Source organism: Grampus griseus (assembly GCF_964374135.1).
Source record: "Grampus griseus genome assembly, chromosome: 10".
Lineage (NCBI taxonomy): Eukaryota > Metazoa > Chordata > Mammalia > Artiodactyla > Delphinidae > Grampus > Grampus griseus.
This window is the reverse complement of record NC_139004.1, coordinates 36,488,321-36,632,499: the sequence shown is the minus strand read 5'-3', so window position 1 is coordinate 36,632,499 and position 144,179 is coordinate 36,488,321. Positions and strand designations below refer to the sequence as shown.

The 144,179-nt window shown below is 43.6% G+C and overlaps 3 protein-coding genes across 5 annotated transcripts; 2 read left to right on the top strand and 1 right to left on the bottom strand.

The window, feature by feature from the left end:
• Window positions 1-8,110: 8,110 nt before the first annotated feature.
• Window positions 8,111-8,683, bottom strand: TMEM217 (transmembrane protein 217; the record flags this gene model as incomplete). Its single annotated transcript, XM_082663490.1, has 1 exon — window positions 8,111-8,683. The coding sequence occupies one exon, from the start codon at window positions 8,681-8,683 to the stop codon at window positions 8,111-8,113; it is 573 nt and encodes a 190-aa protein (XP_082519616.1).
• A 17,452-nt stretch (window positions 8,684-26,135) lies between these two features.
• TBC1D22B (TBC1 domain family member 22B) lies at window positions 26,136-91,072 on the top strand. Its single transcript, XM_082664705.1, has 13 exons — window positions 26,136-26,316; window positions 38,951-39,007; window positions 46,655-46,962; window positions 49,261-49,440; window positions 49,976-50,046; window positions 51,455-51,583; window positions 52,859-52,924; window positions 56,906-57,020; window positions 75,064-75,170; window positions 75,635-75,710; window positions 78,002-78,129; window positions 78,395-78,490; window positions 89,099-91,072. The coding sequence occupies exons 1-13, from the start codon at window positions 26,261-26,263 to the stop codon at window positions 89,225-89,227; spliced, it is 1,518 nt and encodes a 505-aa protein (XP_082520831.1). The 5' UTR covers window positions 26,136-26,260; the 3' UTR covers window positions 89,228-91,072.
• Window positions 91,073-104,989: 13,917 nt separating this feature from the next.
• Window positions 104,990-142,854, top strand: RNF8 (ring finger protein 8). 3 transcript variants are annotated; one of them, XM_082664413.1, is made up of 8 exons: window positions 104,990-105,215; window positions 110,806-110,934; window positions 123,486-124,226; window positions 127,381-127,443; window positions 132,246-132,335; window positions 134,396-134,503; window positions 136,720-136,924; window positions 142,405-142,854. In XM_082664413.1, the coding sequence occupies exons 1-8, from the start codon at window positions 105,105-105,107 to the stop codon at window positions 142,419-142,421; spliced, it is 1,464 nt and encodes a 487-aa protein (XP_082520539.1). In that variant the 5' UTR covers window positions 104,990-105,104; the 3' UTR covers window positions 142,422-142,854. The 3 variants fall into 3 exon arrangements, with proteins under 3 accessions (XP_082520539.1, XP_082520540.1, XP_082520541.1); XM_082664414.1 differs by lacking the exon at window positions 110,806-110,934; XM_082664415.1 differs by lacking the exon at window positions 136,720-136,924.
• The last annotated feature ends 1,325 nt before the right edge of the window (window positions 142,855-144,179 follow it).

Genomic DNA, 144,179 nt, shown 5'->3' with positions numbered 1-144,179 from the left:
GAAATATAACTTGGCTGGATATAGGATTTTTGATTAACAGTGGTTCAGGGGGAGCACTTTGAATATGCTATTCTCCCACTACCCTCTGGCTTCCATTGTTTCTGCTGAGAAATCATCTGTTAATCTTATTGGGATTCCCTTATTAAGTGACGAGTGACTTATTTCCCATGCTGTTTTCAAGGTTTTCTTCTTGACGTTGACTTGAGCATTTTTACTGTGCAGTGTCTGCTTGTGGATCTCTTTGATTTATCCTAATTGAAATTCATTGAGTTTCCTGGATGTGTAGGTTAATCTTTTTCAATAAACTTGGGAAGTTTTCAGCCATTTTTTTTCTTAAAATATTTTTTCAGTTCCTTTCTCTCTCTCCTCTTCTTCCAATACTCCCATTATGCATATGTTGGTTGGTATGCTTAATAATGTCCCACATTTCTGTGAGGCTCTTTATTTTTCTTCACCTCTTTTTCTCTCTGTTCAGAAAAACAGATTGCATAATCTCTACCACTTATCTTCACTAATTATTCCCTCTACCACTTCACACCTACTGCTGAGCTTCTCTAGTGAGTTTTTCATTTCAGTTATTGTACTTTTAAACACCAGAATTTCCATTTGGTTCTTTTTTTATAACTTCTATCTCTTTATTGATATTCTCTATTTGATGTGAAATTGCCATTGTATTTTCCTTTACTTTTTAAAATTATGGTGGGACTTCCCTGGTGGCTCAGTGGTTAAGAATCTGCCTGCCAATACAGGGGACACAGGTTCGATCCCTGGTCCAGGAAGATCCCACATGCCTTGGAGCAACTCAGCCCGTGCGCCACAACTACTGAGCCTGTGCTCTAGAGCCCATAAGCCACAACTACTGAGCTTGTGTGCCACAACTACTGAAGCTCACGCACCCTAGAGCCCACGCACCACAACTACTGAGCCCATGAGCCACAACTACTGAAGCCCAAGCTCTCTAGGGCCCATGTGCCACAACTACTGAGCCTGCATGCTGCAACTACTGAAGCCCGCATGCCTAGAGCCCGTGCTCTGCAACAAGAGAAGCCACCACAATGAGAAGCCCATGCACCACAATGAAGAGTAGCCCCCACTCACTGCAACTAGAGAAAGCCCACATGCAGCAATGAAGACCCAATGCAGCCAAAAATAAATAAAAAATTAATTTGTATTCTGTACCCTGGTGCCAAATAGTAATACAGAGACAGAATTTCAGAGGAAAGAGAAAGAGTAGCTTTATTTCTTTGCCAGGCAAAGAGGGAACACAGTAGGCTAGGCCTCAAAAACTGTGCCCCTTCCCTGGGGAATAGGGAGAGGTCTTATAGACAGGGCTTGTGGTGGGGGGTAGGTGATAAGGATCAAGGCAGTGTTGGGCTTGCATTCTTCTGATGGGTTGATGGTGAGGTAAGTAGGGGTCAGCATCATCAACCTTCAATTTTCAACTCCTCTGGGGTCCACATGCTTGTGGGCAGCATACCATCATTAATCGTTACCTTCTCCCACCTGGAGGGGGTTTCAGTATCTGAAAAACAGCTCAAAGATATCTTTGTGTGACCTTATCCCAAGGCTGCACTATTGTTTCTCTTGACTGTTTGTTTCTCCCTTGTCTGGCATCCCCTCCCTTTCCTAAATAACAACTGCTTGAATCTGTCCATTGGAAGTCGGGGAAGGTAATGGAGGCTGAATGAAGGCTATTTCCAGTAATCAAAGAAATGGGGGACACAGAAAGGCTCTGTGCCCAGGAGCCCCACAGGGCCCTGCTCAGTGTCACTGGCTGGATTATTTTAGTAAATTACATTCTTCCCCCCACCCCACCCCCTCACCACCCAACACCCACATGTGAAGCCTCTGATGTTGCTTCTCATAGAGGTGCAGCTTAGGATATGCCCACAGTGATTCTAGGATAACAGTGGTTTTGCCAGAACTCTTCCCCCTCTTTCTTTGACCACACCCAGCTGTTAAGGCCTACTAATTGCTGGCCGATTGCCCTATTGTTTTCAGTACTGACATGGGGTATAAATTGCGCCATAGACCATCCAATCAAATTCAGTCTCCTCTGAAGTAATATTTCCAGAAGTCAGTGTTTGATGTTTGTTCTGACCCCAGGAGGGCTTCTTCCAATTGTTTCTTTCCCCACTTCTCTCTTGAAAACTAGCTAGCCTACAGTTTAGCCTGAATCTTCCTGTGTGATCTACACATCTCTCAATTACCTTTTGCCACAACTGTCACTATTTAGAACACCTTTAGGCTTGAACTTCTTGCTCTGTTGTAAAGGAAACCAGTTCCTTTGGGGGAGAGATTGCAAATATCTGTTTTATGGCTTACTTCTCCCCAGCCTCAGCTAAAACCTCTGGTCCACGGCTCTGGCATTGGGGGAGGGGACAACTGTATGCTTCTGTCTTAGTGATACTCCTGCTTTAGGAGCTGAGTGCTCTGTGGGAAAGGGAAGACCGTAGTCTGGGGTCTTCCTGGCTTGCCTCTCCTGTCATTGGAACCACTACCTTACAACCTGGGGCAAGGGCAATTGGGGCCCCAATATTCTCAGTGGTGCCACACCTAAGGTAATGCCTCCATCCCATGAGTAGGGACTAGGCATCAGAAGGGAGCCCCCACCTCTTAGCCTCAGCAACAGGTACCTGGGACACAAGGTGAGAAATGCCAATGTCTGGCTCCTCCTGGGAAGAAAACCCTGACTGGGGGGATAAGGGAAAGGGAGCCCTGTGTTCTTGGCTGCACCAGTCTGGAGTAGAGTTTCTACCTGGCTGAGCTGGGAGAGGGGCAGAAAGAAGTGGTTTTGAAACCGTGTAACTCAGATTGGGACTTGAACCCATGGCCTTTTTTTTTTTTTTTTTTTTGTGGTACGCGGGCCTCTCACTGTTGTGGCCTCTCCCGCTGCGGAGCACAGGCTCCAGACACGCAGGCCCAGCGGCCACGGATCACGGGCCCAGCCTCTCCGCGGCATGTGGGATCTTCCCGGACCGGGGCACGAACCTGTGTCCCCTGCATCGGCAGGCGGACTCCCAACCACTGCGCCACCAGGGAAGCCCCCATGGTCTTTTAACTGAGATCACACCTGGTCTCAAGACATAATGAAGTTCAGGGACCTCCCTGGTAGAGCAGTGGTTAAGAAACCACCTGCCAATGCAGGGTACATGGGTTCGAGCCCTGGTCCATGAAGATCCCACATGCCTCGGAGCAACTAAGCCCATGCGCCACAACTACTGAGCCTGCGCTCTAGAGCCTGTGAGCCACAACTACTGAGCCCATGTGCCACAACTACTGAAGCCTGTGCACCTAGAGTTCCGCAACAAGAGAAGCCACTGCAATGAAAAGCCCGCCCACCGCAACAAAGAGTAGCCCCTGCCCACTGCAATTAGACAAAGCCCACACACAGCAATGAAGACCCAACACAGCCAAAAATAAATAAATAAAATAAAATAAATAAATTTATATATTAAAAAAAGATGACAATAGTGGGCTTCCCTGGTGGTGCAGTGGTTAAGAATCCGCCTGTCAGTGCAGGGGACACAGGTTCGATCCCTGGTGCAGGAAGATCCCACATGCTGCAGAGCAACTAGGCCCGTGTGCCACAACTACTGAGCCTGCGCTCTAGAGCCTGTGAGCCACAACTACTGAAGCCCACGTGCCTAAAGCCCGTGTTCTGCAGCAAGAGAAGCCACCGCAATGAGAAACCCGCACACCACAACAAAGAGTAGCCCGCGCTCGCCGCAACTAGAGAAAGCCTGTGCACAGCAACGAAGACTGAATGCGGCCAAAAATAAATAAAATAAAATAAATACATTTATTAAAAAAAAAAAAAGATGACAATACTACCTAAAGCGATCTACAGATTCAATGTAATCCCTATCAAAGTCCCAACAGGATTTTTTTTAAGAAATAGAAAAATCCATCCTAAAATTCATATAAGATCTCAAGGGACCCCCAATGACCAAAACATCCCAAAATTCATATAAGATCTCAAGGGACCCCCCAATGACCAAAACAATCTCAAAAAAGATGAACAAAGTTGAGGGTCTCACACTTCCTGGTTTCAAAATGTATCACAAAGCTATATTAATCAAACATGTGAATGTCTGGCATAAAGGCAGACATACAGACCAATAGGATAGAATAGAGAACCCGTAAATAAACTGTTGCATATATGGTGTTATGGACAAAATTGTGTCCCCCACCCCAAAATTGATATGTCGAAGCCCTAACCCCCAATGTGACTGTATTTGAAGAGATGGCCTTTAGGGAGGTCATAAAACTTAAATGTTGTCATAAGGGTGGGGTTCTAACCCAGTAAGATTGGTATCCTTATAAAAAGACGAAGAGATACCAGAGAGCTCACTCTGTCTCCCAACCTGTGTACAGAAGAGAGACCATACGATGACACAGAGAGAAGGTGGATATCTTCAAGCCAGGAAGAGAACTCTCACCAGAAACTGAATTTGCTGGCACCTTGATCATGTATCTCTAGCCTTTGTTTTTTAAGCCACCCAGTCTATGGCATTTTGTTATGGTAGCTTGAGCAGACTAATACATATGGTCAAATGATTTTCAGCAGGGTGACTAGACCATTCAACGGGGAAAAGGACAGTCCTTCCAACAAATGGTATTGGGAAAACTGGATATCCACACACAAAAGAAGGAAGTTAGACCCTTACCTTACACCATATACAAAAATTAACTCAAAATGAGTCAAAGGCCTAAATCTAAGAGTTAAAACTATGAAACTAAGGGGAAAGCTTCATGACATTGGATTTGGCAATGATATCTTGAATATGACACCAAAAGCATAGGGGAAAAAAGGAAAAAGAAATAAATTGGACCACACGAAAATGAAAAACTTCCATGCATAAAAGGACACATCAAGGGACTTCCCTGGTGGTCTAGTGGGTAAGACTCTGCGCTCCCAATACAGGGGGCCTGGGTTTGATGCCTGGTCGGGGAACTAGATCTCACATGCATGCTGCAACTAAGAGTTCACATGCCACAACTAAGAAGCCCACATACCGCAACTAAGAGCCCACATGCTCCAACCAAAGATCCCGCATGCTGCAATGATGATCCAGCATCCTGCAACTAAGACCCTTTGCAGCCAAAATAAATAAATAAATAAATTAAAAAAAAGGACACATCAATAGAGTGGAAAGGCAACCCATAGAACAGGAGAAATTATTTGCTAATCAAATATGTGATAAATAAGAATGTATAAAGAACTTCTATAACCCAACAACAGCAACACAAATAACCTGATTAAACATGGGTAAAGGACTTCAGTGGACATTTCTCCAAAGAAGATATACAAGGACCAATAAACACATGAAAAGATGCTCAACATCACTAAACATTAGGGAAATGCAAATTAAAACCAGAGTGAGATACCACCTCATACCCATTAGGATGGTTACTATCAAAAAACCAAAATAGGGCTTCCCTGGTGGCGCAGTAGTTGAGAGTCCTCCTGCCGATGCAGGGGACGTGGGTTCGTGCCCCGGTCTGGGAGGATCCCACATGCCGCGGAGCGGCTGGGCCCGTGAGCCATGGCCGCTGAGCCTGCGCGTCTGGAGCCTGTGCTCCGCAACGGGAGAGGTCACAGCAGTGAGAGGCCCGCGTAACGCAAAAAAAAAAAAAAAAAAAAAAAAAAACCAAAATAATAAAGTGCTGGGGAGGTTGTGGAGAAATTAGAATCTTTGTGCACTGTTGGTGGAATGTAAAATAGTACCTCTGTGGAGGAAAACAGTATGACAGTTCCTCTAAAAATTAAAAATAGAATTATCATATTATCCAGCAACTCCACTTCTGAGTATATACCCACCAGAAGAATTGAAAGCAGAGATTCAAACAGATACTTGTACACCAACATTCACAGCAGCACTAGTCACAATAGCCAAAAGTTGGAAACTACCCAAATGCCCATCAATGAATGAATGGATAAATAAAATGTGGTGTATTCATATAATGGAGTATTACCCAGCCTTAAAAGGGAAGAAAATTCTGACCCATGCTACAACATGGATGAAACTTGAGGACAACCATAGTCACAGCAGCATTATTCACAATACCCAAAAGGTAGAGGCAACCTAAATGTCCATCAACAGATGAATGGAATATATATTATATATATATTCCAATATATATAATATGCATATTCATATATATATAATGGAATACTACTCGGCCATAAAAAATAATGAAATTTTGTCATTTGCAGCAACGTGGACGGAACTGGAGGGTATTATGCTTAGTGAAATCAGACAGAGAAAGACAAATACTGTATGTTTTCACTTATATATGGAATCTAAAAAATAAGACAAACTAGTGAATAAAACAAAAAAATGGGCAAAAGATTTGAACAGACACCTTACCAAAAAAGATATAAGAATGCTAAATAAGCACATGAAAAGATGCTCAACATCATGTTATTAAAGAAATGAAAGTTAAAACCACAATGAGATGCCACTATATACTCACTCTCTCTCTCTCTCTCTCTATGTGTATATATATATATATATATATATATATATATATATATATATATTAGAATGGCTAAAATGAAAAATGTATTGTCTATACGAAGTACTGGCAAGGATGTGAAGGAACTGGAATTCTCATACACTGGGAGTATAAAATGGTACATCCCCTCTGGAAAAAAGTTTGCTAGTATCTTAAAAAGTAAAAATGGTATTTACTCAAGATAAATGAAATCATAAATCCACACAAAGCCTTGTACACAATTGCTTATAGTGTTCTTATTCATAATTGTCCCAAACTACAAACCACTCTATGTCTTTCAGTGGGCAAATGGATAAACAATCTGTGGTACATTCATGCCGTGGCATACTACTCAGCAATAAAGAATGAACTATCAATATACATAATGACATGGGTGACTCTTTAAGGTCTTAGGCTGAGCAAAAGAAGCCAGGCCAAAAAAAAAAAAATAAAGATTATATACTGTATGATGCCATTTATGTAAAATTCTAGAAAATGCAAACTAATATATAGGGACAGCAAATCAGTGCCTTGTGATGGCGGGAGTGTGTGGTGCAAGAAGGGGCAGGAGACAGGGATTAGGAGGAAACTTTTGGGGGTGATACATGTGTTCACCAATTCAATTACAGTGATGGTTTCACTGGGATATACTAGTGTCAAAACTCATCAAATTATATTCTTTAAACATGTGCTGTTTACTGTATGTCAATTATACCTCAAGAAAGCTATTAAGTAAACAGACACTTAACATAATGTCTAATGTTTGAAGTAGAGGTTTGCTTGGTTTTTCTTCCATTCTGGTTTAAACTGCTTCTGACAATTTCTGAACCTGAATTCAAAGTGAAGTTTGTTGTTATGTGATAGTGTGTAATCTTGTACTGTCTTATGTGGTTGGCTAATTGATTCATAAACATGATTTCGTTTCTCCCACTAAACTGAAAAATCCTCAAGGCCAGGCCTCATATTTTATACTTTTCTGTATCCTCCTGCAGTGTCCAGCACAGTGACAGAAAAGTTTAACAAATACCTTTTGATTAACCACAAGTGTCTTTTGTGCTCCTTGAAAAACGTGGGGGGTGGGGAGTCAAGACAGAAAATGAAGTATGATTTTTCTCTATTTTTATTCTTTCACTTATCTGGAATATAGTATAGAGGACATGGGGGGAAAACCGTAACACAAAGCGACCTCAAGGCCCCAACACTATTCTTTGTGCTATGACACTCAGATATAAATACAGGTTTGCCTGTCACTGGGTTAAATCAGAGAGCTGTGGGTTGAAGCCTGATGAAGATATACCAAGATGAAAGGATTGCCAGACTGCAGTTCAGTTTGATTTCATTCCTCACCCTCTTCGTTTTGACCAATAAGGAGGTAATGACAAGACAAGGAAAGAGGAACTCACAGAGTGCTTGATAATAAGTGTACTTTAACTAAACATCCTTAATGAGCAGCGTGTTCCAGTTGTGACTATAATCACTTTTCTCTCCGTATCCCCCCAAAAGAGTGGCAGTAGAGTCTCTGCTTGCTGAAAAGTGAAAGAGATGGAAACTGAACTACCATGAGAACCTGGGAGATCTGCCTATCACGGAAAAGGGCCAACGTCGTTCACTATAGTGGCCGGTGGGTAAAGTGTATTATCTTTGATTTCCGCCGTGGGAATTCACTGCCTATAGAAATACGTCTGTTGTAGGAAATGATATTGCCCTGGCTTTGATTTTCGTAGATCATGTAGGCATAGGTGATGACAAAGTACATCCAAAAACAGTGCACCAATATACGGGACACCAAACCAAACCAGCGCATGATTCTGACCTCTCCAATGTTAGAATCATCATTGGTAAGCGTTTGTACTACAATGTTTACAGTTTCATAGAAAAAGATCCAGATGATGTAGATCACCAGGCCCTTGTACATACGGGCATATACTGAGTATAGGAGCAAGAAGCAGATGATGATGGTGATGAAAGATAGGAAGAAGACGATAGTCAAACTCCAGCAGATCATGAACTGTTTTATCAGGATACTTGTACTCTTGGTCTGTGGGGTAAGCTCAGTGCAATTGCTTCTCCTTAAGTACTTCTGTTCGAAGATGAGGTACAAGTCGATGGCCATGATGGTAAAGACCCCTGATAACATGGAGCCCATTTTGGCAGTCATCCCACACCAGTGCTGCCGTCTCATGCTGAGACCTCCTGTGAAGACAAATAACATGGGGGAGAATTCTGATTCCTGCCAATGTGGTAAATTACCAGGGTTTCTGCCTCCTTCCCCAAATTCACTTGGAGAAACAATAGGGAGAAATATGGAAACCAGGCAGTAACAGCTTTGAGAAAGACAGAAGACTGTTTAAAATTAATTGGGAGCGTGAGTGGGGAGGAGGGAGATGAAGTCTGGGCCTTGGTGGCAGTGAGCAGATAAATTGGAGACAGTCACTGAAAGTCAGCACCCCACACCAATTTGAACATTCTCTGGGTAGGACCCAGGTATCAGTATTTTTAAAAACCTCCCTGTGATTTTCATATGTAGGCAGTATTGAAAAACACTGAATAGAAAAACTTAGTTTACATATTTTTAAAATTTATTTATTTATTTTTGGCTGTAGGCTTCTCTAGTTGAGGCACGTGGGCTTAGCTGCAGTACGTGGGATCTTAGTTCCCAGACCTGGGCCCCCTGCATTGGGAGCGTGGAGTCTTAACCACTGGACTGCCAGGGAAGTCCCAGAAAAAGTTAGTTTAAATTATGCTCTTATCTCTTCCAGCATTGCTTTGGGCAACCACTGCTGCCCCCTGATGGGGAAAATTGGCCGCATTATCCAGACATTGAGTACAGGTATCACAGGAAAAAAATCAGGGTAGCGCAATAGCCCTGCTGGGGTGAGTTGATGAAGACAATTAGGCTTTGAGCAATCACTCCTCCACTACATACCAAAACTTAAGGAATACAATGAAAGGCGTACTTTAAGGGAAATTTAGAAACTTAGAATAGAATAGCCTTATCATGGAAAAAGAAAAGGCAATAATGAACTAAGCATTCAACCCAAGAAGTAAGGGGGAAAAAAAACAACCAAGGATAAGAACAAAAAACAAAGGAGGGAGAAAATATATAAAAGAACAGAAATCAATAAAAAGGAAGAAAAGATAAAGCAGAGGGTCTTCTGATTGCTAAGGTTATTGGGGCCAACTTGCTGCCAAAAAAAAACCCCAACAACTAAAAACTGCTGTATAAAATAGTTTTAAAATATTCTTGAAAGCACAGAAGAGATGACAAGATAAGAGGTAGGAGACCAAAGACTATAGGAATTCAGGAATTGGGACAGGTAAGCAAACATGAAAGTCAAATTTGCTCTGAGGGTATTTGCCAATCTGGGCAAACTTGAATTTCATTATGAGAACTCTGTAGGGTAAGGAGGAATGAAATTAAAGTTCAGCGTCCACCAAGGTGGGGAGTCTATTTTTTTTAATTAATTAATTAATTAATTTAGGCTGTGTTGTGTCTTCATTGCCGTGCGTGGGCTTTCTCTAGTTGCGGCAAGTGGGGGCCGCTCTTCGTTGCGGTGCACAGGCTTCTCATTGTGGTGGCTTCCCTTGTTGCGGAGCACAGGCTCTAGAGTGCAGGCTCAGTAGTTGTGGTTCACGGGCTTAGTTGCTCCACAGCATGTGGGATCTTCCCGGACCAGGGATTGAACCCATATCCCCTGCGTTGGCAGGCAGATTCCCAACCACTGAGCCACCAGGGAAGTCCTGGTGGGGAGTCTATTAGAAGGCCTTCCCTGTATTAGTCATGGCCACAAAGGTCTATGATTAGAGTAAAGGGGAATCAGAAGTAAACTTACCCCCACATCTTGTCCCAAGAGACTCCAAGGAAAGTGAACTTAGTACTACACTGAACATATGCGGGGGCTGCGGGGGGCAGGGGGAACTCTCCTTGAGACTTTGTAATCATAACTAACATTTTTATAGATTTGTAGCCCAAATTACATGAAGTATTCAAAAAAACTTTTAAGTCTAGTTTAAAGTAGTCCTAAACTGAAGTGTCTCTAAGTGCCTGGCAGAAGCAAACTCACGCCTTCTCTGGAAGGATACGTCTTTGTGCTGGTCCTCAAAGTATCACCATCAGTAATTTTTCAGGGACAATGACTAGTACATAGTGAAAAATAACTGAGCATACAAGGAACAAGGCACTGTGAGAACCAGCAGAAATAACAGAACTGCAAAAATACCACATTATTAAACAATTATGATTAGGACATTTTTTTGAATTATTTAAAATTTTTATTTTATTTTTAATTTTGGTAAAATACATGTAAAAAAACCTACCATCTTACCCATTTTAAAGTATAAAATTTTATACTTACAATAGTCATCCTAGTGGCTAACAATGAGGACATTCGAATTAGAGAAGTTAGTTAATTTATTTTGTCTAAAGCTGTACATCTGGTCAGTAGCAAAATCAGGATTTGAACTCACACCTGCCTGGCTCTAAAACCAGTCTTAACACTCAACCCACTTGTGCCTTATCTGCCTCAGAGATTTGTGAGCTCAGAGAGCTCAGAGACTCTATTTATCCCACAGCTCCTAACAGAGGGCCTTGACTAGAAAAGAGCCTTGATTAGAGCAGACCCTTTACTAGCTTCCTTCTCCTTATTCTTTTTTTTTAAATATTTATTTATTTATTTGGCTGCATTGGATCTTTGTCGCTGCATGCAGGTTTTCTCTAGTTGCGGCAAGCGGGGGCTACTCTTCGTTGCAGTGCGCAGGCTTCTCATTGCGGTGGCTTCTCTTGTTGCAGAGCACGGGCTCTAAGCGCACGGGCTTCAGTAGCTGTGGCGCACAGGCTCAATAGTTGTGGCTCGTGGGCTCTAGAGCACAGGCCCAGCAGTTGTGGCACATGGGCCTAGTTGCTCCGCGGCATGTGGGATCTTCCCGGACCAGGGCTCGAACCCGTGTGCCCTGCGTTGGCAGGCAGATTTCCAACCACTGCTCCACCAGGGAAGTCCCTCCTTCTGCTTATTCTTAAATGTTAGTCTTCCTCAGTGCACAAACCAAGACGCTCTTCTTACTTTATACTCTCTTCCTAGGTAACGTCACTTATTCCCGTGGTTCAGTTGCCATCTACACACTGACGACTCCCAAGTCCAGTCCAGTCTTCTACTTGGAGATCCAAACCGGCACACTAAACTCTTCTGCCTCCATTTGGGAACTGTCTTTGGACTGCTCAAGCTCAATATGTTCCAAACTGAGCTTACAATTTCTCCCACCCCACCCTCACCTGCTGCTACGACCTTCTGATATTTCAGTAAATATCAGCGTCCACCTGCCCATTTCCCCATGTACCTGCCTTTCTGTCATTCCCTACATTGAAAAACACTATGTTCCATTTACCCTCCCTCCCACATATCTCTCGAATCAGTTATTGTTTTTCCCATCTCCACTGCCACCACCATAGCCCAATCACCACCATGTCTCCTCTGTGATTAACACTACTTATGCCGTTGTAGTCTTGATATAATCATGCATGGTGACCCAGCCATGTTGGGAGTTTGTGAGGAAAGGCAGTGCTTATGTGTGTATGGGATAAGAAGTCCTCACTATCATGATGGGAAGTCAATAGATAATGTCTAAAAATGATTAATCAAGAAATAGCAGTATAAGTATGTAATTTAGAGATAAAGAGGTACATAGGAGGGGAAATAGAAGAATTGATGTGGTTGCCTGTGGGAAGTATGACTAGGGGTGAGGGGAGTACAGAGGACTGAAGTTTTTATTATAAGCCTTTAAGTATTATTACTACACTTATATAATTTTAATAAAAATAAATTTATGAAGATATAGTTGTTCCATGAATTCCTAATAAATCCAGATCATTAAATAAATCCCACTGGCTCCCTTTTGGCTAGTGTAACTTTAATACAATATGTTCGTAGCCCCAGAAATGGTTTGCTGGCCTCATGGGAGCAAGGTTTGCTGGATAACTCTGTGGTAGTCTGAACCAAGAGCTAAAAATGTTACCATGGAAAGTAGTTGGTGATAGTGCAAAGTCTTTTCTGTTTAATTAATTAATTAATTTATTTATTTTTGGCTGTGTTGGGTCTTCGCTGCTGCGCGTGAGCTTTCTCTAGTTGCAGCAAGAGGGGGCTACACTTCTTTGAAGTGCGCGGGCTTCTCATTGCGGTGGCTTCTCTTGTTGCGGAGCATGGGCTCTAGGCACGCAGGCTTCAGTAGTTGCGGCACATGGGCTCCGTAGTTGTGGCACGTGGGCTCCGTAGTTGTGGCACACGGGCTTAGTTGCTCTGAGGCACGTGGGATCTTCCCGGACCAGGGATTGAGCCCGTGTCCCCTGCATTGGCAGGCAGATTCTTAACCACTGCACCACCAGGGAAGTCTGTCTTTTCTGTTTATTTATGAAATTTTCTGAAAATGATACATCATTTCAACTACTACACAACAAGAAGAGATTCTGATTCTATCTTTGAATAGTTACAACATTTTAAATGGTTTTTAAGTTAAAGATATCTCTACGTAGATTTTTAAATAAACTATGCTAGAAAAATAAAAAAATTAATATAACAGAATATTGTAAAAGAAAGAGTTGATTTTTATCCTTCCACTTCACTTTAACATCATACTTTTTGAACTCAGTAGAAGTGTGTAATGTTTATTTTTTATTTATTTATTTTGTTTGTTTGTTTGTTTGTTTTTGCGGTACACGGGCCTCTCACTGTTGTGGCCTCTCCCGTTGCGGAGCACAGGCTCCGGACGTGCAGGCTCAGCGGCCATGGCTCACGGGCCTAGCCGCTCCAAGGCACGTGGGATCTTCCCAGACCGGGGCATGAACCTGTGTCGCCTGCATCGGCAGGCGGACTCTCAACCACTGCGCCACCAGGGAAGCCCTTTGTTTTGTTTTTTGACCACGCTGCGCGGGCTTGCGACATCTTAGTTCCCCACCGACCAGGAATTGAACCCAGCCCCTCAGCAGTGAAAGCGCAGAGTCCTAACCACTGGACTGTCAGGGAATTCCCTGTTTTGTTTTTTTGGAAGCTCTGCCCTGCCAGGTTCAACCTCAGGGGTAGGGAGGTTCAACCCTGGGGGAGTGAGTTAATTAGTCATGTTCTGAGCCATCCACGGTATCCTGAAAAGGCAAGGGAAGAAATAGATCGTAGACAATGTAAGGGAGGCATCAATATTAAGAACAGCTTCAAATCACATGAAGCTATTAGCAAACCTGGATGTGACAAAGTTAGTCCAGTTAATAACCAGAAAAAAAAATGTAATAGGTACTTTTACACTGAGAATATAATAGGTACTTCAGTAAAGAATGGTTTGAGGATGAATAAACTGCTACATATTCACACAATGGGATGTTAAATGGTCATCAAAATGAATGACTGTAGCAACACACAATTGGAATGAATCTTAGTAATGTAATAGTAAGTAAAAAAAGTACCAAAAGAAGATATAGAGTTAAAAACTATAGATATATATTATACACACACACACAATTTTTGGACTGTATATATAGAAGCAATAAAACTATATAAGGAAAGCAAAGGAATGATGAATTTAGGACTCTAAATTACGATCACCTTGGGCCAGAGGAAGGAAGTGAAATGGGTTGGGCAGCTCATATACTCAGATCTGAATTACTGACAAGATCCTAATTTTATTTTGGGTAGAGGATTTGAGGGTACATATTACTTTATTAAAAATAACTAGTATTTTAAAAGTAATTAAAAGAGCTATGCATGGATCAGTGAGGAATATGTCATGCACCGAGGATTATGATGTCTAATTGTGAGCATATGAAGAACAATAAAAAACACTAAAACAAAACACGGATAATAATAGCATTTACCTTGTAAAGTTGCTGTGAGGATTAAACAAGTTAATATATTTAAAACACTCAGAACAATGCTTGGAACATGGTAAGCACTGTACTATGTAGGAGTTTTTGCTATCATCATTTTTGCTTTATGCCAAGGGGTAACCACTATTTATTGTGCATATAAAACTACTATTGCGAATTCCTTGGCAGTCCAGTAGTTATGAAACAGGAGAGAAGGGGGCAGGGCACAACCTTTAAAAGAATGACATAGCCCAAGGGTTCGAAGTAAACTGATTAGAACCAAATAGGTCCAAGATGACAAGCTGAATTCCACTAGACCTTAAGCCTCAATATACGCTCATTGTAACACATCAGCAAGCTAAATGACACACCCACAGGTGCCATGACAGTTCCAAGGCCAACCATAAAGGTCAAAAAGTGGGCAGTGACCCAATTTATGGAAATCCCCACCTCTTCCCCAAAATAGCTGGAATACCCCTCCCACTCATTAGCCTATGAAATTACCCACCCCTATAAAAACTGACAACCCCACATCCTGGGTCCGCTTTCGCCTTCTGAGATGGCCCACACTCTGTCTGTGGAGTGTGTTTCTCTCTAAATAAATCTGCTTCTAACCTGTCACTTTGTCTCTTACTGAATTCTTTTGGCGATGAGACATCAAGAACCTGAATTTCATTAAGTCCTAAAACCAAGTGTGTGATCTCAGTTAGAAGACTGTGGAGGGCTTCCCTGGTGGCGCAGTGGTTAAGAATCTGCCTGCCAATGCAGGGGACATGGGTTCAAGGCCCGGTCTGGGAGATCCCACATGCCACGGAGCAACTAAGCCTGTGCACCACAAGTACTGAGCCTGTGCTCTAGAACCCACGAGCCACAACTACTGAAGCCTGCGCGCCTAGAGCCTGTGCTCCGCAACAAGAGAAGCCACCGCAATGAGAAGCCCACGCACCGCAACAAAGAGTAGCCCCTGCTCACAACAACTAGAGAAAGCCTGCATGCAGCAACGAAGACCCAATGCAGGCCAAGATAAATAAATTTATTTTAAAAAAAATGAAAATGAATACTTTGCATATATGAGCTCTTAGAGACACATCTTCTACAGTCTCTTGTAAAAAAATCTATCGACTTAAATAAAAAAGCTACTGAGATAATTTATAACCTCTTCTTACTCCCTTTCCTTTGGCTTTGTATACCACAGAATCAGTTCGTACCATAATTGGACACTCTAATGCAAGAAAGCAGTATTTCATTTTATTTTATTTTATTTTATTTTATATTTCCACATGTCTTGTGGGATCTTAGTTCCCCAGCCAGGGATTGAAACTGTAACCCCTGCAGTGGAAGCACAGAGTCCTAACCACTGGACCGCCAGGGAGGAATTCCCTTTATTTTTAAAAAATAATATCAAATCGGACTCAGTTTTCTTCCTCAAGGAGTTAGGGAGAAACTCTATCTCAATCAGTTGTTTTTGTTGTTTGTTTTCACTCCCCTCTCTCCTTGCTGGAGTCACATAGAACTCCCAAGTTCATCCAATCCTGGAAACTCAAGGAAGGGCTCTAGACTTCAGGCGGGTGTGGCTGCCCACTGTGAGAGGCTTGATGTCCTAGCCTCAGTGGTCCCACTGTCCACAGCCCCGAAGGTTGTGGCTCACAGCTCAGTCCCCAGCCTGGGGTCCACACAGACATCCTGTCACTCTGGGGTCTGGGAGGGAGTCAAACACAGGCCCCAAGGTGGTCAGAGCCAGGCACCTCTCCATTCCCCAAGGGCAGGGAAATCCCACTTGCTGTAGGGGTTGGGAATGATTCCCTTCTCCCTCATCTTTTCAAATCTACACCCGCTACCCACCCACATCATCTAAATCTCTGCCTTTGAGAGCCTAGATTTTCCAAAACAAAAGTATTTTAACTCTCCAACGGGGGAAGAGATGCTCAGTCATCTTAAACCTACAAAGGAAAAATGCCTGTCATGCTTTGGTGGTGTATCAACCAAGAAGCAGGAAACCAGCCCCGACTCTGAATGAGGCAATTCTGACAACAAATCGCACTGCTGCATACAAAGTCCTCACGATGTGACCCCAGTCCAACTTTCCAGGAACATCTCTGAGCATCCCTTCTCATGTTTATAATACTCTTACTTTCTCAAATATCTTTTCTCCCTTTCTCCACCTGGCTCACTCACACTCATCCCTCAAGGTCACTGGAATCCTCAAGAAGGTGCCAGGGCTCTAGTTTGGCATTTGTAATTCTCTTGGCCTTTCTTTTATGGTTATAAGCCTCACACCAGTATCACAAACAGGAGTGCGACGGTCAGCTCTCTTTGTCTCTTCCATGGGAAGGAAACCACTTTCCCGAACCCCCCCAGCAGCCTTCCCTTCATGGCTCACTGGCCAGAACTGGGTCACATGGTCATCCACAGCTGCAGGGGAGGTTGGGGAAACCAGTTCCTGACAAAGCTGAGTAGAATTGCCATCATTAGTTTAGACATATCATGAGTTATGCCCAGACTGGGAACACAGTTGCCTCACCTCTCCAAAAGATGGGTCCCCTTAACGGGGAAGAAGGAAGGAAATGGCTAATAAAGTCTACCACAGAGATCCTGTTCCATTAATTATCCCTTCTTCCCCAATGACATGGCAAGAACTCTTACTATCTGTTTGCCCCTTCTTCCACAGAAGAAGGATTTTTAGATATACACATGATTGGCCAGAATAAGGTTTGCCTTTTCTGGCCTCCCTTGCAGTTGGGTGTAACTGTGTGACCAATCTCTGAGAGTGGGTTGGAAGGGGGAGAAATGAATGTAACCACCAGGTGTTCAGGAGAAAGTCATGTCGTTCCTTTCCCTCTTCCCAATGGCTGAAACGTGGATGGAGTAGGGAGTCATCTCAGACCAACTGGGCAAGGACGTGATAAACACAGAGAGAAGGATCTAGGCTTCTGAAGATTCCCAGAGCAGGGCTGCCCACTTACTTAGGCTCTTACATGAGAGAGGGAAATGATAAACTCCTATCATGTTTAAAGCCCTGTTATTTTGCAGCCAAACTTATATCCTAATAAACACAATTGCCTCCAATCCTCTGCCTGTAAGCATGCCAAAGTCTTTCCCAGCTCAGACAATCTCTCCTTTGACCCTGTGTCTCTCTCTGATTTACATTCAGGCTTTGTGTTAGGGCAAGCAACAGATACTGGCTCTTGGCTGATTTAAGCAAAAAAGGCATAGCTCATAGATGTGTGGAAAGGACCAGTTATCTATTGCCACAATGATGCTACATAAGCAACCACAAAACCTCAGTGGCATGTAACAATGAACAGTACTTAGTTCACAAGTCTGTGGGGTTCAGCTTATCTGGGGCTGGGCTGAGCTGGGCCAATTTCAGCTGGACTCACTCGAGTGTCTGGGGTCAACTGTTGGTTGGCTAGACAATTTTGTTGATTTTGGCCGAGCTCATTCATGTGCCTGAGGGTCAACTGGCTGTTGGCTGATCTAAGATGGCCTCAGCTGGGATAACTCAGGGAGACTTGGCCGAGGGCCACATGTTTCTCATCATCCAGCAGGCTAGCCTAGACATGTTGTGATGGCAATGGCAGAGGACAACAGTGAGAGTGCTACAGATTGAATGCTTTTTGTCCTCCCCAAATTCATACGTTGAAAATCTAATGCCCAATGGGATGGTATTAGAAGGAAGGGCCTTTGGGAGGTGATTAGGTCATGATGGTGGAGCCCTCCTGAATGAAGAGATCCCAGAGAAATCCCTTGCTCCTTCCACTATGCGAGGACATGGCAAGAAGTTGGCAGTCTGAAACTCGGAAGAGAGCCTTGGCCGGAATCCGGCCACGCTGGCACCCTGATCTTGGACTTCAGAACTGTGAGAAATAAGTTTCTGTTGTTTACAAGACACTCAGTCTGTAATATTTTGTTATAGAATCACAAACAGACTAAGACAGAGAGCAAGTGCAGCCACCCAAGTGCTTTTCAAGCTTCTGCTTGTGTAACGTTTGCGAATATCCATTGATCACAGCAAGTCACAATCGTCAATCCAGAGTCAGAATGAGAAGGTCCCATGGGACTTCCCTGGTGGTCCAGTGGTTAAGACTCTGTGCTCCCAATGCAGGGGGCCTGGGTTCGATCCCTGGTCAGGGAACTAAATCCCGCATGCTGCAACTAAGACCGAGTGCAGCCAAATAAATAAATAAATATTAAAAAAAAAAAAAAAGAATGAGAAGGTCTCACAAGATAATACGGATGCAGGGAGAGGTGAAGAATTGGGGCATGAATGCCATCAGTCTACCACACCACATTCAGAGGTTTTGCTTACAGGATGGTAGCCAATATCACACCACAGGGCTGGGCCACTGAAGACACTGCTGCTGCCAGCAATGAGCATTTGATACCATAGTTACACTGAGAGAGAGGCCTTCTAGCACCAGACTCTAGATGTTGCTGTTGCCAGAGCTATTCCCCCAAACTGGGTGTTGCTGTCACAGCTGGCACTGCCCACGAAGAATGGATTTTCTTGTTCTCTTTTTTCTTTGCCTCATAAGCTCCTCCTGATTCAAAGTCTAGTTTGGGAACATTTTATTAGCAGAGCCTATGACATGTGCATATGACTTAGTTCATAAGGAAGGATGGAAAACTAAGTAGCTGCCATTTTTAGCTGCAATACTGGTAGGTGAGCTCTGCTTCTCACAAAGTTTCATAGAGTGAAAAATTCTCCGTACATGGGAAAGGGGTTTATATTACAGGCAACTAAAGAACTAAAACAGAACAACAGTGATGAGGGGGAGGAAGAGGAGGAAACTAGCCTCTCAATCTCTTCACAGCTAAGCTTCTTCTTTCTCTCTCTCTCTCTCTCTCTTTTTATTTTTAGGCTGCGCCATGTGTCTTGTGGGATCTTAGTTCCCCAACCAGGGATTGAACCCACGCCCTTTGTAGTGAAAGTGCAGAGTCCTAACCACTGGACTGCCAGGGAATTCCCCTACAGCTAAGCTTCTTGAAAGAGTACACCTAGCTGACTTTTCTCTTCTACTTTTCTTCCATTCCACTTCTATAATAATCAGTTATGGCCACACTAATTATGCAAAACCCAGTGGTTTACAACCACAAGCATCTATTTTTCTCACTCTTGCTTCAGGCTGCAGATCAGACTGAAACAACTGAATGCTCACCAGTAGTAACACAGATAAACTGTGCTATTTATAAAATGGAATGTTATACAGCAGTGGAAAATGAGGGTAAATCTCAAAACCATCCTGTTGTCTAAAGAATCAAGCAACAGGAGAATGGATACCATACAATATCATTAATATAAACAATACTTTACTTAAGGTTACAAACGTAGGTTGAAAAATATAAATACACAGAGGATGATTAATACAAAATTCTGCACAGTGGTAACACCTGAAGTGGGGAGAAAGGGGAATGCCCAGAGCAAGGGACCTCCAAGAGGCATCTAAGGTACTGGTGATGTCCTGTTGTTGCATAGTGTGGGGAGTGGGTACATGCAGGCAAATGCTATTATCATTCATCAAACTATACATACTAATTTTTTAAAAATTAATTAATTTTATTTTTGGCTGCTTTGGGTCTTCGTTGCTGCACGGACTTTCTCTGGTTGTGGCTAGCGGGGGCTACTCTCCGTTGTGGTGTGCAGGCTTCTCACTGCGGTGGTTTCTCTTGTTATGGAGCATGGGCTCTAGGCACGCGGACTTCAGCAGTTCGCGGGCTCAGTAGTTGTGGCTCGCGGGCTTAGTTGCTCCGCGGCATGTGGGATCTTCCCATACCAGGGCTCGAACACGTGTCCCCTGCATTGGCAGGCGGATACACATTAGTTTTATACATTCTTTCGTGTATGTGGTATATTTAACATCCCATGAGAAAAACCTACTACAGGTGAGGATGTGAAGCAATGGAAACTCATTGCGGTGAGGATCAATATAAATTGGAAAAACCATTTCAGAGAGCATTTTGCAGAGTCTAGTTAAGTGGAAACTGTGCATATTCTGTGATCCTGCAATATTTTTCTTGGGTGTCCCTAGGTGCCTTAAAGCAATGGGTTTTTCAAACTTTGTGACAACCGCTTACTAAGAAATACATTTTACATTACAATCAAGTACACATAAACACACACAAACACATGTATGTATAAGTGCGTATAAAGTTGAAATTAAAATTTTGCACCACAATGCCTTTTCCTATTACATGTAACATGATCTGACCTTTTCTAATCCTGTCTACTCCTTTTTTTTAACTGAGATATAATTGACACATTATGTAACTTTAAGATATAAATGTTCCTATTTGATTTCATTAAAGGTCACAACCTTTAATGTCAACTCACTAATAGTTGACAAACTGTACTTTGAAAAACACCATAGTAGAGAAAATTTTGCACACGGTAAATGTGTTAAAGAATGTTAATTGAACACTGTTCAAAATAAAAATAACTGGCGATGACAACTGAGGAATATTTACGTAGTGGAACACAATAGGGCAGTTAAGATAAACAAACAAGAGCTCCTTGTGTCAACAGAATGCAGCGTGAAAAAACCCAGTTGCTGAAGCATATGTACAGTGTGTTGCTATTTATAGTTTCAAAACATGAAAAACATGTTTATAGATTCCCACATATATAGTAAAAGTCGACAACATGGATGAGAGTGGATCCTGGTTTCCACTGGAGAAGGAGGGGAATGGGATCAAGGAGGGGCAAAATGGGGACTTATAAGGTTTTTTGTTTCTTAATCTTGTTATTTCTTCTTTTTTTTTTTTTTCCACTTGGCTTGCAGGATCTTTCTTTTTTTGGCTGCGTTAGGTCTGTTGCTGCGCACGGGCTTTCTCTAGTTGAGGCGAGCAGGGGCTACTCTTCGTTGTGGTGCGCGGGCTTCTCATTGCAGTGGCTTCTCTTGTTGCGGAGCACGGGCTCTAGGAGTGTGGGCTTCAGTAGTTGTGGCATGCAGGCTCAGTAGTTGTGGCTCGCAGGCTCTAGAGTGCAGGCTCAGTAGTTGTGGCGTTCGGGCTTAGTTGCTCTGCGGCATGTGGGATCTTCCCGGACCAGGGATTGAACCCATGTCCCCTGTATTGGCAGGCAGATTCTTAACCACTGCGCCACTAGGGAAGTCCCGCGGCTTGCAGGATCTTAGTCCCCGACCCGGGACTGGACCTGGGCCCTCGGCAGTGAAAGTGTGGAGTCCTAACCGCTGGACAGCCAGGGAATTCCCTATTCTTTAGTCTTCACTGCAGGGTTGGCAAACTACTAACCGTGAGCCAAATCTGGTGCACTGTTTTTGTATGGTCTGTGAACTAAGAATGGTTTTTACATATTTTAATATTTGGGAAAAAAACTGAAAGAAGAATAATTTGTGATGTGAAAATCATATAGAATCCCAATTTTTGTAGCTACAAATGAAATTTTATTGGAACACAGCCTTGCTAGTTTTACAAAGCCAAAAATTATTTACAGCCTGGACCTTTATAGAAAAATGTTTGCCACCCCCTAATTTATTATGTGACATGTATTTCATAATAATAAAAAATATGGTAGCATTAGAGAAGAATTCTGGAAATAAAATGATGTATAATTCTACTATCTAACAAAATTTTCTAAATTTCTCCATGTTTTCTTCTACTCTGACAAAACCCATATATTTTTATTGAAATCGGGCAAAGACATTTTGCATTCTGCTTTTTCCCTGCTGTACCTCACTTCATAAACCTTTTTGACGCACAATGTAGCATTCAAATTTGCACCATTTAATGACCTAGCATGCTTCAAGTTTACAAACCACACGCCGTAATTTGTGTAACTGCCTTCTCATGTTTAAACCTTTATATTCTTTTGATTTGTCCCGTTTATTATTGGTTACTAGGCAAAGAATACCTTTGTACACGGAGCTTTTCTCCCCCTCCTTTTGACTTACTTTCTTAGAATAAGTTCCTAGGAAAGAAATTCTTAACCTTCCCTCCACTCCTTCAAACTCTAACTACTCTCTCTTCCTTTCTTTACTCCTATAACCTTGCTTCTTCAGTCTTTTTGCTTAGCCCTTTGCCTTCCCTAACATAACTGATCTCTCTCACTTGGCTCTGTCTAGTGGTTGTTTAGGTACCGCAAAAGCTCTCTTGCTTTTAGATCCCAGCTTGACCTCACCGTCCCTTTGGTGGTCCAACATTCTGCAGTGCATTGTGAGGGCTGCTGCTTGCTCTCATTTCTTAACCCTTCCTCTTAGCACAGGGTCCACTCCACTCCTACACTGAGGTTAAAGTCAGCCAGTGATCTCTTTGTAACTTAGTCCAAAGGCTTTTTTCTTGATTTTTATCTCCCCCTGGAGCTGCTACTCTGAAAGGTCCTTCAGGTCTTTCTCTTTCTTTGCCTGCATGTGTCTCTATGCACAGTTTATCTCTTCCATAGAACTTTCTCTAAGGATTGGGATAGCCCACTCTTTTGAGTGCGCATTCAACCCAGACATAGCTCATTCCCTTTGCTCCAAAGAGCTTGCAGGCAGACAATATTGAGAGGCTTCTACTTAGAGTTTCAAAATAATCAAACCTTTGTGATAAATTTAAGGATCATAGGCCATATTGTGCCAAGTAACAGAAGATCTACAAAGTGAGGCCCGCAAATCGGCAGCATCAGTGTCACCTGGGAGCTTGTTAGAAATGCATAACTGTAAGCTCCATCCAGGCCTACTAAATCAGAATCTAGACATTTAACATGATCCCCAGGTGATTCACATGTACATTAACGTATAAGAAGCACCAGTATAGTGGACCAGTGAGTGCCTATCACTAAGAGTCTCCATCAAAAGTACTCCAAGGACCCCTTGGGAACCTCAAACCAATGATTTTCACCTTTAGTTGGGCAAAGTTTGGTGTGACGGTGATCTTGCTGTCACAGCTATCACCCTTTGATGGACAGGTGGCTAGGTGTGTGGCCTCCCTCCTTCATCATTTTAGGTACAGGTTTATCCCTCTGAAGATGCAAAACGGTTTGAAGAGGACAATCTTTCCCAAGCAAGGAAGACTGTTCTTCAACCAAGAGCATAGGTAAGCTTATAGACTCTTTGGTAAAGTGGACACATCTGCTAGGGGTGAGAAAAATGGTTCCTATCATCTTTTCCAACAAAAAATGTGTGTGAACAACATAGAACCAAAAGACAAGAATAGTTTATACTCTTCATTCTCTCATTCAGTAAATATTAAGCACCTACTGTGTGCCAAGCACTATTCTAGGTGAGAATAGCAGAGAAGAGCAGAGAGCAAAGCAGACAAAATCCTTGCCTTAGTGGAATTTACATTCTAGGGGGTGGAGATGGACAAGAAACAGGTATATAGTACAGAAGGTAGGGAGAGTGCTTTAAAGAAAAATAGAGTGGTGGAGCCCGCTATTTAAGGTGGGTGGTAGGGGCGGGTATCCCCAAGGTGAAGACACTTGGGAATATGGAATGTGGAGCAAGCCATCCAGATATTTGGGGGAAGAGAATTCCAAGCAGAGGAAATGGCTAATACAAAGACCTTGAGGTAGGAACATGCTTGGAGTGTTCAAGGAATAGCAAAAAGGCAGTAAGTGTGGTTGGAGCAGATTAAGCAAGGAAGAGAGTGGAACCAAATCATATAGGGTCTTTAAGGAGCTTGAATTTTATGCCAAGTGTGATGGAGCCATTGCAAGATATTGATCAGAGTAGTGACATAATCTGACATTCTAAAAGGCTCTCTCTCTGCTGTGTGGGGAACAGACTCTAAGGGGGCAAGAGTGGAAGCAAGAGGCCTAATAGCAGGCTGCTGTAAAGCTGTGGGTGGTTTCGATTTGGGTGGTCATGGTGAAAAAAGGCCCAACAATCTCAACTTCCCTAACAAAGAGTATTTTTAAAGTTATCGCTAGACAAGTAAACTTTTTTTTTATCTTGGATGGGAAAATGGCTTAGATGTAAAAAATAAAGAGTAAGAATATTAAGGGCTTCTCTGGGCTGAACAATGTTAAGGCATCCCCTGGGAATCAGTGTTATTTAACATTTCATAAATGATCAAGAAAAAGGAATACTTTGAGACATTTCTAGGTACACAAATTATACTCTGCTTTCCACATAGGAAAATATCAAGTCAACAGGGGGCATCTCCTGGAACATTTCTAAAGCTATGTGAATTGGCTGGAAAGTGGCAGGTCACTTGCCAGGTGGACAAGTGTAAGGCAGCTCACATAGGGGGAGACAATTCAGGTGACATCTTTAAGATAATGAACTCTGAACTGCCAGCTGCCACTGAGGAAAGGGATCAGAAGTTGCTGTAGATTAGCCCTTCAAGACATCAGCTCTTGTAAAATCCAAAATGCCAGTAAAAGTTCTGGTGGTCCAGAGTAAAGACAAAGCATCAGTTTCAACAAAAACCTCAGGAAATCCCTTTTGGATCTCAGTATGCAGTGCTAGCCACCGCATCCTAAGAAAAAGAGCCAAAGAAAGGCAGCTTAAAGGATTAAAAGGATAGAGCAGTTTTTGTTTGATGGAGCAAATGCCCATAAAGGTGACCATCTGAGACAAGATAAGATGAAAGTCTATAAAAAGATGAGAAATTCAGAGAAAATTAAAATAGCCCTTTTCATACAATCTCATGATTGTAAAATCAGGGGACAAAAGAAGCTTGAAAATGGAGGTATTTCTGTGTAGAAAGGGGCCATCAGAGGGCATATAAAAGAAGGTCCTTTAGACCTTCCAGTATGTGGAAGGACTGTGCTAGCAGTAACCAGGAGTGGGGTTGGAGAACGATCAGCCTATCTCATCAGTCCTTCGTTGGGACAAAAACTACTCTGGACTAGGGTGTGCTCCCTGCACCACCCCCACCCCCCGCCCGGCCCCACCTCAGTCACTGTGGTATACAACCACAGAAACTCAAAAAGAGCAAAAAACACCGACAAGACATTAAAAGGATTCAAAATGCTAATATTAAATCTCATTCTGAGTCAAAACTAGGTTGAAAATAAATTCAAGGGCGAAGGATATATAATTGATTAATAAGGGACATTAAGGGTGTTTGAGGGTACATCCTTAATCTTTGTGATTCATGCCTTGGAGATGCGCTATGTCCTCTCAAGAAATGTTACTTTGTAGTCTGAACCGGATAGATAAAATAAGAAGTGTGTCAGCATCTGGGTTCTCATAGTCAGAAAGTGACAGTTATTGGTTGAAACGGAGATTTGATCATTTGAATTTCACCTACAGCACAAGTCCTTTAATAGTGATCAATTACCTGAGGAGAGCGAGGCTCTTGTGAACCAACCGTTACTCACGTGTTGAACAGTTAGCAACTCTGGGCCATCAGGTCAGTATCGATCTTCCTCCACAGATTAAAGTATATCAGGGTCCGAACGGAACGGGGGAGGGGAGAAGGTAATAACGAGTGTCGTTGAGTTGGGAGATGTTAAAAATGGGCTGCAACCAACACATGGGCCTTTATTTTTAGGTCAAAGATTTATGTATATAAATATATATGCTCTCTCTTTCCAAAAAGTATTAGACTCAGGAACCTCATTACCCCCCAAAGAAAACAGCACCCTCTCCTCCTTCCCATAGGTCCCTTTCTTTACCTGCTGCTTCTCCTGCCTGGGTTAAGGAACTTTCAGCCCCGCCTCCCGGCTCGTCCAAGCTCCGCCTGACCGGTTCACCTGTGTGCCCAGCCCCTGACGTTACCGTTTGGCTTCAGCGGCCTGCAGGATTCCAGCTCCCGATTGGTCTGTCTGACCACAGCCTGCGCAACCCACCAATGGCAGCGGCGCTGGGTGGGAGGGTGCCCACATCCAAGATGGCGCCCCCGGGAGCTGGGAGAGGGTGACCGGCAGCGGGGAAGCGGCCTGGGCTGGCCCTGCGATTGCGGGGTCCTGGGGGCATCTCGCTGGGTACCCCCCTGGCCAGCCTACAGGGCCTTCCCCGGGCCGGAGCAATGGCCGCCGAGAACAGCAAGCAGTTTTGGAAGAGGAGCGCCAAGCTACCGGGGAGGTGAGCCTAGGACGCTGAGAAGAGGGGATTGGACCAAACCCTTCCAGATCCTAAACCCTAAATCCCGCGGGCCTGGGGCGTCAGCGACTCAAGAAGGCTGGTTTGGGGAACCTGGGCGGGGGGAGCTGGGGCTGCCTGGTGGCGGGAGGACAGCTGTCAGGCAAAGGAGCGGGCACCGAGCTTTGGAGGTGGCTGGGTGTGGGAGCAGAACCGGGACTGGGGGCGTAGGGCTCTGGAGGGGCTGCCCTCGGCCGGGAGGTGGCCGGAGTTCGGGCATAGGGGACAGTGGAATTGGGTGAATAATCAGTGTCGGTCCTGGGTTTGAAAGGCCATCCCCAGAGCTGCTTTTCACTTTAAACAGAACTCCTTCGTGGGGGGAGGGGGGTCTCCACCGCGCACAGGTAGTTGTTTGCACGAGGATGGCCCCTTCCGTCGCTCCCCCAGCTCTGCACGTACGAATTTTTCTCCTGGACTCCCAAAAAAGTTCTGGTGGGAGCGTCTGCGGGGGGACAAGAAAAGTGAGGAAAATTCTTAAGCTCGACCTTACTTTATCTTGAGTTGGCCCTTTCCCGTTAGGAATTATTAGAGGGTGACCTAGAATTGAGAATATTTCTTTAGCGTTTTCTAAGGATTTGTTCAACCCCAAGTGACCTCTTCCCCTCTGCCTGGTAATGTACTTCTTGCATTAAATTGTTTAGTAGGAGAACGGACTTTCTAAGTTACTCTCCACTCCCACCATCACCCCCTTTTTGGTATATGTTGAGTCTCTTAGCAATTGTACATTCGTCAGTCTACTGTTGGTTTATAGTTTAAATCTGTTTGGGGGTAGTCCTAAGGAGTAAAAGGAGTGTATATTACAGTCTTAAATTTAAGATTTCTGACAGCCACAGTCTACTTGATAATGAAATTCATGTTTGGTTGTGCCCCACGTGCTACCCTTCCTTATTGATTGATTCAGGGATAATCCTTTAAACCTGTGGGTTTTTTTTTTTAAATAGCAAGAGAGAAATGAGGGTCAGTGGTTGTTATGCAGCAGTCTTATTTTATTTAGGATCCTGTTAGACATCTGGGGATCAGCTTTAAGTAATACAAGGTAATGCAGAAATAGCTTCAGGTTAAAGTGCTGTGGAATCCCAGTGTTAATATTAATGCTAAAGACTTCTATGTTTTTAGATAGGCACCACTTCCTGCCAACTGATTCTTTTTCCTTCCTGGTCTAGGGAGCTCTCCAGTCTCGCTAACTGCTGTTCTCTGGGGATTTCCATGGTGAGATCATTAAATTTTGACATCTGAAGGTTATAATCAGAACCTATGGGAAAACTGTTAAATCAGGAAGCAGTGTTTGAGATGTGGGACATGGCAAAGTATTTTGTGCCTACTGACTGCTGGTCGTTATTAACAATTTTTGTTTTCATATTTCCTCTTTTGGATTGTAGAAACAGTCATCTTTTTTGCAAAGCACTACTTTTGTGAGATAGGAAGAGCAGTCTTTTCAGTTTCTTCAAGTTTCTGGCTTCCTTTTTCATTTTGAAGAGGAATATACAGGAATAGAAGAGAGAACATTTGAGTTCTGAAAGACTTGGATTATTATGGGGCTGTTATCTGTGTGATCAAGGGCAAATGATTTACTTAATCTCTTTAGGCCTCAGTTTCCTTATCTGTGAAATGAGGATAAAAATACTTTCTTAAAGGTTCCTGTGAGGACTGAATTAAACACCGTATTTGTGAAGAACCTAGGACAGTGTTTATTTAGCGCATTATAGTTGCTTGATAAGTAGTAGTTATTAGTATTACTGTTATTATTAGAGAAAGTAAACATTTAAAAGAATGGTTCTCTGATCCTTACTCCAGTGCTAGGTATTTATTTTCATTGTTTATCTTAAGGCATTAAAATGTTGCCAGAATTCATAATAGTACCTTGCTTGTTGAAGAGAAACATTGTTCAGCTGTGTGCTTTTAGCAGGGAAGCTCCAGGAGCCCCTGGTTATGGGAGAAAACTAAAGGTCTTTTAGATAGAACGTGCTTTGATTTAAGGAAAATATTAGGACGTTTTCTCAAGAACAGAACTTTTGCATTTGTGCTCTTTCAGTCATACTGAAGAAAAACTTTCTCTGGTTGGGGAAATGACACAGATAACTGTGTCTAGGTCCATGGCAACCTAGAAGTGAAACTAGTTTACTCTTTGCAAATTGAAAGGTAAAAATTCAAAGAGATGGCAGATTACTTTCAGTTTCTTTGATCATGATCCAGCAACCTTAATTACAACAAATAGGAATTTTATGTAGTAAAATAGCCTCAAGTTCAAAATGATTTAAACATCCTTTTGGGGCTTCCCTGGGGGCGCAGTGGTTGAGAGTCCGCCTGCCGATGCAGGGGACATGGGTTTGTGCCCCGGCCCAGGAAGATCCCACATGCTGCGGAGCGGCTGGGCCCGTGAACCATGGCTGCTGACCCTGCGCGTCCGGAGCCTGTGCTCCTCAACGGGAGAGGCCACAACAGTGAGAGGCCCGCGTACCGCAGAAACAACAACAACAACATCCCTTTGTAAAATAATAGCTTTATTGAGATAATTCACATATCATAAAAATTCACCCTTTTAAAGTGTATAATTCAGTGGTATTCAGTATATTCATCTAGAGTATAAATGGTTTTGTGCAGCCATCACCACTAATTTCAGAACATTTTCATCACCCCGAAAAGAAACCTCATAGCCATTAGTAGTCACTCCCCATCCCTTCCTCCCTCTGGCCCCTGGCAACCACTAATCTTTCTGTTTCTATGGATTTACCTATTCTGAACATTTCCTATAAATGGAATAATGTGATATGAGGCCTTTTGTGCCTGGTTTCTTTTATTAAGTGTAATGTTTTCAAGACTCATTCATGTTGTGGCATGTATCAGTATTTCATTCCTTTAATGGCGAACTAATATTCCTTGTATGGAAGTACCTCATTTTGTTTATCCGTTCATTAGTTGATGGACATTAGGGTTGTTTCTACTTTTTGGCTATTATGAATAATGCTATGAAATTCACGTGCAGGTTTTTGTGTGAAAGTATGTTTTCTATTCTTTTGAGTATATGTAGGAGTGGAATTGCTGGGTCATATGGTAATTTGATGGAATTAAACATCTTTTTTAAGTTCTTTCAGTTATTCATAAGAGCCCCATGTACTTAATACATCAAATGGTCCTTGTGTGGATGCCTAGGAAGACAGGACATAGTATGTACCATGTGGTTAAGAATACAGACTCTGGAAACTTGAAACTAGTAGATAAATAAGTTCTGGAGAGTTAATGGACAGCATAGTGATTATAGTCAACAACACTGTATTATAAACTTCAAAGTAGCTAAGAGACTAGATCTTAATTGTTCTAACCGCAAAGAAGAAATGATAATTATGTGACACGATAGAGGTGTTAGCCAATGCGACAGTGGTAATCATATTGCAGTACAGTCAGCCCTCAGTGTCTGGGGGGGATTGGTTCCAGGACCCCCTCAGATACCAAAATCTGCAGATGCTCAAGTCCTTTATATGAAATGGCAGTATGGTTGGCCCTCAATATCCGTGGGTTCCACATCCATCCGCAGATTCAACCAACCGTGGATCAAACTTCGGAGGGCGACTGTAAGTGTACTGAACCAACAGAATGTACATCTTAAACTTACACAATGTTATATGTCAATTATATCTCCAGAAAAGGAGAAAAAACAAAAAAGAATGCAAGCTCTGGAACCTCACTGCCTGGTTTCAAATCCCAGCTCTGCCACTTTCTAACTGTGTGACCTTGGGCAGTTACTTAACCTCTTGTGCCTTAGTTTTCTCGTCTGTAAAATGGGGACAGACTACCTTATAAGGCTGTTATGAGGATTAAATGAGATAATGCATAGAAAGTACATAGAAGGTACTCACTAATATTAGCCATTATGAAAATGATAGTTGTGATTACAGTAGCTCCTATTTTTATTTGTTTCTCCTAGTTGCTCTAGTTTCTGAAACTGGAATTGAAAAACTTTGATCAGTGGTGTGTCTGGAGCCCCCAGTGAGTCCTGGGTGGAAAAAAATACCACCTGTTGTTAAATAGACAGAGGGTTTACGGAGGCACAAAGAAGCCTAATGCAGGGTCTCTGTGGCTGTCAGGTGTTTGTTAGCGATGAAGAGTATGATTTTGAGCAGTGGTTCTCAAACTGTAATGAGTCACCTGGAAGGCTCGTTAAAACACAGATTGCCAGGCCCCACTTCTAGAGTTTCTTTTTTTTAAAATTAATTAATTAATTAATTTTTGGCTGCATTGCGTGTTTGTTCATTGTGGTGCGCGGGCTTCTCATTGCAGTGGCTTCTCTTGTTGCAGAGCACAGGCTCTAGGGATGCGGGCTTCAGTAGCCATGGCTCAAAGGCTCTAGAGCACAGGCTCAGTAGCTGTGGCTCACGGGCTTAGTTGCTCTGCAGCATGTGGGATCTTCCCAGACCAGTCCTCGAACCCATGTCTCCTGCATTGGCAGACAGATTCTTAACCACTGCGCCACCAGGGAAGCCCACTTCCAGAGTTTCTAATTCAGTAGGTCTGAGGTGGAATCTGAGAAGTTGAGCTTCTAAGAAGTTCCCAAAGGATACCGCTACTGCTAATCTGGGAGCTGCACTTTGAGAACCACTGAGAAAAATAGCCGTGAATTAGACTTAAAGAAACCTGATTTCTAGTGCTGGATGCTTTTGCTGTATGGATACTGAACAATTTTTTTTTTTTTTTTTTTTTTAGCCACACCACGAGGCATGTGGGATCTTAGTTCCCTGACTAGGGTTTGAACCTGTACCCCCTGCAGTAGAAGTGCAGAGTCTTAACCACTGGACTGCCAGGGAAGTCCCTGGATACTGTACAGTTAATGCATCTCTGTTTTGCTGTCTAATAGCATCTCTCACGTAACACATCCAAGCAGAACTCTTGATTTCCACATCTGCCCACTCCTGCAAAGGTTTTCTGTCCATCTCACTTAATGGCCCATTGACCAAGTTCCTCAGACCAAAAATCCTAATGTCTTTCATCCTTCTCTTTATCTTCCTGCCGCATCCAATTCATTAGCAGGTCCTGTGTTGGCTTGTCACAATATATCCTGAATATGAGCTGTTCTCACCACTTCTCCCCCTACTACCAGGATCAGACTGAGTCCTCTCTTGCCTGGACCACTGCTATACCTTCCTAACTGGTCTCCCTGCTGTGAGTGGAGTCGGTGCCCCTAATCCCCGTTGTTCAAGTCAGCTATAGTTAGGAGGCTACTGCAGTTAGTAGAGGGAGAGGTTAAGAGGGCTTGGACTAGGGCCATGGCAATAAAGGACAAGTTTGGGAATATCTATAGGACTTGGTAAATCATTGGATTTGGGGAGTAAGGGAGAAGGAGGTGCCAAAGAGATGTCACCTTCAGGTTTCTGGCTTGGGTGGTCAGGTAAGATTGTGGTGTCCTATCCTCAGAAAAAGCCACATTTTTGGACAACGTACTAACTACTCCATGCTCAGTTTTCTTATCTATGAAATGAGAAGTCTGGATCAAGTGAGCTCTGAGGCTCTTACCAGTTCTGACATTGAATGTTAAACTTGCCAACTCCAACTCGTGTCACTGGATATTTCTCTTTTGCTCTGTCACTCACAAAAGCATGATCTACAGGTAAGAGTAGGTTTGTGGGGGGGGGGCACGCCAGAAGTGGGTTTTTCCGTCTTGTGCTTTTGAAATCAGTGAATCACTGGCCCCACTGAACATCTGAGTGTCACGAAATTGTAGAATGTTAGAATTCCACCCTAAGAGCACTGCCAGTGAGGAAACTGAGGCCAGAGGGGGAAAGTGGCTTTGCCCCAAAGGACACTGTAAATTTCTTGACTTCTGATCCACACTCTGCTACTGCTTCCCCCTTCCCTCAATCTCTGCGAAGGTTTAGACACCGTCTGTCCAAGCACCTCATCCAGTCCAAGGGTGTGGACGCTGCCATTGAAAAGTTGCGGATGAGACTTGGAGTAGGAGAGACAAATGTGAGCCAAAGCCTGGCTCATTTCCCACGTTCTTATTTCCAACCCTTCTGGGGAGGGCTTCTCCCTCTTTTTAAGCAAAAGTGTTTATTGTGAAAGTCAAGGAGCTCTTTGAACATTCAGTGAAGTTGAGAAAAGTGTCTAATCACTCGAATTACTTAGGAGCCCATGGATTTTTAACTGAAACCGTCTCTGTCATTTGGTCATTTTTCAGAACACTAATGAATCTGATAGTAGACTCGGCGTAATGGTCCCAGCCTATCTGGGCAGGTACATTACCACCTATTCTTAACTTGAAAATGCTTTATTGATAAAGTCAGTGACTAGGAGATACTGAATTATCCCTGAAACAGCCAGTTCTGGAAGACTTCCATCAAGTGAGTGTGTGACCCTGCATTGATTGCCAGCATGTTTGGCTTTAAATTGGATAGCTCTGTTCCCATGTTTGCTTTAGCTCCTCTGTCAGTGCTGAACAAACACCTGTTGATTTTTTCCTGCCAAGCTTTACGCACCGTTCTGACTACGTGAACCAGCTATGCCAATACATCCTTTGGCGTTGGTTTATTGAAGAGAACAACGGAGATTGACCGAGATTTTTGCTTCATTTTGTCTTTGTTGTAGCACAGCCCGTGGCATTCTTTTCTCTGTGTGTGCAGTGTGATTGCCTCTTGTTTTTAGGTCTAGCTAGACAGGAGTCAGCTTAAACAGAGGCCTGGGTTTTGTATAGTTCCAGCCTTGACTCACTAAGGATTGTTAAGTGCCTGCTGGTGTGTGTCATGCTCTGCCAGGTGGTGAGGGGACTCCAGAAAAAGACATGGTGCCACCACTGCTCAGTAGAAGCTGAAAAACTCCTTGGCAGCACAGCTTCCCCTGGTGAGGATGCTGCATATTACTGCCTTTCCAGTTTTTCCACTTAACATATGTTACTTCTGTAATCAGAAAAACTTAAAAGCAGAGCTGGGTAAAAACACATTGTTGAGTGAGAAAAGCAAGATGTAGACCGATATGTACATGCAGTCTTTTATGTAAAGTTTTAAAACATAAAAAAGATATTATATGTTGTTTATGGATACATGAATATATGTAAAAGTATAAAAGCAGACGGGAAGGATTTTGTACCCACTTCAGGATAGTGGTTATCTCTTGGGGAGGCAGGGGAATGGGACTGGGGACTGCAACTGGGACTTCAGAAGTCTCTCTAACGCTTTATTTTCTTAAAAACAGAAATGTGACAAGTGCTAATATTTGTTAAGTCAGAGTGATGGGTACATGGATGTTATATCTTTCTCTGTACTTTTCTTTGTTTTTGAAAATGTGAATTAAATGCCTTTTACATTTGTGGTAGAGCAAATGTTTCTTAAATTTGTGTTGGAGAAATCAGCCAGCCAGCCATGAAATTAAGTAGTATTTAAAGTAGCATTTATGATTTAGCGTCAAAGTAAGTCATAAATACAGTATGATGTCATTTATATAAAGTCTTTAAAACATGCAAAGCAACACTATATATTGTTTAGGGATACATACATAGAAAATGTAAAAACAAAAATGAGGGTGAAAAATGCCAGATTCAATAAAATGGTTTCCTAGGAAGGGAGGAAGGGTTGTGCTGGGGTTTCAACTCCATAGTGTCTTATTTCTTTTCTTTTTTTTGGCTGTGCCACGCAGCATGTGGGACCTTAGTTCCCTGACCAGGGATCAAACCCACGTCCCCTGCATTGGAAGCGCAGAGTCTTAACCACTGAACCGCCAGAGAAGTCCAATAATGTCTTATTTCTTATGTAGGTGTTAAGCACCTACCTGGGTGTACCCTGTATTATGGTCTAAATCTAGTTTATTTTAAAAAATAGCTTATTTTTTTTTAAAGCAATATAAGCCCTGATGTCTGCATTTTAGGGAATCAGAGAAGGAATGGGTTAGTGGATGCTCAGAGAAGGTCTTATGGGGCAGTGGGTGTAGAATTTGAAGGAATTTTTTAGGACAGATAAGATTTTGAAAATGGAGTAGGCAGAAGAGCCCAGTTTAGTATTTAAGGTGTTTTTGGAAGGTGGAGTAGAGACCAGCCTGCTCTAGAGTTGAGTTTGGGTTTGGGAGGAGTGGATGGTACAGGTTGATAGGTGAATTATACATGCCAGGAAATTGAGCACCTTAATCACCAGGATCTTTCTGTCTGTCTTCATTTAGTCTTTGGATGGTAATTGATGCCTTTGGCCTTTAAACCTGCACAATTAGGATTGTTTTTTTTCTGCATGGATTACTGGCAGGTGGTAATACTCATTTATGGAGAGAACCTAAGGATTCTCTCATATTTTTCTACTCAGTCACCCAACCCAACTTACCCATTGAAATCTTCCTGCAAATTTTATTCTCTGATCTTTATATTTTACTAACATAGAAGCTTATGGACTTGGAGAGTTCAGGTGTACTCAGAGTATTTGCAAACATTAAAGTAGAAATCAATGTCCCTTTGGGTTTTCTAGTTTGTTTGTGCTTTTTGTTTTGTCTAAGCTTTCTCTCTCTAAGCCAAACTTTCCTGTATTCTTTAATCCCTCTCTCTTCTTTTCCTCTGCCTAGGATACTCTATAAATACAGTCAAGTAGTACTGTTTGTATTTCTGTGGTCCTACATGTGATGGTTAATTTACAAATTACTTAACCTTCCAGAGAAGTTCAGGGAGTAGGGATTCTTACAACTAAAAAAGTCAGGGACATAGTCATAACTAAAGATGGTACACAAGAATATTCCCTTTGGGGAACCTCTTGCACTGTTGGTGGGAATGTAAGTTGATACAGCCACTGTGGAGAACAGTATGGAGGTTCCTTAAAAAACTAAAAATAGGGCTTCCCTGGTGGCGCAGTGGTTGAGAGTCCGCCTGCCAATGCGGGGGACGCGGGTTCGTGCCCCGGTCCGGGAAGGTTCCACATGCCGTGGAGCGGCTGCGCCTGTGAGCCATGGCCGCTGAGCCTGCGCGTCCGGAGCCTGTGCTCCGCGACGGGAGAGGCCACAGCGGTGAGAGGCCCGCGTACCGCAAAAAAAAAAAAAAAAAAAAAAACTAAAAATAGAACTACCATACAACCCAGCAATCCCACTACTGGGCATATACCCTGAGAAAACCATAATTCAAAAAGAGTCGTGTACCACAATGTTCATTGCAGCTCTATTTACAATAGTCAGGACATGGAAGCAACGTAAGTGTCCATCGACAGATGAATGGATAAAAAAGATGTTGCACATATATACAATGGAATATTACTAAGCCATAAAAGGGAACGAAATTGAGTTATTTGTACTGAGGTGGATGGACCTAGAGTCTGTCATACAGAGTGAAGTTAGTCAGAAAGAGAAAAACAAATACCGCGTGCTAACACAATAAAGACGAAGACATAGGGTATGGACTTGAGGACAAGGGGAGGGGGAAGGGTAAGCTGGGAGGAAGTGAAAGAGTGGCATGGATTTATATATACTACCAAATGTAAAATAGATAGCTAGTGGGAAGCAGCCGCATAGCACAGGGAGATCAGCTCCATGCTGTGTGACCACCTAGAGGGGTGGGACAGGGAGGGTGGGAGGAAGACGCAAGAGGGAGGAGATATGGGGTTATATGTATATGTATAGCTGATTCACTTTGTTATACAGCAGAAACTAACACACCATTGTAAAGCAATTATACTCCAATGAAGATGTTTTAAAAAAAAAGAATATCCCCTTTGGAATCTTAGTAGAAATCAACGTGAATTGGCTACATTTTTATTTAAAAGCAACTTTAGGATCACATCTGTTATGTCAAAGTAGGTACTTGGTAAACTTGTTCTATTTTCTAAATGTTAGGTAAGGAATAAATTACAAAAATTGGAAGGAGGAAGAAAACCAACATTTCTTAAGCACTGAGTGTGTGCCAGGCAGCGTTCACCTCACTACTTGCTAGTGTTACTACCTGCAGAAATTGTGCTGAAGGGCTTTTTACACATTATCCCATTTAAACCTCCCAACCCTCTTAAGATTGCTTAATTTAGTTCTTAAAAAGGTGATAATGTACACAATACTAATTCAGAAAGGTACAAAAAGGTTTGCACTGAAAACTAAGTCTCTGTCACAGGGCCCTCCAGTCATCAGTTCCACTTCCATACCACTGCTACTGGTGTCTTATGTGTTCTTTCAGAGATACACTATAAATACATAGACATGATCATATATAATTATGTGGATATATTTTATTTTAAAGATTTTTACAAAAATGGAGGTATTATTGTGCATATAATGCTGCATCTTTTTTCGTTAAAATAAATTTATTTATTTATTTTTGGCTGTATTGAGTCTTCGTTGCTGCATGCGGGCTTTCTCTAGCTGCGGAGAGCGAGGGCTACTCTTCATTGTGGTGCGCAGGCTTCTCCTTGTAGTGTCTTCTCTTGTTGTGGAGCACAGGCTCTAGGGTGCGTGGGCTTCAGTAGTTGTGGCACATGGGCTCAGTAGTTGTGGCTCACAGGCTCTAGAGCACAGGCTCAGTAGTTGTGGTGCCCGGGCTTAGTTGCTCTGCGGCATGTGGGATCTTCCCGGACCAGGGTTCCGACCCATGTCCCCTGCATAGGCAGGCAGATTCTCAACCACTGCACCACCAGGGAAGAGCCCTCTGCATCTTTTTTCAATGAATGTTTCATGTCAGTGGATGTAGAACTGCCTAATTCTTTTTAACAGATGTACTGTAATTTATTTAACCAGCCCCATTGACAATAATCCTTTTTCTTTTCTTTTCTTTCTTTCTTTCTTTCTTTATTTTTTTTCCTTTTTCTTTTAATAGGAAAGTTCAGCCCATTTATATTTATTGGAAAGACTGATATATTTGGTTTTAGTTCTATTTTTAATATTTTCTTTTAAAAAAATCTTTCACAATCAGGACAGTACTTGCTTTGGGAGGTGGGTGTGCATGTGTATATTCTGATGATTTGAAAGGTTTATCTTTTTATTCTAGTGATTGCGTATAACTTTTTACCATATTTCTTCAGACAGTATCTATTGACTCCCTGCCATGAGTAATGATAAAATTAGTAGTTATATTTCCTGCCTCCTCCTCACTTGCTTTTAGTTGATTATTTTTCTTAGTTTTATTTTATATCTTGAAACATACTTATACCTATATTACTTGAGCTATCAGCTTTAAATATCTTTTGAGCCTTGTCAGTAAAAGATAAGGAAATCAGTCTACTTATTTCAATCTACTTTTTCCTCCATCCCACTTTAACATTTGCCAATTACATTATTTTTACATTCTCTTCTGCAACCATAAAGCCTCAAATTTAAGACTCAGGCTTAAGGTAAAATCAATTAAATGCTCTCCATCAGTCCTTTTGCTATAGTTTCTCCATTTATTTCATTATTAATAGAAGTTTTTCCTCTAGTAGTTTCTTCAGGAAGGAGTCAGGGAGACCATATTCCCTGAGTTCTTACATATTGAAACATGTTTTTCTGTCACCTTTGTACTTAACAGTTTGGATTGATAAACAATTATTTTCAGGTCACTCTTTTTTTCTTTTTTTTTTAAAAACTGTGAACTACTACAGAAAAGTACATGAAACAATTGTTTGGTATAATACTTGATAAATAATCTCAAAGTGAACACCCCAGAATCCCCCTGTGTCTGTTCTCTCTCACACCTCCTTCCTTCCCCTCAGTGATAACCACGTCCTTTTATGTTAATCAGTCCTTGCTTTCTTTATAGTGTTACTACTATGGATGCATCCCTAAACAATAGAAATCATTTTTGTCAGTTTCTGAAGTGTATATATATATATATATATATATATATATATAATTATATAGTATCTACTCTTTTATTCTTTGCTTTTTTGCTCAACATGACATTTGTAAGATCCATTCACATTACTTTCAGCCTTACTCCATTTATTTACGTTGCTGTAAAGTATTCTATTATGTGAACACATGACAGTTTATTTCTCTGTTGATAGACACTTGGGTTGTTTCTAGTTTGGGGCTAAAAGGATCCATAATGCTATGGACACTTTTATATGTATCTCTTGATACACATATCTATATATTTCTCTAAAGATATATATTTGGGAATGAAAATACTGGGTCTTAGGGTATGCATATTTTGTTCGTCCTAGATACAGCCAAACATTTTTGAAGCGGTCGTATCTCTTTATACCCCTACCAGCAGTGTGTGAGAGTCCCGTGGGTCACTCTACTCTTGATTTGTGGTGTTGCTTCACTGTCTTGTAGTCCAAGTGGTCCTTTGGGGTAGGTGATATTCCAATTTTATAGATGAGAAAGCATATTCAAAGTGGTCAGGTAATTTAATGCAAGTTTATAGAGGTAGTAGATGCCACAACTGGCATTTGAACTCTGTTCTCTCCAACTCTAAAGCCTTTCCATGCTGCCTTCTTTACAGATAGAACTTCCTGACAGTCAGTTACGTAGGGCACTGAAACCTCACCAGGGAAGATGAACATTTTTTTTTAAAGAGTAGGGTGCTATCCTTTGGCTTGGGTATAGTTGTTCTTGGAGGCAACCTGCTTCTCAAAGTCCCTTCCAATGTTGTGATTCAGGTGGTACTCACCCAACATATTTACTTTCCTGACAACTTGCTTCTTCCTTTTTTCCTTGCTTTTAGCATCCAGCCCGTGTATGGAGCACAGCACCCTCCTTTGGACCCTCGGCTCACCAAAAAGTAAGTCAAGATATTTTTCCTTTCATGCATGTACTTCTCCTAAAACCCTGAAACCCTCCCCTACTTTGTTGAAATGACAGTTTCCACTTGGACCTTTTCTAGTGTCTCCTCTGCTCTGTTTTGGATCAGAAGATGAGCAATCTTCTTACCTCTAAGCAGTCCATTACTAAGGGGAAAATTAACTTACATCAGAGATTTTTTTCTTATATTGGAAGGTGGTATATGTAGGGGTTTGGTGTTGGATTCTCTGTTCTGTGAGAAGGTCTTTATTGATTAAATATTGTCCTGAAGTTGAATGATTGATGACCTTCTTCTGGTTTCTGGGGCCCATTGCTTCTGAATATATATATAGGTCTGCCCTCTTCCTTATTCTCTGAGAATTGAGGCAAATAGAACATAACTGTGGGACTGACAGTTTTCAGGTCCTCTTTCTCTTTGACACACTCAAGGAACCCCGCCAGACAATGGAGTTAAAAGCTCCCTGGAGACTATTTCTTTTTTCTTTTTTTTTTAAATCCCGCCCCACACCCTGTCCTGAAGGCTATTTCTTCTAGTAAAATTCTAGTAAATTATTTTCTAACACAGCAGAGACCCTAGTTAAATCCAAGATGTGTGGATGTGTATTTGTATCCCCAATTATCGCTTTATCACATCTTTCTCTCATAGGCCATCATTCAGCCACAATAAATTTAAATGAGGAGGTGGGTCGTCTTCTTGCATGTTCTAAGAACTTTTGCCTCTATCTTTGAGCAGGCTTAATCTTAGAGACTTATTTCTAGGAAAGTTGTTGCTGGTAATGAAAGCTGAATGATTTGAGAGGTACAGGAGACCCAGGTTCTCATCCTTCAGGGGCCTGTGTGATAATATCTACCCTTTCTTTCTTCATAGTCAACGGGGAAGTAAAGATAATGTACATTAAAATATTTTGAATACCTAGAAAAATACCTTATCAAATATGCATCATCAATATTTTAATATTCTTTTAATAACTTAATGTGTGGTGAACTTTCTATAATTCTACAAACTCATTCTTTTTGCAATTTGGCCAATGTGTAGAAGGTACAGTCTTCTGAATTACTATAGAGGCATGACTGCTGTTCATTTCTGTAAAATGCACAATTTTTATATCAGGAACCACTAGAGTGTAAGCTCTTTGTTCACCACTGTACCCTTAGCACCTAGACCAGCAGGTTGCACATAGTAGGCACTGAGTAAATATTTATGGAATGAAGGAATGAAGTCCCTGCATTTACTTAGACAATGGGTTTTTCCTTAACGTTTCTTAGTATGTACCTTGTATTAGATCTTCTTAAGGGGAAACATGTTTTCTGTGGTAGTTTTGTGATATTTTCATTAAGTATAATGAATTTTATTTCCTCGTTTTACCATCCGTGGACTCTCTGGTCTGTTGGCCAGTGTAACAGGCACTGTTAATTACCTTCCCAACAGTCTTCCCTGCACCTGCTTCTTCCTTGCTCAGGAACCACAGTTCTATTCAGTTCTTGAGCCGGTGACAGTGTACTTAGAGTAGGTATCTGGGTTAGTTTAAGCCTTTTATAATAATTCCTTGGTAATACCAGTGACTGGTCTATGATGGGCTCATCTCATTGGTTCTGGCCAATGAGATGTAAAAGAAAGTCTCCTGAAGGAGGGTTCTTGGAAGGAGTTTCTTTTTTTGACCAGAGAGAGAACATTTTGTGAAGAAAGCTGCATTTTGCCTCCACTCACATTTCCTGCTTTTCAATGTGTTAGTGTGAAAATGAGTTGCGAAGGGCTTCCCTGGTGGTGCAGTGATTAAGAATCCGCCTGCCAATGCAGGGGACACAGGTTCGAGCCCTGGTCCGGGAAGATCCCACATGCCGCGGAGCAACTAAGCCCGTGCGCCACAACTACTGAGCCTGCGCTCTAGAGCCCACGAGCCACACTGCTGAGCCTGCATGCCACAACTACTGAAGCCCGTGCGCCTAGAGCCCGTGCTCCTCAACAAGAGAAGCCACCACAATGAGAAGCCCGCACGCTGCAACGAAGAGTAGCCCTGCTTGCCACAACTAGAGAAAGCCCACGCACAGCAATGAAAACCAAACGCAGCCAAAAATAAATAAATTAATTTAAAAAAAAAAAGAAAAGAAAATGAGATGTGAAGAACTGTAACAGTTAACTTGTACCCTGAGGGAAAGACAAGAGAATTGCAGAGACACTAGCTCAGTGCCCTGACATCGTGGTCTTTACAACTTAAGCGTCATAGTTGAGTATTCTGTTCCTTGTAGCCAGTTCTGTTCGCAGCCAGGATTTGTTGATTGGTAATAGATCCATTACAGCATAATTTATAATGGCCTTTGATAAACACATGGCTAACGTAAAATCTGCCATCCACCTGTATATAAGGCAGTGGGATGTACTATCCTATTTTATGTTTGGGTCAAAGTCACCATACCTTCTCTGCATCTGTCATCAACTGAGTTTTCCCTGATTCTGTATTTAAGGCAGGTCTTGAGGAATATCACCATATCCCACACTGCCAAGGCAAACTTTATATACTCTTGTTTTTCCCACCTATTTTTAATTTATTTTTATGTTCATTTGTTGGCTGCACCGCAGCATGCGGGATATTAGTTCCCCAATCAGGGATCAAACCCGCGCCCCCTGCAGTGGAAGCGCGGAGTCTTAACCACTGGACTGCCAGGGAAGTCCCCTTTTCCCACCTATTAATGATATAAAACCATGACTGTTTCCACTGGTCATTCAGCAGAGTTGCATTCATACTTTCAGTAGAAGTAGTTATTTAGCTTTGCAATTTGGGAGGAATATAATTGTCACTGAATAAATTGCATCCCTTTTTTGTGCATGTGGTGGTTTGGTATTACCACTCTACAATCTGGGACAACATCTAGGTCTGCACTGGACCATTTTACAATTCCAGATTGTTACAATAAAACATTTATTGCCCTTATTTGAGTACCTTTATTGGGACATTTTTATTGCTTTCTCCGCTACCTGATTACCGTTCCACTTCAAGCTACCATTAATTACTGTGTGGTTAATCCTCATTACAGCAGAAGCCTTTACATTGGGTCTTCAATCATCTAAACTGCACGAGCACAGCAAGTCATTACCTGTCTGTGTATTTTGACTTCCATTTGCCAAATTATTACCATTAGTGATAATATTGCCTGCAATAATTTTTATAGCTCAGATAAAACTAGTCTTACCGCAGAGCGGCCCCATTGGCCACTTGATGGTATGATAAACTTCTAAACTTACTGTTTTCTGAATTGATATCCTAGTTCTGAGTTATAAATCTAGTTCATGTGAAGCCACACTAGTCATTGATATGACTGGATTTAGCAAATTCCCCACTTGCTTCACACCCCTTTACCAGTGTCAAACGTTATTTTTCTAAATAAATTTGTGTTGTATTTCTATTAAGTGAACAGCCGTCTCAGTAAAACAACATAGTATTCATCAAATCACAGAATGATTGATCTTTTGTTTCCTAACCCATATAACAAACAAACTATAATTTGGCATACAGATGTAAGGAGGTATGGTGAAGGTGTCTATGCGAGGCCAGGTTGGTTGTAACTTTGATATAGTTCTGTTTAAGTAATTTTGGTTAAACTTCAAGCCACACTGTGGCATTATTGTGCCTCAGGTTAGTTATAGATTAGTTGGGACCATGTTAAAATTAGGCAGCCTATAAGCCAAAGGTACCCCCAGCTAGAATTACCTGGATTAATATTTTACTGACACTCACCATGGCCCATCTCTTGGTGCGGTATTTTTTTGTTTGTTTTTTAAATTTATTATTATTTTCGGCTGCATTGGGTCTTCGTTGCTGCGCGCAGATTTTCTCCAGTTGCAGCGAGGGGGGCTACTCTTCGTTGCGGTGCACGGGCTTCTCATTGCCATGGCTTCTCTTGCTGTGGAGCACGGACTCTAGAGCGCAGGCTCAGTAGTTGCGGCTCGCAGGCTTAGTTGCTCCGCGGCATGTGGGATCTTCCCGGACCAGGGCTTGAACCCAGGTCCCCTGCACTGGCAGGCAGATCCTTAACCACTGTGCCACCAGGGAAGTCCCTGGTGCAGTGTTTTGATCCACTCCAGGGTGTGCATATGCTTCACCCAATGTTAGACTAATAGCATCTAGTCAGTTCCTTGACCTGAGTTAAAATTCAGCTTCTTGATTCGTGGTTTATTTAAAGAATTCTTAAGACATCAAGAGGGTATTTAAGAAACATCAACCAAGGGAAAAAAAAATAACCTTGGCGTCCAAAGTACTCTTTATCACTCCATTGGAATCGTCCTGTGCCATCTTGAGGTACACGTGGTCTCTAAGGAGGAAAACAATAACAATAGCCGCATACTCCTATGCAGCATGTTTTTGATGGCAGATCTTTCTTACACATCCACCTATTTGTTCTTGACAGTGAACCCACTGGGGTGAGTACTGCAGGTTGTGGATCCTGGATCTCCTTTCACAGAGGAGAAGCATAGTGATGACTCCAGAACATACAGCCTCAAGAGGTCTGCAGAGAAGTAATTTGCCTCTGGCTCATGGATGATTTTTTTTTTTTTAATATTTCTAGATGCTTTTTTTAAAAAAAGAATCTTTATTGGGGTATAATTGCTTTACTGGCTCATAGATTTTTGACGTGCAGATTTTTGCGTTGCACTGCCTCAGTTTTGTTTTCTTTGATTTGGGCTCTTGTTTTTTTTTTTGCGGTACGCGGGCCTCTCACTGTTGTGGTCTCTCCTGTTGCGGAGCACAGGCTCCGGACGTGCAGGCTCAGTGGCCGTGGCTCACGGGCCTAGCCGCTCCGCAGCATGTGGGATCTTCCCGGACCGGGGCACGAACCCGTGTCCCCTGCATCGGTGGACGGACTCTCAACCACTGCGCCACCAGGGAAGCCCTCTTGTTCATTTTTGATTGTTCATTCAGTACTTTTACTTTGGGGATTGACAAAAGCCAACAAAACAACCTTTTCCAGTGATTAATAAAAATAATATGCTCATTGTAGAAAACATGAATAATTCAGAGAATTATAAAAATTAAATTTATCACCTATAATTCCATAGCCCAGAGACAAGCAATGTTAACATTTTGATGCATTTTATTCCTGGTCTTTTCTGTGCATATACTTTCTAAGAAATATAGAGATCATAAAAAATATATAATTTTGGTTCAATTTTCACTTTATTGAGATCATTTTCTAGTGTTATTAAATAGCCTTCAAGATGTGATTTTCGTTAAGCAGTATAGCATTCCATCTGGTGGCTGAAACATAATATATCTCATCATTTGCAATTTCTAGATGTTTATATTGTTTGTAGTTTTTAACCAAAATAAATAATACCATTATAAACTGTTTTAGATCACCTTTGTTTGATTCAATGATTATTTTCTTATGGTCAGAAATTATGAATCATTTTCAGGCTCATGGTGTGTATGTTGCCAGATTGTTTTCCAGAAGGTGGTACAACATACACCCCCACCTGCAGTATTAGAGAGCTGGTCTCACTACACCTTAGTTAGCACCAAAGAGGATGCATCTTTAAATCTTTACTGATTTAGTGGATGGAGAATGGTATCTTGTTTCCTTCATGTTTTTTTTTTTTTTTTTTTTTTTTTTTTTGCGGTACGTGGGCCTCTCACTGTTGTGGCCTCTCCTGTTGCGGAGCACAGGCTCCAGACGCGCAGGCTCAGTGGCCATGGCTCACGGGCCTAGCTGCTCCGCGGCATGTGGGATCTTCCCGGACCGGGGCACGAACCCGTGTCCCCTGCATCGGCAGGCGGACTCTCAACCACTGCACCATCAGGGAAGCCCTCCTTCACGTTTGAACTGTTACTTCTTGTAATCTTATGTTATCTCCTGCATCCTCAGTGATAGCGTGATGTATTTTCCTTTCCTTTGTGCGAGACTAGTGTTTGAAAATATGCCTCAGTGATACCTTTTTTGGTGTTAATAATAGGGACTTTCCGATGAGCTGTATGAGTTACGAGTCTGTATTTATCAATGTTAGGAACAATTATCTTTCAGAATAACTATTGGACATATCTAGGGAGATGCGATGGGTATTAGACCACCCACCTCTACCCAAAGGGAAGAAACATCTCTCGGAAATGGGGGAACTTCAGCTCTTCCAGCAGAGCCTTGTTTTTAGTCTAGAGTTGCCCTGCCTTGCTGAGGGAAACAGGCATTTTAATGATGTTTTTACGCCTCGCATTCCAGTCCTCAGGGATGCTAATTAAGACTGAATTAGAAATGTCCCAACTACCTAGTCCCCTGGAACCAGAATAAGGGCCCCCAGCCCTTAAGGAGTTCACAGAGAGGAAAAGTTCAGGGGGATTTCCCTGGCGGTACAGTGGTTAAGACTCCACACTTCCACTGCAGGGGGCACGGGCTCGATCCCTGGTCAGGGAACTAAGATCCCACAATCCACATGGTGCAGCCAAAAAAAAAAAAAGAAGAGGAAAAGTGCAGGAAAGTAGGAAAGGTCTACATCAGTGGTCCCCAGCCTTTTTGGCACCAGGGACTGGTTTCATGGAAGACAGTTTTTCCATGGACTGGGGGGCGGCGTGGGGAGATGGTTTCGGGATGATTCAAGCGCATTACATTTATTGTGCACTTTATTTCTATTATTCAGTCATGTACTGTCTCCACGATTTTTTTGCTGTATTCTATGCTATTATTTATTAAATACATTTGAAAAAATAAACTTGTATATACTCAGTTAATTTATTTTTAAAATAAACCTTATTAGTTCCCTAAGTGGAAAACCAGTATCATTTGCCAAAAATAGAAAGTAACCTTAAAAATAAGTACAGTGAAACACAAAACAATCTTATTAATTAAATTCTAAGCCAGATTCTGTTCTTACAAAATGTTGATCCTGAGACTGCCCTCACTTTGTTAAAAAATAGTTGTAAAGACAGAGTGGCAGCGAACTCAGATCTCTCCTCAAGGGCAGCAGGACTTCAACAGAATAAAAAGGGAACAACTTGTTCATTTTGGAACTCAGTGTTTCGTAATACATGTGGGCTACCTAAAATTGTCTCTTGTTCTACCAGTAGTTGATGTCCTGCTTTAAAAAATAGTTTAGGTCATGTTGTCATAACAGATTAACTCTGAAATCTCAGTGGATTGACACAACAAAGGCTTATTTCTCACTCACGCCACCTGTCCAGAGTAGAGTCAGGTGTGTGTGGTGGGCAGGCTCTGCTCCACATGGTCACTCTGTTATCCAGGCTGAGGGAGGCGCCACCATCTGGAGTTGTCATGATAGAAGAAAGCTTACAGAGAACTCACACCTGTTCTTTTATACTTTGGCTCCGAAGGGACTGCCTCACTTCTCTCCTTAGCCCATTGGCCAGAACTAGTCATATAGCGTCACCTAAGTGCAGGGGGGCTGGAAAGTATAGAGGAGCACATGGAATATTTGGAGAGCGTTGCTGTCCTTGTTTTGTCTGGCTCTGCAGCATAGAGGTGGTCTGGATGCATCAGAGGAGGAATGGAAATGGATATTTTTTGTTTGAAGAAGGTAATGATTGTGCGTGAGGTAGTTTATAATACTGTTAATATTATATTAAGCAAGTGAAGATGGTCAGATGTGTCAGACCATTCCTTCGTAACGGTGTCTCCTTTCTTAAAGCTTCATTAAAGAGCGGTCAAAAGTCAGCACGGTTCCTCTGAAGAATAAGAAGGCCTCCAGTTTTCATGAGTTTGCCCGGAACACCAGTGATGCTTGGGACATTGGCGATGACGAGGAAGAGGACTTTTCCTCCCCTTCTTTCCAAACTCTGAACTCAAAAGTTGCTTTGGCAACTGCTGCCCAAGTGCTAGAAAACCACAGCAAGCTGAGAGTGAGACCAGAACGGTCCCAGTCCACGACATCCGAAGTTCCTGCCAGCCACAAGGTTATAAAGTCCAGCAGTGACGCCCAGCTGTCCAGAAATTCCAGTAAGTCTGTCCAGCTCCTCTCCTTAGGCTCAGCCTCTTCAGCAGAGTGCATTTCAAATAAAAACAGGTTTTTTTAGGGCCTCCCTCAGATCTTCCACTGGGTGATAAATAGGCGAGCTCAAGCCTGAGGGACATCAGTGAGCCTAACTGGTCCTGAGCTGTACTTACTCCTCCCACCTGGATGGCTGCCTGGCCCTGGGACCCGGGGTTTCACTTCCTGACACCCGAGTGTTGCCTGCCATTCTCTTCTTCCTTTACCTGTGGTGGGGTCCAAAACTTCTGTGGTTTGGTTGCTTCACTTTGCTTTAGGCCTGCTCAGGTTGAAGACTATTGACTCTATGTAGTTACAGTTGTTAGTGGCCGAATTTCACAAATGTTTGGCACTGTTGGTTGACTTCCTCAGCTGTGGGGAACAGCACTAGCATAGGTTGTCTTTTTCCTGTTCCTGAGGGACGGAGTCCCTGTGTCACGGCTGCCTGCCCACCAGGTTGGGTGGGGCGGGAGGAGATACCCTTTCTTTTCAGGAAACTGGCAGCAGTAACTGGTTGAGATGATGGTGGCTTTATCAGATGTTTGGGGATGCCCGGTGTACTCTTTTAAATATCCATTGCTGTATTTAATGTTGCCCTGAAGGGTTTTATGGAAGCCAGTTATTCTGAGCTGGAGGGGGAAGTACCCTCAAGCTAGTGAAAGTTCAAGCAGCTGACTGGTAAAGGATGAAAAGAAAGTAGAATGCCAGAGCCCTGGCGCGTGTCCTGGCTCATGTTCTAAGAGAACTTCTTTTACAGTTTCAGACTAAGGTTGTGGTCAGGAAATTAGGCTGAAAGGCCTTTAAAATCATTCCATAGTCACTTTCCGTGGCTGATTCGGGCCCCAGCTTGAACCTTCAATGACGTGCCCAGGACAGGCATTCAGTGTCCACTGACCGGGTGGCCACAGCTACAGGCTGTGGCAGTGTCTTCACACATGATTGAGGGTCTCCACAGGGTCCCAGTGTGAGGGAAGGCCCCACCACCATCCCTAATGAGCTGCCCTTGTGCAGCCAGGACTGCCCAGACCATTCCTGTTACGAGGTTCCCTCCTGGGAGCATCTGTCAGTCAGTCACTGATTCCGAAAGTGCGCGCTGGTCTGAGCTCTGCAGCGTGTGGTCTGCGTTTCCTAGGCCCCGTGTTACACTAGGCATCCAAGCCAAGTACTCCGTGGCACTTGTTTCTGTAAACCTTCTTGTCATGCCGGTTGATGAGTATTTACTGTTTTATTCTTGTTGTGACTACTACTTTTTAAGGCCCTAATATGTAAAGAATATGAAACAGTCATGAAAGGACAGTCAGAACTTAAAACTGAGTTTCATTTGGGGTAGTAAAATAAATAAGGGTTTTGGAGTCAGGCAGACCTAAGGTGGTATCTCAGCTCTCTCTTGCAAATTACTTCACCTCTCTGAGCTACAGTTTCCTAATCTCTAAAATAGCGATAAATTCCTACCATATGTTGTAAGCATCAAATGAGAGGTCATATGTAACTGTGACGAGCATAATGCCTTAATAAGCATTCAATAAATATTAGTCCTATACTGCTCATTTCTCCTACCTACCATCTAGTTTAGAAGTGTCTAGAACTGGACACAGAGTTCAGCTTGAGTCTGTTCCTGTTATTTCAATTAGAGAAATGTGATTGGCTGGTGAGAAATATGCGAGCACAGAGGAACCTGCCTTAGGCCAGAGCCTCTCACCTGTGTGCAGAGCACAACTAGTGGGCCAAGAACAGGTGAGAGTTGTGCCAGAGGTATTGACCCTCTCAACCCTTGGGGCAGCTGGCTAGGGCTGGGGCTTCGGGAGAGCAGCCACCTCCTTTCATTGCGGTGTGCTTTACAGTGTCATTTTCTCTGTGCTCTGTGACGTGGAGAAGGAAGGCAAGCACTGCCTTTGACTGCGTTGCCCCAAAACTTGCTATTAGGCGCCAAGAAAAGTTCCAGGTTGGGGTACAAAGAAAACAATTGATTTTCCTCTGAAGTCACAAAAAAATGTTGTCAAATTTGCTACCGCAGCTGGAGTCTCTGTTTGCACATAAGGTGCCTTGGTATGTATGATAAAAACGCAGCCCTTCCTCTGGGCGGATGAATGGAGCACAGCTGGGTTTCCATCCCCTGGCCGCTCCACACCGAGCACCTTCAGGCAGCGCACAAACCATGAAGCCGCAGCTCTGGTGGAGGAGACCAGTGCTCAACAGTCAGGTTTAAGGTTTCTCAGAATCTGTGCTCTTCACACAGCTTGTTCTCTTTCTCTTTCAAATTATCTCAGGTGATACATGCCTGAGGAACCCACTCCACAAACAGCAGTCACTCCCTCTCCGACCCATCATCCCCCTTGTTGCCCGGATCTCGGACCAGAATGCTTCTGGGGCACCCCCGATGACTGTCCGGGAGAAAACCCGCCTAGAAAAATTCCGTCAGCTTCTCTCCAGCCACAACACCGACTTAGGTGAGTCCCCGTGAGCCCTGGGCCAAAGCTAGGACCTCTTGGTGACTGGAATTCTCAGAGACCTGGAAGCTATTGCTCTTTATTCTTCCTTCTTTTACTTTTCCAGCATCTCCTGATCTGGTGCCCATTGAAGTGACATGCAGGTATTAAGTCAGAAATATGTTACTAGGAATTAGGGACCAAATTAGGTGGGACTGGATTCTGTGGCCTGTAGCTATTCTGGCTTTGGTCTCCCCTACCTCCAGGTGATTCTTACTGAAATCCACACCTACTGGCCTTTCTCTTCCCCTCTAACTCTAATCTCTGAGCTGACTGGATCACTGCTGCAGAGCACTTTGCTGCTCAGGGCTGTGTTTTGGGCTTTTTCCCTGTGCTTGTCGGTAGCTGGTGGCGGTGGTGGCAGCGGCAGTGGTGGCGGTGGCGATGGCAATCGTCCTACTGGAACGGTGGGAGGCACCAGGCAGCGCTGGCCGAGGCTTGTCTTAGGGCATCTGTGGGAAGGGCTAAACCCAACAAAGCCTTTATCTATTTGCAGATGAACTGAGGAAGTGTAGCTGGCCAGGGGTTCCCAGGGAGGTTCGGCCTGTAACCTGGAGACTCCTGTCGGTGAGTTCTACCCACTGTGTAGAGAAGCGTGAGCCTCACACAGCCCTTCTTACCTGCTGAGGTTAGTCCGGTCACATAAGTCTTGCACCGTAGACTTCTCTAGTCCTACCGGATGTGACAGACCTGTGGGACCGTAGTCCTATTGCTTTGCATAAAGAAACACATTCTTGAGAGTTTATTCCCACACATGTAGGAGAGCACACGTTTGTGCCTATAGTCCTGATCTCGCCTTCTCAGCACCAAGGAGGAAGAATACAGTGAGGCTGGGTGAGCCAGTACTTGTTTGAACAGGCTCCCACATTCCCTGGGCTTCCCTCCTTTTTCAGTAGGAATAACCAAGGTGGTTGAAACCCACTTTGCAACTGTGAAGAGTTGATAAACGGGCCTCCCTCAGAAGCCTGCACTAGTCCCACTTTCACTAAGTAACGGAGCACTGTGCCTGTCACTGTGATACGAACACTTTGACTTCCTGAGCCTGTAAAATTCATTCATTCGTTCAATAAATCCTATAAGGATTTATTGAGGGCCTGCTGTTCGCCAGGCATGGTGCCAGGTGCTGTGAGGATATAGGGAAGTGAAGACGGCACAGCCCCTGCTCTCCAGGCGCTTGCTCGCTCGCTCGCTATGGAATGTATCCCTTAGCTGCCTGCAAGACGATGGCTCTCTCCTGACTGCCCCCACCCCCAGTCTTGCAACCGTGTAATCATTGCCCCAGCTTCTTCTAAGTTTGAATGCTATTAGAAGTAGATGTGGTGAGAATGGAAGGGGAACAGGAGATGTAAGAATTGAGAGTGGGATCTAGACCAGGGATAAGAATGTAAGTTGGCCTGGAGCTGGGGCCAGGAGGGGGGCTGCTGCCAGCAGTTCTGTGTCTGGACGTTGCAGCTGCTGTGTCGCAGATTCCATTCAGGTTCCTAAGCTGGTAATTCTGAATGTTACCGTAGAAAAGAATGTGTAACCGGCACCGACTCACGTGGCACACCAGTGAGATATGCCACAGAGGTGGCCACCTCCCCGTGACCCTGGGAAGGTTTGCCTCGTGCACGCGCAGCCCCAGGAGGTCCTGACTCGGGTCCAGTTCCCTCCTACTGACCTACATTCGCTTCTCTACTGTGCCAGCTCCGGAACTCTGCAGTGCTCCAGTAGTACCCGCTCCTAGCGCAGTGCAGGGGGTGCAGGGGTAAATAACCCTGGCTGGCCGTGCTTCATCTGCCCACATGTGCATCTCATTGAATGAGGAGAGGGCAAACACTGGGTGGCCAGAACCAAGACGGGATTTACGCTTGTGTCTTGGCAGCTTTCTTTCGGTTCCTTTGATAGTTTCCAAGCCACTGCTCAGGCTAAAATAAAAATTAAGGATTCATCCAACCAGTGCCTGTCCCCATCTGACTAGCAGTCCTGTCTACAGGGCTATCTCCCAGCAAACACCGAGAGGAGGAAGTTGACCTTGCAGCGGAAGCGGGAGGAGTATTTTGGCTTCATTGAACAGTATTATGACTCTCGAAATGAGGAACATCACCAGGATACCTACAGACAGGTACAGTCATCGCCTGCTGCCCTTTTGCTCACTAGTCATAATCTTAAGGTGTGGCTCCTGGAAGTGCTCTTGGGGTGCGAGTTTTCCAAGTCTTCAGGCTACAGTGTGCTGGTTAGGAATTAAATTTATTCCCAGAACTACTTCCCCTCTTTCTAATTCAGTAGCTCTTATCTTAGCCATTTTAAATAGATAGATTCTGGGGGGTCCTGGTCAGTGGCAGTGCTTCTCTGACTTTAATGTGCGTACACATCATCTAGGATTATGATAAAATCCCAACTAGGGACTATGGTAAAATGCAGATTCTAATTCAGGAGGCCTGGGGTGAGACCTTCACTTCTAATGAGCTCCCAGGTGATGCCACCTGCTGCTGGTCCACAGACCACACAGAGAGTAGTAAGGGTTATGGGACACAAGCTGAAAGATGAGTTCACTCTGTGGTCCATCCCTCTGGACTGTGACATCAGTGTGTCCTTCTGGCAGCTGCAGTGCCTCTTTAGCAACCGTGTTTGTCTGTCTGCAGGAGCCATAGCCCTCAGCAGCCTTAGCAGGGAGTGTTCTATCGTTGTGCATAGTGGTCCCCACAGCCTGCGGAAAGGTGGAGGGTGTGAAGGGGAGTCTCGTGGTTGCAGAGGGGAAAATACTGGGGGAGGCAACTGTCTACAACAAGCTCCAAGAATTGAAGTAGCCTCTGCGGCTATTGACACAGTCCTTAGGATTGTTAGACATCTGGGAAATCCCGAAGCCAAAACCAATCATCATGACTTCTTTGGTAACAGAAGTCAGAACTTTCAGTGCCAGTTATTGAAGGCCAGCTCCGTCTAGTTCTCTATCCTGGCATGTTTTTGCAGCTTTCAGAGCTCTTTTACTTCTTGGGAACTGTTGAGTAAGAATCTGAAAGAGACGTACACATTTTGATCATACCTGTTAAATAAGTACCAGCCCAGAGTAAAACAGATTCCAGACAATAGGAAAAAAGCGGGTGATTCTCTTAAGTTGTGAAGCCTATTGCTATTTGGTGTAAGTGGTTTATTTGGGAAGGTTTGCTCACTGTTCAAAAAGCTATTGCTGTCATGGGAATGTATTCCAGATGCACAGGTAGGTTTAACTAGACTATATAGGTAGGTTTAACTAGACTATTTTTGTATGTCAGTCAATTCTTTCTAAAGGTAAATTGTGCTCTCACTCTTACTCCCTTGATTCCCGGTTCCTAAGACAATAACTTCTCAAAAGAACAAACTGGCATTTGTGTTTTTGGATGCGGCTTCTCTTTTTCAGATTCACATCGACATTCCAAGGACGAATCCTCTCATTCCATTGTTCCAGCAACCACTTGTACAGGAGGTGAGGGAAGTGCTCAACGTTCTCAGTCCTCCTCCCCCCATCCTTCTGTGGCACCATCTGTGTGGATGTGTGCCTAGCCCTCCCTCCAGGCATGGGCAGGTTTAAGGCTAATCGTGATAGTACCTTGTGTTCCCAAAGGAGCTTTGGTCCTTTCAGAGCACTTTCTTATGCATTCTCATTCACTCCTCATAACAAACCTGTGGACTGAGTAGCACTCTGAGAGGCTAAGGGACTTGCCTAGCATCTTGAGTCTACCTGGTGACAGAATGAAGACAGAAACTACACCCTAGAATTCCTAGTCCTGTGTTTGCTCTGCTTTATCTAGCTGGTAGTGGTGTGTGTGTGTGTGTAGAAAACATACGTAACAAAATTTACCATTTTAACCATTTTTAAGTGTACAGTTCAGTGACATTAAGTGCATTCATATTGTTGTTCAACCATTACCACAATCCATCTCTACAACTTTTTTTCATCTTCCCAAACTGAAGCTCTGTACACATGAAACAATAACTTTCCATCCCCCAGCAACTGCCGTTCTACTTTCTGTGTCTATGAATTTGACTATTCCAGGTACCTCAAATAAGTGGGATCATACAGTATTTGTCCTTTTGTGACTGGCTTGTTTCACTTAGCATAATATCTTCAAGGTTCATCCATGTTGTAGCATGTGTCAGAATTTCCTTCCTTTTTATTTTTATTTATTTATTTTCTTGACCGCACCGCGTGGCATGTGGGATCCTAGTTCCCCAACCAGGGATCGAACCTGTGCCCCCTGCATAGGAAGCACAGAGTCTTAACCACTGGACCACCAGGGAAGTCCCCTTCCTTCCTTTTTTTTTTTTTTTTTTTTGTGGTATGCGGGCCTCACACTGTTGTGGCCTCTCCCCTTGCGGAGCACAGGCTCCGACGCGCAGGCTCAGCGGCCATGGCTCACGGGCCCAGCCGCTCCGCGGCATGTGGGATCTTCCTGGACCGGGGCACGAACCCGTGTCCCCTGCATCGGCGGGTGGACTCTCAACCACTGCGCCACCAGGGAAGCCCCCCTTCCTTCCTTTTTAAGACTGAATGATATTCCATTATATTTGTATAAGACGTATTGTTGATCTGCCATCTGTCAGTGGACACTTGAGTTGCTTCCACCTTTGGGGTATTGTGAGTAATGCTGCTGTGAACGTGGGTGTGCAAATATCTGAGTCCCTGTTTTAAATTCTTTCGGATACCTACCCAGAAGTCAATTAGTAGTGATATGTTGAGACCTAACAAGTTGGCAAAGCACATGAAAGGTTTCAGTGGGACTGTTAATCTTTTGACCAAGCAATAAGTATTGATATAAACTCCTGAAGATTAGGGATTTCCTTTGCAGCCTCATAGTAGCTAGGATACTGGATGTAAGTGCTCTTTGAATTATATTTTCACTCATCCTCATAATAGAGAAAACGTGATAAAAAATGCTCAAAATAATTTCTGTTTGACTTTAGATTATACTCATAATTCCGTTTAAATATAGATGTGTCTACTGATGGGATCCCTCATAACTTACCACTAGCATAAAGAAGGTTTTGAGGGTGACACCATTATTTTACCTGTAAGAGTCAGCTCAAAGGAAGCTGAAAGCCGCCCGGGATCCCTTTGTGTCTCCCGTTCAGTTTCCCATGGCTCAGCCCTGCTTATTCCTCATTTTAACTTGAACATGTTCCAATTCTTCTCTCTTGCCTGTGCATGGTTACTTTAAATTTGGAGACAGGGAAAGCAGTTTATTTAAAAGGCTTCTCCTAGTAGTGGAACCTGCCTACAGAGAAAGAAATTCAAACTGTAGTCTTCCCAATTTTTCTTGAATCACCTTTCCATCTAGCAGACTGTAGTTATCATAAACAGAATAAATTAAGTAACATTGAATATTGAAAAACTCGTTTTATAAACCTAAAGATACTTGAGAATTGACTATAGTAAGTGAGAATTACCCACACTAGTAGAAGAGGTGTCTCAGAGGTAGACAAGCTTGTCCCAGGCTTTTTCTGTAGGGAAGATTCCATGGTCTCCCCTGGTAACCAGGCTTGGTGCTCATCTATTTCCATCTCTTTGGCATTTTCACTTGTACAGTGTGAGTACAGTGTCTGCACTGTCCCATCCTTACTAGAGAGGGATTATTGCAGGTCTCCTGATTCTGAATGGCTAGCTTCCCTGAGCTTGGCCATTGTTTAAGCCAGTCACCAGGGATTTGTGTATTCACAAGGAGCTGATAGTGTGAAGTAGAAGCCCTGATAAGTCCTTCAGAAGGATTGATCTGGAAGAGCTTTTAACAGAGACATCCAGACAGACACAGGCCACAGGAGGTGTGAGGAGACAGAGTGGAGCAGGGAACTCTTGAGATCTTCCTGGTGGGTCTAGCTTGAGCCACAGTTTCAAGGGAGGGAGGAGGGTATTTAGCAGCAAAGAATGTAAGAGGGGTCCCATTGGAGTGTTGGGCCTAACACAAATGAGGACGCCACACCCTTCGCTCAGCCCCGGGGAGCAAGTGGGCCCATCTAGTGGAGGCAGAGGCCAACTCCTTCCAGGCTGGGCTTTGCTCTCACTGCCTGCGAGGGCAGGGGTGTTGACAGTGGGAGTATTTCTTGGCTGTCTCTGCCAGCTGGAAGGCAGACTCAACACAAGGGCTGGGAAACATCCTTTATTGTGTCTAGATTCTCCACGTCTCTCCTACACTGGCTAACCAACTCCAAAACCATACGACCACTTCCTTTTTACTTTTCCCCATGGGAGGTTTTTTCTCCCTTGCACCTGACCTCCGAGAGGGCCTGTTCAATTTGCCTGCAGAGCTGACTGACTCTGGGCTCTGCAGAGCCAGGTGCTGTGGAGGCCCCAAATCTCCTGTCCCTCCGCATGTAGTCATTACCACCTCTGTCATCCCTCTGGTGTGGTTCAGAGACCTGAGGCAGCCCAGTCAAAGCCTGTCTAAGGAATGTATTGGGCCCAGGAGTTGTGGTCAGCAGGATGAAGCCAGGGGATGAGTGTCAGCAAGCTGAGAGAAGACAGGGGAAAAGCTCCAAGGGCATAGTGAAAACAGAGAGGAGTGTAACAGAGTGCGACAGGGCCGGACTCTGTAAAAGGACCATAAAGATCTTTTCAGGGACATCCCTGGTGGTCCAGTGGTTAGGACTCCGTGCTTCCACTTCAGGGGGCACGGATTCGATCCCTGGTTGGGGAATTAAGATCCTGCGTGCTGTGCAGTGCGGCCAAAAAAAAGATTTTTTCTTTCTCCCCAGTCTAGTCTTCTGGCCTCTTGTGGCTAATGTACTTAACCCCAGAGGCTTTCCCCATGGAGGCCCTGGCTGACATCTCTGTTCTCAATTTCCTGGCTGGAGGAGTCCATAGGATTTGATTTATTTGACTTCCTGTCCCCAGTAAACGTCTGGGTTGCATCCTGATATGTGAAATGACTTCCTGCATTTAGAGTCTGTCACTGGTTCCTAGTCAAGCTGGATTAGAACTAAATCCAGATCTAGATCTCCTTCCGTCTCAGCAGGGAGAAAGGGGAGTGTGGTAAAGAAGGCATTTCCTCTTTAAATCCTGTAATGACCGAAAGAGATTTAGAAAATGTATCAGAACTTAGATAGTCTGATATCTTGCTCCTGGAAATAGAGAAACAGCATCTACAAATGAGCATGGTGGCCTGAATTAATGACATCCACAGCAAACCTTTTTCTAAGCCATTTGTGTCACTCTCCTTTACGTTTCCCAATTTTATATCACGTCGGCTAAATACTGAAAAGAGAAAGGGCAAGAAGCACCTACCCCTGTTTAAAAACAGTTAGTGTCTTAGAAACTTTTTATATTTGTAGACTGTCTTTGTCCACAATATTTTAAAATTTTTTCTACAAATTCTGTAGCAACGCTGAGTTAAATTGTGAGGTAGGTAAATGGAGGGAGGGAGAGTATCCCCGTGATTTAACATCATGTTGTCTTTTTTTCTCATTTTCCTAGATCTTCGAAAGAATTCTATTTATTTGGGCCATCCGACACCCTGCCAGTGGGTATGTCCAAGGAATTAATGACCTGGTCACTCCGTTCTTTGTCGTCTTCCTCTCAGAATATGTCGGTAAGAAGCATGAGTACCAAGTTGAACAAGCTATTGCTCTTTCTTATCTGTGGTCTGTTTGTTTTTCCCAAGAGTGCAGCCAGTGGGCACGTCTTGCTGAAAAAAAGATAGTGGCTTTAGAATACACAGCTAAACCTCTTTTAACAGCAGCTGCAGCAGCAGCCAGGAATTTCTCTCTCGAGATGGTCACAGATCTCACCTAAGAAGACCTTTGCCAAAGAATGACCAAATTGATATATTTATGTTCTGCCATAAACAGATGGTTTGATGGTTTGACTGAGGTTCCTTTTGGATTATTTTGAACTCGTCTCAAATGCAGGCCCTCATCTGTGAAAGCTGGAATTTTAGATTATACATTAGGCCTTCACACTTCAGTTCACATTGCTGTATCTTAGGAGCAGGATGTGGACGTATAGAGCAGGAAAGGTGCCAGAATCCAGCTCACACTGGAGGTAATGGAATGGGCCAAGGAGAGCTCTGGGACCTTGGTTTCTCCTCCTCTTTCTTCACCTCTTACCCCACTGGGTTCTTGTCACTTTGAATAGAGTGATTCGCTGTCACGGCAGCAGTTAGGTTTTCTTACAGCTCCAGCCACCTGCTCCAGCCAGGCCTAAATCAGGCAGAGTCTTAAAAGGCATTGAGGATCCTCCACTTTTTTGGTTTCCTCAGTCACTTGTGCTTCAAGACTCATAGGAAAACCTATCTGTCATGGCCTGGTGCTTTGTTCTCTTAGTCAAAGAGAAGTTCATGTGGGAACAAGAACATTGAAAAGGATTTTAGAAAACGATCCGTCTACTCCCCTCATTTCACGGATGGATTGTGAGATTCCCTGCCTCCTTATTAGTGGCAGGGCTAGGACCAGAACCCTCTTCTTCAGACTCTGAGGGCGGTGGGTTATTCTTTTCATAGAAAGCCATTGCAGGGGGTAGGATGGTAATGAGAAGGGGACTGGAGTGGAGCCCCTTGGAGGGGGAGGGCATAAGAAATGTCTCACTTGATCCTTCCCATTCAGGTTTTCTGGTGGGACTCAAAGGCGTGGTGTTTTGGTCTTTCATGAGGCAGCCTTTTTTATTTTTCATTACTCAAAACGTAAGGCAACCTAATGATGCCATTCCTTGTTCCCCTTAAGTGACAGCAGCCAGGGCAGAACTGGGAGTAAGGGTGGAAGGTCACACTCTTGTCCACTCTGTCCAGTGACCCTAAGCAAAAGCATATAAATAAAGCTTTTGCTGGAGAACTTTCATTTTCCCCTCACATCAATAGGTCAGTTTTCAGAGGCACCTTAATTCTGTGTGGTTTAACTTTATTAAAGAGTGGTGCAGCTGGTCTGTTGGGATTTGGGGGTTGATTCTTGCAGTAGTACTATTCTGAAATGGTATTCAAGGATGAGCCTAGGAAGGTATTAATCCATTCATTAATGTACATTTGAGGTCTGAACGCTGGCATTGCCAGTTTTTATGCCAATTAAGGGAAATCCTCAGCAGCTGCAGTTCTAATTGGATATTAACTATCTTGTTAGCTGTCATTTATATTTTGTACCAAATTTTCCTTTACCTTCTATAGGCGCCCATCCCATTGCTACCATCAGCCCCACCAAGCACTGTGCCTTTCTCTTTTGTTTTTTAATAAATTTATTTATTTATTTTTGGCTGCATTGGGTCTTTGTTGCTGTGCACGGGCTTTTTCTAGTTGCAATGAGCAGGGGCTACTTTTCGTTGTGGTGCGTGGGCTTCTCATTGTGGTGGCTTCTCTTGTGGCGGAGCACGGGCTCTAGGCCTGTGGGCTTCAGTAGTTGTGGCTCATGGGCTCAGTAGTCGTGGTTCGAGGGCTCTAGAGCGCAGGCTCAGTAGTTGTGGCGCACGGGCTTAGTTGCTCTGCGACATGTGGGAGCTTCCCAGACCAGGGCTCAAACCTGTGTCCCCTGCATTGGCAGGCAGATTCTTAACCACTGCACCACCAGGGAAGTCCACTCTGCCTTTCTTTGATGGATATGACTGCATTCTGATCTGGGTGTTTGGTTTGTCAGTCTCACCTGCTGACCAGTGCAACCATTGCTGACCCACAGCGTTTACACAGTGAAGCATGGGCTTCTCTGCCCCTCCTCAGCAAGGAAGCCTTTCTCGGCAAGGCTGTACTCAGTTTCACCTCTGCAGCAGACTTCAGATGGGTATTTGGTACCTCCTCCTAGAATTAGGAAGGCGGGGCCCATTCTTTTTTTACAAAAACTTTTCAGTTTCAAGCATATGTACAAGTAGAAAAAATAATACCATAAATCCTTATATACCTGTCATGCAACTTCATAACTCTGTCCATTCTTCACCCACTCATCTTTGTGAGTAAGCAAATCTCACTGTCAAGCACCATATAATTTCATCCATAAATATTTCCATATGTACCTTTCGAAGATAATGATTAAAGAAACTCACAGCTGTAATGCAATTATTACATCTAAAAAGTTATAATAGGTCCTTAATATAATCTAATATATAACACTATTCAAATCTTCTTGATTCCCGTAAATATATTTAACAGTTTGTTTGAATCAGGGTTCAAATCAGGTCCACACATTCTACTGATTGGTTGATATGTCTCTTAAGTCTCTCTTAATCTATCAGTTCCCATCCATGTCTCTTTTCCTTAGGAGTTTGTACCTTTAACCCTTATTTTTCCAGTTTTCAAACTAGGACATGCCAGGCCAACCAGTAATATAACCCTGATTTTTTAAAGCACTTTACCGTTTGCAAAGTACTTTGACTTACCTGATTTCATTTAGTAGCCCCCAATATCTCTTTAAGGTAGATGTATCAACCTATTTTTTTTTTTTTTGTGTGTGTGTGTGTGGTATGCAGGCCTCTCACTGTCGTGGCCTCTCCTGTTGCGGAGCATAGGCTCTGGACGCGCAGGCTCAGCAGCCATGGCTCACGGGCCTAGCCGCTCTGCAGCATGTGGGATCTTCCCGGACCGGGGCACGAACCCGTGTCCCCTGCATCAGCAGGCGGACTCTCAACCACTTGCACCACCAGGGAAGCCCTGTATCAATCTATTTTAAATGAGCTTCCCAAACTCAAACCTAGGTCTTTGACCTAAATACCTGTGCTTTTTATAAGAATTGGTGGTATCTCAACTTAGAGGTAGCACCAACTTAGAGATTGGTGGTATCTCAACTTAGTGGCTCCGTCTTCTCCATTCCCTGCTCCACAGCAGGCAGCACGTTTCTTATTGCTCCTTTTCTTAAAAAAAAAAAAAAAAAAGTACAGTAGAGGTACATACTCATTTTAAAAAATCAAGGACTTCCCCGGTGGCGCAGTGGTTAAGAATCCACCCGTCAATGCAGGGGACACGGGTTCGAGCCCTGGTCTGGGAAGATACCACATGCTGCGGAGCAGCTAAGCCTGTGTGCCACAACTACTGAGCCTGCGTTCTAGAGCCCGTGAGCCACAACTACTGAACCCGCATGCCACAGTTACTGAAGCCCGCGTGCCTAGAGCCTGTGCTCCGCAACGAAGAGAAGCCACTGCACTGAGAAGCCCGCACACCACAACAAAGAGCAGCCCTCTCTCGCCGCAACTAGAGAAAGCCCGCGCACAGCAACAAAGACCCAACGCAGCCAAAAATAAACAAATAAATTTATTTAAAAAAATAAAAACAATATAGAATTTTTATTACCTCACCGCTCCCCCCCCATCACCAGAGATAACTACTATTGACCTCTTGGTGTGTATTTTTCCAGTTCTTTTCCTGTGTGCGGATAGAGCTGCATATATTATTTTTCTTTGTTGTATCCAGAAAACTGGGATCAAACTTATCCATACTTTTCTCTATCTTGCTTGTTTTCATTCACAAATATCTGGCCAGCTTTCCAAATTTGGACATATGGATCTACCTCATCACTTTCAGCAATTACTTTCATCAAATTTTACTATAGTAAACAATTCTTTTATAATAGGACATTTAAATAATCTACAATTTTTAGCTATTATAAAGAACATTTCAATGAATATCCTTGTACATATTTTCTTATGCATTCGTGTTAAAATACATGTTTCCCTGAAAGAGAGCCCATAGAACGGAAATTACTAGTCCTAAAAGCATGCCAAATAGGTACCACTCCAAAATTACACTGTAAAAAGGTTTACAGCAGTTTATACTCCAGCCACTAATGTTTGGGTGCACTCTTCACATCCTTAGCAAAACTGGGTATTTTAGTCTAACTGTGTTTCACCAATTTGGCAAATAAACCATGGTTTGTGTTTCAATTTTTATTTCCACTTGCTCATCAGTGAGGTGGTTTATCTTTTCTTTTGTGTATTAGCATTTGTTTCTTTTGTCATCTGCTTGTTCAGATCTTTCATCCAGTCTATGGCCATACCACCCTGAATGTGTCCGATCTCGTCTGATCTCGGAAGCTAAGCAGGGTTGGGCCTGGTTAGTACCTGGATGGGAGACCGCCTGGGAATACCGGGTGCTGTAGGCTTAAAAGAAAAAAAATTCTTTTATCCAGTTTTATCGTTTTTTTAAAAATAACTTTATTTATTTATTTATTTATTTTTGGCTTCGTTGGGTCTTTGTTGCTGCACGCGGGCTTTCTCTAGTTGCGGCGATCGGGGGCTACTCTTCGTTGCGGTGTGTGGGCTTCTCATTGCGGTGGCTTCTCTTGTTGAGGAGCACGGGTTCTAGGTGCACAGGCTTCAGTAGTTGCAGCACATGGGCTCAGCAGTTGCCATGCCTGGACTCTAGGACGTGTGGGCTTCGGTAGTTGTGGCACGTGGGCTCAGTAATTGTAGTTCGTGGGCTCTAGAGTGCAGGATCAGTAGTTGTGGTGCACGGGCTTAGTCGCTCTGTGGCATGTGGGGTCTTCCCAGACCAAATCAAACCCATGTCCCCTGCATTGGCAGGCGGAGTTTTAACCATTGCACCACCAGGGAAGTCCTATCCAGTTTTTTCTATTGGACTGTTGGTCTTGTTTTGTAAGAGCTTTGTGCGGATTAGATATATTCATTTTTCATCTGCTATGTGTTAAAAATATTAGGTCAAACCACATGAAATTGCTAATATTCAACGATTTTTGCCGCATCCCTCCATGGGAATTTTATATAGTTCAAGCTAATTCTTTTTTTTCCCTCCCAGACCATCATTTGTCTTTTCAAATTTGTTTATTGTGTCTCCTAATGTAGCACTTCCTAATTTTTATGTGGTCAAATCTGTCCGTTCGACAGGTATTTATTGAGCTCCTCCTATGTGCCAGAGGATAGAGTGACTAAGATAACAGATGTGGGCCCTGCCCTTACGGAGCCTCCCATCTAGTGCAGGGGTTAAGGGGCTCACAAAAAATTAAACAAGTCATTGCAAAGTGTGAGAAGGACATGAAGGAAATACCTCCTCCTTTATGGTTTTTAGATTTGGTATATTGCTTAGGAAGTCTTTCCCCACCCCAATATTATAAGAATATTCTTCCATGTGTTCTTCTAATATGTTTGTGGTTTTGATTTTACATTTAGCTTTTTAAATTCCATTAGTAATTTATTTTCCTGTACAGTGGGGGCTGAGATTTAAAGTTACTGTTCCAACTGGATAGTTCATTTTTTCAACACTATTTATAAATAGTACATCCTTTCTTCACTCATGTGAAATCCCTTTTCATAATATAATATAAATTTCTTTATTTATATGGTTTACTTATTTCTGTTCCATTTATCTCCATTTCTATGCATGTACCAACAGCTTGGATTTTTGACCTTTGTAGTGTGTTTTATTATTATTTCAGGGCCAGTCTCTTTCATCATCCTTTGGTAAAAATTGTCTTGGCTCTTCTTCCAGGTCAACTTTAGAATCAACTTGCCAAATTCAGGATGTAGGGAACCCTTCTGAATTTTTATTGGAGGTGCAGTAAATTTACAAATTAGTTTGTTGGGGTATTTTTTTCTTTTTTTGATAGCAGCTTTGTTGAGATGGCATTCATATACCATACAATTCACCCATTTAAAGTGTACAATTCAATGGTTTTCAGTATATTTATAGAATTGTGTAACCATCAGCACAGTCAATTTTAGAATATTTTCATCAGCCCAAAAAGAAATCCTGTACCCCTTAGCCATCACTCCCAAGCCCTTGCACCCCCCCCATTCCTAGGCAACCATTAATCTACTCCCTGTCTCTATGGATTTGCCGTTTCTGGACATTTCATAAAAATGGTCATTCCTTTTCATGGTCAAATAAATATTCCATTGTATGAATATACCACATTTTATTTGTCTGTTCATCGGTTGCTGGGTATAAATTAAACTTCAAAGAAACAAGGCATACAGACTTCCCTCCAGCCTCAAGGCCTTTCCTGAACATAGATTCAACATTGTTTGTGGCCTTCAAGAATAGTTCTCTTGTCTGAGTAATAATGCTGCTTTTCTTCCCTTCTCTAATAGTGCCATATCCTAGTAAGGCAGCTACTGTGAGAGGTGTGTTGTTATGACCTCTCTGATATGACTCTCCCTACCACAGGAGGCCTCAGGTATCCTTCACCCATGGAACAGGCCAGGCAGTTGCCCTCATCATCCCAGGCAGGTATCATCAGGCAGCCTTAGCCCACCGCCCCATCTTACTGAGCTGTAGCGTGGAGGATGTGTCCTAGTAGAGCTGTGGGATCCACATGCCACCAGAACACTGTTTGGCCTCTCTCCTATCTCCTCCCCTGTCTCTTCTTTATTACTTTTATAAATTGGTACCTGAGCTGGCTTCATGCTTTGTGTCATGTTTGTTGTAAAATAGTTGAAAACGGGGGGAACCAGTGACTCTCCTCTGAGTTGCTAGAGGATTTTTCTGTAGCTGGCTTAGCCCCCCAGTAGCCTGTTTATCTGCTGAAACCAACTGCTCACATAGAAGTGGGTCCTCTGTGGATAAGCCAGCTATGTCTGGGTCCAGAGGTGACAATGCTGGAGGGTCACCCCTGGGGAGATACAGTCTCTGGACTGTGACCCCTGAGATGGTGGAATGCCTGTAGACTCTCATCTCCAAAACCTTTTGGACTTAGATGACATTATTGATCTAGCTTGGAACATATTAAGGTCAAATGTAATCGACGATGTGGCCATCACCAAATTAAGCTGCGTAACAGCAACTGTTTAAGTGATGCAAATGAGGAAATTGTATAGAAAAGTGGGGCTCATGACATGTCCTGTTTTCAGAAGAAGAGTGGTGCCTGGTGATTTCTTTCGTTACAAAATGAAACACTGTCAAATAACTCTTCCCCTTCTCCTCCGCATGAAGTAGTACAGCAGGATTTTCATTTCAGGTTTTACTTAGAAGCATGACAGCAGTAGAACTCCCAGAAGGGAAGTCTTTCCCATACCTCTGACTCGTGTTCCCTGCGTGACATTTACACTTAGATATGTCATAAATGACCAGTTAGGATTAGCTTGTCTGCACTGACAGGGAACCAATACCTTAAGCAAGAGAGAAAAGCTTACTTCTCTCACATTAAAAGTCAGGAGGTAAGTAGTCTGGGGCTCCATGGTATCAGGGATCCAGCCTCCTCTCTCTGTTGTCCTGCCATTCTCAGCATGTGTTTTTGTACTCATGATCCAAGATAGCTGCTTGTGCTCTAGCCATCACATCTATATTCCAGCCAGTATGGAGGGAGAAAGGAAGAAAGGCATACTCCTTCTGTTGAAGGACACTTCCCAAGTACATGACACTTGGTTTTGAATCTCTCTTGTCTGAACTTAGTCTTATGGCCATTCCCATCTGCAAGTGAGCCTGGAAAACACAGTCTGTATCCCAGGTGGCCAGTACCCTTATGGGTCCTTTCACCAAGGAGGAATGGGTTATAGTTATTTATGTATAGTGACAATCTTTGCTATCCCTAGGCTCCTCAGACTCAGTGTTTGACTAACTCCTCTCCATACCCAGCCACCCTTTTCTCTCAGTTGCCAGCATTTCCGGTCACTTAAGTCAGAAATGCTAAGACTTGTTCGTAATTCTTTTTTCTCATTCTTTTTTTTTTTTTTCCAAAGGAGATGTTGGGAGTAGGAGTTTATTAATTAATTAATTTATTTTTGCTGTGTTGGGTCTTCGTTTCTGTGCGAGGGCTTTCTCTAGTTGCGTCAAGCGGGAGCCATTCCTCATTGCGGTGCGCAGGCCTCTCACTATCCCGGCCTCTCCTGTTGCGGAGCACAGGCTCCAGACGCGCAGGCTCAGTAGTTGTGGCTCACGGGCCCAGTTGCCCTGCGGCATGTGGGATCCTCCCAGACCAGGGCTCAAACCCGTGTCCCCCGCATTAGCAGGCAGACTCTCAACCACTGCGCCACCAGGGAAGCCCTTTTTTCTCTTTCTTGCATATCCAGTCAGTTACAGAGCTCTGATGATTTCATGTCCTAAATATTTCTTGAATCTGCTTCCCCCTCTATTCCTCCTGTGACTACCCTAGTTTAGCCCTGGATTGCTGAAATGGCCAAGTGTGTTTTCCCATCTCTGGTTTTTGTCCCGTTCTTCCCATCTTTCACACCATTTAAACACAGACTTGTCGGTGCAGCTCCTTTGCTTAAAACCCTTCACTAGCATCCTATCACCTACAGTTAAAATGTCCACATTCTCAGGAGTTCCCTGGTGCCCTAGTGGTTAGGATTCTGGGCTTTCACTGCCATGGCCCGGGTTTAATCCCTGGTCGGGGAACTGAGATCCTGCAAGCCACACAGCACAGCCAAAAAAAAAAAAAGTCCAGATTCTCTAGCTTGTGCAAGGCCCTGTGTGCTCTACTTCCTGCCTCACCTCTTAAACTCAGAAATCCAAAATTGACAGTTTTAATCTAAAGCCTTGTCCTGTACCACCTCTTTATCCCCTGGGCTAGTCCTTTTGCATCCTTTAAGACACCCCTACTTCCTGGAAGCCTGCCCTGAGACTTCTTCCCTACCCCCACCACCCCAGTGGTACTCTTTCCATAACCCTGTGCATTTCCCCTTTGTAGGACTTTACCACACCAATTATTGTGTGTTTCCCTCCTACCCTCTCCCACCAGACTGTATGGTTCTTTGAGGCCAGAGACTATTTTAAACATATTTATATTCTCAGTGCTTTTATTTTGGTGTCCAAAATAGGCATTCCATACATGTCTAGATGAATGAAAGAATGAAAATTTCATAACGTTGCTAGATATTCAGGAAATAGTGCAGCTTTGCTGGGCTTGGCCACTGGAGGGCAGTGAATTACAGTATTCTGCTACTATGCTGAGATAGTCAAAAGTTCTCTCTCTTGTAACGGATGGAGATGGAGTTCCATCACTCATTCAGCAAATACTTATTGAGGAACTACACCGTGCCAGGCGCTGCTCTAGGCACTGGGGATACGACCATAAACAAAGTGGACGAAAATCCCTGCCTTTCACTTCTAGGTATTTATACAAGGAAAATGAAAGCGTATAGTCCCCCAAAGCCTGCATAGGAATATTCATAACAACTGTATTAATATAGACAAAAATTGGAAACAACCCAAATATCTGTTAATAGGAGAATGGCTAGTCACACAATGGAATATTACTCAGCCATAAAAAAGAATGAACTACTGATAAAAGCAAGAACATGGAAGAAATCATCTCAAAAACCATTATGTTGGAGTTCATAAATAATCTACAGTGATAGAAATCAGAATGATGGTCGACTCTTGGTGGGACATTGATTAGGAAGAGGCAAGAAGAGACTTTATAGGGTGATGGAAATGTTCTCTCTTTTGACTGGGGCACTTTTTTTTTTTTCTTTCCGGTATGTGGGCCTCTCACTGTTGTGGCCTCTCCTGTTGCGGAGCACAGGCTCCGGACGCGCAGGCTCAGCGGCCATGGCTCACGGGCCCAGCTGCTCCGCGGCATGTGGGATCTTCCCGGACCGGGGCACGAACCCATGTCCCCTGCATTGGCAGGCGGACTCTCAACCACTGCGCCACCAGGGAAGCCCTGGGGCACTTTTCTACACGGATGTATACATGTGTCAAAACAGAACCGTGAGCTTATGTGTAGTCTAATGTATGTAAATTATATGTAAAACTAAATCTCTTCCACTGAGTGTAAATTCTGATGAGCAGAAACTGACAATAAATAGAAAAATCAGTAAGGTATTTGTCACCTTGACCGAGATAAGTGCTACGCAGGAGAACAGAGGAGGAAAGAAGGAAACAGTTGTGCCCTGTTGGCAAGAGTGGGAACAGGAGCAGGTTTTAATCAGGGTAGTGAGCCGGGGTCACACTGAGAAGACGATGTTTGAGCAAAGTCCTGAAGGAGGAGAGGGGGTGAACCATGCAGTTAATTTTTGGTAGTTAACACTCAGATTTTCAGAGGAAAGGAGTTGTTGTTAGTAACTCCCCACATGCCCAGGTACCGTGGCCCCTGTTGCCGTGTCTTGCTCCTGGGCTGCTGTGGATTATACTCCAGCTCCGTGCTCTTAGATCCTGGGAGGCTTCATTGCCCATCTCACACCCGACTCTGCCCTGCCGATCCTGTTCCTCCCCACCTGGCAAGGTGTGGAGGCCAAAGATGAAACTGGACAGACTTCCGTAGTCTTTCATTGTCTTAAGAGGACGTTCCTTTTATTCCTTTTAAAATGTAAATTTCGTATTGAAGTATAACATACACTTTTTAAAGTACATATGTCATTACATGCACAGCTCAATAAATTTCCCCTAAATAACCAGCACGCAAGTGGAACATTTCCAGCACTGCAGAAGTTCCCTTGTGTTCCCTTCCAGGCCCTCCCCTCGCCCCCACAAGGGTAACTATTTTACTGACTTCTAACACCTCGATTAGTTTTGCCTGTCTCTAAACTTTATATAAATTGAATCATAGAGTAAGGATATCACTTTGCATTTTCATGCTACTGGTTTGGAGGGAACTGGGAGTGAGACCGATGCTGAATTTTTAGCGCTCACCCTGTTTGGAACTTTACCCCTTTCTTCAAGGTGCCTCCTGGCCCCGTCTTCATAGATGCAGCAGCCTCATATGTGATAGTTGAGACATATGAGACTCTTTCCAGCAACAGACATGTATGTGGAGACGCCCAGTCAGAGTGCTGAGCTGAGCTGCTTTCAGCGGACAGTTGAGAGCAATGTGAGCATTTGGTGGGATGTCCGGTGCTGGATTTTCTCCCCTGTAGGAGGTAAGCTCTCCAAGGGCGAGTTGTAGCTTGTCATCTCCGGCACTGTAGGACCCGGCCTGCTCTCTCCCTGGTGGTAAACCAAGTGACACATGCATGCTCACTTGCTCTCTCTCTCATCTGACCCCCCCAAAAATGAGAAATTATAACAGAGGAGAAATTGAGGTAGCCAACATAGTCAAGATGTTTGAGCCTAGAGGAGGAGCCTCTGGGCAGCTGACATTGGCACAGGGGACCTTGGACTCCCTACAGCCTGTTGACATACACAGTGTCTTGGTGACATGCTGCCTGGCTCTGTGGGTAGTCTTTGGACAGGTCCTAGAAGGTGAAGTGTGTGCTGGGCCTGGCCCCTCCCTTGCCCCATAACCTGAATACTCATATAGTTCAGGTTCATGTAATCTGAGGTCATAGCCAGCAGTCACTTGTGTTTGTTAAATAAAAGTAAAAGTAATCCAGGAACCTCAGGAAAGTAGAGACAGTTTAGTGATATGTTTTTTTTTTTTTTTGCGGTACGCGGGCCTCTTACTGCTGTGGCCTCTCCCGTTGCAGAGCACAGGCTCCGGACGCGTCGGCTCAGCGGCCATGGCTCACGGGCCCAGCCGCTCCGCGGCATGTGGGATCTTCCCAGACCGGGGCACGAACCCGTGTCCCCTGCATCAGCAGGCAGACTCTCAACCACTGCGCACCAGGGAAGCCCCTATGTTGGTTTTTAAAATTAATTTTAGCCGGGCTGCCCCACGCTGAGTAGTGGACAGCCAGAGATCATTTTGAGTTAATATTTACCTTTTAGTCACTGCCCTGATTGACAGGCACGGCGTCGGGAAGGGCTCCATGGTCAGCTGCTTCTCTGTGTCTTGGAAACAGCACGTCTCCTCTCACTCAGTCTGGAATATGGTCCTCATGAAGCAGAAAAGCCCGGCATGGGTCTCTGCTCTTTAGGAACCTCAGAAGAAGTCTTTCCTCTAACCTCCTCCCTGTCCTCACTGCCCTTTCTTTGTTAGGTGGTTTGACTTTTCTGGGTTTAACCAAGGGGCCCTCAACTTTTTTTTTTTTTTTTAATATTTATTTATTTATTTGGCTGCGTTGGGTCTTCGCTGCTGAGCGGGCTTTCTCTAGTTGGCAGCGAGCGGGGGCTGCTCTTCTTTGCGGTGCGTGGGCTTCTCATTGCAGTGGCTTCTCGTTGCGGAGCACGGGCTCTAGGCATGTGGGCCTCAGTAGTTGTGGCACGTGGGCTCAGTAGTTGTGGCTTGCAGGCTCTAGAGTGCAGGCTCAGTAGTAGTGGTGCATGGGCTTAGTTGCTCCACGGCATGTGGGATCTTCCTGGACCAGCGATCGAACCCACGTCCCCTGCATTGGCAGGCGGATTCTTAACCACTGCACCACCAGGGAAGTCCCGGGGCCCCTCTGCTTTGTACATGCTCAGCTGTGGTGGCCTTGTCTCAGCTGCTGCTATCAAATACTTGACTGAAAATACCAGATGAGTAACACCCAACAATAAGTTTCTATAGCACTTGAACCACTTAAAAATTATTACATACAGGTGACCAGATGAATTCCTTGACACTTTTCTTAAAACTGTGTTTCTTTTTCTTTTTTTTAATATATATATATTTTTAACTTTTTATTTTTGGCTGCGTTGGGTCTTCACTGCTGCACAGGCTTTCTTCTAGTTGCGGTGAGTGGGGGCTACTCTTCGTGGCGGTGCGCGGGCTTCTCGTTGCGGTGGCTTCTGTTGCAGGGCACGGGCTCTAGGCGCACGGGCTTCAGTAGTTGTGGCGTGCAGGCTCAGTAGTTGTGGCTCACGGGCTCTAGAACACAGGCTCGGTAGCTGTGGCGCACGGGCTTAATTGCTCCACGGCATGTGGGATCTTCCCGGACCAGGGCTCAAACCCACGTCCCATGCATTGGCAGGCAGATTCTTAATCACTGCGCCACCAGGGAAGCCCCAAACTGTGTTTTTCTGGATGAAATGTTTAACTCTTATTTTATGAAGTTCTTTAGATGTATAGCTGAAAAGATTTTTTTTTTTCCTTTTCTCAATCAGTTTACTTTTGTGATCAGAAAATATTATGTAAGGTATTCTTGTGAGTCCAGTTTAAAAAAAAAAAAAAGAGAGGCATCAGGTAAGCCAGAGGCTTTGGAAAATAGAAGGGCCGTCTGTAGTCTGATGCCTTGAATCCTCTCATGCCTGCCAGTCAGGCTGATTAATTCTGACCCAACAGATGACAAAATCTAGAAATTGCCTTGCGATCACAGATGGTTCCTGGGAAATGCCTAAAGCAGTTAATGGACAAGTTAACTCTTGTCAGTTTAAGCAAAAGCCGTTCTTCCCGAAGCCGTAAGGGAGTGTTTGAGGCATAGGTGAGGCTGATTTTAGGCCCGAGATCTGGAGTTCTCAGAAAAATAAATACTTGACTGGGGCTACCACTCAGGTGGGACATTTTATCAGCTAATAATGCTGGGCTTGACAGCATGTTCTCGTCAAGCCCGGAATGGGCAATTTGATTTTTATAAAGAACTTTTGGGTTTCCTCTTTTTGGATGCTTTGCGTCTTAAAACAGCCATAAAATATCCCTTAAAATCTCATTCCCTCCCGTCTGAGCCCTGGCGGCTGAACGCTGCATAATGACAACCAGAGACGCTGCCCTCATTGGAGACTGTGTTGCTGGCATGGTTTCCCGTTCCAGCTTCAATTATATGTTGAATTTTCTCAAGTGGGACGTTTAATGATCCTTCTGAACAGACTGTTTATGCTGAATGAAGCCCTTCAGAGAGCATTTGGGCCTCCCTTTCTCTGCTGCTTTTTGATGGTGCACTCAGCTCACAGTTTTTGACTGAATGTGTGAATTTTATCCTCTCAGCAGCCAGAACTAAACTCTCCTCCCACTCTCTGAAATGCTGGTGAGCTCTCCCGCTGACTGTGAAAGCCACGGGCTAACGCGCAGGCCAGGCGTAAGGGCAGAACATGGGGAAACAACAACCCCCAACTCGAGGCCCCAAGAGAGGGTTCAGCATCCTGTCTGGTCCCTTTTCCCCCTGGACAGCTAAAGGTTTGGAACTGGCACAGTTACTGAGAGCTGTATCTTACCAACTTAAAACTCATGTTCAGTTTTCTTCCTTGAGACCAGAAGGTGGAAATGGAAAGCTTTGAAAATTGACTTTTATTTTTTAGGTACGTTTGGAATTAGGTTAGGTTTGGCTGCGAATAACAGAGATCTAAAATAACAGTGGCTTAAACAAGGTAGAAGTTTATTTGTTCCTCATATAATAGCAATAATACTAGCTAACATTTGCATAATGCTTATTTTATGACAGGCATTGTTAACACTTTTCGTGTATTGACTTGTTTAATCCTTACAATGTGCATTGACATTGGTAGGATGTTACCACCTTAACAGATGAGGCGTTGAGGCACGGAAGGTAAAGTCACTAGCTTAAAGCCACGTAGCTCGTGAGTGATAGAGCCAGGATTTGAGCCACACAGTCTGGCTCCAGAGTCTGTGCTCTTAGCCACGTGCTCTTCTGTCTGACAGAAAAGCCACAGGTCACCAGGGCTGATGTGGCAGCTGTGCTCCCTGGTCTACTTGGGGACCCAGGCTCTTTCTCCCTTGTTACTCTGCTGTGTGTGGTTTCCATTCCCAGTGACATTTCGCTGCAATGTTCTGGAATGGTAGAATGCCCAGGTAGGAAAAGACCCTTCAAATTATTGTGGCACTCTGGATTTTCTTTTGGGAAACGTGTATGAATAGTGGGGGTGGTTTTGTCTTGAGCCTTCCTTGTGGGTTTCATTTTTTTCTTACAACCCTATTTTCTTTTTCTTTAATAAATTTATTTTTATTTTTTTTATTTTTGGCTGTGTTGGGTCTTCATTGCTGCACACGGGCTTTCTCTAGTTGCAGCAAGCGGGGGCTACTCTTCGTGGCGGCGTGCGGACTTCTCATTGCAGTGGCTTCTCTTGTTGCGGAGCACGGGCTCTAGGCGCGCGGGCTTCAGTAGTTGTGGCATGCGGGCTCAGTAGTTGTGGCTCAATGGGCTCAGTAGTTGTGGCTCACAGGCTCTAGAGAGCAGGCTCAGTAGTTGTGGTGCATGGGCTTAGTTGCTCCACAGCATGTGGAATCTTCCCGGACCAAGGATTGAACCCTGACCCCTGCATTGGCAGGCGGATTCTTAACCACTGCACCACCAGGGAAGTTCCACAACCCTATTTTCATAAAGAGGGAACTACTGCCTTGGACGGTTGGTGTGATCAGTCTCACTCACTAAAAAGGAAAACACACACTTCCCTAGTGCACTGCTGGGGGTCTGGTCCTGGAGAGTGGTCTGGTGGTACCAGAGGTTAGGTCACTTGAACCTGTGGCCCAGAGTGGTTCTCATATGGTTCCTCTGGCCATTGTTCGCGGTAGTGGGAGTTGGAGGCACCTGGGTATCCATCCATGGGGGGAACGGATATGTAAGGGGGTGGTGCTCTGTGTGGGGCAGTGAACTAGAGGTCTGTACAGCAACACGGAAGGATCTTAGAAATGTAAGATGAAGCAACAAGAAAAAGGAAGTTTCTGAGCTGGGTCTTAGAGCCCAGTATCACTTAATTAAATTAATAGTGTATATATGGCCACCTCCCCCCACACACACAAGCCCCCACTATACAATAAGTGTTTAAGTTAGAAAAATAGAAAGATGGTATTTTTGGAAGGATTTTTTTTTTGCGTGGCTTCTTAAACGGACCTTTATATATTATCTGAAGTCTTCATTTCTTCAGGCTTAGTGTTGTTTTACAATATCTTGTTTGTTCTTTTTTGATGGTGAAAGGCAGATATAGTCAATGGTAGCCCCTTTTTTCTAAAATCATGTGCATTTTTTCCTGACTATAAAAATTATGCTTATTGTAGAAATTTTGGATAGTAAGGCTTAAAGAAAATAAAAATTCTTTATCCCTACCACCTTGGGAATAAGCACTGTAAACCTTTGTGATATACTTTGTCTTTCCTCTGTGATTATACAAACACATAAATATTGTATGTGCAGTAGTTGAGAGTAAACCATAAATAATTTTGTACTTTACTCCTTTCCCTCAATGCTGTGACATGCTTTCCCATGTCATTACAAATTCCTAGTAAACTTCATCTAAAATAAACTATATTGTGCCTACTGTGTGCCAGGCACTGTTGTTGACACTTTACTTGTATTAACTATGGACTTTTACAGTGTTCCCAGGGTCATAGCTTTTCTGACAAAGCACCCCGCCCTCCCCAAAAGGGTTTTTACAGCCCTTGATGTCCATTAGAAAAACACTGTTTATACAGGATGAGAATCTGAGAGTTGTTAAACATTTCCCCAAGAAGGTCCAGATGTAGGTCTAAATAGAGTAATAATTCTCATAAATGAAAGAGAATACATTTCATCATATGCCTGTGTCTCTCTGCAGCACCAGGGACTGCAGTGAACACCCTGTTTTCAAAACAGGGCTCCAAGGACATAAGCTGCGTTTGGCACAGAACTCAAGGGCCTGAACATTTCCATGTGTGGCCTCTGACAGGCATGCAGGGACCTGAAGGTTGAGGTGGCCTGTCTTGTCCACCTCTCTCTGGCAGGAAGGAAACATCACATGGCCTCTTCCTTCTTCTAGAAGACTCTTATGTTCTCCCCGCTTGTATCTCAGACCAGATAGACAACCTCTCACTCTTGTCATTTAGTGTGGGATTTCCATGAGAAGCTAATAGGCGATCCTCTTTCAAAGAGGTCCCATGGCTAAAGAAGCTGGGGAAATGCTGGGTGAGCAAGGTTAAGGAGATTTACTTAATGCAGAATGTCTAATAACTTCTCAAATCCTTTTGTATGCTATGATCTTCGTGAACCTCCAAGACGAGGTTATATAATGCAGCATTTCTCAACCATATTTGTCTGTGGAACCTTTTTTCTTGAATATCCTATAGGATTGAGGTTTTGCAGAGCCCATCTTGATAACTTCCAGATTGGTGAGATTAAATCCTGGGAGCTTTCACGGGTTTGGGCCATCTTCCTTCACACACTCATCTTCACTTCTGAGTGGTGAGACCATGGGTCTGCCTTGTCAGGACTGGGGGATCCCATCTTTAAAATGAACTATTGGGGCTACCTGATCCCACCTTTTTCCACTACCTGTAAGTGTGAGTGTGCTAGACAGTTCAGTGAATTTCTGAAATCAAAGAATTTTTCCAGACCATCTCCAGGGGGCTGGATATAGCTCTTTTAAAAAATTCATTTATTTTTATTTTATTTATTTTATTTTTGGCTGTGTTGGGTCTTCGTTGCTGCGCATGGCCTTTTCTCTGGTTGCGGTGAGCGGGGGCTACTCTTCGTTGTGGTGCGCGGGCTTCTCATTGCGGTGGCTTCTCTTGTTGCGGAGCACAGGCTCTAGGTGCATGGGCTTCAGTAGTTGTGGCACGCGGGCTCAGTAGTTGTGGCCCATGGGCTCTAGAGCACAGGCTCAGCAGTTGTGGTGCACGGGCTTAGTTGCTCCGCGGCATGTGGGATCTTCCCAGACCAGGGCTCGAACCCGTGTCCCCTGCATTGGCAGGTGAATTCTTAGCCACTGCACCACCAGGGAAGCTCCTGGATATAGCTCTTTGAACAGGAGGCCTGAAGTATTTTTTTTCCTCAAACTAAATGAACAAATGCAGTGGAAGAGGAAGATGTGTTGGACCCAGCAAAACTGGTGTGAGAAATGGCCTGTTCAGCGTTGTAAGGAGATCCTCAAGAGCCTTCCTGGGACATGTTTGCCCACCTGACAAGGGGACGGGGAGGGCAGGCCCCTATTCCTTGGCATCGTGTTAGCCTGGCTCTCCTGGCCTTAAGGACCCCGTTGAAGATACTAGACTCTGTCTTTCTCTCTCCATTTTTTGGAGAAGACCTCTGGACTTTCTTCACCTCTTGTTTTACAGAAGAGGACGTGGAGAACTTTGACGTGACCAATTTGTCTCAGGACATGCTGCGAAGCATAGAAGCCGACAGCTTCTGGTGCATGAGCAAACTGCTGGATGGGATACAGGTGAGTGGTTCTGCCCTTGTGGGACACCTGGGTTGGGGCTCCCTGCAGCCCTTTGGGTTCCTTGTTGCTCTTCTGCATCAGACAGGGCCCCCCACCCAGCATGGCTCCTCCCCTTTTTGGTCCATCCATCTTTACCTCGTTCATTAGCTTTACAGCTTTCAAAAGGCAATCGTCTAGTGTCCCCTGGAGCCTAAGGAGGTCTCCGTGTTGCCCTGCCCTTGTCATCAGACTGTGCCCCTCCTTTCCTCTGTGCTCCCGGGCCGTGCTGTTTGCCTCCACAGCACAGGGCTCTTTTAGGCTTTCCTCACACTCTGCTGTTCTATGAGATTCCTTTGTTCCCCAAAACACTGGCACCAGCTTCGGAAAAACAGCTTGTGTTTTATAAATGTATTTCAGTGAATTTGAGGGATGGCGGCACGACTGTTTGGTATCCCTGCTCATCCTGAGTCCTATGTTGTTCGCAGGATAACTACACCTTTGCACAACCAGGGATCCAGAAGAAGGTCAAGGCACTAGAAGAGCTTGTCAGTCGGATTGATGGTAGGTTCAGAGGAAGAATTCTCTAGCGATAGCACAGTGGGATTCTGACACAAGCCAGTTATGCTTGTGGGCATAACTCAGCCCCCTTCCTAGCCACGACCCTTTTCAATTCGCTCTGTGCTGTTGGCGGCGCTGGCATCCTTCCACATCTCAACCGGAAGGTGAGGTGAGAACTCTGCTGTTATGTCAAGTTCTTTTCTCTCCTTAGTTTTCTACCACTGAGGTCTGTCAGTCCTCCTTCAGCATCTCTCCTCAAATTCCCTCATTCTTCTCGATGTCCATAGCCACAGCTCTGGTCCAGCCTTGCTTGGGTTTTTGCAACTTCCTCCTAGAAGGACTTGCCTTCTCCATACTCTTTGCTCTTCCACACCATCTATCACACACCTGCATCTTTCCAAAGCACTGTTCTGGTCATGTCCCTCTTTTGCTGTGAAACCTCCTGTGCTCTCCATTGCTTTTAGCATCAAGTCAGAGGTAGTCTGACCTTGTCCTTCATGCTGCAATGTGACTCAGGACTCCTGGGCTCCATGCCGGGTCCCCAGGTCTGGCTGATACCCCAACAGGATGTCCCATAGCTCCCTATGACCTGTCTGGGTGGGGAATATGAGTCGTGGCTTCCTGATGCCGAATGTCTTTGAGAAACAGGAGCCCGACAGTAAGTCCTCGGCTCTGGCATGCAATCATGGAGTGTTAGAACTGAAGACAACTCGGAAAGCCCTGCTGTTGACCGATGAGGAAACTGAGGCCCAGGGAGAGAAGTCGGAATTACTGTCACGTAGAGGTCTGACAGCGAGGTCTTCTGTTAAGAGGAATCTCTAACACCAATTAATTCCACCAATTACTACACAACTGTTAAGTCCCATTGTCTGGTTTTCTATCATGGATTTTTCTGCTTCACCAAAGCATTCCCTTCCCCAGTATAGAGATTGTGTATCTTTCTCCTTTCCCAGGTTCTCTTTCCATGAAAACCTTCTGTGATTTGTTCCACTCACTCCAGCTTCCTTTTATGACTTGGGATTTCAGTCTTCCCAGCATGTTTGATAATTTACTATTTTTATCCTGTGCATCGTATGTGGGATACTTTTAGCCTCTTTGCATTATTGCCCTGGCCCAGCTGTTAGCTCCTTGATGGGGCCCACATCCAGCTCTCTTGCATCCCTCACTTGGATCCTGGTACAGGGCCTGTGCTAAGCTGTCTGACAAGGGCCAGGTTCCAGAGGGTCGGAGCTCTGGTTTTTGCCACTTCCTGGCCTGTCCTTTTTTTTTTTCCTTTTTCCAGCCCTCAAAAATACCTGAAAAATACAGGCACAGTACTTTAGGATGGTGGATTTTTAAATGTATATATCTTTATGCTTTGAATTATAAAAGTAATACTTACTCATTACAAAAATTTAGACACTTGAGAAAAACACAGAATAAAAAGTAAAAATCCTCCCCCTTCCTTAAATTCTACTCCCCAGAAATAACCATCGTTGATAGTTACTCTTTCAAAAATTGTATTAAGTATTTGCCCCATGCAGGTGCTATTGTAAGCACTTTTATTTTCTCATTTTATTCTCCCCCAGGCTTTGAGGTCTGGATGATTATCTCCATTTATAGATTAGGGAACTGAGGAGGATAGTGATTTTTTTTTAATCCTGTCAAGCAGCATTCGAGGGGCTGTCATGTAGAACGGGTCAGGCTTGTCTGGGTCGCTCCAGAATACTACACCAACACCAAGGGGCGGGAGTGGGGAGGGAGCTAGTGTCTGCTGGTGTCGACGAGGCACTTCCTGGTGAATCACTTAATCATCAGTGGGCGAGGCTGCCCTTGAGTGGAGTTGGTGAACATCTTTCACTGGCGGTTTAAGTTCCTGCTGGCTGCCATCTGTCAGGGAGGCTGAAGAGGAATCCTCACTGGTGGGAGGATGGCCAAGGTGACCCGCACCGTTCTTTTCCATTCTGGGTTCTTCTCTGATGAGTACCAAGGTCAAGCAGCCAAGTGAGCCTTAACGTCTCCTGCTCTATGGCTCGAGCAGCCGTGCGAAGGAAGAAAGGTCCCTAGAATATCACTATGGGGTGTTCAAATAGTTCTGCTACATGCAGGGCTGAGTCGTAACCATGCAGAGTTGCTGTGAGGTGGTGGAATCAAACGTAAAGGATGGTCAGATGCCCGTCTGGCCCCTCTGTGTCTGGCTTCTCCAGGGAGAGTGGCTGAAAAGAAATGGAAACCACCTTTTTGGCTCATGTGACTCTTTCAGGGTCCAGTCCCCTAGGTTACTCTCAGGGGGCCAATGACACTTTCTGTTTCAGAGCAGGTACATAATCACTTCAGGAGGTACGAGGTCGAATACCTACAGTTTGCCTTTCGTTGGATGAACAACCTGCTTATGCGGGAGCTTCCCCTTCGCTGCACCATCCGCCTGTGGGACACATACCAGGTATGAGGAGACCCCTGCCCTCTCCATGCCAGGCTGTCCCTGAGGCACCCAGCTCCCTGCCGGGTGTGCAGTATAGCTGCTCGGAAGTTCCCGCCACCTCCTTTCTACCTCTGTGTCTGCCTTAGCCTCATGGGCAGGGCCTCTGCTAAATCTTTTCAGGCCTCTGCTCACCCAGCCATTAAAGGGGTGCTGTTCTGCTTTCCCACCTTGCAGAAGGAGTGGCTCTGAGAGGGCTTGGAGACCTAACTGTTTTTTCCCTTCGCAGTCTGAACCCGAAGGGTTCTCCCACTTTCATCTCTACGTGTGTGCAGCCTTCTTGATCAAGTGGAGGAAAGAGATCTTGGATGAGGAGGACTTTCAGGTGAGTGGCCTGGAGCTCAGCCCGCACGGGGAATGAGCGTCAGAATGGGAGTCATCCCTCTAGTGGGGCTGTGCGCATAGAAGCTACCACAGCAGGTACCTGGCTGGAAAGAGCAAAGGAGAAAGGATGCTCACAAGAGGGTGCCCTTCCCAGTTGGCAGGAAGGCACTGGGGCCCAGAGTTCTTCAGTGTGAAAGGGTCTTAGTGCCAGAAAGGCTGCAGAGCAGCTGGGCGGGTCTAAGAGACCTTTCAGTCATTTGCTGACCAGCACTGGTTGAACGCCTGCAACATACTAGGCACCACTGAGGGAGTAGGACATAGAGAAAGTTGAACAGAGAACTCTGCTCTTGTAGAGCTTACATACTAGTTGGGGAGAGAAAGTAAACAAAAGCCTAGTACATAGTAAATTAAAATGAATGTTAGAAGGAGATAAGAAATATAATTTTTTTAAAGGTAGAGTAGGATAAAGGGATTATTAGGTGGTAGGGGAGGGACAGGTTGCAATTTCAAAGTAGTCAGGATAGGCTCACTGAGAAGGTGACATTTGAGCAAAGCCTGGGAGAAGGTGAGGGAGCGAGCCATGTGGACATCTGGGGATCTGCGGGGAGAGCGTCCAGGCAGGAGGAACAGGCTTGCAGAGGCCATGGGGTCGCAATGTGCCTGGGCTGTTGGTGGAACCATGATGGTGGCCAGTGTGGCCTGGAGCAGAGTGGCCCAAGGGAAGAGTAGGAAGAAGTGAGGCCAGAGAAGTCACAAGGGACCCAGATCATGGAGGACTTCATAACCAGAGTAAGGACTTTGGCTTTTACTCTGAGTGGAAGAGGGTCTTGAGCAGTGGAGGGACATGATCTGACTTACGGTTTCAGAGGTTCACTCTGGTGTGGACTGCAGGTGCGGGCAAGGCTGGAAGCAGGGAGACCACCCAGGAGGCTAGTGTAAGTCCTCCAGGTAACACACGAGAGTGGCTTGGACCTGGATGGTGGAGTGGAGGTGTGACAAGCGGCCTGAGCTTGGGTATAGAGCCAACAGGAGTAGAGCCAACAGGAATTCCTGAGGAATTGTGTGTCGAGTATGACAAAGGGATGAGTCAGGGTGGCTTTACAGTTTGTGAGAAGCTAGCTGTAGGAGGAGCACGTTTACGGAGGAAGATCAGGAGTCCGGCTTTGGGCGTGTCGGATTCTTAATGTTGTTAGACATCCGAATGGAGAGGTAGAATAGGGAGATAAACCTTAGGGGGCTGGAGTCGGAAGAGAGAGCAATCTGGCTGGACGTGTATGTTTAGGAGCCTTTGGCTAGATGGTCTTTAAAGCCAGCGCCTTGCATGAGATCCGAAGGAGGTGGGAGTGGACAGAGGAGAGGAGAGGGCCAGGCCTGAGCCCTGCACCCTCCTACGCAAGAGGTCAGGGAGGCGAGGCAGACAGGCCAGGAGGCAGGGAGGTGACCAGTGGGAGCCCAGTGTCCTGGAACCCGAGGGGGGGATGTGAAGAAGACTGAAGAGGTGGTGGAAGCCAGGCAGCTGCTGCAGGGGGCCCAGGACAGGGGGACGGGGAGTGGGGATTGAGGAGACAGGTTGCCAGGCTCTGTCATCTGCAGAGAGAGAGTCCTGAGGGCAGTTCATGGTCGTGATCTCCGGGGGTGGCAGTGGGCTTTTGTTTTTCTGCTTTGTATGTTGCTGAACTGAGGGATTTGGGGGTTGTTTTTGTTTTTTTGTTTTTTTTTTCGGTACGCGGGCCTCTCACTGTTGTGGCCTCTCCCATTGCGGAGCACAGGCTCCGGACGCGCAGGCTCAGCGGCCATGGCTCACGGGCCCAGCCGCTCCGCGCATGTGGGATCTTCCCGGACCGGGGCACGAACCCATGTCCCCTGCATCGGCAGGCGGACTTTCAACCACTGCGCCACCAGGGAAGCCTGGTTGTTTTTGTTTTAATGGGTAGATATTCCTTTTAAAAATGGGAGGGGAAAAAGCCAGAGGGGGTTGAATGTTTTTCTAAGTTCTAACTGATACCATAGGTGTTCTCAAGAACAGCAGCATCTCCAAGTGACCCCCGGGGAAGTCCCACTCTATAATTGGTGTTAGGTGGTTAAAGCACAGAAGCCTGTTCAGCAGATAAATGGAAAGACAGGACCCAATTTGCCCAAGGAAGGGCTTTGGAAGAAAAAAGGAAAGAGTGGGCTTCTGTGAGTAGATGGTAGCCATGGGGCCGAGGCTGCAGGCAGCGGATAAAGAGCCACAGCTTCTGCCAACCAGCAGCATGTGTGACACCCTAGGATAAATGAGGACGAGGGCCCGGACTGGCCACGTGCTGGGCGAGCCATCAGTTTTGATAATGTGGTTGAGGTGGGGCAGGATATCGAGAGCACGAAGTCTAATTTGGTTATCATGAGCCAGGCTCAGAGGGCCTTGTCATATGTGATAAAAGTGCTTCCGAGATTAGCTCAGGGAGGTGGACATGATTCCTGGAATGGCTTTTAGCCATTCACAATATCGATAGAGTACAGGACAATAGTCTGTGACTTTAAAACTCTGGTAGACATGGAGGTATTCTATGCTGGGTAGCATATTCGATTATCTGATGGACCTGAGGTCTTTCTGCACTAATCCACAGAATGACAGTGGACTTATTGTCAGCTTATTAGCACCTCAGCTAGTCCTACTCATAGAGGAGTCTCCCCTCTTTCCTTTAGATAAAACAGAATGGGTGATTAAAGTTCCTCCCAACTCCGTAGTTCTATAATTCTATGAATAATAAAAGAAAAACTGCACCTGGCTGTGTTAGGATAGACGAGCGGTGTCCCTTAGGAGACAGAAGCATGGCACGGGTGTGAGGAACAAGGGCAGAAGAGCGTTGTGTGGGGTTGTGAGATGCTGTTCTGTGACCTCTGTAGAGAAAGAAGGCCCGTACATCCTAATTGCTAAAGGGCTGCCTGCAATTAAATCACTGCAGAGGAAGCTCTGTCAGTGAATACAGGTATCCCAGAGAGCCAAACAGGCCTAGCCTGGGGGACAGAAGTTTTTAGGGCTAAAAGCTGAGTGACTCGAAGAAAAACCAGGTGAAGTAGCTGCAGATATAAAAGAGTTGTGGCAGTTCCAGCAGACTGGCGATGTATCCCCCTTAAAGAGCAGAGAAGGGGAGCCAGCTGAGGGTATAGGGTGAAGCAGGAACCCTCCTTCTAAAGTTGGGGACTATGCAGAATAGTACAGTGGTTAAGCCACGGTCTCTGGGGCCAGTCTGCCTGGGGTCAAATCCTAGCTCTGCCATTTTTCTAGGTGTGCAACCTTAAGCAAGTAAATTGGCCCTCTATGCCTCAGTTTTCTTACCTGTAAAATGGGGATGAGAGTACTTACCTCCTAGGACTATTATGAGGATTATACAAATCATCACATGTGAAGCTGTTGGTGTACTTTGCATATGGCCCTCAAAACAGTGAGCTTATTAGCACTAATATTACTTCCTGCAATGTACTCTGAGTCCAGGGAGCAGTGAAGTGAAGACAGCTTTAGAAACCCAAGTCTCTGAGTAAACCGTGCTAGGCTAATCCTGGGTGAAACCAAGCTGGATGACCAAATGGGGCTGGAGAGGAGGTGTTCAGAGGGTGCAGGGGCAAAGGGCGGTGCCCCAGCTGTGGTGAGAGTTCCCAGAAGATAGGCATCTGCCTCTCCCTAGCTGGGCGATTGTCTGGGGTCTGCCTGGGAGAGGGGACCAAAAACTGACACAGGAGACTCACTTTAAGAGGTTTCTGGGACTTCCCTGGTGGTCCAGCGGTTGGGACTCTGCACTTCCACTGCAGGGAGCACGGGTTTGATCCCTGGTCAGGGAACTAGGATCCCACATCGCAGCGCGGCCAACAACAACAACAAAAAAAGAAGTTTCCTTCCTGAGACCTCTGAGCAAGGGAACCTCAGGCGTGTCCGTGCACAGGTGCTGTAGGGGTAGAATGGCCCCGTCCTCTGGGCCATAGGCTGCTTCAAATGAGAGCTTCCAGCAGAGCTGCACCAAGGCTCTTTCATGGTAGAGGGGGCCTCCGCAATTCTGGCCCTCAGCCTGGGCTGGCGTAATAGAATAATGGTGATAATGTTAGGTTGCATCTTATGAAATTATTTTTATAGGTCAAAATAATCAAGTATTGGCAATTTAATAAGGTTCAATCTAATAATAGCTAATTCTTAGTACTTTTAATGCATCAGGCAGTATCCTAAATGTCTCTCTATGTTAATTCATTGCAACAGTCCCACAAGATAAGTTGTAATTACTACCCCCATTTCACAAATGGGGAAACTGAGTCACAGAGAGATTGACTAGGCCAAGATCACCCAGCGAGTAAGTGTAGAAACCTGGAACCTGTGCTCCAGGCAAGGATTATACTCTGATGCCTCTCCCTCAGGGCCTGGACAGGCACTTCCTGGGGCACGTGAACTCGGTTTACGTGGTACCTGCTCATGGGCAAGGTTCTTCCTCCCCCTCCCCCTCCTCCATTATTATGGAGGTAATAATTTCCTAAATACATTATTTTATGTAAGTCAGAGAGGACAGGCACTTGAGCAAATGCCTGGTCACCTGCAGCCTAAAGCGTCCCCTCAGGAAAAGCAGCATCTTTGAGAGTCTAGGAGAGCATGGGACCCCACAGATGGCTCAGAAGTGATGTTGAGAAGCCCCGCGCAGGGAACTCTAAGACTAATAACCACAGTTCCTTTAAATACATAAAAAGGGAACTGGCAGAGGAGTTGTGGGACAGCTGATGACTCTAAACCAGAGTAGCAGCTGGTCTCAGAATCCTTTGCTTTCATCTTATGGAAGAAAACCTTGGAGAGATTCCCACTCTGAAAGTGACTTTTGTGGGAGATAGGTCAGAGTTATTAAATGAAATAGTGCTAAGCCCGTGGGATGTTCCAGGCCTAAATAACAAACTAAATGTAAATAAATCCCTTGAACCAGATGGCGTCCACCCACCACTTCTGCAGGAACTTAAGGGTAGGATTGTGAAACATTGCCCAAATGCAGGCCCCATCTTCACAGATATCCAGTAAATTGCCAATTTGAATCCTGCCCAGAAGAAGCGTTCAGGGACAACCCTGGGACCTAAAGATCTTCCACCAAGAACAAGCTGGTGTGAGAAAGGGCACGATTCCTCAACATGTAAACAAAACAAACATTGGAGGGGGACACGGCTTTCTCTGGTGGGGGAACTTGCTAAAAGTACTAGGTGCTTTGACATCAGGGAAGCCTATGAATACATTTGACTGAAAAAGTTTACATACAAGGACATGTTTTTGAAAGTTTTTATTGAGACCAAGGGAATTGTTTTGCTACCTCACTGATTCTCAAAACAAGAGGGATTTGTTTCAAAATACTTATTTGAATAGGAAAGTATTTTTACATGCCTGAATGCACTTAACGTTTGCAAAGAGTATTCTAGTATTGCTAGGTGATTCTGTACACAGTGTCATATTTAATAGTATATATTTAATGTGACCTGTAAGTTCTTTGCTGTTAATTATTACTCATCCTCTTTGGTTGTCCTTGGCCCTTATTACCGAGTAAAATTAATCAGCTCTTCCAGATTTCCTTCAAGCAGCCTCTTCTATGACTTCTTTTCATTCCTTCTCCATCATGCCCCACTTTTCTTACTCCAGGCATGCAGCATATAGTATAGTGGTTATGAGCACAAGCTCTAGAACCAGGTTGCCTGGGTTCAAATCCCAGCCTAGCATTACGCTCTGACCCCAGGCAACTTCCTTAACTTCTGTGCCTCAGTTTCCTCATCAGTAAGATGGAGGTAATAATATGTGCCTCATAGAGTTGATATGAGAATTAAATGTGATAGTAGAGTACGTGTGAAGAACCCCATCTGGTGAGTAGTAAGTGCTCAGTAAATGATAATTACCATTATGAAGACTATTATCTTTCATGGTCCCCCTCTTCCTCATCAATTCTTCCATCTGTTGGACATTCTCTAATGACTTTCCCCTGCATTTTTTTCTTACCAAGGCCTCTTTGCTTGTTACCTACTATCCCTTCTCCTTTGGCCCCCTTGTCTAATCGTTGTCTTCCCCCCACCCCCTCACACATGGCTCAGATTCTTCCTCTGCAATATTCCGTTTCCTTTGGAATCTGTGGATTCTCAGAAGGTACCTTTTTCAGCCATTTCGAGCTTTTCTTTTCTGAAAGCCGTTGCCCCCTTCTGTTAACGTGGAAACACTCTCTGCTGTTTGCCTCACAAGTTGTCTTCTCACGACTGTAGTGTTTCACCTGACTGCATGTTATGTTTAGTGCTCCCATGAGCTGGCTTTGTAACGTATGTTCAGTTGTTCCCCACCCTAGCAGTGTCTCTTCTCTACCCTTTGATTAAAGCACCTGATTTGTGATTAACACCTTCTTTCCCCACACGTGATAATTTGGTTTCTACTTCTTTATCCCTAATTTATCAATGCATCATGGGCAGGGTTCCCATCCTTACAGCATTGTGTGGGCGGTGCAGTTCCTAGGCATGGCCGCCAGGTGGCAGAATGGTACCTCCACCTAAGCCTCCCTGCCCTTGGGAGAGGTGGGAGGTTGACTTTGGTCAGGGGAAGAAATATTTCAAGGCTTCTGGGAGGTTTCTAGCAAGACTAGAAGAATTGGAAATTACAGGTAGAGCTTCTCCTATCAAAGAATATTCTCTTCTAGAGAGGTCACCCCTTTGTTGGTTATTTTTGCTTGTCAATTATGCAAGTGTGTGTAACCATTATAGAAAAATTAGAAATACCAATAAGCAAAAAGAAAAAAAAAAAGTTACCTGAAATCTTACCACACAAAGGTGATATATCTCCTTCCAGACATTTTGCCATGCAAATCCATATGAATAAAAACATACTGTATGTATATAACTGTTAATGGAAACATTTTGTATGCGTTGTTTTTGTAACCTCTTTTTATCACTGTACAAAATATAGTGGGTGTTCTATAATGTCAGAAAGCATAGATCGAGATGATTTTCCCCATTTTTGTATTTTTTTCACATTACATGAGTACATGTTTGTACAAAAATTGTGAAAACATTAAAATAATAACTTGAGTGCAGGGTTTTCCAATTTACAGATTTATCTTTTTTCTTTTCGCTGCGCCACACAGGCCCTCGGCGGTGAAAGTGGCAGTGAAAGCACGGAGTCCTAACCACTGGACCACCAGGGAATTCCTTTGACTTATGGCTTTGAGTTCTGTTCTCAGGCTTGGAAATCTCAGGGACAGGAGTTACAACTAACAAAGTTTGTTGAATGAGAGTATTCAGTGCTGGTAGAGATCTAGGGAAATAAGCATTTTTCTGGATGAGCTTTAAGTACCTTTAAAATGTTCATGCCCTTTGATACAGTAATTGCATTCCTAGGAATTTAGCCCAAGGAAATCATCTAAAATATGGCTTTTTGCACAAGGCTGTTCATTATAATTTCATTATAGTGAAAAACCAGAAATGATTAAACCTCAAAGCAGGAAGATGTAAATTATGGTACATTTGCATCATGGAAAATTCTTTGGCCGTTGAAAATGTCTAAAAGGAGTTTTTAATATTAGAGGAAATGCTTATGATAAATGCTAAACAGATTCAAAATTATTTAGAGAAAGTATTTCAACTGTGTAAAATGTGCAGAAAAAGGACTGGAAGGAAATATGCCAAAACGTTTAAACGTGGCTTCCTCTTGATTATAAAGTTAAGGGTAATTTATTTTCTGATTTTTTACTTTTTATAAAGTAAACAAAACTTTAAACTTCCAGAGAATGTGTATTACTCGAAAAAATAGTTTATAAGTAGGTAATATACAAAGACTTTATTGTAATAATTGAAAACAAGGGGACGTATGATGAGAAAAAGTGAAAGTCTCCCATCCCCAAAGGTAACCACTGTTAACAGTTTACCACCTAGCCTTCTAAAAATTTTATATACCTGTGTACATATACAAACATATAGTTGTGTTTTTTCTTTTACCTCAGTGGGATCGTACTATGAGTATTTTTCTGCAACTTGCTTGTTCCCCCGCCCCCCTAAAATGTCTTTGATATCTTTGCACCTTGGCATATGTAGGCCTGCTTCATTTTACAGGTGATGCCTTGTATTTCATTATTTGGATAACTGGTTTATCTAAGTGTCCCATACTGACAGACACTTCCCTCGTGTCCTTTTCCCCACTATTTGAGGCGATGATGCAGTGCAGACCCTTGTACAGGAGTGCGAATATTTCCTAAGGAGAGGTACATAGAAGTTGAGTTGCTGGATCAGAGACCATGTGCATTTCTGGTTTTTTGTTTTGTTTTTGTTTTGTTTGTTTGTTTTGGCCGCACTGCCACAACTTGCGGGATCTTAGTTCCCTGACCAGGGATCGAAACCGGGCCCTGGCAGTGAAAGCTCCAAGTCCTAACCACTGGGCCAGCAGGGAATTACCTGCATTTCTGATTTTGATAGATGTGGCCTGTGTTTGTTAAGATGATATAAACTTGTCTCTTGAAACCAAGACCGGAGAATAACAGTGGTGTAAAACAAGGTAGTTGTCTACTTCTCTTCAACTAACAGTCTGAGTGTAAGAGTCCAGGGCTAACAGGGCTCCAGAGTAGCAGGGACTCGGATTTCTTCTCTCATGTCGCCCTGCCATCTTCAACACATAGCTTTATTCTTACAGTCTAAGGTGACCACTTCCACTCCTCTATTCATAGCCATTTTCTAGGAAGGAGAGAAGGGTAAGCTTAGGGCAGAACCCAGGAGTTACACTGTCTCCAAAATTGGCCAGAACTTAATCATGCTGGCCATACATAGCCTTGATGTGCTGAGGCAGCTTTGTGCCCCACTAACTTTCTATTACTAAAGGAAGAAATTTTATAAAAGATACGCAGGACCTCTACACTGAAAACTACAAAGCATTGCTGGATGGTGCAAGTCAGCCAAAGGCAGGGTTCTAGCATGTTCTAGCATGTTGGTGGGCCGTTGATATTTTGTGTGTTATCTATTCGCATCCATTTTTTCCATTTGGTGGTTTTCCTTTTTTTCTTACTGATTTGTAGGTACTCCTTTTTTTTATTGTGGATATTAACCTTTTGTCCTTTATAAGTGTTCTGTTTTCTTACAGTCAGTTTCTTCTATTTTAACCTTGTTTTTGTGCCTCCACATATTGAGGTTTCAAAATTGTATCAAATCTGTCAGTCTCCTTCTGTCTCTGGGTTTTGTCTTGCTACTATTTCTTTAATAATCAGAAAAATAAGAATATCCAGTTCAGAAAGAAGACAGAGAAAGAATACAAAGTACCAGCAGAAGCATGGGTAGCTAAATTACAGAGATAACCTAAAGTCTCACATTCATTTTTTTAAAAGTTTAATTAATTTATTATAAATTTATTTATTTTATTTATTTATTTTTGCCTGCATTGGGTCTTTGTTGCTGTGCGCGGTCTGTCTCTAATTGCGGCGAGTGGGGGCTACTCTTCGTTGCAGCAGGTGGGTTTTTCATTGAGGTGGCTTCTCATTGGCGGAGCACGGGCTCTAGGCACGCGGGCTTCAGTAGTTGTGGCACGTGGGCTCAGTAGTTGTGGCTTGCGGGCTCTAGAGCGCAGGCTCAGTAGCTGTGATGCATGGGCTTAGTTGCTCTGCGGCATGTGGGATCTTCCTGGACCAGGGCTCGAACCCGTGTCCCCTGCATTGGCAGGTGGATTCTTAACCACTGCGCCACCAGGGAAATCCTCACATTCATCTTTTACTCTAATATCCTCTTTAATAGGCTATCTCCATGGAGCTGTTTGAGGGACCTGGGCTTTGAAAACTGAATAAGATTTAGATAGGGAGAGGAGAAAAGAGGAGGTGTTCCAAGCGAAAGGAACAACCTAAATTAAACCCTGGAGGCACAGATAAATGTGGCTGAAGTGGACTTGGCTGGATGAGGCTCATATGTTGGGAACAGTGGGAAATCAGCTGGATAGGTAGGTTGAGGAGAGTCTTTGGAGAACAGGGCAGAGGATGAAGTGATTACAAGTGAACATTGGGATTCAGAGAAAGATGTCAAATGCAAAAGGGTACATAGCAGCCTTATCAATAAAGGTTTTGTTTTGTTTTGTTTCCTTAAAGGAAACAAATTAAGTATCTAATAAAAGGGAAAAAGGGAAAGGGTTGAGTCAATTAGGGTATAGCCACATGCTAGAATACTGACATTGAGAATAATCATTTTTGAAAGCTGCATGGGAAAACACAAAAATTATAGTAAAAAAGGATGGTTAAAAACCATGTAAAATCATAATTATGATTACAACTATTTAAAGAAATATGCATGTGAAAAAAGACTAAAAAGGAATACTTTGAAATTAAGAGAGGTATATTTGGATGATGAGTGATTATTTTTCTCTTTTAAAGATCCTTATTTATTGTTGTCATTCTCTATTTATAATATTATTAAAGAAGCAGGTGTTAGTGGATCAGAGACTCAGCAGAGGCTATTCAAGGCTTCCTGAATGTGAACTAGGGGCCAAGGGCTGTGTGCCGCCTGGGAGGAGGGAGATCAGACCCTTGGGATGCATGACCCAGGAGAAGGGGCTCCATTCCAGGGCCTGCCGGTCCCTTGGTCAGTGATAAAATGATGAAAGTCCTTTCTTGCATTCCAGGGTCTCCTCATGCTGCTACAAAACCTACCTACGATACACTGGGGCAACGAAGAGATTGGGCTGCTCCTCGCTGAGGCGTATAGACTCAAGTACATGTTTGCCGACGCCCCCAATCACTACCGCCGATAGGTGCTGTCTCCCCGCGGGGACCCAGACTGCCCCCATCTCTGATGGCAATCTGATCACTGTGGCCACTGTGCGAGCCGTGGACCCCGGCCAGGAACCACTCCTGCTGTAAAAAGCTCACATCCGCCACCCAGGTCTTAACTTTTTGGCGTGCCTGTCCACCACTCCATGTCTCCAGATGGCTCTCCTGGACCACTATCAGTATTCCATGACATGTGGATGGGCCCAGCTCTGGGAGAGGACAGAAAAGGAGGTACAGGGTTGTCTGCCCCTTTAAAAGAAACTGGACAGAAGAAGGGGAAGGCTCAGGGTCTCCAGTCACATTGCCCTACATGGACTGGCTGTCTCTTGCCTCCCAGCTCCAACTGATACTGTTGCTTTTTTGTGACATAGTTTGATTTGCTCACAGGTCAAAAACGCCTTATGTTTTCAAAAGACTCCTGGCCCCTCCCCTCTATCCCCAATTCCTAGCCTTTCCCCTTCTGCCCAAGTCTGAGCCAGTGAGGGGCAGCTTTTTAAGACCATTGTTCTCAGATGGAGGAGGCACTGATGCTTATAACTCTGGGAAGAGGCCTACACCCAAGGGCTAGGAATTTCATTTTTCCTTTTCTCACCAGACATCTGTATGTGTGCCTGCGTCTGTGTGTGTATGTGGGTATACACACCCATCAGCATTTAGTTACACGTCTGAATGTCTGTCCAGACTATCCCCATTGCAACCAGCTGGGAAGGGCCCCAGTGACCACATACACAAGCATCCCTTGAGAAGGATCAGGGTGGGGGAGGGAGAAGGGGCTTTTTACCTCTCCAGACGCTTTTTCCATGATGACCCACTCCAAGATATTGTGTGTAAATTGTGTTATTATGTATATGGGTAAAGATGTATAAATATATGTCTTCTTTGTAGCAGATATGATTTTATATTTATAATGTGCATCAACATGTGAAAGCAATCTAGGTCACTAGCACAAATGAAGTTGCCGGGCAGGTGGCTTCAGCACCTCCAGGTTGGCTTCTGGGTGCCCTCCTGTGAGGGGAGTGAACGGGAGTCTGCTAGAGTGAGCACAGCCAAGCAGATGGAGCTGCTTTGAAGACCGGGTGGCAGCCAACCCAGGCATCCGTGTCTCAGAGTTTTCTCTCCCTGCCCCCCACCCCTCAATCCCTACCCCAGGCCTTTGTGGAGCATCTGCCGTGCTCCTTACACGTCTTCAGCGGTCAGAGCTCCCCACCCTTCTCCCCTAGCAGCCTCCCAGAGAGAGGACTACAGAGGCAGAAGCCCTTCTGCATGTTTTAGCCCCTGCCTTTCCCCTGGAAGCTGGGGAAGGCTTTTGTTTTTACATTTTTAAGTCAGCATTGTATTCAAGACAGAAGCTGTGACTGACTGTCAGTGCCAAGGAGAGGGGTTCCTGTGTGTCCCTGGGGTTTGGGCTCTTCCCAGAGAGAGGTGTTCGGTGTCCCCCACTGTCACCATCACACCCCACACAGCTCATGAGATGTGTGACCTGTGTTGGATGTTGGGTGTTTGGTAGTGAAGAGGTGGCAGACAGCCGGCACCCTCTTGGAAAGCCAGGCAGTTTTCCCCTGTGGGTAAGGCCCTGAGCCTGCCAGTGAAGCCCACCACGCTGGCATGTTACATTTCTCATCGGGAGCTGTTTCTCAGGCATTCTTTCTAGCCCTTTCCTTTTCCCCTTCAGTGTGCCTCAATAGTCTCCTTCACAGAGTGAGAGGGCTGTGACCCTCCCTCGATGGACTAATTAAAGAAAGACACTTGTGTTCCCAAGTGGTGGTTTTATTTTTTTAGTTTTTATGTTTGTATGGGAAATTGTGGATAAAGTGAAAGAATTGTAAATAAACAGTGTATTTCCTCCTCCACTGCTGATTTTTCTGCCATGGATTTGTGTAACCTGGAACCTAACGTCTCCTTTTCTCAGGTTCTTCGTGCTGACGCCAGTAAGTACGGGGGAGAAGCTTTCTGTAGGGCAGGCAGGGGACCAACAGAAGATAAGGCAGCCTCGGAGGATGCAGCAGACACTTGCTGAGCACATCCTCTGTGCAGGACACTGTGGAAACTACAACAATGAGTAACGTGGTCTCTCCTAGCTGACGTTTATAGGGCACCTTGCCGTGTGCCAAGCACTGTGAAAAACACTTGAGGATTATTTAATTTATCCAAAAAGGAGTATATAATGTAATGGAAGTTAGAAAATGGACTAGAATTTCAGTGCTGTATGAAAGCCTAGAGATATCTAGTTCAACAACCCTCACTGTTCACAGAGGAAAACCCAACCCAAGGCCAAGGAAGGGAGCATCAGAATGAGAACTAAGAGGACAGGCCTTCCAGCTTACCTGCACTGTGTTTTTCCCACCAAATCATGCAGAACTAAAATGTTTTCAAAGACTGGCTCTCCATTTAGGGTTTTCATTAAGGTTTTGGTTTTGGGGTTGTTGGTTGTTTTTGTTTGTGTTTTGTTTTGTTTCGTTGGTTGGTTGGTTTTTCTCTTGGTAACCTTACTGTGAAATGTCTCAAGAAAGGCAGTTGACCGCACTTTTCTTCTACAAAGAATAGACTGGAATGGTAGTTTCTCCACCTAGAACGTCTTCCTGGGAATCCCTGGACAGTGTTTCTTGGTTTCAGTCATTAGGAGCTATATTAGGATTAGATTCAGCTACCTGTAACACAAACCAAAAATAACAGCAGGGTTTACACAACATGGGAATTTACTTCTCCCTAACATGAAAGTCCAAAAGTAGGCAACCCAGGGCTGGTGTGATGAGTCTGTTTCACAAAGTCTTTAGGAACCTGGACTCCTCCAGGTCTTCATGGTCAAGGTGGCAGCTAGCACTCCAGCTACTACATCCACTTTCCAAGCAACTAGATGGATTAAAGAAAGGAGACAGAAAAGAGTGCAGGAAATGTGTGAGCAGTGTTCTATAGAAGTTTCCTGAAGGCTGCTCCATAATATCTCCTCTTACAACTCACAGGCTAGGACTTAGTCTCATGGTAGGTCACACCTAGTTGCAAGGGAGGTTGGGGGATTAGTCTATTCCAGGCCACCATTTGCCTGGCTCAGAATCAGGATTCTATACCATGGAGGAAGGGGAGAACAAATACTAGGATTCAGGTAGCAATCTGTACAATAAGAACTTAGGAAAATAAGTTGAAAATGGAGACCAGACTTTCCCATAAGCATATGGGGGTGGGGGGTAGATCTGACTGAAATTCAAGTGATTTTTCACGATTAACCTTAGAATTTAACCTTTTTCATAAAACATGGACAGTCAGGACTTCCCGGGTGGCACAGTGGTTAAGAATCCGCCTGCCAATGCAGGGGACACGGGTTCGAGCCCTGGTCCGGGAAGGTCCCACATGCCGCAGAGCAGCTAAGCCCATGGGCCACGACTACTGAGCCTGTGCTCCTAGAGGTCGTGCTTTGCAACAAGAGAAGCCACAGCAATGAGAAGCCCACGCACCGCAACGAAGAGCAGCCCCCGCTCGCCGCAACTAGAGAAAGCCCGTGCGCAGCAATGAAGACCCAATACAGCCAATGAATAAATAAAAAAATAAAAATTAACAAAACGAAACAAAACATGGACAGTATTTCTACTTGGTGTTATTTGGAAGACCATTAATTGTTCCTGAGGCTGGTAGAGAAAATAACTGACCTGGACTAGCCTTCATTCAAAAATTCTGTTTTTCATTTATGCGGGAAGTTAATCATTTTCTGAAATATGTTTGATCATGATTAGGAAATCGGTGAAAACTTTCAAACTAATCCTGGCATACTTTGACCTGTAGTTTATCTATTCTTTCTGCGATCAAAACCTCTACGGTTCTACTTAAGTAGGCCTTACCTCTGTTTTTATTCATCTGTGAGGGGACAGTGGCACAGATTCTTCGAATAGTGACTGCATTTGCTCCTAGAGGCATGCATCTCATTTTAAGCTTTTGGCCTGTCTTGGATTGGACTTTCCATGTCAAACAGCTTTGTAAAGCTTCAAGGATTGGAGTCAGAACCTAAGGCCCAGTCACTGAGCTCTTCATTCGTCTCCTCAGGACTTCCAATATTCCCTTACCAGTTGGAGACACTTTTGATTTGACTCATGATGGAAAAGATGAGATTCACAGAGGATCAGAGAACATAAAGCACATTGTACAAGACCAGACTCTTTGGAGCCTGTGCCAGCTTGCCAGGATAGCCACAGCTACAGCCGATCAGAGCATGCCCTTATTTTGGCAAAAGCTGAGTTAGAGTTATTGGAAGTAAGGAGAATCCCTGTTGAGTTTGATTCAGCAGGTGGTTTGTGAACTCTGGCTTCTGGATGATGAATGTGAAAGTCCCTGCTTGAACTGATAGCTGAGGTGGGGAGTTTGGGAGCCAGACTCGGGGGATTCACTGCTTTTGCTGTTGGGATACCATGCTTGTCTCTGTAGTGACCGAAACACACCTGTCCTACCCCACCCAGCTATCCGAGAGAGGAAAACCCAGACCTTCTCTTCAAGCCACTGGTCTCCAAAATTTTTCTCCATCCCTTTAACCTATGTCTTTATATTTAATGTGGGATTCTTAAGACAGGATATAGTTGGGTCTTATTCTCCAATCCAGTCTGATAATCTCTCTTTTTTTTTGATTTTTGCATTTAGACCATTTACAGGGAATTCCCTGGCAGTCCAGTGGTTAGGACTCCGCACTTCCACTGCAGGGGGCACAGGTTCCATCCCTGGTTGGGGAACTTAAGGTCCTGCATGCCACAGGGTGTGGCCAAAAAAATTAAAAAATAGACTTTTTATGAATGATATGGGTATGGTTGGATTTAGGTTACTGTTTTATTTGTTTTCTGTTCCTGTCTGTCCCATTTCCTGCCACTTTTTGGATTATTTGAATATTTTTTAGTATTTCATTTTAATATATCTATTGACTTTTGGTTATATCTCTATACTTTTTAAGAGGTTGCTCTCAGGATTATAATATACATATCTAACTACTTGCAGTTAATATTTTATCACTTCAAGTAAAATGTAGATGCCTCAGCTATATAGATCCTTTTACCCTCCCCCTTTTATGTTATACTGTAGTTGTTGTATAAATTATGTCAAGGTACATTGAAAACCTTACCAGATACTGTTATAATTTTTGCTCTCAATAGTTATACATAATTTAAAGAACTTAAGAGGAGACACTTACAATGTATGTTCTTCCTTAATTCCTTAAGTTCCAAGTTTCCCTCTGCTATTATTTCCCTTCAGCCTGAAAAACTTCCTTGAGCACTTCTCTTAGAGCAAGTATGCTAATTAATTCTCTTAGTTTTCCTTCATCTGAGAATTGTCTTCATTTTGCCTTCATTCCTGAATTTATTCTCTCTGGATATAGTTATTTTCTTTCAGCACTTTAAAGATGTCCCACTGTCTTCTTGCTTCCACAGTTTCTAATGAGAAATCCACAGCCATGGAAATCATTGTTCTATATCTAATTAATCATTTTTATCAGACTGCTTTTAAAAAAAATTATAACAATATGTACATGTACATAATATAAAATTTGCCATCTTGAGCATTTTTGGAAGGGTGACCTGGCAGTCTAGTGGTTAGGACTCGGTGCTTTCACTGCCAGGGCCCAGGTTCAGTCCCTGGTCGGGGAACTAAGATCCTGCAAGCTGCAAATTTTATATATAAAATTTGCCATCTTAATCGTTTTTGAGAGTACAGTTCACTAGTGTTAAGTACATTCACATTGTTGTACAGCCATCACCACCATCTATCTCGAGAACTCTTTTCATCTTGCAAAACTGAAATTCTGTACCCATTAATAGCTCCGTATTTTCCCCTCCCCCCAGCCCCTAGCAACGACCATTCTCTTATAGTTTCTGTCTCTATGAATTTGCCACTCGAGGTGCCTCATATAAGTGGAATCACACAGTATTTGTCTTTGTGTGACTGGCTTATTTCACTTAGCATAATGTCCTCAAGGTTCATCTATGTTGTAGCATATGTCAGACTTTCTTTTTTAAGGCTAAGTAGTCCATTGTATGTATATACCATATTTTGTTTTCCCATTCATCTGTCAGTTGGCTTGCTTCCAGTTTTTGGCTATCGTGAACATTCCGCTATGAGCATGAGTATATAAATATCTCTCTGAGACCCTGCTTTCAGTTCTTTGGGGCATATACCCAGAAGCAGAATTGCCAGATCATATGGTAATTCTATTTTTAATTTTCTGAGGAACCACCATATTGTTTCTCAGAGTCCTTTTAAGATTTTTTTTCTTTTTCTTTGGGTTTATGTGTCTGAGTGTAAGTTGTTTTGTTTCTTTGGTTTTTGGAAGGTTGGTTTGTTTTGGCATTTATCCTGTTTGGGGTTCACTGAATTTCTTGAATCTGTAATTTTATGTCTTTCTCCAAAATTGAGAATCTTTCAGCTATGTCTTCAAATTTGTTTTTTTTCCTGCATCAATCTCTTACTCCTCCTGTGAGACTCTGCTCATAGGAATGTTGGACCCACAGTCTCTAAGACTCTTGTTCATTTGTTTGTTTAATCATTTTTTCTTCTTTCTGTTCTTCAGATCTGTCTTCATCATCTGTCTTCAAGTTCATTGACTCCTTTTCTGTCATCTCCATTCTGCTATTAAACCCATACAGTGAATTTTAATTTCAGATAGTGTGGTTTTCGGTTCTAACATTTCCTAAGTCGTCTATGTTGAGCAATTTTGGATTGAATCCTGGACATTTTGAATACTGTGTGTGAGACTCTGGGTCTTATTGAAATCCAGCTCTCTTCCTGTTGTTTTGTTTTGTTTTGTTTTAGCCACACTGCATGGCTTGCAGGATCTTAGTTCCCTGATCAGGGATTGAACCCAGGCCCTCGGCAGTGAAAGCACAGTTCTAACCACTGGACTGCCAGGGAATTCCCTCCTGTTTTTATAAGTAAAGTTTTGTTGGAACACAGCCCTGCCTCTTTGTTTACATATTGTCTATGGCTGCTTTGGCATTACAACAGCAGAGTTGAATAGTTGTGATAGACTGTATGGCCCACAAAGCCCAAACTATGTAATATCTGTTCCCTTATGGAAAAAGTTTGCTGACCCCTGCTGTAGAGAGCGTTGATTTTGTTTTGTTTTATCAGGCAATCCAGTTAGGTTCAAACTGCAAGTTCTGTCTCATCTTCTATGGGCTGTAGTTCTGATGTCATTTCAGTTTTTCAGAGGCTTTGCTATGCTGCTTAGGGTTTGTAAAACTTGTGCTAGTTCATACACAGAATTAGGGGATTCCCTTTCTAGCTGGCTCCTCTCTGGGATCCTCCCTATGCTCTCTGGTTCACCAGGGCTCCATTTCCTAGTCAGTGAACCAGAATGACAGTGTTTCTCTTGAAATTTTAGCTGCCTATACTGCTACCACCACTGCCCCACAATTGAGGGCTGCCCTTGGGACAGGTCTGGGAGAGAGAGAAAACATTTTTAATGAGAATTCTGACTTGGAAGAACCCTTTTCCCAAGTCCTCTGGTCAGAGAGATGGGATTCGTGACATAATAAGAAATATATATTTGGTCTCTGTCTCCAGTTCCTGACACAGAGCTCCTAAAACCCTTGTAATTTTTTGAGGGATAGGGGTGTTAGGAGTATCTTTTTTTCTAGCATTTGGTCTTTCCCCGCCCCCTCCCCCTCACCCCCCCGGTTTCTGACACAGATCTCCTAAGTCCCTTGGAATTTCCTGAGTGGTAGGAGCATCTTTTGTTCTAATGAGGTGACTCTTGGTGGGCTCCTGGGTGGCTTCAGGATGGGGGGGCTGGTCACCAGAAAGACCAAGCCATGATTAGAAGCTTTGAATTGTCAGCCCCACTTCCCATCCTCTGGGGAGGGGAGGAAGGTTGGGGATTGAATTAATAATCAATTATGCCTACATGATGAAGCCTTCATAAAAAACCCTTACCGAAGATTCAGAGAGATTCCAGTTGGTGAACACATCCATGTGCCAGGAGAGTGGTGCTCCGCAACTTCACAGGGACCCTTCCAGACCTCCCCTAATGTACCTCTTCATCTTCCTTTATAATAAACTGGTAAATGTAAGTAAGTGTTTCCTTGAGTTCTGTGAGCTGATATTGCAAATTATCAAACCTGAGGAAGAGGTAGGGTATGGGAACCCCCAATTTGTAGCTAGTTGGTCAGAATATAGGTGACAACCTGGGACTTGTGACTGGCATCTGAAACGGGCAATCTTGTGGGACTGAGCCCTTAACCTTTTTGTTTTTTTAATAAATTTTATATTTTTGGCTGCATTGGGTCTTCATTGCTGTGCATGGAGCTTTCTCTAGTTTTGGAGATCGGCGGTTACTCTTCGTTGCGGTGCACTGGCTTCTCATTGCGGTGGCTTCTCTTGTTGCAGAGCACAGGCTCTAGCGCGCGGGCTTCAGTAGTTGCGGCACGCGGGCTGAGTTGCTCCGCGGCGTGTGGGATCTTCCTAGACCAGGGCTCAAACCCGCGTCCCCTGCATTAGCAGGCAGGGTCTTAACCACTGCGCCACCAGGGAAGCCCGCCCTTAACCTTCGAGGTCTGCACTAACTCCAGGTAGTTAACGTCAGAATTGAGCTGTAGGACACACAGTCGGTGTCTGAAGAGTGAAGAGAATTGGTTGGTGTGGAAAAAACCCCCACACTTTTGGTGTCAGAAGTAGAGTTGTGAGTAGAGTAGAAGAAACAAGAATTGTTTTCTCTTAGGTTTCTCTCAGTTTTTGCTGACTTTGCTACTGTGAAACTTCCCATTGGGGCCTACTCTCCGGTCAAAGCTGAGAGGAAAAAAGGAAAAAAATTTGAGAAACTTATCCAATACAGATAGCTTCTCCAAGCTCCCTAATTTACCTGCTTGTTTACTTTGCAGAGTTCTCAGGTAGTTGTATTTTGTCGAGAATATTTAGTTGTAACTGTTGGCAGAGAGACTGCAATGGGCTTATTTCATCTTGTCCGGAACCAAAAACCCTTCAAACATTTTGATCACAACGTACAGTAAAAACACACATTTTACACTGAGACCCAGTACAGACACACACACAAATATGAACAACGTCTCACAAACAGTGCCCAGCCTCCCTATGCGTGATGGCCTCTGACCTGTTCTATTGTATTCCATTTTTCAAAAATGCTGGTCAAGACTCTTTACCGTTAACCTGAGTTTGAAAAACACAGCTCCAGACATTACTACGGAAGTGAGAGAGAGAAGGCTTCTACTAGCTGTAAAAAATGTAAGCACATTTCAACAAGTCCTGAATAATAAATACTAAAGCTGATAGTGCAATGAATTTATGAGTCAAAAAAATGTGATGAAAATTGCATTATTACCTTGGATTGTAGAACTCAAGGTTCTCCAAATGAGAAATAGCCCCACTCTCTCCCCTTTCCCCAACCCCGGATGAAAGTGAATTGAGTTAGGGATCTTTGTGATTTTTGTAGTCCCAAAGTAGCCAATTCAGAGTGATATGATCCAACTGTAAGTCACCCCAAGCCTGATTTTATATTAGGTGCTTTGTACCATGTATTACTTGCAAAATAAACAGTCTGAAGCCAACTCTGCAATGAGAGGAAAACAAGGCAGTAATTATTGATACCTGATTCCCACGGCCTTCTTTCCCTCCCTCTTGCCTACCTCCTCACCCCGCACCCCCTTTAATAAAATCAGATGGGTAATAAATATTTAAACCGGATACTGATCCTTGGCAAGTTAAAGGATATAGATGCTTAAAGAAACAGCCAGGTGCAGCCACGTAGCACAGGGAGATCAGCTCGGTGGTTTGTGACCACCTAGAGGGGTGGGATAAGGAGGGTGGAAGGGAGGGAGACGCAAGAGGGAAGAGATATGGGAACATATGTATATGTATAACTGATTCACTTTGTTATAAAGCAGAAACTAACACACCATTGTAAAGCAATTATACTCTAATAAAGATGTTTAAAAACATCTTTGCCAGGGCCCCAACAAAAAAGGAAGAAGGTAGTTTCCTCCAGTACTATTTCAAGTACCTCCAAATCATCCACCTTAATTACTGATTACAGATAACTCCAGAATATAATAAATTCGATGACTTATAAGTACTTCCAAAATAAAGTAGCAGAGCTGGGATTTGAACCCAGGCAACTTAGCTCCAACTCCATACACCTCACTACCATGCTGCAGTAGCCTCTGGTTTACTACTGAATTGAGTAAGGGCTGGTCCCACAAAAACCACAGAGTGAGCAAAATGTGATCACTTGTACTCCATCCCTTTATGCCACCTCTATTCCAGGGAGATAAAAAGAAAGGAAATGGGAGAGAGGGAAAGAGAAAGCTTTGTCATGATCATCATTTTAGTTCATTAACTTCAGTTCTAAAGTCTGCAGAGACAGCTATCTACCAAAATCCATGCTCCCCTTTCCATAGTATACAACTGTTTCTGGGAATTGGCTGATTAACCGGGGACTACATTTCCCAAACTTCCTTGGATCTAGGTGGTGTCGTGTGACTAGTTCTCTCCAATAAAATATATACCACTTTTGAGACAAGACAGTTAAGAAGAAGGTGTGCCTTCTCCATTCTCTCATCCCCTGTTTTGCTTTCTGGATGCAGAGGACTCCAAGCCCTGGGGAATAGAGAAGCCACAGAATGATAGTAGTTGGAGTTCCTGAGTGACTTAATGGAAGGCTGTCCACCAACCAGGAACACTGCTCTGAATAATTATGTGAGTAAGAAATAAACTTCTATTGTGTTAAGCCACTGAAATTTAGTGTTTGTATGTTACAGCAGCTAGCACTACCCTAACTAATATATAAAGCAGACAACCAACAACTCTCCAAGGGTCCCCCCACACACACCCTTCCTGTTCCAGTTCTTAATCGCTGTGTAACAAACCATCCCCAAACCAAATGGCTTAACATAACCATTGTGTAATGGTCACAAACTGTATGGGTAAGGAACTCAAATGGGGCGCAGCAGGAATGTTTTAGATCTACTCCACGATGTCTGGGGCCTCAGCAGAATGACTCAAAGGCTGGTATCCTCTAGGGGTACCTTCATTCATAAGTCTGCCATGTTATTTGGGACCTCAGACTATTGGCCAGAACATGTACATGTGGCCTCTTCATGTGACCTCTCCACTTCGTCATGGTTGGCTGGGCTCTAAGAGCATCCCAAAAAAGCCATGTGGAAGCTGTATCACCTTTTATGGCACAGCATCACTTCTGCTGGAGTCATATACACACCCAGATTCAAGGGAAGGAAATACAGATGCCATCTTGCAATGTGAGGCATGTCAGTGTCACACTGTGAGAGCAGGTGGCATGGGCGATCTTGTTGCAATCATCTTGGAAAACGATCTGCTGCACTTTCCCCATATTGTTCTTCTCCTTTTCCCTTTCTTCTTCCTGCCCTGTTCTTCCTTTTCTGCTTGCCATTTTCCTTTCCCATTCCCCAAGCCTCTCCTTCGCCAACTCCTCGGCTCTTTTCAATGAACATTAATTGGGCATATGTAATGAGACAGATGTTAGATCTACAGATATAGATAACAACCTACTTCCTTTTCTGCATCCTGCTCTTTCTTGCGCCTCCATTTTTCCCTCTTGAGATGGGTATAAGGCAAAATTTCTCAACCTTACCACTACTGACATTTGGGACTGGATAATTCCCGCTGTGCAGGCTGTCTTGTGATTTGTAGGATGTTTTGCAGCATCCCTGGCTTTTACTCACTAAAAGCATACCTGTCCCTGTCATGACAATCAAAAATGTCCCCAGACTTTGCCAAATGTCCTCTGGGGCTCAAAAATTACCCCTGGTTGGGAATCACTGTTATAAGGGAAGATATAGGGGAGGTGGAGTTAATAAAATCCCCAAATCTTAGAAGGCAGTAACTCCAAACTGTTTTCATCATGCACTCTTGGTGTCAAAATAAAGTCTGAGCATACAGCCTGATATATGAATATTTATTTATTCATAAAAAGTCTATACATATTCTCTATGTTCTTTTATGTAAGTAAAAAATATTCACAAAACTGGACATTTTTAAAAGAACAGGATAAAATCCTAATTAGACATCCTGATATATTCTTTCCACAAGCAAATGGGCCACCTTGTATACTCCCTGGGATATGGCCATTCCACCTTAGAGACCACTGCCAGACAGTAATGAATGCAACTTTGGGGCTAGAAAGATCCGGTCTCCAGCCCTGGCTTCAGTTCCCTGTGCTGCCATTTACTATAGAGTTTCATTCATTCATTCAATAAAAATGCCAGGAATGCAATGGAAAACAATACATAACCTTCAAGAAGCTCATGGTAATGAGACCTTGGGCAACACAGTAGTCTCAGGTTCCTCACAGGTAAATGGATGCAGGATGGTGTGAGAATCAAGTAAGATAATATAAAAAATTTTGTAATAGGTACTAAAAAGTTGTACCTACTAATTCATCGCAGGGCTATTTGTGATCTCGAAAGACTGAAAAGAACACAACCATATATCAATAAGGGACTGGTTCAATAAACATGGTACATCAGCACAATGGAGTAATATACATCTGAAAAGAGGAAGGAGGACTATATGTTTATACTGCTATGGAGTGATGTCCATGATATATTGTTAAATAAAACAGCAAGGTGCAGGTGTGGGGGAGGGTTGAATAGGTAAAGAATGGGGCATTTGTTCAGGGTGATGAAACTATTTTCTGTGATACTGTGCATGACATTATGCATTTGCCAAAACCCATAGAACTTTACATTCAAAAGAATGAACCTTAATGTATATAATTCAAAAAAATCATTTAGGAAGTCAGGGGATTTCAGATAGAATGCAGATGGTGGCAAAAGAATATAACTGTATGAAACAATCTCTTTGAAGGGGGTGGGGAAAAAGGGTGCTGACCTAAGTAAGTCTGGAAATAATCTATATGACTAAAGGCAAAAGACCTGTGTATAAGTTGTGTACTCTAACTGATAAAGTTGTTTTCCATGGGTGTATGGGTTAACAATACTATAACCACTATACATGTATACTGGAAATGATGATTAAGTAAATGGATGGCAGATGGTGGGAGCCAGGTTTCTCACTTTTGGAGTGGTGGAAGGTCACAGGTAAGCAAGAATGATCCAGCAATAATGCATTAGAGTTGTAAGACATCAGTATGCACATGTTTAGTTTACAGGTGGAGATATATATGTATGTTTGTGTATATATGTTTATGTATATACACATGTTATTACATAAGACATACAATATACATGCATGCAGACCTACATAAATATTCATCAGTGTATGGATATAAAGGGGTTAGTAGTCACACATGTATTCACTGCTCTGCCTGTTAAGAGAACCAGTAACATCCCAGTAGCGATGAGCACACCCAGTGGCTAGATCTTTTTTTTTTTTTTTTTTTGCGGTACGCGGGCCTCTCAGTGTTGTGGCCTCTCCCGTTGCAGAGCACAGGCTCCGGACGCTCTGGAGGCGCAGGCTCAGCGGCCATGGCTCACGGGCCTAGTTACGCTCCACTTCCTTAAGGGCATGGTAACCACAGAAATTATTTGGAATTCTTCTGCATGGGAAATTTGTCTCTTCGTCCCCATTTATTTACCAAGTCATTTATTACATCAGTATGAACTCATGGATGATTATTTTATACTTTGTGCTATAATCCAATACCACTTTATTTTGTTACTCAAATTGTACCTACTTTGGCTGTTGAGAGCTCTTTCAATTGGCTACATTGTCCCTTTGGCATATTCCCATCATTGTGTTTTACTGAGCACTTCCTTACTTTCTAGACCTGGTATGAGCCATTTCTCCAAAGAGCCCTGCTTCCTTTTATTGGAAAATGGTATTAGAAACCAAGATCTAGCCACTGGGGCTTCCCTGGTGGCGCAGTGGTTGAGAGTCCGCCTGCCGATGCAGGGGACACGGCTTCGTGCCCCGGTCCGGGAAGATCCCACATGCCGCGGAGCGGCTGGGCCCGTGAGCCATGGCCGCTGAGCCTGCGCGTCCGGAGCCTGTGCTCCGCAACGGGAGAGGCCACAACAGTGAGAGGCCCGCGTACCGCAAAAAAAACCCCCAAAAAACAAAACCAGAAACAGACTCACAGGCTTAGAAAACAAACTTATGGTTACCAAAGGGGAAGGGGGGAGAGGGATAAATTAGGAGTTTGGGATTCACATATACACACTACTATGTATAAAATAAACAACACGGTCCTACAGTATAGCCCTGGGACCTATATTTAATATCCTGTGATAAACCATAATGGAAAAGAATATGAAAAAGAACATATAGGGACTTCCCTGGTGGTCCAGTGGTTAAGACAGTGCTCCCAATGCAGGTGGCCCAAGTTGGATTCCTGGTCAGGGAGCTAGATCCTGCATGCGGCAATGAAGATCCCGCATGCCGCAACTAAAAGTGGGCGCAAATAATTAAATACGTCAATAAATATTTTTTTAAAAAGAATATATATATGTATAACTGAGTCACTTTGCTCTACAGCAGAAATTAACACAACATTGTAAATCAACTACACGTCAATAAAATTTTTAAAAATTCATCCATTGGAAGTGTATGCTTCAAGGACTTTTTAGTAAATTTATACAGTTGTGCAATCATCACCACAATCTAGTTTCATTTTCACTTATTTATTTATTTATTTTAAAAACTATTTTATTTATTTATTTATTTTGGCTGCGTTGGGTCTTCGTTGCTGCGCGTGGGCTTTCTCTAGTTGCAGCGAGCAGGGGCTACTCTTCATTGTGGTGCGCGGGCTTCTCAATGCGGTGGCTTCTCTTGTTGCGGAGCACGGGCTCTAGGTGCGTGGGCTTCAGTAGTTGTGGCTCACAGGCTCTAGAGATCAGGCTCAGTAGTTGTGGTGCACAGGTTTAGTTGTTCCATGGCATATGGGATCTTCCCGGACCGGGGCTCGAGCCCGTGTCCCCTGCATTGGCAGGCGGATTCTTAACCACTGCACCACCAGGGAAGCCCTATTTATTTATTTTAATTCACTACAGTTGATGTACAATATTATGTGCCGGTGTATACCACAATTCAGTTTTAGAACATTTCTATCACCTCCTTAAATTCCAAGTCCATTGCATGCAGCCCCCTGGCTTCCACACCTAGCAGCAGGTAACTGTGCTTTCTGCCTGGATAGATTTGCCTAGTACAGTCTAAGTTTTTTTTTTGTTTTTTTTGTTCTCTCTCTCTCTCTCTCTCTCTCTCTATATATATTTTGGCCGCGCCTTACGGCTTTCAGCTTGCTGGATCTTAGTTCCCCCACCAGGGATGGAATCCTGCGCAGGCAACAAAAGCGCACTGTCCAAACCACTGGACAGCCAGGGAATTCTTTTTTTTTTAATAATTTTTTTTCAGTCTGAGTTTTTAAAAATGCGGTAGTAAAAGAAGATCGTGCAAAAGAGGTACTGTTTAGAAACAGGTTTAACAGATTTTAAATTTATCATAAGTTAAAAGTTGGTTATAATTTTAAATAACATGGAAGTCATTACAAAGTAAAATTTTTAAAAAGAGAGAGGAAAAGCGAGAAGAGGCTCCAGTGTGGGGAGGCTAGAATTGGGGTGGGGGCGCTATAAAGGGTGAGAGAGGTGTGTCGGGAGCATCAGGGCGCGTCGGGCAACAAGTGCCGGCCCTGGGGCTAGACCGCCCTCACCTGGTTTACAGGGTCCCAAGAGCCCTCCTCTCGCGCAGGCGCAGTGACTCCGGCTTACCGGCCTTTGGCGGGCTGGGGGCGGAGCCCAAGCGAGCTTTCGCCTAGATCGTGAATGCTTAGCGATTGCTTCTGTCTGTAGTGTAGGTATGGCTCCCGCTAGGAAACCGAGAGGCGGCGGTAACCCGGGTCGGGTCGGGTCGGGTCTGTGCTGACCGCGACCCAGGGCCGAGTGGGCTATGGGGGATCCTGGCTCCCTGGTCACGGAAGGCCGCGCTGATGACCGGAGCTGGTGCTTGCGGCGTGTGGGGATGAACGCCGAGTGGCTGCTGCTGGAGGATGGAAACGAGGTGAGGGGGAGGGGGTCTTCCTAAGGTGAGGGAAGGGAGTTGGAGGAGGCACGGGCCGGAGGAAGGCTCAACGGGCCGGAGGGAGGCCCGACGTCCCGGCGGGAGGGATGAATGGAAACGTGGAAGTGGGAGAGGAAGTGAAGAGAGCGGTGAAGGGTGGGCCCTGGGGGGGAGGGAACGGAAAAGGGGGCTGGTGCGAGTGGTTGGGGGGGGTCTGAGGTGGGCGGTGTCCGGGGGAGGTGCTACAGTGTGGGAGAAAAGATGGCCCTGTGGAGAGCGGCCTAGGCCCGAGGGCCGAGCTGGGGCCGGTGTCAGGGTTGCGGGAAGGAGCCTGGTAGAGGGGCAGAGCGAGAGGCGGGCGTAGAGGATGTGAGGACTGCTGGGGTTTCGCGGGGGAAGGAGGCGACTGTGTTGATGGGTTGGGGGGCTGGCACGGCACCTATTGGGGTCGCAGCCGGCTGCTCCCTGCCGGGGCGGCGGAACTGGTAGGCGGAGCTGCCCCAACTTCCGAGAGTCACGGAACCGTCTGGGGTCTGGGGCGGACCGGGGGGAACCTCGGAAGACTAATGAGAGCGTGAACTTTATCAAGTTTATTTTGAAAAAGATTGCGAGTTTGAGGTCGTGTCTCTTAAAATACTCAGACTTTTACATAAAAATGCCCTTTTCCTTTCCGACTCTTGAGGAAAATTGGCGCTTTGGTATGGGCCACAATTATCCTGTGAGTCTCGGTACTGCCGACTGGCACCCCCTTAGATGGGTTGAGGTAGGGCTACAGAAATACAAGAATTCTCTCCAGAAGCTGCTTATGATGTTCTCTAATGCGGTTATAAATACAAAGAAAAGAATTTAAAGAGGACAGGTGAGGCACGGTTTCAGTTGGGGGCCGCGAGGACTCTGGAGGTGGTTCTAGAGAGGGTGATGGAAGAGAGGTGGGGGGAGAGTGCAATCAGCTTGGGAAGGAGGGCTGGATCAGGGACCAGCTTGTGGTGATTGGGAACCGTTTTGGTTTTGGAAATGATTTGTGTGAAGGATAAAGAAGTCTTTTGATAATTTTGTATGTTTAACTAGATTTTTTCCTGTAAGTTACATAGTCTCAATTCAGTCTCCCAGGTATTTACTGAGTACTTGCATTGTTTGCTGTAGTATGAGAGGGACACATAATAATGACTTTTGCTCTCAAAGAGTTTATTGCTTGAACGGGGAAAGAGGATTTTATGCAGTGAAGCAGTTTGAGAACATCCAGGCAGACTGTATGATCAAGTGCCAAGATGTGGTTTATTTAGTCCTATTCTAAGAACAGTCAGAGGAGGAATTCAGGTCCAGCCTTAAATGTTGCTAGATTTGGGGATTATAAAGGATTACTTGTATGCTGTGGATTGAAGAACACGAGGAAGATACCTCTGCCCCCAGTCTCTCTTCTATCCACGTTATCAGTGCCTAAAAGTCCATTTTAGGCATTCATTCTGTCAGCTCGAGCACTGGCCTTCCCGGCACTACCCTTTCCAAAAGATATACCTTTAGGAAGTTTAACAAATGAAAATACTGATACCTGAATAATAGTAACTATACCTTATTTTGTATAGGACTGGGCTTTCACATACATCACTTAATCTGAGCCCTGCACATATACCACACTCACATACAACCCTGTAACGAATTTAGTGGTCATGTTAATTGTTCTTTAAGATTCAGTTATGGTGGATTAATTCATTACTTCTGAATAGCTTGGTAGCACTGAGAGTCTTGGGGAGGGGGCAGGCAGAAAGGTTAAAGCCCCTGCAGCAAGGACAAGAGGACTATAAAGTACTCCTACACATATTTTAAACTATCAGATAATTTTGTGTGAGACCACTGCTATGAGGGGAGAGCCATACAAGCCAGAATGAATGGTGAAGATATAGCAAGAAGACTGGCGTGCCTTGGGACGTGGAGGAGAGGCCTCCCAGGCCTGGCTGTCTGCAAGGTCGGACCTTAGGAAGTAGTTGGAGCATAGCCTGCAGTGTGTATGGACAGAGGCCTGAGTCAAAGCCAAGAGATGAAGTCTTGCTTATATTATAATGGTCCCCAAACCATAGCACAGGCCTGTGTGCACAAGATTTTAGGAGGTGTGCTGATATTACTTAGTTATAATGAGAGTAAAGTCAGTTTCTTGCCTTCCCAGTACCCCTCAGATTCTCAGCTACAATAATAAAACAAGGTTCCTCTCATTTCATTGAAGGGAATACTGTAGTAAATTGTCTGCCTGAATGGGTGTCTTTAAACTTCTTAAACCAATCCAGAGAGTTTGGTAGAAAAACAAATTAGATAGAGATTTATTGCAAATTAGCTAGTTCCCAGGCCCTGTAAGTGCTTAGGCCTTTGGGGGAAATCATAGTGTCTTCATTTTTCTCTTTTCTTCTCCTGTATTTGGTTTTCATGAAGCTCTTTGCCCTAAGAGGGTTGGAAAAAGGAAAAGGATGGTCCTAGAGGAGTTGTTGGTCATTTGGGAAACAGTAGGAGTCATGCCTAGGAGGGAAGCATTAGCGAAGGTGGGAAAGGACAAGATGAACTTGTAGACCAATACTGTCAATAAGCTCAAAGGCTTGCAAAAGTGTTGTAAATGGAAACAGTCCCCAGCAACGAGTTGGCAGTTTGTTGGCACTCAGTTCCCATGGGGAATTTAGTTTTATGTTATGCATGGTGCTGGGATATTCAAATAAGCTCATGCAGACTCTAACCATGGTGTGGATGAATTATCAATATATCAAGGTCAATTCTAGGACCAAACAGTGAAGGGAAAGACAAAAAAGAGTGTTTCCTTCCTTTCCTGGATTCAGAGTTCATAGGAGGTGATTTCAGAGAAAGGTGCTCATCTTCCTTTTTTGTATTACTTTCTCCAGGCTACCCATAAAGGCAATCTGACTGTCTCCCCTCAGGTATTAAAATGGAATATTTAATACTTTATTTATTAGAAATAAAGCTACCTAAATGGAAATTCTTACTGAATATGGATGACAGATAAATCCTTAAACGTTCCATTTTTAAAGGGTATGTATATTAATTCAGAGGAACTTCTGTAATTAATGGAATGTCTGGCAAACTGTCAAAGCATTGAAAAACTTCAGATTCAGAGTTTTGGTGGAGGTGATCACCACAACATTTTAGAGGGGAACAAGTCAGATTGTAAGGTTCTTGGCTGCTGCTCCATAGTTTCCAGTGGTAATAACCCATTTTCCAACTTCTGACCTAAAAAAGTGCCCATCTCCTGGAATCTGGGAGGACTCATAAGCAAGATCTCTTTATTCTTCCATTTATTCACAGATATTTACTGAGCAGAAAGAGGCTCTGAGGAGTACAGGGTACTGTGGTATACAAGACAGATAAGGTCCCTGCTCATGAAATTTAAATTCTAAATATAAATTTAGAAAAGTAAATAAAAAAAAGTAAATAAAAGTAGACAAAAATAAATGAAACAAGCAGGATAATTTTGGATGTGGTAAGTGCATGCTAATAATGTGAAGGCATGCAATGGCCAGGGAGGGATCAGGCAGCAACTTTAGATCAGGTAATCAAGGTAGGCCTCTGAGGAGCTGAAACTTGAAAGATAAGGAGCCCATGCAAATGGATGAGAGAAGGATGTTCTAATCAGAGGGGACAGGTGAAAGTACCCTCAGGTAGTGTTTCTGACCATAATGTGAGATAACACTAAAAAGGTAGAGGGGGTTAGGACATTGAGGGCCTTAAAGGCTGTGAAAGGAAGTTTGGATTATTAGAGAATTTTAAGAAGGGAAAAGATCTGGTTTAAAGTTTTTACATTGCCACCCCAGCTACTGTGTGAAGAATGGGGGCTGGCACAGGAGCAAAAACAGCATAACTGGAGGAAACAGTGCTGTTTGGATTAAGGTAGTGGCCACTAAGAGAGAGAGAAGTGAATAGATTAGGGCATATTTGAATTAACAGCCAGTAGATTTTGCTGATGATTTGAATGTGGAGATGAGGGATGTAGAGTGAATCAAAGATGGCTTCTGGGTTTGGGGCTAAGCAGTAGGTTGGGTGGTAGTGTCAGTTGCTGAGATGAGAGTTTGTGGGGAGGAATAGATTGGGACAAAGCATCGTGGTGGGCTTTGAGGGACTCAGGAGGACAGGCATAATTTTGAAAGAATTCAACAGGAACAAAAAGTGCAGCTTTTAGAAAACCACAGACTATTTGGCTTAATGTTCCCAGGTTAGGTTGGGGTATGGGTCATTAAAGAGGTGGCGTGTGCACCAAGAAGAATAAGCAGGGAATTCTACGACCTGGATCCCAGAAGAATTTTATTTCCTTCCTTGACAGGGTTATTATGAACTTGACTGGTCTTTCAGGAAAATATGATAGATGTGAACTGGGACTTCTTTGCAACCTTTTCTAGAGGCTCTCATGCTGTACTTGTGGATAAGATGGAAAACAAGGACTTTTCCATCTTTTGGTTGAATTATAACTGGTTCAAGGTGTTCCTAGATTGTGTGGTGGAATGTTTACTAGGCTTTCCTGAGAGCTTTGCCTTTGGTTACAACCTGTTTTAATCTTTTTATCTGTCTTGAATGAAGGTACAGAGGGCATCATATCAATTTGGTGGGTGACTCCAAGCTGGAAGGGATATTGAGTATGTCTGATGGCAGATGAAAAATTCAGAAAGGTCTTGACAAGCTCATGATAGGCTGAACTAACAAGATGAAATTTAATAGGAATCAATGTAAGTTCCTGCCCTTGAATTCAAATTTACCAGCTAGTCAAGTATAGGACAGAAGAGACATAACTTAGCATAAAAATTCTTAGGGGAGGGTTAGACCAAGAAATTTAATCATTCCTAAGCCTAAGGATACGTTGGCGGTATGATAAATCTGCTGTGAAAGCTAATGCAATTTATATGCTCCAGTGATAAAATCTAGAACTAGGAAAGTGATACTTGCATTGACTATGTAATAAAAATTAGGTTTATTTTTCTTAATGTGGCATCCAGGAATAAAAATAAACCAGGAGTCTCTTCACAGACCTATTAGGATGGCAAAAAGACTCAAACCTATGCCGTGGAGTTACGTTGAAGTAACTGGGAACGTAGGGCCGAGAAAAGGGAAGATTCAGTAGACACTTTATAGTTGTCATGTGAAGGGGGATTGGAGATTTTCTGGTGGTGCCCAGGGCAGAGCCTGGGCTGATGGATGGAATTTATAGGAAGAAAGATGCCAAGTCAGAGCCATTAAAAAATTGGAAGGACTGTCTTATGTAGAAGCTATAGTTCTTGACAGTGTTTAAGACTAGTTGATGGGGTTGTGTAGAAGGAATTCCTCCATCCCATGAGTGGCTGAACCAGGTGACCTTTCAGAGTCCTACCAACCCTGACATTCCATGATTAATGTTCAGCTGTCTCTTGTCACAACTTTTTACCTTTCTCTAGCCAGTGGCTCCCATGGCAGCTGAAGGAGGAGATGGCCAGTGAGCTGTTTGGGTTTCATGGGAGTCTGGTTTCATAAGTCAGGACTTGTGGATACTGCTGGTTGACAAGATTGTAAAGGACCTCTCTTTTCAGTACGGTGGCTGATTGTGTCTCTTACATTGTCGTTGTCTTCCTAGGTGACTGTAGGGCGAGGATTTGGTGTCACATACCAGTTGGTATCAAAAATCTGCCCTCTAATGATTTCCCGAAACCACTGTATTTTGAAGCAGAATGCCGAGGGCCAATGGACAATTATGGACAACAAGGTACAGTAATCCATGGAAGCCTAGTTACTTTTATTGAATTTTTGTTTATTTTTAAGTTAGGGTTCCCCCCCCGCTGAGGTAATACATGATACAAAATTGAAAGGTTCAAAATTAAAAGAAGATATCTTCTCCCCTAGCTACCCACTTGTCTTTCCCAGAGACAACTACTTCTCTATGTTGCCAGAGATTAGATTATGCCACAATAAAGTCTAATGACTTGAAGTTAGTTACTTTGTAGGGAACACCTGAATTGGGGCAATAGGTCCTATTCCAGAAACTAGATTAAGTTACCAGGGGACTTGGTCTCTTGTGAGTTGGAGGTCCAGAGATCTCGGGAATCTGACAAAGATTCTGGAGTACAACTGTGATTCAGGACATGGTGGGGGGGAGGAACTGAGCTGACTGCACTTAGCTCCTTTTCTTTCCCACTTCTTTCCATCAGAGCAAACCCCTCCTCTCACTTTTCACCTGTTTCATGTATTAGTGCACTAAGGAAGATTTCCTTTGAATATAGGGGTTTTTGTTGCTTGAAACAAATTTGAAAACCACAGATCAAGTGTGAATACTAAGGGAGGTGAAATAGTGTATAAAACCCAGCAATTAGGAAATACCTAAAGTGCAGATATACAAGCACCTGCAAATAGTGAAAATATAGAGTGTGAAGTGAGAGAAATTCTGATGTCAACAGTTAAGGATTAGGAAGTGTGAAAAGTCTTTGGACACCATTTTGCACTGCTCTGGTTGAAAGGATTTTAAAGATACCTGTTAGAAGGAAGGGTATTGAAATGATTCTGAGACCAATTCCAACGGGTGTGGGGACGTCCCCCCACCCATCTGTCAACCCGAGATAGCATCAGATTCCACCAGTAAAGGGCTCAGTCCCACAAGACCACCCTCCACTTCAGATGCCAGTCAACCCAGGTTAAAATGCCATGTTAACATCTGTGCTTCTGACCAACTGGCTATAGGTTGGAAGTTCCAAGGACCCTATCCTTGAACTTCAGGTGCCAGTTGCCAAGTCCAGGTTTTCACCTGTACTTCTGGCTGACTGGCTATAAATCAGAGGTCCCCATTGCCGTCTCCCACTTTGGATTTAATTAATTAATTAGCTTCAGGAATACATTTACTTAGATTTACCAGTTTATTATAAAAGGATATGGTCTGGGTTACAGGTGAACATCCAAATGAAAGAGACTCATAGGGCAAGGTATATGGGAAGGGGCATGGAGCGTCCATGCCCTGCCCCTCTCCTAGCACTTCCAGGTGTTCACCAACCAGGAAGCTCTCCAAACCCCATCCTTTTGGGTGTCTATGGAGGCTTCATTACATTTGTGTACTTGATTGAATCATTAGCCAGTGGTGATCAACCACTAGCCCCTCTCCCTTCCCAGGGGGTTGAGGGGTGAGACTGAAAGTTCCAACTCTCCAATCACAGGATTGGTTCCCCTGGCACCCAGCCCTCATAGGTGACCCTCCAAAAGTCACCTCATTAACATAGCAAAAGTTACCTTGATCTCTTACCACTTAGGAAATTTTAAGCGTTTTAGAAGCTCTGTGCTAGAAATGGGGATGAATACCAAGTATATATTTCTTATTATAATTCATAGTATCGCAGGTATTCTGTAGGCCTGCCCAGCGGCCTCATTTTGCATGCATAAACCTGCTAGATTTAAGCTGTTGGAGAAAGTACCTTCCTGCACTAGGATTAAGTTGAGTTGGCATGGTGTTGAAAGAGAGCATAAATGCTAAGTAAATTGGTTCAGCACTCTTGGCAAGGCACTGTGAGCAAAATATAAATTGGCACCGAAAAGGGGACCTTAGAGATGATCTATTTTAACCCCTTCTGTGCACAGTTGAGTCTGAACAAACCTTGCTGCTTGGGACAATTCAACTTCTGGTCTCCCAGCAGCTAGAGCAGTGGTCCTCAGCCCTGTTTCCAATTTTGCCCATACATGGGAGACTTTTAAAAAATACTGGAGATAGCACATTAAAATTAAGAATTTCCATTCATCAAAAGATATCATTAAGAGAGTGAAAATAAGCTCAGAGTGGAAGATACTTGCTACACATATAATCAGTGAAGGGCTTATACTCGGATGTATATAGAACTCCAAATCAATGAGAAAAAGAAAGATAACCCAGTATTAAAAATGAGCAGGGGCTTCCCTGGTGGCGCAGTGGTTAAGAATCTGCCTGCCAATGCAGGGGACGTGGGTTTGACCTCTGGTCCGGGAAGATCCCACATGCCACGGAGCAACTAATCCCGCGAGCCACAACTACTGAGCCTGCTCTCTAGAGCCACAACTACTGAAGCCCACGTGCCTATAGCTTGTACTCCACAGCAAGAGAAGTCACTGCAGTGAGAAGCCTGTGCACCGCAACGAAGAGTAGCCCCCACTCTCCGCAACTAGAGAAAGCCCATGCACAGCAATGAAGACCCAACGCAGCCAAAAATAAATAAACTAAAATAAATAAATTAAAAAAAATAAAAATGGGCAAGAGGCAGGCACTTCACAAAAGATTCTTTCCAAATGTTCAGTAGCCATGAAACATCGTTCAACTTCATTAATGATCAGATTATTTATTTGATCAATAAATAATACAAATACAAATTATTTATTTATTTTTGGCTGCGTTGGGTCTTCATTGCTGTGCGCGGGCTTTCTCTAGTTGTGGTGAGCGGGGACTACTTTTCGTTGCAGCGCGTGGGCTTCTCATTGTGGTGGCTTCTCTTGTTGCAGAGCACGGGCTCTAGGCGCACCGTCTTCAGTAGTTGTGGCACGTGGGCTCAGTGGTTGTGGTTCGCGGGCTCTAGAGCACAGGCTCAGTAGTTGTGGCGCACGGGCTTAGTTGCTCTGTGGCATGTGGGATCTTCCCGGACCAGGGCTCAAACCTGTGTCCGCTGAATTGGCAGGCGAATTCTCAACCACTGTGCCACCGGGGAAGTCCCTGGGAAATACAAATTAAAAGCATGATGGAATACCACAACACACCTTGTAGTCAGAGAGTAACTATAATTAAATTTTGATGATGCCAGACATTAGTACGGGTATGGAGCAAGTAGTCTTTTGGTAGAAGTGTAAATTGGTACAACTATTTTGGAAAATTATTTGGCATTATTTATTAAAGTTGTGTATGTATGTATGTGTATATACATACATACATACATACACACATACGGTATTTTCACTCCTAGGGAAACAACCCAAATGTCTTTCAACAGTAGAATGGATAAATAAACTGTGGGATATTCTTACAATGAAACACTATACTGTAATGAATTTGAATGAATTACTGCTATATCCAACAACATGGATAAATCTCACAAACGTAATATTGAGTGAAAGAAAACAGACACAAAAAAATACTTTTTTTTTTTTGGCTGTGCCACCTGGCATGCGGGATCTTAGTTCCCCAGCTGGGGATCAAACCCACGCCCCTTGCAGTGGAAGTGCGGATTCTTAACCACTGGACCGGCAGGGAAGTCCCAAGAATACATATTATTTCATGCCATTTGTATAATGTTCAAAACCAGGCAAAACTAACGTGTGATGTTAAGCCAGGCTAGTAGTCACTTTATGGGGTGGTGGGGGGGACTTAGTGGCTAGAAGGAGGCATAAGGATGTTTCTGGGATGCTGATAATGTGGGGATTTTTTTTTTTTTTTTAAACCTTGTGGTAGTTATACTGAGTGTTCATTTTGTGATATTCACCTAGTTGTGCATTTATGATTTGTATGTTTTTATGTTTGTATGTTATGTTTTAGTAAAGAATTTTTTAAAATATTGACTGATACACCTATTAGAATAGCTAAAATAAAACACTACCAAGTGCTGGTGAGCATGCAGAGTAACTGGAACTCTTAAACACTGCAACTGAGGAAACAAAATAGTACTGCCACTTTGAAAAACAGTTTGGCAGTTTCTTACAGTTAAACATACACTTACCCAGCAATTCCATTTTTAGGTATTTACCCCAAATTAATGGAAACTTATGTTCTCACAGAAACTTGTACCTGAATGTTTATAGTGGTTTTATTCATAATCACCAAAAACTGGAAGAAAACAACTAGGGAACAGAGAAACAAGCTGATGTACCCATACCCTGGAGTACTACTCAGCAATAAAAATACCAAGCTACTGTAATGCAACCAAGTGGACACATCTCAGAGCCATCATGCTAAGCGAAAGCAGCCAAACTCAAAAGGGTACATACAGTGTATGATTCCATTTATACAACATTATGGAAAAGGCAGACCTTTGTAGAGACCAGATGAGTAGCTGCCTGGATGTGGGTGAAGGGTTGACTGCAAAGGGTCCCTGTGTCTTAATATGATTATACACAGTGTTTATGTCTAAACCTGGCTTTAAAAATTCTGATGCCTAGGTCCCACCTCTGACCAATTAATTCAGTCTAAGGATGAGACTCAGGCACTGCTATTTGTTGTAAACGTTTCCAGGTGATTTCACTCTACAATTAGGGCTGAGAACCACTGAGCTACATAAGTCATCTAGAGAACTGCAAGGAAACATTGGCTTTTGGCTTTGGGTTTCCACTGTTCTCAACAACCAATTAAAAATGCTGGACAGAGATTGAGCATTAAGTGAAGTAATTAGTATTTAAGGGGGTGAGGGTTATTCCACCTTTTCCTCATTGATTACTGAGACATTCGGCAGGCTTTTCTTTGGTTATCACTTTGCTGCTGCTGACATTGTTCAGACTGGTGATTATGAAAACCAGCATCAAGAAAGTATTGAACAGAGTTTGATTTGTTTAAACCATTATATTTGAAATCATATCCTGGGCAGTACTTGACTGTTCCTGTATAGCCATGGTATTTTCATCTTTTCTACAGTCACTGTGTGAACAGAATCATTTTGGGCCTTTGGTCCAAATTATACTACTAGGTGTCACCGAAGAGTGATTAATGGGTAAACAGAGGCATCCAAGGATAAAATGTGATGGAAAAATTTTGAGAGCTTATTTTTCAGACCTAAAGGGCTCTGAAGGAAGGCAGGTTAATACAGAGGATCTAGTGGAGGGCTGCCATATGTCTCAAGTGTTTGCCCCAGCTTTTTAGGGAATCCTTGTTCTCTCTCGTCTTGGGCTGCTTCTATAACCTTTATTTGTTTAACATTATCTTTGCCTTTGAGTTTTTCTTAAACGTCTGTATCTTGGCATTAGGTGGCCTCCTGTGTCATATTACTTTCCCTGAGACTGTTTTCCTATGTATATTTTAAAATTGACTCTTCTGGTCTCCATCTGCCTCCTTTGTTAATTCCTCGTGTGTTGTTTCAGAAGTCTGCAGAACCGATCACTTCCTATAATTTCTCAGGCTGAATATGAATGGAAAGTTTAGGAGAAGGTTGACAGATAAGCCAGGTTAGGCCCAAGGCAGTGAGGTAAAAGCCAGTCTTTCTGTGTGTTTCTGTGCTCGTCTTTCTCTCCCTCTCCCTGCTTGAGCCAAATAATATAGAACCAGAAACCAGGGCCTAATACCAAACCAGAGCTGAGATCCAGTCTCTACTCCCCTGGATCCTCTGTGCCTTGTGGTCCAGCCCCCTGTCTTTCATATTTGGGTTGACCAGGTATTTTTTCTTCGTGAGTGTAGGTAGCTATTTTTACCAACATAAGCATAAGCCTTAGTCCCTGTTCAGATGTGAGCTTCATCTCTGTCCTGTCCCCCAAAGTTAAGTCCTGGATATGGGTTAAAATGCCCACTTGTCTCTTTAAACTTTAAATGCTGCATTTGCTTCAGGTCTATTTTAGGACCTATCATCTCCATTTAGCATCTCTTAGCTAACCCAGCTCTATATGATATTCCTTTACATTTATAGGCTGTGCTATGTAATCCCACATTTGCTTAAATATGCCCTTGTGTTTTGCTTTCCATGGTCAGCTGCTAAAAGATGTTTTCATATCTTCTGCTTTTGTACTAGGTATATTTACTTTGCAAGATGCTGAGCACAGAGTTGACGTGATTGTTGATAAATCAGTTGAGCTAGAACAAAATAATGGTAGTGAACACTTATATATACACTTAGATAATGCTTACCATGTGCCAGGTACTTTCCTAAGTACAGTACATACTTTACCTCATTAAATCCACACAAACACCATGAGGGAGAGACTATTATTATCTTCCATTTTATAGATGTGGCAGTTGGGGCATAGAGAGGTTAAGAAACTTGCCTAAGTCACACAGCTGTTAAGTAATGGAGCCAAATTACAAACCCAGGCAGTCTGACTTCAGGTTCATGCTGTTAATCCCCACACTGTGATTTAATTTAAACCACAAAAGTAAATATCGAGCATTTGTTCTATGTGGGTCACTGTGCTAAGTGTTTTGTATGTATAACCTCAGTCATTCCTCACAGGAGCAGTATGAGATAGGAACTGTACTATTTTACAGACAAAACTGAGGTACAAAGAGGTTAAGTAAATTGGTGAAGGCCATGCAACTAATAAGCTGAGTCCAGAGCTCCAGCTCTTAACCACGTGTTCTGTTGCCCATGGACCATTGGTGCTGTTATTTGGATCAGATCCCACCTACGATTTGACCCCAGTACAAGGTATTGGTACTTTCTTTTTTGGTTTATGTGTACTGGGAAGTGTTTTTTCATTCACCAATGTGTTCAGGGGCCACACACATCCAGAGACAGTGCCTGCATGATTTTCTTGGCCAAGCATACCTTCGGAGCCTCATCATTAGATGCTACTTCCTTCACTCTTAGCAGTTTTTCCAGTCTTGGGCCATTGCCCCCAGTTTACATCAATAGGAGCTATTCGATTTCAGTTTCTTTTAATGCTAATGCATTTATTTGAGTAATGCATCCACCAGTAACAAGGTGATTCCTGCCTGTTACACAGGCACTTCTCTGGAGAAATGAACATCATATAGGTAAAAAGCCAAAGTGCTGTTTGAAGAATGCTGTTTCTAAGGATGGCAGTTTATGAACCTTTCTTTTCTATTTGTTCTCAAGGGTTTTCTTTCTTTCTTTCTTTCTTTCTTTTTTTTTTTTTTGCGGTACGTGGGCCTCTCACTGATGTGACCTCTCCCGTTGCAGAGCACAGGCTCCGGACGCGCAGGCCTAGGGGCCATGGCTCACAGGCCCAGCCGCTCTGCAGCATGTGGGATCTTCCCGGACCGGGGCACAAACCCGTGTCCCCTGCATCGGCAGGCGGACTCTCAACCACTGCGCCACCAGGGAAGCCCCTTCTAAGAGTTTTATAGTGTCTGGTCTTACATTAAGTCTTTAATCCATTTGGAGTTTATTTTTGTGTATGGTGTTAGGTAGTGTTCTTTCTTTTTTTTTTTTTTGCGGTACGCAGGCCTCTCACCGTTGTGGCCTCTCCCGTTGAGGAGCACAGGCTCTGGACATGCAGGCTCAGCGGCCATGGCTCACGGTCCACAGCATGTGGGATCTTCCCGGACCGGGGCACGAACCCGTGTCCCCTGCATCAGCAGGCAGACTCTCAACCACTGCGCCACCAGGGAAGCCTGGTAGTGTTCTAATTTCATTCTTTTACATGTAGCTGTCCAGTTTTCCCAGCACCACTTATTGAAGAGGCTGTCTTTTCTCCATTGTAAATCCTTGCCTCCTTTGTCATAAATTAGGTGCCCGTATGTGCATGGGTTTATCTCTGGGCATTCTGTCCTGTACCATTGATCTATATTTCTGTTTTTGTGTCAGTACCAGCCTGTCTTGATTACTGTAGCTTTGTGGTATAGTTTGAAGTCAGGGATCCTGATTCCTCCAGCTCCGTTTTTCTTTCTCAAGATTGCCTATTCGGGGTTTTTTGTGTTTCCATACGAATTGTAAAATTTTTTGTTCTGATTCTGTGAAGAATGCCATTGGTAGTTTGATAGGGATTGAATCTGTAGATTGCTTTGGGTAGTATAGTCATTTTCACAGTATTGATTCTTCCAATCCAAGAACATGGTATATTTCTCCATCTGTTTATGTCATCTTTGATTTCTTTCATCAGTGTTTTACAGTTTTCTGAATACAAGTCTTTCACCTCCTTAGGCAGGTTTACTCCTAAGTATTTCATTCTTTTTGTTGCAATGGTAAATGGGAGTGTTTCCTTAATTTCTGTTTCTGATTTTTTGTTGTCAGTATATAGGAATGCCAGAGATTTCTGTGCATTAATCCTGCAACCTTACCAAATTCATTGATTAGTTCTAGTAGTTTTCTGGTGGCAACTTTAGGATTTTCTATGCATAGTATCATGTCATCAGCAAACAGTGACAGTTTTACTTCTTCTTTTCCAATTTGTATTCCTTTTCTTTTTCTTCTCTGATTGCTGTGCCTAGGACTTCCAACACTATGTTGAATAAGAATGGCGAGAGCGGACATCCTTGTCTTGTTCATGATCTTAGTGGAAATGCTTTCAGTTTTTCACCTTTGAGTATGATGCTTGCTGTGGGTTTGTCATATATGGTCTCTATTATGTTGAGGTAGGTTCCCTCTGTGCCTATTTTCTGGAGAGTTTTTATCATAAATGGGTGTTGAATTTTGTCAAAAGCTTTTTCTGCATCTATTGAGATGATCATATCGTTTTTATTCCTTAATTTGTTATTGTGGTGTATCACATTGATTGATTTGCGTATATTGAAGAATCCTTGCATCCTGGGATAAATTCCACTTGATCGTGGTGTATGATCCTTTTAATGTGCTGTTGGATTCTGTTTGCTAGTAGTTTGTTCAGGATTTTTGCAACTATGTTCATCAGTGATATTAGTCTATAATTTACTTTTTTTGTGATATCTTTTTCTGGTTTTGGTATCAGGGTGATGGTGGCTTCATAGAATGAATTTGGGAGTGTTTCTCCCTCTGCAATTTTTTGGAAGAGTTTGAGAATGATCTGTGTTAGCTCTTCTCTAAATGTTTGATAGAATTCACCTGTGAAGCCATCTGGTCCTGGACTTTTGTTTGTTGGAAGATTTTTAATTACGGCTTCAATTTTGTTACTTGTGATAGGTCTGTTTATATTTTCTAATTCTTCCTGGTTCAGTCTTGGAAAATTGTACCTTTCCAAGAATTTGTCCATTTCTTTGTGGTTGTCCTTTTTTTTTTTTTTTTTTTTGCAGTATGCAGGCCTCTCACTGTTGTGGCCTCTCCCATTGCGGAGCACAGGCTCCGGACGCACAGGCTCAGCGGCCATGGCTCACGGGCCCAGCCACTCCGCGGCATGTGGGATCTTCCCAGACCGGGGCACGAACCCATGTCCCCTGCATTGGCAGGCGGACTCTCAACCACTGCGCCACCAGGGAAGCCCCTGTGGTTGTCCATTTTATTGGCATATAGTTGTTTTTAGTAGTCTTTTATAATCCTTTGTATTTCTGCAGTGTCAGTTGTGATTTCTCCTTTTTCATTTCTAATTTTGTTGATTTGCGTTCTCTCCCTTTTTTTCTTGATGAGTCTGGCTAAGGGTTTATCAATTTTGTTTATCTTCTCAAAGAACCAGCTTTTAGTTTTATTGATCTTTGCTATTGTTTTCTTTGTTTCTATTTCATTTATTTCTGCTCTGATCTTTATGATTTCTTTCCTTCTACTGACTTTGGGTTTTCTTTGTTCTTCTTTCTCTAGTTGTTTTAAGTGTAGGATTAGATTGTTTATTTGAGATTTTTCTTGTTTCTTGAGGTGAGCTTGAATTGCTGTAAGCTTCCCTCTTAGAACTGCTTTTGCTGCATCCCATAGGTTTTGGGTCATCATGTTTTCATTGTCATTTGTTTCTATGTATTTTTAAATTTCTTCTTTGATTTCTTCAGTGATCTCTTAGTTATTTAGTAGCACACTGTTTAGCCTCCAGGTATTTGTGTTTTTTACAGTTTTTTTCCTGTAATTGGTTTCCAGTCTCCATAGTGTTGTGGTCAGAAAAGGCGCTTGATACGATTTCAATTTTCTTAAATTTCCTGAGGCTTGATTTGTGACCCAAGATGTGATCTATCCTGGATAATGTTCTGTATGCACTTGAGAAGAAAGTGTATTCTGCCACTTTTGGGTGGAATGTTCTATAAATATAAGTTAAATCTATCTGGTCTCTTGTGTCATTTAAAGCTTGTGTTTCCTTATTTATTTTCTGTTTGGATGATCTGTCCATTGGTGTAAGTGGAGTGTTAAAGTCCCCTACTATTATTGTGTTACTATCGATTTCTTCTTTCCTGGTTGTTAGCATTTGCCTTATGTATCGAGGTGCTCCTATGTTGGGCGCATAAACATTTATAATTGTTACATCTTCTTCTTGGATTGATCCTTTGATCATTATGTAGTGTCCCTCCTTATCTTTGTAACAGTCTTTACTTTAAAGTCTATTTTATCTGATACAAGTATTGCTACTCCAGCTTTCTTTTGATTTCCATTTGCATGGAATATCTTTTTCCATCCCTTCACTTTCAGTCTGTATGTATCCCTAGGTCTGAAGTGGGTCTCTTGTAGACAGCATATGTATGGGTCTTGTTTTTGTATCCATTCAGCCAGTCTGGGTCTTTTAGTTGGGGTATTTAATCCATTTACATTCAAGGTTATTATCGATATATATGTTCCTATTACCATTTTCTTAACTGTTTTGGGTTTGTTTTTGTGGGTCTTTTTCTTCTCTTGTTTCCCGCTTAGAGAGGTTTCTTTAGCATTTGTTGTAAAGCTGGTTTGGTGGTGCTGAATTCTCTTAGCTTTTACTTGTCTGAAAAGCTTTTGACTTCTCCATTGAATCTGAATGAGATCCTTGCTGGGTAGGATAATCTTGGTTGTAGGTTTTTCTTTTTCATCACTTTAAGTATATCCTGCCACTCCCTTCTGTCCTGCAGAGTTTCCGCTGAAAAATCACTGATAACCTTATGGGGATTCCTTTTTTGTATGTTATTTTTTGTTTTTCCCTTGCTGCTTTTAATACTTTTTCTTCGAATTTAATTTTTGTTAGTTTGGTTAATATGTGTCTTGGTGTGTTTTTCCTAGGGTTTATCCTGTATGGGACTCTCTGTGCTTCCTGGACTTGGGTGACTATTTCCTTTCCCATGTTAGGGCAGTTTTAAACTATAATCTCTTCAAATATTTTCTCAGACTCTTTTCTCTTCTTCTTCTGGGACCCCTATGATTCGAATGTTGGTGCATTCAGTGTTGTCCCATAAGTCTCTGAGATTGTCTTCAATTCTTTTCATCCGTTTTTCTTTATTCTGCTCCTCAGCAGTTATTTCCACTATTTTGTCTTCCACCTCACTTATTCGTTCTTCTGCCTCAGTTATTCTGTTATTGATTCCTTCTAGTTTATTTTTCATTTCAGTTATTGTGTTGTTCATCTCTGTTTGTTTGTTCTTTAGTTCTTCTAGATCTTTGTTAAACATTTCTTATATTTTCTCAATCTGTGCCTCCATTCTATTTCCAAGATTCTGGATCATCTTTACTGTCATTACTTTGAATTCTTTTTCAGGTAGATTGCCTATTTCCTCTTCATTTACTTGGTCTTGTAGGTTTTTACCTTGCTCCTTCACCTGTGACGTATTTTTTTGCCATCTCTCTTTTTTCTTTTTTATGATTGGGATTGTGTTCCTGTCTTACTGGTTGTTTGGCCTGAGGTTTCCAACACTGGAGTTTGTAGGCTATTGGGCAGAGCTGGGTCTTGGTGCTAAGATGATGAACTCCGTGAGACCTCACTCTGATGAATATTCCCTGGGGTCTGAGGTTCTCTGTTAGTCCAGTAGTTTGGACTCGGAGCTCCCACCGCAGGAGCTTCAGCCCAACCCTGAGCTTGTGAACCAAGATCCCGCAAGCCATGTGGGGTAAAAAAAAAAAAACAGTAACAGAGTAAAAAATAAAATTAGACTAGGAAATGAACAGATATGTTAGAAAGAATATAAAAATAAAAATATAGATGAATCAACAACTGGAAGGTACATCACAATAGGAAAAAAGAGGAAGAGGGAAAAGAAAAGAAAAAAAGGGCGGGGTGGGGGGAAGGCCTTGGCTATGGAAGGTGGAGCCTAATCAAGGGTGAGGTTTGGGTGGTGGGTGGAGCCAATGCGCAGGACCCACAGGGCTGGAAAAGGCCCTGGGGGCTGTGGGGGGTGGGGCTTAGGCTCAAGGAACAGAAGGGGCCCAGGCGTGCCCCCCACCCCCGGTCTCAGAGGGCAGGGGACCTCACCTGGGAGCCCAGCAGGCTTCCTGGGCTTGAGTGGGTGGGGCAGTCATGCTCCCCATCTCTCTCGCTCCTTCTGGAGGGCCCCTCCCGCCTGCCTCTCCTGATCTCCCTGGCCTCAGGGGTGCCAATCCTATCTGGCCTCCACTTCTCCTCCCCCCTCAGTCCCCCTATGTCCTACCGGTTCACTTTGGGGTTCTTCCCATCTCCTTGGGCATCAGAGTCCCCCACCAGTGGTGGCAGGCACCCTAGTTGTGGGGAGACACTAATTCCGTGTCTTCCCACACCGCCATCTTGACTCTGCCTCCAAGGATTTTCTTTCTGAAAAGACAGAAGGTTTTGCAGCAGCAGGAGGGAAATTCCATTAAGAGGAGAGAAATCATGAAACTTATTTTGTCTTTCTTTCCCTTTCCCCAGAGTCTGAATGGTGTTTGGCTGAACAGAGAACGTCTAGAACCTTTAAAGGTCTATTCTATCCATAATGGAGATCACATCCAGCTTGGGGTGCCTCTGGAAAATAAGGAGAATGCAGAGTATGAATATGAAGTTACTGAAGAAGACTGGGAGAGGATTTATCCTTGTCTTTCCCCAAAAAGTGACCAGATGATGGAAAAAAATAAGGGCTTGAGAGCTAAAAGGAAATTTAGTTTGAATGAATTAGAGGGTTCTGGAGCTGAAGGCCCCTCAAATTTGAAATCCAAAATAAGTAAAGTGTCTTGTGAACCTGGTCAGCCAGTGAAGTCACATGGGAAAGGTGAAGTGGCTAGTCAACCCTCTGAATATTTGGATCCTAAGTTGACTTCTCTTCAGCTAAGTGGGAAGACCACAGGGGCTCATGTTGACCCAGGCCCTGCAAAAGTTGTAGAGCTTCATTATAAGAAGCAGAAAGCCTCAAATCCTTCAGCATCTCAGAGCCGCTTAGAGCTGTTTAAGGTAACGATGTCCAGGATTCTAAAGCTGAAAACACAGTTGCAGGAAAAGCAGGTAGCTGTTCTGAATGTGAAAAAGCAGACCCAAAAAGGGAACTCAAAGAAAATTGTGAAAATGGAGCAGGAACTGCAGGATTTACAGTCCCAGCTGTGTGAAGAGCAGGCCCAACAGCAGGCCAGAGTGGAGCAGCTGGAGAAGACTTTCCAGGAAGAGCAGCAGCATCTCCAGGTACCACACAGGAGGGAAGGACAAGAGTGACCCTTGGGATGGGCAGGCCCTTCGTGAGCCTCTGGCCAGAACTCTCTGTTTCTGGATCAGGGACCAAGTGCTGAGTGCCAGGGACAGGAGATGTAATGGGAACAGAAAACTTTGAGGTTCAGCATGATGATCAGATCAAGAGCCAGAGTTGGGATGTCAAGATGGGGAAAGGTGACTGGCAGAACCAGCCAAGATATAACAGGATGCAAAGGTGAGGCATCTCAGAACTGAGGTAAATTCAGAGAGAGGTTGGATGAAGGTGAAGATGCCCCCAAATTACAGCACACCCCAATTAACGCAATAGTTGTCTTCATGAGTAATCTTTCTCTGTTCTGAGGTCAAAGCCAAATTTCTGTACCCAAGGCAGGTGTAGGTCACCTGATTACTCTGCCCTTGATTTACCTGGCAACTTGTTAGCTCTGTAGCTAACCTAGGAAGTGGGAGGCTAGAAAGGCAGAAAATGTTTGTGTCTGACCTGAGTAGCCAGCATGGGAGGGGACAGGTACATCATGACTCAGTTGTTGGGTTGAGTGATAAGCCACCTCCCACAGGGCCTTTAGTAGATAAAATAATGACTGTCTTAGCTGTGTCAAGGTGAGGGCAAATGTGTCTGCATCCCCAAGTCATTTGGGATTAGATGACAAGCACTTGCACAAAGCTTCTAGGCTATGGCTGATCCTGGTTCTGCTCAAAATGTCAGTTCCCATCTGGCAAGAGCCACATGTTTTACTCTCACCTACTTGCTCAGGTAATACTGAATGTCAAGAATTCCCCATTGTTGACTTAGAACTAAGAGGGGCCAATCAGGATTGAAGTGAATAAGCTTTTCTCTTTCATGTACTTTACTCAGGGTAAGAAACAACCAGTTGTGTTGGCTTATTTCTGAACAATTTGTAGATTTCATTCTAATCTCAGCTATCCCCCATAAACTGCTGGTCTTAGCCAAGGCCATGGATTAAATAGGTCTTTCTAAGGGTATACACTGCTTGCTTATGTGTACCTTTTTGCTGCCCTTTTCCAGCCTGGACTAATTCTTGAAATTAATAGATGGAGGTTTATCTTCACATATTTAGTATATGACACCTTCACCAGAGTAGAGCTCTCTTTAAAGGCTTATGTGCTCAGGAACAAGAGTTACTGTTAATATTTGTGGCTCCTTTCAGCATGCTTCAAGATATAGCTGTGAAATCTTTTTCCTTATCAAAATGGTAAAGAAAGGCAAAAAGGACTGGTTTAGAGAATTTCTCCAGGAATGAGAGGGCCATATATAAATCGCTCCTAGTGACGTATATCTAGTCCTTTGTTTATTAGTTGCATTCCCCTCTCCCACCAAGCCCTAAGAATTTATCCTACCCCTACTGCTTGCTCAGAAACTCATTTAACCCTTGCTACTTCACACAGAATTTTTTTTTTTTTTGGCTGCGCTGTGTGGCTTGTGGGATTTTATTTCGCCAACCAGGGATTAAACCCGGGCCCTCAACATTGAGCGTATGGAGTCCTAACAACTGGACTGCCAGGGAATTCCCACAGACTTTTTTTTTTTTTTTTTTTTGCAATATAAGGAATTTATTTAAACAACATTAATTGCTGGGGGACTGGGAAAACAAGGCTGGAAACTACACAGTCAGGAATGAGACAGACCTAGTCCAAGGAAGATGCTATGCTGTTGTCACTGGGCACAAACATCTCACCTGCAGGGCCAGCAGTGCTAATGCTGGGGTCTCAACACAAGCCTGGAATCACTTCTGCTGCTCCTCTGGAAATTAAATGTTATTGTATGATACTTCCACCACCACCCCATGGGGTGGAATCTTGCACTCCCTGTAACCTCAAGTAACCAGTTTCTGAGGGTGTCTGGTTGTTCCAGGATAGCACTTTGGGTTCAGAGGACATCATGAAAGCAAGGATGTAGCATTTTCAACTACTATAATGGAAGGAGGACCCTGTATGTTACCGAATTCTCCACGTCATTCTTTTTTTTTTTAGTTATCTATTTTATACATATTAGCCACACAGATTTTTTTTTTGAGTACCCACATTACCTGGCACTATACTTGAGTTTGGGTAGTTATAAAGATACTTAATAAATGGTTTTTGCCATTAAGGAATATATCTGGTTGAGGAGACAAAGATGTATTATACACACAAAATAATCAGAACAGTTTCAATATATTTAAATTAGAGAACCATTTCCAGTTGGCATATTAAATGGGTAGGTAATTCTTTCTTTTTAAATATTTTATTTATTTATTTATTTTGGCTGTGCCAGGTCTTTGTTGCGGCACATGGGATCTTTTAGTTGCAGCGTGTGGGCTTCTTAGTTGTGGCATATGGACTTCTTAGTTGCAGCATGCAGACTCTTAGTTGTGGCATGCAGACTTCTTAGTTGTGGCATGCAGACTTCTTAGTTGCAGCATGCGGACTTCTTAGTTGTGGCATGCATGTGGGATCTAGTTCCCCAACCAGGGATCGAGCCTGGACCCCCTGCCTTGGGAGTGCAGAGTCTTACGTGGGAAGTCCCGGGTAGGTAATTCTTAAGGAGGGAAGGGCCCAGAGGTTCTTCTGGAAGATGCTGGATGTAGGGGAGTGATGATGTAGGAGGCATCTACATTCAAGGGGGCGGATGGAGGAGACATAGCATAAGCTCAGGCAAGGCAGGAGGAGGAGCAGTTTATGGGCTAGAAGTGGTAAAGACTCAGAGTGAGAGACAGAGTGGCCAGAATTGAGGAAAGAAACATGGTGGAGCTTGTGAGTGCCAGCTCAGGGGATTGTGTTTCAGTTTAGATACTTGGTGACTCAGAAGCTCTCAGTTTACATCCTTTTGGGAGTCACAGCATTAGCCAGTGAAGGGGACTTGGAGTATTAATCCAGAGTTTCTCCAGAACACCCTGAGTGGTGGCTTGAAGGTGACAGCCCTGAGGTGTGCAGTATTTGAGCAGTTTAATTCTGCTTAAGTCCCTTACTGCCAACAGCTTGAAGTAAAATGGGAGATTTTCCACCCACTCCCTGCCCCCTGTCGTTTCCAGATGCTCACGCTAGCAGGTCTGCTCTGCTTGTTACTGGATTTTGTCCCTTTTTCCCCCTTCCTGCATGGTAACCTTACATTTTGTTTTTGGCTTTGCAGCGTTTGGAGAAAGAACAAGGAGAAGAGGACCTGAAGCAACAGCTGGCCCAGACTCTGCAGGAGGTAAATCTCTTGCCATTGTCCTGAGCTTATAGTGGGTGGTGGAGTGGGGGGCAACCAGGCTTCTTGTGGCCACCGGCTGCCTCTGCTGCTTAGTGCACACCTCTGTGGCATCTCCAGTCTGTAGACAGAGCAGGTGGCAGCTGCTCATGCCATCAGGTCGGAGACTTGGAGCCTCACAGACATGCCAGACCTCAGCATGAAAGCTTACATCTTCATTTGAGCACGAGTTGCTTTGGTGAAGATGAAATGAGCCTGTAGCAATTAGGAGGCTCTCTAGGAGAGTGGCTGCGCTTCCAGAAAGGTGAGAGCAGCAGAGGGAAATTGAGAGCTGTGACTTGGCCACCAGGGCCTGCAAGGGCCTCCATTACCTCACCATTCCTGAGCTGAAGCCATCCTGAAACCATCTGAGAATGTTCCAATTAAGCATTTTAGGTTAGGTTGAGAATGTGCAGTTTAACCTTCAGCAAAACGTATCAATTTACTGAAGGAGGCAAGGCTCACAGGAATAAAATTATCCTAAAAGATTGCCTGTAATTTATTTAGTTTAACTTGACTACCTCTCTCTTCTGTTTATTTTTTTATGAGTTCTTTTGCATCTTTAAAACCTGCTTTGTCTTCTTTATGTGTAATGATTAGTAGTTTGTTATAAGTCAGGAGGTAAGTGTTTGCATCTCCTTGAGAAAAATGAGTAATCGCATTAGAATTTGTTCAGGAGAATTTATCATTCGGTTCTTTTATTGCTTACCTACCTCCCAACCTTTTTACAGTGCTAACAATCACATATTACTTCATGCTTGGGAGGGTGCCTACCTTGGGTGCACAAACAGCCTTGGAAAGCATTAGGTGAAAAATTCAGTCTTTTTAGAATTTTATTTTCTAAGCTTGTGTATTTTCTAGGGTGGGGGGGTAGGCATGTTTCCCATTTAGAGGATTATTAAATTAATATTCAGATAATGTTTTGAAATTGACTGGAAAAGAGTAAGGTTCTGCTCTTGGAAATCCCTGAGGAATCATTAAGCACCCTGCACCCACAACACCTCACCCTCTACTGAGACAGACTGGAAAACACACTATCATTTAGCATGATGCATTTGGCCAGTCTCCATTCATTAACCTAAAATAGGATACTTTTAGGTCATGGTTCTATAACAGCATGCCTGGGGGACCTACCACTCTCAAATGAAACATGGTTATTGTTCGGTCCACCTGGTGGTCCTTCTGAAGCTGTTCTTTTTCATTTTCCAGGCCTATAATTATAATAACTTACATTTACATAGAGCTTTAAAAACTTTTCTGAGTGCTCTCATATATGTTATTTTTTTTCTTATTAACCCCAACGTAGGGGGGCACCTATTTTCCCATTTTATAAATGAGAAAATTAAGGCACATGCATCTAATTAGTGGCCAAGATGAATACTCAGGACTTCTGACATAACTGCTTTTTTTCTGCAGACCTCACATTTTATTGTTTTTTTATTTTTTAAAATTAGTTTATCTTTGGCTGCATTGGGTCTTTGTTGCTGTGCGCGGGCTTTCTCTAGTTTCGGTAAGCAGGGGTTACTCTTAATGCGGTGCGCGGGCTTCTCATTGCGGTGGCTTCTCTTGTGGAGCACGGGCTCTAGGCGCGCAGGCTTCAGTAGTTGTGGCACGCAGGCTTAGTTGCTCCACAGCATGTGCGATCTTCCCGGACCAGGGCTCAAACCTGTGTTCCCTGCATTGGCAGGCGGATTCTTAACCACTGCACCACCAGGGAAGCCCCCAGACCACACATTTTAAAATGTGTGTCTTGAATAATATCTTTTCAGAAACACCACCTTCGGCACCTGCCAAGAGGAAGGCAGGGGAGAGCTGGGCTCCAAAAATGTCGCCATGGCGGTGGTGGAGATGTATAGGAGTTATCACAGGTGAATGTAGGTTGGGACCCTTCAAGTCCTAGTGGGTCGGAGGGCAGTGGCCCTTGGTAAATTGTTTTTTGAGGAGGGGAAGACAAGTCCGTTTCCTCGAACAGGACCTGAACAGCCTCTTCAGGTCTGCAGCCAGGGATACCAGCTCAGAGACGAGGAGACTCTACCCAGCCCAGAAAGATCTAGCTCGCCCGGGTTAGAAATCTAGTCTTTCATTAGTTCAAGAACTTAGTGAGCAGCTCACTTTGCCAGGCGTTGGTAGGGGGTGAGGACAGTCAAAGACAATTAAATTAGGTGTTTCCTGGCTTTAAGTTCAGCCACTATCATGGGGATTTACTATTTCCCCCTACTGTACGAGGAGATAATTTTAAAAAAAGGAAGAAGAAAGCAAGCGGCAGAAACTTGGGAAGTCAGACTTGAGTTGAAAATCCTGTTGCTTGCACTTGCCTTTTTCTGTGTCTGTTTATCTGTAAAATGAACGTACCTACAAATGGTAAACTGTGTGTAGCAGTTAACTTTTGGCCAGGCACTGTGCTAAATGCTCTATGTATAGTCTTTTCAAATCCTTAACAACAGCCCTGTGAGGTAACTGCTGTTGTTTTCCCCATTTTACTGATGATGAAATAATAATTGCATCAAACTCAAGAGTTTTTGTGAGAATTACACAATGTATGTAAGCCACTTTGCACAATGCCTGGCACATTAAATATTTTTGTTATGACTGTGTCTCCTAAAAGAAGCCAGAAATAGGTACTAGCCTAGAAAGGCTGCTGAGTTATAGACAGTGTAATAATTTATTACCTTCTATGTAGGTGCGCAGAAAATGGTTAAATTCTTATTCCAAAGTATTTCCTTATAAGCAAACAATGAGCATAAAAGGACTCCTGTGCAAAAGAAAATGTTTCTTCAAGTTTTAACTCTTCTAGCCAACATTTTAAACACAGCTATAAAAGGGTAAAAAAGCACAAACACAGTTTTAGAAACTACCCGTACTTATATAGCACTTTGCATTTTACAACGCACTCATCACAAATGCCATTTTGATGTTTGCATCTTATAAGTAACTATACTTTAACCGCAAGTAGTTAAGTGACTTGGTTAAGTGACTAGACTTTGTAAGTTACTGGGATTCTAAGTCCATTTCTGTTTTCAGAATGTCCGTTATATAGTGTGATTCTGGACATGTAGAAGGTGAATTGGAGTCAGCTGAGTTATCAGCAAAGCACACTTTCAGCTGCAAAGTGTAAATTAGCTAACTGACTTGGGGGATTTTCTTTCTTTCTTTTTTTTTTTATATGTTGGTTCATTGGTTTGTTTATTTATTTATTTTTGGCTTGTTGGGTCTTCGTTTCTGTGCGAGGGCTTTCTCCAGTTGCGGCAAGCAGGGGTCACTCTTCATCGCGGTGCGCGGGCCTCTCACTGTACTGGCGTCTCTTGTTGCGGGGCACAGGCTCCAGACGCGCAGGCTCAGTAGTTGTGGCTCATGGGCCTAGTTGCTCCACGGCATGTGGGATCTTCCCAGACCAGGACTTGAACCCGTGTCCCCTGCGTCGGCCGGCGGATTCTCAACCACTGTGTCACCAGGGAAGCCCTGTTTTTCTTATGTATATGAAATGTGGAGGTAGGCAGTTTCTGGTATTGGTTCAGCTACCAAGAGTTGCTTTACCATTTTCTCTCTTTCTCCATGTGTATATTTCTTTATGAATTATTTAAAAGTAATGGCATATATTATGTCCCTTTACCCCAAAGTACTTAAGTATTTAAAAGTAATTGCATGTTTTATGTCCCTTTACCCTAAAGTACTTCAGTATTTGTTTCCTCAAAACAAGGGCGTTCTCTTACATCATCCTAGCACTGTTATTAAATTCAGCAGATTTAACATAGATACAATATTATTATTTATTCTTTTTGGCCATGCCACATGGCTTGTGGGATCTGGGATCTTAGTTCCCCCACCAGGGATCGAACCAGTGCCCCCTGCAGTGGAAGCACAGAACCCTAAGAACTGGACCACCAGGGAATTCCCAACCCATGGACTTTTAAGTCAGCAGGTCTTCCTCAGTTTAGTTATGGGCAGAAAGAGTCCACCATTTGAAAATATAGTTCTCATTAAAACAGAAAAAAAAAGAAAAACACCAAATAAAAGAATTAAAATAATAGAAAAGAAAGATCACCTTCTTTAAAAAAGGATTTGAAATGAGATTTAAAATATAAGCTATACTTAAGTATGAGGGAGCTCAGAAATTATGTTTCATAGAAATGGAACCTCTTGACATTTGATGTAGGCAGTTCGTCACAATGAATGAGCTGCTAGCTCTTGGGCATGCCAGCTTCCAGAAGACACAGCCAGAGTTCAGGCAGCATTACCTTATGAGCATGTAGTATGTGATTTATAGAATAAATAGTTAAAAGTCTTTTTCATTTCAAAGAAAATGATTATCTAGTTTTCCTGAATCCATATTTCCCTGATTATTTTTTAAAAGCTGCTCCCAGTGCTGGGTAACCTTAGAGTTACTTACTAGTTCTTGAGCATTTGTTCTCAGGATCAGTTGTGTGGCTTTGTAAAAAATGTACATCCCTGGGCCCCAAGCCAAACCCACAGAATCAGACTCTCTGGAAGGCAGTGTAAATTCTTCAGTTGATTTGGATGGCCACAGAAGTTGGGTTATTTCCAGAGGGATTAATAGATTTGATGGCATCCCTCCCTATCTGCCCCTTTCCCTGAAAAAAGCAGTATGTAAGTGGGATGTCCTGACGGAACAAAAACATTATTTTGAAATTGCCAATCCATTGATCTCTTGAACCAAAGCTGCTGACAGAGGGAGAGACAGGCATGGTGGCTGAAAGGAACAATGCAGTGTAACGCATCTTGAGTATGTATCTGCTATGTTTCTGCAGCATCGGGCTCTGATGGAAGAGCTAAATCGCAGCAAGAAGGACTTTGAAGCAATCATTCAAGCCAAGAACAAAGAATTGGAGCAGACCAAGGTACTGGAAAGAAGGTGAAGGTTTAGAATTTGGTTAGCACATGCAACTCAGCATTTTCCACAGTGCAAAGGTTGGTATGGTGAATGAAGGGAGAGGTTATGGCTGTTTCCTTCCTCAAGGGAAATAATCTGTAAAATTAGTTAGGGCTGTAGAAGGTTTTGCCTGTAAGACAACATCTATTTCCTTCCTTTATCCAGAAGCAAAATGCTGGGAATAAGACACATCCTGGAGTCTAGTCCACTGTCTGTGGTAAATGCTCCTTCAGAGTGTTTCACTCACATAGGCTAAGGGGTGGTGTAGTCAAAATAAAAAATAGTTCATCTTGATGCATTTATGTAGTTATTCCCCATATCGAATCAGTGGAACTCTTAAATTAGGGGTTGTAAACTCAAGTGCCCACTGGGGTCAGACCGATAATAGGAGTAAAGTGGCCTGGGTGTAAGAACATAGTGGGGAGCTGTGAGGCAGAGGTGCACCCTCACCCCCACCCCCAGAGGCAGCTCTTCTCTGATGCAGCCAGTCATTGCCATCCAGATATGCAAGCCCAGTGTTGTCCGATCTGAGTTTTCCATGGAAGATGGAAATCCAAATGTTTATGTAAAGTATCCCAGTTTTCAAGTATTGGCAACAGTTCAGTGTTTTTTGATACCATGAATGCCAGACTAAATAAGTCTGCAGGCTGGATCCAGTCCACAGGCCACCAGTTTGCATCCTCTGACCTGAAACTTATGCTTGAGTCTGACTGCATCTCTCAGCCCACCCCTCCTCATGTACATATCTGGAGCAGAATACAGAAAAGGAGGAGACTTTCTTGTTTGTTTGATATCCTTATCCTCTGTTTAAATCACATAGTTCCTTCTTCCCCAGCCTCCAAGAAACCACCACATCTTTTTAAATCCAGTAATTCAAAAGTTTTCAGGGAACTTGACTCTAGTTATAACTGGGTCCAGTCAGTCCCTCTTCACTGCCCTAAGCAGTCTGACAGTCTTTGCTTTGATTAGAAGAGAAAGTAAAACATGAGAAATAAATGAACCCTAATATTTAGGGTATATCAAATATACCCTAAATGGCTTTTCCTCTCCGCCTAAGGGGCTCCTCATCCTTTCTGTTTTGGAGATGAGGTGCTAACTTAATAAATGTTGGCTTCAAGAGAGCACACCTGGGCTTCCCTGGTGGCGCAGTGGTTGAGAGTCCGCCTGCCGATGCAGGGGACGCAGGTTCGTGCCCCTGTCCGGGAAGATCCCACATGCCGCAGAGCGGCTGGGCCCGTGCGCCATGGCCGCTGAGCCTGCGCGTCCGGAGCTGTGCTCCGCAATGGGAGAGGCCACAACAGTAAGAGGCCCGCGTACCGCCAAAAAAAAAAAAAAAAAAAGAGCACACCTAGATCCTCCTTAAAAAGTGTGTCTACAAGCAGTCTGACCTGTTGGGGAAAGCACAGGGAAATTGCACTGCAGGAGTGGGAAGTGACAAGCATCACAGAGTGTGGGGCCTGAAGGTACTTCAAGAGGCCATCTCTCTAGCCTCCTGCCTCTAGGGAACATAGGTATTATCCTTATTTTATAGCAGAGGCAGCTGCAAAGAATGGAATGGACCTTACACACTAATTCAAGCTTCCTACCTTTATGGACTGTTCCTCATTTCTTTCTTATCCAGTGAGTTCTTGGTTGCTTGGGATGATTTTGTATCACCTCTGAACTGCAGTTTGCTATAGGATACTTAATGCCTCATTCTGGTCTTGGGTGGTTGGTGGAGTGGGTATGCTACCTTCAGTTTTTATCATTTGGTTAATTTTTGGGAAGGAGACAGAACCTGCAATGCGAATACATACTAAAGAAGTCGAGAGAGGGAAAAAAAGGAAGATAGTGTCCTATATTAGAAAGCAGTTCTGAGAAACAGTAACCCTTGCGGAAAGAGTTTTATTCTCGTGTTGCTGTGCCAGGGTGAATTTTTAATTTAGATTCCTTCTGAATCCTATTGCAGACTAATAACCCTGCTTCCTGTCCTGTTTTGCATTCTCGTTGGTTCTCCCGAATGACAGGTGGGGTTGTGTGTTTTTGCAGGAAGAGAAGGCGAAGGTGCAAGCACAGAAGGAGGAAGTTCTTAGCCATGTGAATGACGTGCTAGAGAATGAGCTCCAGTGTATTATTTGTTCAGAATACTTCATTGAGGTAATTATGAATGGTGGCTCATGCCTTCTCACTCTCCCAGCCCTGAATGGAGCCTCGGCTACACAGACTGCTTCTGCTGTAGGGAAACATTCTGAAGAATGTTTTTCCTCCAGGAACTTACTGTAGCTGTTTGACTTCAAAGTGACTGCTAGAGATGGTCACTTCTCATTTTTTTTTGTAGTCGTCTTTACCTCCACTGTCTTTTTTCTTATTTCATTTGTTCTTGAGTATCTGTTTGGCAGAATCAGTGTTTTGGGCTGTAATAAAGCCTTTATCTCTTTGGTGTTGGGGAGAAAACACTTTGGTTTCAAAGAACCACCTGAGAGCTGCCCCACCCTCCCACAGGTCAGAATGTCCTGTGCTTTCTACTTTTCTGACAACTATGTCCTGTTGGATTTTGTGCCTAGTGTTGAACTCCTACAGGTTTTTTACCTCCCGGGAACCACTTGATTCTGGCACAGTCCAGAATTAGATGGCATTAGAAATTTGAAGTATCAGAATAAAGCTGCTCAATAAAACTATTCTTTCTTTGCTCTGAATGGGCACAGTGCTGAGAGTAGGTGTGCAGTGCAGCCTTTGAACAGGGCGGTAAATGCCATTGATGTGTGGTTGCTGGGAATTCAGTGGCCAAGTGGAACATATTTCAGGAACTCTGAGGCTCCTTATGAAAATGAAACATCTCTCCTGGGTTACCATCGGTTATCCTGTCTTTTTTTTTTTTTTTTTTGCCACGCTGCGCGGCTTGTGAGATCTTATTTCCTTAACCAGGGATTGAACCTGTGCCCTCGGCAGTGAAAGCACAGAGTTCTAACCACTGGACCACCAGGGAATTCCCTGTTATCCTGTCTTGTTTTTGCACAGGCTCTCCTTTTTTTTTTTTTCTTTTTATGGCCACACTGTGTAGCATGTGGGATCTTAGTTCCCCAGCTAGGGATGGAACCCACACCCCCTGCATTGGAAGCGTGGAGTCTTAACCACTGGACTGCCAGGGAAGTCCTGCACAGTCCTCTTTTATTTTCACACATTCTACTATCTGTGTCCAGTTCATCTTACACTACCGGTGTTAAACTCAATTTGTTAAATGACAGTGCTTTTCAGACTCCTTTAAAAAGAAAATACATACACACACTGCTTCCTTTTTTCTGGTGGACTTTAGGGAGATTGGGTCTATTAGCCTCCTGAAAAATCTCTCCTGGGTAGACCTGTTTCTTTTGCTCTGGATCTACTTTGACTTAGGGTCATAATTTCCCCCATAGTTTCTAGTCATTTGATTCCCTACTTTGGAGAAACTCAGTTCGTGCTCTTTTGACGTGGCTTACAGACCCTAATAGAAGAAGACAAGGAAAGGGTGGTTGGAATGGGTGATGAGTTAGCCAACCCAGAGCATCTGCACGACACGTAAGAGACAAATAACTTGACTTTGTTTGGTTTACAGCATGTGCCTGACCTTTTCTGTGGGTCACCTCTTAAAATCAGTGTTGGGAAGAGGTTTCATTTTAATCAGACAGGTTTTTAGTCCCGTTTATGACAATTTATCTCATTCATTATCGAGAAGGTCTCCTAGTTGGCTTTCTGGTCTCAACTTGGCATTTGAAAAATACATGATTTCTGTGTCATTTTCCACTGCTATCCTAAAAACAGGAAGGAAGACTTTTGAGCCTCACGAAAGTTGTATCTTAGGAGATGTACATAAACAAGAGTAATGAGGAGAATGGTTTATGTTTTGGGGAGTGAAAAGTGTCCTGGCAGAAAGCTGACCATTGGAGTTACTCATAGGAGCCCCTCACATACAGGCTTCCTTCTGCTTTCTCTCTTCTCACAGGCTTGGTTACTTACTTAAGGCACTATCAGTTGAACCCACTACATTTTTTCCCAGCCTAAGTTCTCTTTTACATATACTTTTTTAGCTGCTTTTGAGTAAAGATGATGCCTCCTACCATTCTGTATACTGAGTATTCACTGTGTGTTCCCCTTCATATATTAAAATTGAGGTGCTAATTCACCATTAGGACATAAATTTGTTTTCATGAGAGAATTAGTGATGTATTTATACCAAACATTCACATGCTTACTAGTCCTACTTACGTCCAGTGACATTTGTTTGTAGGGTAGCTAACCCATGTTGGCAGTGTGATCTGAGTTGGTTCTGAGATCGCAACCGCCCTGGGGAAGTAAGCATCACAGTTCTGATCTGTATGTTCACATTCCCATTATAGGCTGTCACCTTGAACTGTGCACATAGTTTCTGCTCCTACTGTATCAGTGAGTGGATGAAGCGGAAGATAGAATGCCCCATTTGTCGGAAGGACATCAAGTCGAAAACCCACTCCCTGGTTCTAGACAATTGCATTAATAAGATGGTAGATAATCTGAGCTCGGAAGTGAAAGAACGACGAATTGTCCTCATCAGTGAACGAAAAGGTGAGTGGGTATGAACAAGAGGTAAGTCCCCTCAACAAAGGACTTACAAATGTAGGCAGAGTTTTTGGATAGGGAAGAGTAAGATAAATGATTCTTGAGCTAAGGAAGAGGTGGAAGAAATTGGGAAAAGTAAAGGGAGTTAAAGATAATGAACATGTAAGAAAGAGTTGAGGTAGAATTAACTTATTTGACCAGCAGGGAATGGGGAGGCTTAGGTGTATGTGTCTTGGTTTTGGGGATAAAAAAGGATGTGATTAGAAAAACACATGGTCACACAGCTTGCTCTGCTGGTCACTAGATGGTGCTGTTGTTCAAGACAGTTTAGTTGCTGTCCGGGTGTTGCAGAAATCTTGGGTTGGGTATACAATAAATTATAAACAGGATGTGGTACAAACAGGTTTCCCAGCCAGAGAGAGTTTAAACAAAGAGATTAGGGAAGGGGTGGGTGAGTTTCCTCAAGGAACCATACTTCCATAGTGAATATCTGCTAATTTAAACAAGTGATCTCATCATACTTGGGGCCTGCTGTGTTGAAGGTTGCAGAGACACTCTGCTTGAGACTTGAATGTCCTGGTAGCAAAAGAATGTGTCCTGGGGCAAAGCACAAGGAAGCCAATGGATCGGAAGGATTGGTTATTGGGCAGAGATGAGAGTAAAGAGGAGCAGAGTGGATCTGATTATCACGTTCAGTCCCTTTAGAAATCTAGTACGGTACTACCCTCTGGGAAAGCTCAGAGCCAAAGTGCTGTGAGGTCAATTGGTTGCACAAAAAGGCCAATCAGAGGAGAAGAACCAAAAGCTCACTGCCCTTCCAGTTGCTTTCCACCACCTGGCCATCGGGAACCCATGTTCATGTGTGTCTTTGGATATTCCCTTCTCTAAGTCCAGAGAAGCTGGAGGCTTAAAAACCTGCTAAGAACAGGATCTTCTGTCTATCACTCTCTTTCTCCTAGCCCTTCAACAGATGTCAGCCTCTTTGAGTAGGGCCAGAAATCTGATGCTGATTTGCAAGCAGCTATGGTATGGAATTGGCCCTCTGTTGGTCAGCCATTGTGAGGGCAGCAAGCCTGTCACAGGCCAGGTGTTGAGCCTGTTATGCCCAAGGAAGACATTCTGAGGGTGGGGTGGTCCTCAGGCAGTTCTTTGAAACCAGAGTGTTTTCTACTTTTCTGACAACTATGTACTATTGGACTTTGTGCCCAATTTTGAGTCCCCATAGGTTTTTTTACCTCCCAGGAGCCACTTGAATCTGGCAGAATTCATTGCTCTTCCTCTCCACCTCCCATCACTCCATAAGCATTTATAGGAACACTACACTATGCACTGGGATAAAGAGATAAACAGGGTATTGTCTCAGCTCTCATAGTCTACGGAGGAGACAGAAAAGTAGGTAATGTGACAAGTTCCATAATAGGGTGCTGGAAAATTGCAGAGGAGAGGACAGTCAATTCGGCCTGGACAGGTGGAGGTATGGGAGCAAGCTTCACAGAAGAAGTGCCATTTGAACTGAGTCCTAAAGGTTCCCTAGGGACATAGCTTTCCAAGCAGAGGAATTAGCATAAGCACAGAGGCATGAGAAGCAGTGACCTGTTCTAGCAGTGCCGCCCTTGGTGGCCCAAACAAGACATGTCCACACAGTGCCAGAGGAGCATGAGGACAGCCAAGGCTTAGGAAGTGTCTACTGAGGTGTTGTGAATGCCTTCTGTTTTCTTTTCTCTTTCCTTTCTGAGAGGAACACTGACCTGGGAACCCAGATTTGACCGAGGTCAGCCTTTGAGCTTAAGTTTGCTGGGTCTCTGTGTGGGTGGGGACACCCATGTACTTTCTCTTTGTTTTTTGGGGGTTATTCTTGTTTTTATTTTTTTCTTTGAAGTATAATTGATTTACAGTGTTGTATTAGCTTTAGATGTACTACATAGTGACTTGGTATTTTTATGCATTATAGAATGATCACCATAATAAGTCTAGTTACCATCTTTCACCATACAAAGTGATTACAATATTACTGACTGTATTCCCTATGCTATACATTACATCCCCGTGACTTAATTTATTTTGTAAGTGGAAGTTTGTAAGTGGAAGTTAATTCACTTCCCCTGTTTCACACATTCCCCCATCCCTCTCCCTTCTGGCAACCACCATATTGTTCTTTGTATTTATGAGTCTATTTCTGTTTTGTTATGTTTATTCATTTGTTTTGTTTTTTAGATTCCAGACTTAAGTGAAATCATATGGTATTTGTCTTTCTCTGCCTGACTTATTTCACTTAGCATAATACACTCGAGGTCCATCCATGTGTTGCAAATGGGAAGGTCTCATTCTTTTTTATAGCTGAGAAATAGTCCCTTGTATATATATACCACATTTTCTTTATTCATTCATCTATCGATGGGCACCTAAGTTGCTTCCATATCTTAGCTATTGCCAAAAATGCTGCAGTGAACATTGGGCATGGATTTATCTTTTTGAGTTAATGTTTTCATTTTCTTCGGTTAAATACCCAGAAGTGGAATTGTTGGGTTGGGTTGTGTGGTAGCTCTATTTTTAGTTTTCTGAGGAACCTCCATACTGTTCTCCATAGTGGTTGTACCAGTTTACATTCTCACCAACAGTGCAGGAGGGTTCCCTTTTCTCCACACACCCATATGTACTTTCTTCACCCAGCCCACTGTCCAGGTTTTTTCTCAAAAGTCTGAGCATGGTAGATGCATGCAGCCACTGGAAAAGGAAAGAAGAACCCTGTGTCCTAAATTCATCTCTGACTCTCCTCACACAGAGTTAATACCACAGAGTAGATAATATCAGACCCCTCTTTTCTCTGCAGAGGCTAAATCTGGTGTCTTGCTGCCTTTTTAGTAACACTAGGAGCCAACACAGTAAACCGAATCGGCCTCCGTGTCCCACTCACTGGCTGAGAGCAGTTCTGGCACCAGTCTCGGTTTCTGCATTTATCGCAGCAAGTGCAGCTTTGAGGTTTTCTCTAGAGACAGACAGAAGGTTCTGAGGCCTGATTTAGGAAAATGTGCCAGAGCCATCAGCAGCTTCATTGGGCTGCAGTGTGGAGTTTAGAGAAAATTCTCAGTTCAAATACCAACCTTCTTTGCCAATTGAAAGCTGGTTTAATCCCCAGTGCATGGGAATATTTAAAGGACCAAATGTAGGATCTGGGAACTAGAATTGGCAAGCCTGTAATTTTCACAGTTCTGACACTGGCAGGACCATTTTCCTCCTGGGCAGCGGTTGCTCTGATCCTGAGTTCAGAGAGAAGGACCTGCCCGTCTGTGGCAGCACAGGCCTCTGATTCCACCGAGAGCAGCCCCACTCCAGGCCTCCTCGGCTGGTTGCTGTCTTCAAGGCCCATATCCGCACGGGAGGAGTAATGCCTCATGACTGATTAGCCATAGATCCTTTGTAAAGTCTGGGAGGCCAGATTATCCAGAGAGGAGGAGGAGGAGAGTGTTAGGATGCCAGATCCTGTGTTTGGAGAAAGGGTGCCCTGGAGCTGGGGCAGGTAACGAATGTTGAGTAAGTGCTTGTCGCATGAGTAATTGTGGCTTGCTGGGATATTGACGTGAGATTTTCCTGAAGAGAAGACATTTTGTGACATCCGCTATGGAGGATCTCCCTCTGGAGCTGGGGAGGTGCTGGAGCAGAGTCTTCTGTCAACTGCTCCCCCATTTCCATTTGTTCTGTTCTCATTAAGTGTTGGTTGGTTGACAAGAGTGTTAACATTCTCACTTTAAGCTTTCCCTAGCAGTTTCTTTGGGTTGTGCTCAGAAAAGAAAAAAGCAAATGATCTAGAAATAAAATCTAGTTGGTCCTTTAGAACAGTGATTTTCAGTACAGGGGCTTTTTCAAACTGTACTTCCCAGCTCCCTTGATACTATAATATTGAGCCGAGGCTACTGGTGGGAGTGTGCCTTGGCCTTCAGGGGTGCTGAGGTGGGGAGAAAGGTTTATGAACCATAGCTTTCCTGAATCTGAGACAGAGGTCCCTCCAGAGGTTGGTGGTCTCTGGGAAGATTGGCCCAGGTAAGATCACATGGCCTGTGGCTCTTGCCAGCTTCCTGTAGGCTAGGAGGAGCGTGATCCAGACACAGGACAGGAGAAACTCGCAGTCTCTGAAGAGGGTATCTGCCTGCCCACCTGGAAGGCTTTCCCTGGTGTTACCCATCATCACTTGTTGAAAGACAGAGCCTTGTAAAGGACTATATGGGGAATGGCAGCAGTAACAGTGTCTGCCAAGTTGACCTCATCCATAGAGGATACTTGTTAGCAAGTACTTTTAATCTACCCAGTATTGCCTCAAGAATCCAGGGTGTCATGTGCATGAAGTCAGCATGGCTGCCTGGCATAGGACAGTGTTTAAGAGAAAGTGGCACTCAGCAAGATTGGCATGGGTTGGGGTGTCCACCTGCATGCACTCAAGTAGTTTATAACACTGGATTCTCTAAAAATTTTGACTTAAAAATTCATGCTTTGCAAAATTACCATGGGATCAAAAATTAGACTTATTAATAGAAGCTTTTTTTCTTATTCTTCCATCACCACATCCCATTTTTGCCCCACCCTTTTTCCTTCCCTTCTCTTCTTTTGTCACTTACTGTCCTTCCTTGCCTTATCCCTTGATGTGTGTCTCCCCCCAAAACTCTTATTGTTCCCTTGTATATAAATTTAATAACACTTTCAATCTGCCTACCAAAGGATTCAAGACCTTAACCTCAAGGAAGTTCTTGAGATTGCCCTTTGTGTAAGCCAAGATCCCTGCTTCTCTGGGATCAAGGAAGCACAGCTATTGGAAAACACTAGAGGCCAGTGAATAGCCCCTTGCACCCCCCCTCTCTCTGGACAGAGGAAAAACTTGCACCTCTCCCTGCCTGTTGCTGTGTATGTAATTCCTTCTTTCCTCCAACAGATATTAATTGAAGGCCAGCTTTGTGCCAGACACCCTTCTAGGTATGAAGAATAGAAGAAGTGAAAATCTAATAAGTTAGATGTGATTTGTGCTATGGAGAAAAATTAAGCAAGAAAGGGGTCGGGAGTGATGAGGAGAGTGTTGGCAGTTTTTGATAGAGTAGTTAAGGTAGTCACTGAAGAAGGTGGTATTTGAGTAAAGCTCAGTAGGCAGTGGCCATGCTGCCATCTGGGGAAAGGGTGTCCTAGGCAGAGGGGATAGGAGGAACAGCAAGGAGGTGGTGTGGCTGGAGTGGAGTGAACGATGGGACGGGGAATAGAAAGTGAGGTCAGGAGGTTGGGCAGGGGGCACATTGTATACGGCTTTATAGACCTTTGGAAGAACTTCGACTTTTACTCTGGCGAAGTGAGGAGTGGGCTTTGAGCAGAGTGATTTGATCTGCCATCTATTTTCTTGGTTCACCATGGCTGCTGTGTGGGGAAAAGACTGAGGGTGGCAGCAGGGAGGCCAGGGGAGGGACATGCAGGCTTCTCCTTTATCTCTCTCTGTTTTTTTCTCTCCAAAGCAAAGAGACTGTCCTGAAGACCGTGCTCCAAGGACATTTGAAAAACTGCCAGGCGGTGGGAACTTGGGATGGTCTGGAGGATTCTCTATGGACAGGCGTGGGGCCACTCTGAGACAGAGCATGGGATAGAGCCACGTGGGACAGAGACTGAGTTAGGAAGTCGTCCGTCACGACCCTCCACGTTGGCCATCCCTGCTGCCACCATTGTCTGAAGCACCGACTGCTTCAGAGTACTTAAGAGACTCTGCTTCACTACACTGAACAGGTTATGTATTTCTGTTGTGCTTTTTAAATTTGTTGTTGTTGTTGTTGTTGTTTTGGTACCTCAGAAGCACCTCTGTTGATATATGTTTTGGGCAGGTTCGGTGTATCCCTATGGCTGCCCCTGAAGGCGAAGGCAGCCTCTCTTTGAGAGGATGGCATACCTCTTCTTTGTGAAAACAATGTCATTTCCTGGAAATAAAATGTAAAACCTATCAGTTGCTCAGCTGGGCTTTGGTATATTTATCTTCCTTCCCTTCCAGCTCCCAGACAGTCTCACAAGTAAACACTGGCAGCTCATAAATTGCAACCAAGAAAGTGACTCTATCCGATGATAGACTCAAGTGCATGTCAGCCTAAGAAGCCAAGGCCAAGATCATGGCCGTAGCAGATGGGCTCTGTTAAGCCCCCAACTGGTATGTCTCCTTTTCATTCCAGAGATGAGTCACTGCTACCTGGTTTTGGGATGGAGTGAATTCCCTTCTTTCAGCTGGGGTTCTGAAGTGGTTTCCAAATCTATTTTACCCAATGTCAGCAAACATGGGCAGTGATTTTATGAGAACTTGATATGCTTTTTAAAAAAAATTAAAAGTGATTTCTCTTTTACTGCTTTTCCATTTTAAACAAAGAAAGCTAGTTTGATGTTTGGGAAATAGGAGCTTAGGAAAATCTGTGGTATCCTTGGTTACCAGTGATGAGAATGAAGGAAAACACAGGAAGTTGAAGAGTAGTTATTTAAAATGAGGAGCTCTAGTAGGAAACTGGTTGTGCTTTATGTCATTCAATGATTTGCTTCCAGATGGAAAGGTATTTTCTTCTCCCTTTTTACTGCCTACCTAGAGAACAGTTCTCTGTAGTTCTTTATTTATACCCCATGTGTTTCATAGGGATGGTAGGTTTTTCCTTTGTTGAATCCTGTGTGTATTGGGATTCTGGCGTCCCTAGTCTTCATTTTCATCTTTCTCAGTGGGATTACTGATTGAAATACTGGTGTAGTCAAGGAAGAAGTTAAGTTAAACATAGAAAATAATACTTTAAAAATAGCCATTATAACCAAATCAAAAAATTCTGGAGAAACAGAGAAAAGAAGGAAAAGATTATTACATCTTGATGTAACAGTCTCCTGTTTCCCCTATACATATTACATATGTTTTGTTTATAGGTTGCATGGGATATATAAATTTTTAGAAGAGTACAGATATACCTTTTTTTTTTTTTTTTTTAAAGAAAGGAAAGGTGCTTTAATAAGAAAAGTCGGCAATCTAGGGAGATGGTGGACTCGTGTCCAGAGACCAACTCCAAAGATTCTGCTCAGCCATGACAGTTTGTTTGTTTTTGTTTTTTAATTTTTTAAATTGAAGTACAGTTGATTTACAATGTCGTTAATTTCTGTTATACAGCAAAGTGATTCAGTTATACATATATATATTCTTTTTTTTAATAAATTTTTAAAAAATAAATTTATTTATTTTTTTTTGGCCATGTTGTGTCTTGGTTGCAGTGCACGGATTTTC

Coding starts and splice junctions, on each gene's coding strand:
- TBC1D22B (XM_082664705.1), top strand. CDS start 26,261: ATGGCCGCCGAGAACAGCAAGCAGTTTTGGAAGAGGAGCGCCAAGCTA. Junction 26,317..38,950: donor AGCGCCAAGCTACCGGGGAG/GTGAGCCTAGGA, acceptor CCTTGCTTTTAG/CATCCAGCCCGTGTATGGAG. Junction 57,021..75,063: donor CTTCCTCTCAGAATATGTCG/GTAAGAAGCATG, acceptor CTTGTTTTACAG/AAGAGGACGTGGAGAACTTT.
- RNF8 (XM_082664413.1), top strand. CDS start 105,105: ATGGGGGATCCTGGCTCCCTGGTCACGGAAGGCCGCGCTGATGACCGG. Junction 124,227..127,380: donor AAGAGCAGCAGCATCTCCAG/GTACCACACAGG, acceptor TTGGCTTTGCAG/CGTTTGGAGAAAGAACAAGG. Junction 134,504..136,719: donor GTTCAGAATACTTCATTGAG/GTAATTATGAAT, acceptor TTCCCATTATAG/GCTGTCACCTTGAACTGTGC.